The sequence below is a fragment of the Polypterus senegalus genome, chromosome 17 (genome assembly GCF_016835505.1).
Source record: "Polypterus senegalus isolate Bchr_013 chromosome 17, ASM1683550v1, whole genome shotgun sequence".
In the NCBI taxonomy this organism is placed as follows: Eukaryota; Metazoa; Chordata; class Cladistia; order Polypteriformes; family Polypteridae; genus Polypterus; species Polypterus senegalus.
The window spans coordinates 89,438,108-89,552,791 of NC_053170.1; the positions used below are offsets into that span (position 1 = coordinate 89,438,108).

General features: G+C 39.8%; 1 protein-coding gene and 2 long non-coding RNA genes across 3 annotated transcripts; 2 read left to right on the forward strand and 1 right to left on the reverse strand.

Annotated features, from left to right (window-relative positions):
• Nucleotides 1–7,890: 7,890 nt before the first annotated feature.
• On the reverse strand, nt 7,891–63,491 carry LOC120517691. Its single transcript, XR_005631084.1, has 7 exons — nt 63,430–63,491; nt 62,781–62,894; nt 60,693–62,627; nt 56,719–56,855; nt 51,414–51,557; nt 8,774–8,883; nt 7,891–8,180 (listed from the first exon to the last, which is right to left on the reverse strand). It is a non-coding gene; the product is annotated as an uncharacterized LOC120517691 (long non-coding RNA).
• Nucleotides 31,975–35,904, forward strand: LOC120517690 (actin, cytoplasmic type 5). Its single transcript, XM_039740134.1, has 6 exons — nt 31,975–32,090; nt 33,491–33,619; nt 33,824–34,063; nt 34,424–34,862; nt 34,964–35,145; nt 35,265–35,904. Exons 2-6 carry the CDS (start codon nt 33,494–33,496, stop codon nt 35,406–35,408), a joined length of 1,131 nt encoding a protein of 376 aa, XP_039596068.1. The 5' UTR covers nt 31,975–32,090; nt 33,491–33,493; the 3' UTR covers nt 35,409–35,904.
• On the forward strand, nt 42,577–81,336 carry LOC120517692. Its single transcript, XR_005631085.1, has 3 exons — nt 42,577–42,722; nt 80,628–80,793; nt 80,862–81,336. It is a non-coding gene; the product is annotated as an uncharacterized LOC120517692 (long non-coding RNA).
• The last annotated feature ends 33,348 nt before the right edge of the window (nt 81,337–114,684 follow it).

Below are 114,684 nucleotides of genomic sequence, written 5' to 3' on the forward strand. Positions count from 1 at the left end.
GGATCAAAATGTTTAAAGTTATGAAGAGAATTAGGCCCGTGGATCAAGATTGCAACTTTAAAATGAGTTTATCAAGAACACAAGGACACAGTTGGACACTCGTCAAGGGTAAATTTTACACACACATTGGGAAGTTTTGCTTCATATAGAGAACCAGAGACACCTGGAATAAGTTACCAAGTCATGTTGTGGACAGTAGGACATTAGCAACCTTCAAAACTCGACTTGAAGTTATTTTGGTGGAATGAGGTGGATTGGACTGGCGAGCTCTGTTGGGCTGAAAGTATCGTCTAGTGTTCTCACTATAGTTAAACAGGTGATATCTGCTCGAATTCACTGTAAAAAATGCCCCGTTTGTACTACCTAGTAAGAAATCAATCTGACAAAATAATTACATCAAATATTTGGGAAAATAAAATGAGACAAAAGAAAGAAAATTCCAATATAGGTTCCATCAATATAAAATATTAAGCTGGGGTTTAAATTGTGCACCTCCTTGATTCAGTCTCCACACAGGTGGGCAACATAGCCTTCTATGAATGTATGTAGCAAAATAGTGGATCTGATGGAGGAATTGACTTAGCCGAGTGAAACACTGGAGTCAGGATGTGAGACTGGAATCTGAATGACTGTAGATGTCAGGCTAACATGGGCGCAGATTTCATTTATACAGGAGAGACTAATGAACCTGCGTGCTCAAATACGCATCTCTGTAGTGATTCCATTGTAAACTGGCAGGAGCTGGCTGGTGCTCTGCGTCTTGCCACCCCCTGTGCTACAAATTGCCAATGCCCCCCGCCCCCTCCCCATTTGTGTCTGTTGTTGTGTAACACTAATGTAACTAGATGGGATTAACAAGAGATGATTATCCATAAAGTAGAAACCAAACCCACGGAAACATTTACACAAGGTGGTGGAACGCTAAGGTCATTCTCTGCAAACCTGAAGACCACCCCTCCCTCAAAACGTCTACCAGCAGATTTTCAAAAAAGCAATTCAGTAAAGGCCAAGATGTTTAGTTTAGTTGCCTATCAAGTTTGAGTCCATTCACCAGAAATTTGTAAGACACTTTAAATACGGTCTCCGTCTATCAATTCTCAAACCAGCTTTGGGCGCATATCAGCTCCAGAAGATCTGAGCAGGGGTTTTGAACCCAACGTTCTGGAGCTGTGAGGTAAATGTGCTAATGAAAGTGTAAATGCATCCCTCTGATTTGGATGAAAGCTTCAACTAAATAAACTCATGTAAATAAACAAATTGGAAATTATAAATTGGAAAATTATATATTTCTTTTAATGCTTTATTACCATAATGCAGGTATCTTTGATTTAGGCCAGGGTCTCAAATATGGACCCTTCTACTTTCATATTGAATGCTTTCTTTTGTTTCATTTCTTTTATCTCGTTTCTGAACTCATTTTAATTATTTTAAAACTAAGTTCGAGAAATTCATCCCCTGGAAGAGCTGCATTATCAGACCAGCCATGTTTTTTTTATGTAAACACTTTCACTCATTTACTTGTTTGCTTAATTAGACCTTTCATTTGTCTTTTTGGGGGCTGCAGTGATTAGTATGACTGCCCCACAGCTACAGCAGAAGGGGGATGAATCCCACGCCAGTCATCTCTGTGTATAGTCTGCACATTCTCCTCGTGTCAGCAGTGTTTTTTTTTTGTTGTGGGATTCCAATTTTCCTTCCACATCCAAAAGATGCACCTGTTTATTTAACATGGCCTAGACCAGCGGACACCGACTCCAGTCCTGGAGGACCACCATGGCTGCAGGTTTTCATTCTAACCCTTTTTTTAATGGGTGACCTGTTTTTGCTACTAATTAACTTCTTTTGAATTAATTTTAATTGACTCGATATTGAAGACTCAGACCCCTTAATTGTTTCTTTTTCCTTAATTAGCTGCCAACAATAATGAGATACAAAATGAGCCAAAACAACTGGTGTCCATCATACAATATCTGAAAATAATGAAAGATGAAGGAATGCTGATCTGCTCAGGTCCCCAAATCATTTGGCCAGAGCTCTTAGAAAGAGAAATTCAACAATTTCGGAAATGTCTGCTAATGGACCACGAGAACACCAACAAGCCCTGGACTTAAAGATCTGGTTTAATTAACAAGAAGAATCGACTCCTAATTAAGCAACTGGTTGGAATGAAATTGTCTGGAATTTGAGGCCCTGACTTAGTTGGTCTTCTGTTGGCTCCCTCACTTCACATTTCATTTCTGTTTGGGTGCCATTTAAGGAAAGAAATTAAGAAATTCAGAGGAACAAATCTTAAAAAAGCAATTCAATTAAAATGAATTCACAAGAAGTTAATTAGCAACACAAACAGGGCACTCATTTAAAAAGTCAGTTAGAATGAAAACCTGCAGGCACGGTGGTCCTCCAGGACCGGACTTGGCCACCCCTGGCCTTAGACTAAATGCCTGTGTGTGTGCTCTGAGATGGACTGGTGCAACATTCACGGCTGTTCCTGCCTCACACCAAAAAGACCACTAGGGATTAATGGAGTGTTCTACTTGAACTTGTCGGTGTAAACAGAAACACTACACAGTGTTACAGCTCGTCTATTAATTTTCTGAATCTGCTTTTTCATTAAAGGGTAGCAGGAAATCCAAGATTATCTGCGTAACAAAAGGCCAAAAGCAGGGGGAAAAAAATCGGGCCCAGGACCCTGCTTGGCTGTACAGCACACTCGAGCAAGCATACAGTCTCTCATACTTAGTCTGTTTTTGTCAAGTTTACACTTCTTTAAAGATGTGTATTGAAGTGAATGTCCTGGCCCATTGCACTTTGACTCCTGTTTTAGAAATGGCTTTATTAATTATGCTGAAATAGTCCCAGAAAGCCAGCAAAGTCTTAAAGGGCAGAGGGAGGTGTGCATGGTTCCATGTTATCTGCAGAGAAACAGGATATCACATCATGTGCACCAGTGTCTGGATATCAGAAATTGGCCGTGTTGTATGGATCAGCTGCATTTAAGCAGAAGTAACCCAACGGCCATCTTAAACAAAACAAAAAAAAAAAAAACAGTGAATAATTTTATGTGTTAAAACAAAATGTTTAGCCATGAGGTGCAGCCATTTTTAAAAAGCAGAGAAATGAGAAGCTGAATGAAGACAGGAGTTTGATGTAAGGTCATAATCAGGCTCAGACGATTAAAAACTTCAGCCTGATCAAAAACTAGCATTAAAAGTGACCTTCCAGGAGAGGAGTTTGACATTTCTTTCTGAAATGGCCACCAGCCTAGAACCTGTTATTAATGTACCGGACTGGGTTGGAAGCTTTGGATATATTAGTAACGCAAAGGGACAGAGCAGGGGAGTGAGTGCCTTTGGGCTCATTAGTAATATGAAGAGGAGCCCTGAACAAATTTGTCATCCAGATTCAGTTGCTGTGACAAAATATGACAAAAGGCTCAAAGCTGAGTTGCCATTTAATAAAATCGCAATAAGAGGTGGCTGTTTCTAAACACAATTTTTAGGCCTCTGGCTCCACACCTCATAACACACAATCTGTTGTTGTTTTCTTCTTGCAACATATCCCTAATTATTATTATTATTATTACTATGCAGTGAAATCAGCTTTTTGGAAGATTTCATTCCATTCATAGCTGCTTAGGATTTTGTGTGATGCCCACTGCACAGGATGATGGGGGAGGGGGCGATTTGCAGAGGAGGTTCTGATTGCCCACTCACATCCTCTATCTCAGTGATGGCTGGGATCGAGTTTCCAATCCCACGACCAGAAGAGACCCTGCCTCTTAAGTCGGATTACATTTCCTATCATTATTTCATGGACAGCTCTCTGTTTCCCTTTATTTGTGTATGTGTGTGTCTCTCTCTCTCCGGTCTTTTATGTAAACATCCAGGCCACTTTTTTATTTATAGGTTTATATTTAATAAATAACCACATTTTAAAACTTAAAAAATTGTATACATTTTAAATGATTCTCAGTGTTTAAGTATGATTGTCGTACAATATATATAGTATACAGTCATGAAAAAGTTTGGGAACCCCTCTTAATTCTTTGGATTTTTGTTTGTCGTTGGCTGAGCTTTCAAAGTAGCAACTTCCTTTTAATATCTGACATGCCTTCTGGAAACAGTAGTATTTCAGCAGTGACATTAAGTTTATTGGATTAACAGAAAAATATGCAATATGCATCATAACAAAATTAGACAGGTGCATACATTTGGGCACCCCAACCGCTCCTGTATTTTTCTTGGCCTGCCAGACCTGCTGGGTTTAACAGCAACTGTGCCTGTGGCCTTCCATTTCCTGATTCCATTCCTTACAGTTGAAACTGACAGTTTAAACCTCTGAGATGGCTTTTTGTAGCCTTCCCCTAAAACAGGAGACTGAACAATCTTTGTTTTCAGATATTTTGATAGTTGCTGTCTGTCACTCTTCAGAGGAGAGTCAAAGGGAAGGACAACTTGCAATTGACCACCTTCAATACCTTATCTCATGATTGGACACTCCTGTCTATAAAGTTCAAAGCTTAACAAGCTCATCCAACCAATCTGGTGTTGTAAGTCATCAGCATTGAGCAGTGACAGGCATTCAAATCAGCACAATGACAAGGGGACCCACATTTTAGCAGAGCCAGTTTTTCACATTTGATTTAATTTCATACAACTAAATACTGCGTCACTAAAAATCTTTGTTCGGAAAACAACCCAACTCTCCACTGTTATCTTTTTTGTTGAAAGGAGAGTAAATTATTATGCAGGCTGAGAGGGGTTCCCAAAATTTTTCATATGACTGTATATACTGTACATACATACACACGACTTTATAATAATACCTTACTGTGACTGCTCTCTTATCATTAGCCAAGTGAAAAGTAATAAAAAAAAAAATGTGTGTTTAAGCGGGCTGTTGTTTAATAGTTCCAAAATTCTTGATCTTTGGTAAAAGCTAAATTTCCCCTTGCATACAACTATCCAGTATACATACATATATCTAACAGATATGCTCAGGTATGTTTCTGTCTCGCCTAGATATTGTCTGTGTTGACTTTGCATGTTCTTCCCCCTGTCAGTTTAGATCTCCCACTGTATAGTCTGCTTTACTCCCACATCCCTAGAGACGTGCAGGTTAGGTTAATAGGCAATACCAAAATGGCGTGGGTGTGTGCATGAGTGGGCTCTGTCAACAACTGGTGCCCCCGGCAGGTCTGGTACCTGTTTGCACCCAATGCTGATATGCCTCACTGTCACTGTGACAGCCAAGTCAAAAGTTTTCTTTCTTTTCAGTCATTTTGGGGTGTGTTCAGACCATAGTGTGGGTGTATATACTTATTTATCTATGTATTTATTTATTTAAAGAGCTTGTGTAAAAAAAAAGCTATATTTCCCTCCACATTTTCTGGCCTCCTGTGATCCCAATTTGGATTAAGCAAGGTTTGAGACTATGACAGTATATACAGGGTGTCCATAAAGTCTGTGTGCAATTTAAAATAGTTAACTTTGTAAGTAATGTGACAGAAAGAATCCGTAAAAAGAATTAGAAAGCTTGATATATCTAGGTTTTTTTTGTCTTTAGAAGTTTGTCATATTTGGGAAACTGAAAATCCACGTGAATCTGTTGAACATGAAAGAGATTCTCCCAAAGTTAATGTGTGGTTTACTTTGGGAAAGAATCGAGTCATAGGGCCATTCTTTTTTGAAGGGCGTGTTGTTAATGGCGATAGCTATTCAGAAATGCTGCAGAATGACTTTATTCCTTAACTTGAACAATTTGGACTGATAGAGAATACAGTGTTTCAACAAGATGGTGCTCCTTGTCACTTTGCTTTGCATGTTAGACAGTTTCTACACAAGAAATTCCCTAACAGATGGATTGGAGGAGGTGGACCATTTTCTTGGCCTCCACGTCCGCCTAATTTGACTCCATTGGATTTCTTTTTATGGGGACATGTGAAAACGAATGTCTGTCCAACCAAACCTCGATCTTTAGAAGACTTGCCAGCGAGGATAACTGATGTGATTGCTGGCATTATTGAAAATGTTTTCCAACAACTACAGAATCGTATTACCCTTTGTATTAGTAATGATGGTGGACATGTTGAAAATTAACAAGAACAATAAAAAAATGTAAGTGTTTATTCTTTCTAATCCTTTTAACAGATTCTTTCTATCACATATACTTACAAAGTTACAACTGTTTTAAGTTGCACACGGACTTTATGTACACCCTGTACTCTGGGGCCATTATTGTGATGACTGCAGAGAACCATGAAATCCTTACTTGCTTGAGCACATTGCTACTCTTTGGCACAACGATCAGTGAGTATAACTAATCTACTTTGAAACTTCAGTCTTCCATACATCTTCTAAACCCAAATATCCTGGACACGTGAAAGCTGGAGCCTAGCAAGCAAACCTCAGTCACAAGGGAGGAAGAAAACCTGGAAAGGGTACCAGCCCATTACAGGGTAAACACACACACAGGCCAATTTAGCATCACCAATCCACTAAACCTGCATATCTTACTTGGGAAATCTCATATCATGTTTGTCATAGAAATATGTATTATAATAATGAGTATACTGTAACAACTCTTATGTATGTCATATTTATGGTTCCGGGTGGCATTACTAGAGAAAAGTTTTAATAATTCTGACCACTTCACCTGCAATGATTTCTATAAATTACGTGCAAACGTGACAATACTGAGAAGAACAAGCACACATAATCTTAAATCAATCCGTATTCTATCAAAATGTTGAAGGGGGGTTCAGGACGTAGTACAAATACAAATGTAAACTGTGCCTAAGTAAAAGTGAAGATAAAGATGCATTGAGCATCCACCCCTTGTAGCCCTCTCTAAAATCCATGTCTGTCTTTCCAAGGATGTGCCCTATGGCTGAGCTTGGTCTAGAAACCTGCACATGCAGCCTAATCTGACAAAACACAAAGAGGTAAGGCTAGCATGTGTTTCAGGGTTTTCTTGAATAAAGCATTTTTTTCTCCCTCTTGCCTTGCTGTGTTTCAGTGCTCCTTCAGCAGGTATCTGCAGCAACTGACAGTGTCTTCCTCTGCTGTGCAACTGACAAATGTCTTCCTCTGCTCTGTAGGCCCCTCTGCTGTCTGGAAGTTTTCAAAGCAGGAGGCTATGTAGAGAAGGACATTACCACTACAGCAGGCAGTTGGACTGCAGGTGGCAGCAGGTGCAGATTAAAGAAAGCACTTGTGAAAATTAGAGGAGTGGTAAGCAATGCAGGGTCTTGAGTGCAGAAATAAAACCAAGTAGCAGTAATGGCAGTGACAACCTGCAAGCATGCAAACAGTCACAAGATAAAATAATATTTGTTGTGTGGTAGAACGAGAGAAAAGCCTAGACAGATCGTGTAGAGCATGCAGATTGCTTTTTCTGATGAAACTTACACGTCTCATTTCGCCGGCCTGTTATCTGCACTTAAAGATACGTCTCTCGGTTTTTTTTTTGTTTTTTGTTACTACCGGCCACATCAAAGATACCGAGGCATGAGTCACATGCATAGAGGGTTAATGAAAGCCTGCTGTCTTTCCAGTAAGGCGGGCACAGGGCAATGAATGATTTTATTCGGGTTAGGAGGGGCTGTCCACAACATTGCTTTAAAAGGAGTACTCAGGAGCTGCCCCATAATCCGCCAGGGTACTGTACACCACAGATTCAGCATGCATTTTTAATAAATCCGCTAATAACTAATAATTGAGTGTGTTTGCAGCTGGCACGCTCCAGGTCTATTGAGGTTACTTACAATGACAAAAATATCAAAGGCTTTATAGTATAACCAGTAAAGGCACGATAACGTTCAGTGAATACACGTGACTTGAGCATTTCTAGTTTTCATTCTCTTTCTCTGTACGTTTAGCATTCGTTTGCTCAGAGTTTGATGCGTTTCCTGCACAGCTCTTCATTTCTCCACCTTAATGGCCCGCTTCTTCTCTTCTTTCATTGGCATCTTTTTGTGTTAAAACTGATTAAGTCAGTGTTTGTGTTGCAGTTACTTAGTACATTTTCCTTAAGCTGGCACGTAAGTCTTCAATGTGCCTCAAGAATGATTTAAGATATGAAGAGGTAGAGGAAGTGACGGCGAAGGTGGTAGGGATGTGAATGGCGCCCGTATGCATGGGCTACACAGCCTCCCTGGTGGCCGCTGCTGAGAGTTGATTCTAAAATAAAATAAAAATAAAAAAAGAGGAATAACCTTGGATGTCAATCGTCACCCCGAAAGCGGATAGTAGACGTCACGTAGTACATGTGTATCAAATTTCAAGTCAATACGTCAAACAGTTTTGCGAGCTACAAGTGATTTAAAATCCTGGACAGAGAAACGGACAGCCACAGTAGCGTATTACATTAGAAGATATCTGGGCTCTTTGGTTTTGGGCTTGAGAGTGGGGTCATCTCTGCTAAGCTAACTTGTTCTTTGGTTTGGCTTTGGTTTCCTTTCAAGTGCTGTTAGGTAAATCGGCATTCCCTAAATTACTCTGCTCCGTGGGGCAGTGATGAGGGCTTTATAATGAAGTGGCATTCCATTTAGGATGGGCTTCTGCTTTGCATTTTTGTTTCCATAAAAGGCCCTGATGCCTTCACATAGTGTAGTAGTAGTGTTGTCACACGTACAGGGTACAGTAAAAGTCTTATTTGCACATCCAAACAACAGCCAACATGTTGCCACTCTCTGCCACCATGACAAACAAGGGTGAATTAAATTGTATATTTAATTAAAAAAAAAATCATCTTACCTTATAAATCAGCTTACCTGATGTACCTCGTGCCTAAACAGATTTCAGGTTGGTAGAAGACGTCGGACAGTCCTTCTTCTTTCTCTTGGCTTTCTCATACCCTTCTGTTCATCATGATGAAATGTCACTGATTAAACAAGTTCATATAGTTTGCATTATTTAAAATTAGAATGTAGAACCAAACAAAGGTGTCCATTACTACCAATGATGTTTGTGATTGCTATTGAACCCCAAATGAATAATCAATCAGGTGTTAAAAAACTAACAGCTAAATCCAGAATACAAAAAAAACTTGTATTGACTCTCTTAATAGCAATGATTCTACTGGAAAATACATTCAACACTATTTCCACTATTCCTTATGTTATTACTGTACATAACAGAACAAGAAAATATGAACACATAACCCCAGTTCTTAAATCCTTACACTGGCTCCCGGTTAAGTTTAGGGCAGATTTCAAAATCCTCCTTTTAACATATAAAGCATTAAATGGCCGAGGTCCGGCTTACTTGTCTGAACTTATCATGACTTACAAACCTGAGCGCACATTAAGATCTCAAGATGCCGGTCTGCTTAGGAGTCCAAGGATTAATAAAATAACAGTGGGAGGTCGAGCTTTTAGTTACAGGGCCCCTAAACCGTAGAGTGGTCTGCCTGCTACTATAAGAGATGCCCCTTCGGTCTCAGCCTTTAAATCCCGGCTGAAGACTCACTACTTCAGTTTAGCACACCCTGACTAGAGCTGCTGATTAACTGTACAGACTGCATCTGTTGTTAGTCATTAGCACTAAAACATAAGTAACATGATAGTTAGAATTTGATACTAACCCTCACCTATTCTGTTTCTCTTCTCGGTACTCAAATGTGGCAATTGGTGCCACGGCCCACCTGCCAAGTTGTTTGACTGCCTATGGTAAAGTCATCCCTGATGGAGGATCGCAGGAATCAAGAGAATGAGGGGTCCTTTCATCAGATTGGCTGGCCCAGCACTGTTTCAGCCGTGGAATGGCCAAATGGGGGAGGCAGCTTGATGGATGAGGTCTCCAAGACTCTAAAAATATCCAAATCTTATTAAGTGATATCATCTACTGTTAAATTCTGCTCCGTACTTCTAAAATATTTATTTTTATGCTGTATTGAGGATTGTTCTGTTCTGTGTATTGTATTGTATTGACCCCCTTCTTTTGACACCCACTGCACACCCAACCTACCTGGAAAGGGGTCTCTCTTTGAACTGCCTTTCCCAAGGTTTCTTCCATTTTTCCCTACAAGGTTTTTTTGGGAGTTTTTCCTTGTCTTCTCAAAGAGTCAATGCTGAGGGGCTGTCAAGAGGCAGGGCCTGTTAAAGCCCATTGCGGCACTTCCTGTGTGATTTTGGGCTCTACAAAAATAAACTGTATTGTATAACTGTCCTTACAAGACTCTTGTATGTAACACACACCATAGATTAATTAGCATTTAACATTATTTGAATGAATTTCTTTAGTGTTAGCTGTGGAATACAAGGAGTCACTGCGGATGAAAACAGAATATACAGCAATAGTGTCTTTTGTTCAGCTAACTGGCAGAATGTTGCAAATTTTGAAGATTGTGCAGCACAATGTATACCATAAAAAACACAAAACAAAGACTGATACCCACTCATAAACAAGTTTGAATCTGACACTTTGATGTAGGTGATGGAGTCATAGCTCATAGTTAAAACGCTGCTACATAACAGACACAGGTGATTATACCAATGATTTTCTGGTGCAACATTAATATTTTCAGTGAGCGGTATTAAGTTATAATGGTGTCAGATATGGGATAGGAAGCGTTACAGCAATAGGTTGTTTTGTTTGGTTAACCGCAGGTGCTTATAGATATTGAAGATCAACTACACAATGCAGAACACAAATAAATGACTTTCATAACTGAACCTACAGCAGTCCACAATGTTAGTGTCAGAAGTGGGATACAAGTCATAAAGCACATAGAATTTGTTGATTTAGGTATTTTTAAAAGCCTTAAATTTTACACCGTTTGGCTTGCTCTCTCTCTCAAGGGTGGGGATCGATCTGTTCTTAGCATAATTCTTTTTTTTTTGTTAAAACTTGATTGCTATGTATTGATTGTAATAAAATTAATAAATAAATAAATAAAAAAAAAAAAAGAAGTGGGATACAAGCCATCATCATGTCTGACAATAGCCGATAATACTATAGTGTACAGAATAGATATAGCTGGGTGGGATTTTGGATTTGAACCCTCCTGAAATATAATTTATGATAGTTCCAACTGAATAATTTGTAGGTACATTTATGATTCATGTATTGTCTCACCCTACAGTTTCCCACCTGCCCTTCTAATTCCTGGCATACAGAGTTCATGTAGCTAGGAGGTGTGGAACAGAGTCTGAGAAATCAGCAGCATAACAGGCCTCACAGTATACTGTCTACTTCTACAACAACTGTTCTGTTACATTAGAGTGAGATGTGGGATGCAAGGAGACAACTTGGAAGTGCAAAGCAGATATTGGAGACTATTGATATTGAATAAAATGATTAAGACTAACCTAATTCACACCAGGCCCGGCAACAATTTTTAAGTTTGGATCTACTAAATTGTTATCTGGCCAACACTCTGGCATGGTGATGAGCGAGGTTGCCTTACAGATCCGGAAAGGTTTGAACCCCAGCCTGGTCTCTGACTGTGGAGTCTGCATGTTCACACTGTGTATGCGAGGGGGTTTTGTCCCCACACGTTTCTAGTCCCATTTCAGAGATATGCATGTCACATCAAATGGCGATTCTAAATGAGCCACAACTAAGTGAGTGTAGGGTTTGTGCAGGAGTTTGCTCAGTGATGGCCTGACCGGGTTTGTTTTTGTCTTGCATACAAAGAGATTGCAGCTTTCATGAACTGGGTAAAGTGGGTTCAATAGTGCATGGTAAACGAAAAAACAAGTTAGCTGTGGGATACAAGGAGTCTTTGTGCATGCACCCTGCTTATTTAGATAGATATGAAAGGCACTATAAGACAGATAGATAGTGAGAGAATAATATAGTTACCTAAGGGAAACGTAGTCTGTGTGCATGAAGAGTTTTGGATTGCAGTATACATTAAAAATATACAACCTTTGTTTTTTATATAGCATGACTGACATAATGGTTGGGTAAACAGATAAAATGCCCTAGGTAGTTCAAGAAGTAGCTGAATGTCATGTACACAGTAGGACTTGACAGTTTTCACGTACACAGAAAATTTCATAAAAGAAGAGTATGAGCTAAACTTAAGAAATGTTTTTGAGAAGGACAAAAATGTAGTGGAAGGAGACTTTTATTTTGCGTATGTAAGCTGGCTGTGCTTTCTGCTGAAAACACGTCATATCTTCTGTGTTAATGAGCCAATCAGAATAAATGACAGGTGGTGTGTAAGCTAATGAACCAATTAGAATAAATGCTGTTACATTACGCGTTACGTAAGTATTAATTCAGTGCTGTTATGTAAACTCAATTGTCTATAAATATTGGGACTGTATCTTTCTTTGCTCAGTGACCATTCCTTCACAGGCCGCTGTGATGGGGTGTATCCTTCTTTATGAATAGGAAATTAAAGACGTAATGCACAAACTTCCTCCTGTCCAATTTGTTAAGGACAAAATTTCTTTCTTTAATAATTTCCATTTGATTTCTTTCACAATAGAAAGAACTTTCTTTGTCCCATGAGAGAAAAAATTGCCTCTTTACAGAAGCTGCTTAAATAAATAAATACACACATAGGTAGATAAATAAATCTAGATTCACCCACACACACTATGGTCTGAACACACACCAGGATGACTAAGACACAGTGGTCAGTTAAGAAACCATGTAATAGATATTGAGCATATCATACACCCACTACTGGCTGTTCAGGTGACTGCAAAAGACCCCATGTAAAAAGAACAAAATGTCTCGACGACAGACCGTACAGTATGTACAATTAATTTTGACGAAATGCTTCTTAAAGCACCATGTCAAAGCATACATCTTCAGTGTCCGGTTTGTTACTATTATGGTTACTTCTTTTAAGTTGCATTACATGTACAAAGTTGGCTTTTCCTTTTCCGTTTTTGAACCCGTAACCCCTAAGTTATCCCCCTGTTCCTTAGCTTCACTCGTGCTGCTCCACTCTCACAGTATGGCTGGTTTTTGCACTTCTCAGGTATTCTGAACCAGTATGACATTGGGGTTTCTACATCTGTTGCATTTAGAATTCTGCAGCCATTTGTCTGAATTCAGCCCCCCCCCCCTCCTCCACCACATGCCAGTGCTTCTGCTTTCTCTTCTTCATACATCTGCCTTTCTAGGAGAAAGTCTGAGACACTGAGAGAGCTCATGAGAGAAACAGACAGAGAGAGAAAGAAAAAGACAGAGGGGGACAGACTGGGTTTTTTTTTTTTCCTTTATGGCCTGCTTCACAGCAGCTGCACACTGCAAGACTAAACAGGTGACTGTACCCCCTAAAGCACCCAGCATCAGATTTCTCAGCGTATCCTGCTGGCACCGCCTACCCCTCGCCTCGCCCACTAATTCTAAATTTTAGCAGTTGAGGCAAATTGTTCTCAGATATTTTACGTTATTTAGAAGAGCAGGAAGGAGACAGATCCTCTTAGAAGAGCCTTGAGCAAAGAGCTGCGACTGGCTGATTAGTGTTAAAGCACTTCATGAATTTATATCATTAATTTCACTTCTCCCCCTCAGACCTCTGTTTACAGTTTTTCAGTTCGGAGACATCCAATTCCATCGTCATCTCACGCCAAGGACACAAGCCACTCAGTACCTGCCTGCTCACATTCAATGGTAGACAAGCAGCCATGTGACCAGAGACACTTCTGATGAAACACCTAATTAGCCAGTCAACATGTTTTTGTTTTCCAACTAGGAACATGCCCATTCTGTGTCACACTAACAGCTGATTAAATGGTTCAATCCACTCCCAGAACTTTCTTTTTGGATACACGGTGATGCATCAACAGCAGTGTAAACATATTGTTCAGGAGAACTTGTTTGTGCTGCTGAGTGCCAATCACAAGTGGGGAAACCAGAGAGGCTCTGCAGGATCTCGCCTCTAGATACAGTCATATGAAAAAGTTTGGGAACCCCTCTTAATTCTTTGGATTTTTGTTTGTCATTGGCTGAGCTTTCAAAGTAGCAACTTCCTTTTAATATCTGACATGCCTTATGGAAACAGTAGTATTCCAGCAGTGACATTAAGTTTATTGGATTAACAGAACATATGCAATATGCATCATAACAAAATGAGTCAGGTGCATAAATATGGGCACCCCAACAGAGATATGACATCAATACTTAGTTGAGCCTCCTTTTGCTCCTTTGAGCCTCTTGACGCCTCCTATAGCCTTTGATGAGTGTCTGGACTCTGGATGGAGGTATTTTTGACCCCATTCTTCCATACAAAATCTCTCCAGTTCAGTTCAATTTGACGGCTGCCGAGCATGGACAGCCTGCTTCAGATCATCCCATACATTTTTGATGATATTCAAGTCAGGGGACTGTGACGGCCATTCCAGAACATTGTACTTCTCCCTCTGCATGAATGCCTTTGTAGATTTCGAACTGTGTTTTGGCTCATTGTCTTGTTGGAATATCCAACCCCTGCGTAACTTCAACTTTGTGACTGATGTTTGAACATTATCCTGAAGAATTTGTTGATATTGGGTTGAATTCATCTGACCTTCGACATTAACAAGGGCCCCAGTCCCTGAACTAGCCACACAGCCCCACAGCATGATGGAACCTCCACCAAATTTGACAGGAGGTAGCAGATGTTTTTCATGGAATGCGGTGTTCTTCTTCCGCCATGCAAAGCGTTTTTTGTTATGACCAAATAACTTAATTTTTGTCTCATCAGTCCAAAGCACTTTGTTCCAAAATGAATCTGGCTTGTCTAAATGTGTATTTGTACACAACAAGCAAATCTGTTTGTGACGTGAGTGCAGAAAGGGCTTCTTTCTCATCACCCTGCCATACAGATGTTCTTTGTGCAAATTGCGCTGAATTGTAGAACGATGTACAGATACACCATCTGCAGCACGATGTTCTTGCAGGTCTTTGGAGGTGATCTGTGGGTTGTCTGTAACCATTCTCACAATCCTGCTCATATGCCGCTCCTGTATTTTTCTTGGCCTGCCAGACCTGCTGGGTTTAACAGCAACTGTGCCTGTGGCCTTCCATTTCCTGATTCCATTCCTTACAGTTGAAACTGACAGTTTAAACTTCTTAGATAGCTTTTTGTAGCCTTCCCCTAAACCATCATACTGAACTATTTTTGTTTTCAGATCTTTTGAGAGTTGCTTTGAGGATCCCATGCTGTCTGTCACTCTTCAGAGGAGAGTCAAAGGGAAGGAAGCACAACTTGCAATTGACCACCTTAAATACCTTATCTCATGATTGGACACTCCTGTCTATGAAGTTCAAAGCTTAACAAGCTCATCCAACCAATTTGGTGTTGCAAGTCATCAGCATTGAGCAGTGACAGGCATTCAAATCAGCACAATGACAAGGGGACCCACATTTTTGCACAGCCAATTTTTTCACATTTGATTTAATTTCATACAAGTAAATACTTCTTCACTAAAAATCTTTGTTCGGAAAACAACCCAGTACTGAGATCCATCCATCCATTTTCTAACCCGCTGGATCCGAATACAGGGGTCTGCTGGAGCCAATCCCAGCCAACACAGGGCACAAGGCAGGAACCAATCCCGGCCAGGGTGCCAACCCACCGCAGGACACACACAAACACACCAAGCACACACTAGGGCCAATTTAGGATCGCCAATCCACCTAACCTGCATGTCTTTGGACTGTGGGAGGAAACCGGAGCGCCCGGAGGAAACCCACGCAGACACAGGGAGAACATGCAAACTCCACGCAGGGAGGACCTGGGAAGCGAACCCGGGTCTCCTAACTGCGAGGCAGCAGAGCTACCCACTGCGCCACCGTGCCGCCCCAGTACTGAGATGTTCCTAGGAAATGAAAGACATACCACTGTTATCTTTGTTATTGAAAGGAGAGTCAATTATTATGCAGGCGGAGAGGGGTTCCCAAACTTTTTCATATGACTGTAACTTCACTCCAAACTGCTTGTTGATCAAGCACCTGGATTTCACCTTCTGTAGAAAACCACATTCAGTGCCTCCCGGTGCCCCTTACTCAGAGTTCACATCCACTTCCACACGTGGACATTACTATGAGAGGAAGAGGGGGTTGTGCTGTTTGTTCGAGTCACAACGCAGGAGAAATTTTATGAAGAATGCAAGACAAATACAGGCAGTGCCACAGAGCACACATGCATCTTGATGCCTTTCTAAAGATCTCTGTGATACTGAGTGTTGCGAAATGTGCTAAATAAAATAAAGATTGGGTGATTGCTATTCTGACAAGTTTCATTTAATATACAGCTATGTTCACTTCTGTGTAAAATGTAATGGCATCTTAAGCCAGGAGCTGTAAAAACTGATGGATTTAATTTCATTTTGTGTTTATTATAACATTCACGCCACAAAGTATTTCTATACTATTTACTTGTACAAAAAGATGTTCTTTAATAAACTCTAAATGCTCCCCAATCTCCCAAAGGAAACATACTCAACATCAAACCTTACCAAAATCATCCTTCATAAACACATCTACTTCCTTTCTATGACTGCAATATTCATCTTGTTCAGTCAGGGCAGCCCGTCACACTACCAACCAGGTGTACTTCCTAATGCTGCCATGGTGTGTTCAGGAAAAGGATACAATGAAAATTAAGTTACATTGTTGCTGTTCACATTTTAAAACACAAGAAGTAAAGATTTATCAGTGTGCAACTTCTAACGTCAGCAGATTGTCTGGAAGTCATGACGGTAAAAGATACTGCTTATCAAAAAAGGTGATTGCTAATTAAGAGGGTACAGAATGGTGCGAGCGAAAATTAACCGAGATGTATATATTTTAAACTACTGGTATTTGAAAATCAGATCAAAAGTTCATATATCTTTAAAAACATATTAATAGGGAAACAAGTAGCATTTTAGACTACTTTGGAAATGAATGTTTTAGAGGAAAACATTCATTAGGAGAAAAAAAAAAGATGAAAACGGTACAGGACCCGCTCACTGAATCACTGCAGGTATTAGCAGGAAACCGTTTTTTATATTTTTTTGCAGGTATTAGCAGGAAAACGTTTTTTTATGGTTTTTTTTTTATCATTCTTTTACGTTTATATAGTTCTTTTCTCACTACTCAAAGCACTTTTCATAGCGAGTGGGGAACCACTTCAACCACCACTAATGTGTGGCATCCATCTGGATGATGCAGCAGCAGCCATTTTTATACCAATACACTCACCACACACGAGCTATTAGCTGTTGAAGTGGTAAGAGAGAGAGAGAGAGCGGGATAGAGAGAATTAGAGGCAGGGGATGATTAGGGGGCCAGAATGACTGGGCCATGGTGGGTAATTTAGCCTGCTGTTTATGAAGGATGCCCAGGGATCTTTTATGACCACAGAATGTCAGGACCTTGATTTTACTTCTCATCCCAAGGTCTACGCCATTTTTACAGTACAGTGTCCCCCATCACTACTCTGGGACATCGGGATCGACACACAGCCCACAGGGTAAGCGCCCTCTGCTGGCCTCACCAACACCTCTTAGAGCAACAAACCAAGCTTTTCCTAAATGGTCTTTCATCCAAGTACTGGCCGGGCCTGAAGCTGCTTAGCTTTAGGTGGATGACCTCTTCGGAAGTGCAGGTGGTATGGCTGCTAGCTAAACCAACAGGACGATATTTTCTCCTTAGAGACATAATGCAGATAAATTCAGTTTAATTCATGTTGAAAAATAAATCTGCTTTTACTGATGTTTCTTTTAATAGGTGAGGCTCAGACCTTCTTGATCACCCCCATACATAAACTCACAATTACTATAATGCTAATTCTTAAATTAGGTAACACAGAATGTTACCCACCATGAATGGAAAAAACAATCAATGGATGTTACCCACTATGAATGTAAAAACTTTCCCATGATTGATTTATTTTATGGTGTTGGGAGATTTAAAGAAATTATACTATAGAGTGTGTCTGTTACATGTGATCTTTGTATTTTACTCTTCATTTTATATTTAGTAATGTGAGGACTCCTTTTCTTGCTTGGAAACTTGTGCAGCCCCTTTATGTCCTGAGAAGGGTGCTATATAAGACTAAATGCAGTTTTTCATGGTTTTATTAAATAACTTGTTTTTATGTTCACTATGAAATAGGCCACAAAAAAAAGAAATGACTGAATAAACATATTGGCACAAATTTGTTGATATGTTTAAATCTCTTGATACTTACTGGAGAAGTTACTTATTGAGTAAAGCACAGCATAAAGACTAACTGATGAAAATGCACAAACTCACGAAAAGCGACAAACATGTTGATACCGATAATCTGAGTTCACAGAATCTAATGAAATCCCCTTCAATGCAAACTGAAAACTCCCCTATCTAAAGATCCAAAGTACCATCATCTCCCTTGAGCCCATCATAAAAAGGTTTTCTGGTAGCTTCTAAAAACATATCATGTGATGCCAGTGTCCAACTTCTCCCCATGTTTGCTTCACTGCCAAGTGTAAAGCAGCTTCTATGTGAGTGTGCCTTGTGATGGTCTGGTGGGCTGTCCAGGGATGGTTTTTTCTTGCAGACAATGCCCCCCACGCCTTCAGGAAATGTATGGGTGTATATATTTATGAGACTCCAACACTAACAATTTAAATCAATAACTTTAAATGCATGTGTTTTATGAAGGGGCAATGTAAAATGACTTAATTCTTGGAATGGGCCCAGATAGTTGAACTTTCAGTATATGTCAAACCCCATGTAGCCAAGCTCCAGGAAAAACATTCATATGTGGTCTTGTTTGCTAGTACTCTATATAAAATATACTACACAAAATAAAGGATGTTGATTAAACTGTACACATACAGTCATTACTACATTAATGTTGTTAAGCAAAGTGCTACAGTTCACTGCGAAGAGTGTAAATATAAAATAAAATGGAATCTGCTGGAGTGCACCACACTAGTGTAGCAAGCACCACTTATGCAGCACAATGCATGGCTCCTCGTGAAGGTGCCTACTGTGTGGGGTTAGCAGATTCGTCTATTTGTATGAGTTTTCCTTTCTGTTTCCATAGTCCATACAATGAGCAGTCAGGTCAACAGCGGACTCTAAATTATGTTTGTTGTCGACATGCATGAATGGCTATGCTTATGTGTGCTTTGTGATGGGTTCCATTCCTGCTTTTCTAGTTTTTGCCGAGTTAGGTTTTGTAACTGTACAACTCCGAATTGAATGAGCCAGTAGGAAAATGGATTGGATCATTCCCATGAAAAAAAAAAAAAAAAACAGAACATGTCATACCATTACATTTGAAAATTAAAAAAAAAATCATCATTTAACTCAGTTGCAATCACCATTCATTTTACTGACTCAGCCCGCAATCAAGGAGTTATCTTTGACTCTAGCATGTCATTTGAAGCACACATTACAAAGTTGTCCAAATCATGTTTCTTCCATCTTAAAAATGTTGGGAAATTAAGGCGCTTTCTAAATAAACAGAATTCTGTGAAATTAATTCATGCATTTATTTCTAGTAGGATTGCCTACTGCAATGCAGTGTTCACAGGATGTTCAAACTGTTCTTTATACAACCTCCAGTTAATCCAAAATGCTGCTGCAAGAATTATTACAAGAACAAGAAGACATGACCACATCACTCCAGTTCTTAAATCCTTACACTGTCTCCCAGTTAAGTGTAGGACAGATTTCAAAATCAAAACTTGTCTGAACTTATCATGACTGACAAACCTGAGTGCACATTAAGATCTCAAGATGCCGGTCTGCTTATGATTCCATGGATTAATAAAATAACAGTGGGAGGTCGAGCTTTTTGTGGAGTGGTCTGCCTGTTACTGTAAGAGATGCCTCTTCGGTCTCAGCTTTTAACTCCCAGCTGAAGACTCGCCACTTCAGTTTAGCACATCCTGACTAGAGCTGCTGATTAATTGTACAGACGGCATATCTCTGTTGTTAGTTATTAGTACTAAAACAAGTAACATGATAGTTAGAATTTCTTACTAACCCTCACCTATTCTGTTTCTCTTCTCGGTACTCAAATGTGGCACTTGGTGTTGTTTTGCCTGCCTAAGGTAAAGTCATCCCTGATGGAGGATCGCAGGAATCATGGGTTAGAGGGGTCCTTTCATTGGATTGGATGGCCCAGCGCTGTTTCAGCTGTGGATTGGCCAAATGGGGGAGGCAGCTTGATGGCTGAGGTCCCCAGGACTCTAAACAAATCCAAAATTAAATTTCTTTTTGGACATGTACACCCAGAGAAGCGATAAACAAAATATTAATTGACTGACATATACACAATACACATGGAGACAAAGGTATCTATACGATCTTGAGAGATGACGCTTCCCACAAGTATTGTGCCACCCACTGACAAGTCAGTCAGTCAGTACCCAACCCGCTAAATCCTAACACAGGGTCACGGGAGTCTGCTGGAGCCAATCCCAGCCAACACAGGGTGCAAGGCAGGAACAAATCCCGGGCAGGACACCAGCCCACCACAGCGCACTGACAAATGTCTCTACAAAATACTGCATAAAATAAAAGGGTTTTCTTGTGTTTATGCACCATGATCCTTACCTCTAGGGCAACATGAACATTGTTTTAACCTAGAATTCTCTATTTTCCGGGGTGTGATGAAGACAATGAAGCAATTTATTACAATACTTGCATAAACAAACGCAGAGAATGATGCATTAGTCATTTTAAAAATGAGTTAGTTACAAGCGTGGCTCATGTCGGTTGTTATGGAGCTATGTGGAATGGTGTGCTGTGCGCATGCCCAGTGTCAGCTACTAATTCAGCGAGTGAGAACAAAGTCGGTGCTTACAGCCCAGATGTGTCTTGTACCCTGCAGGCTAGCTGAACAGCATTCGACTGTCCAGGCCACCGCTTTTTCTTTCCAGTCTACAAATGGAGAAGGTTGATTATATCCACAAAACAAAAAAGGAGTGGTGGCTCCATGGTGACTCATTGTACAAGGCCTATTCTGGCATTAAGAGTACGCTGCATAGAGCTGCATCAGACACACAGAGCTAGGGATTCTGGCCTCACAGAAGTGACCCGGTAGCTGACAAGACATCCAACAGAGAGGCTAGTTTTAATAAAAATGGGGGATGGTAGGTTGGGGAAAAAGTGTACTGCCAAAGGGGTAGCAAAACCGTCTGCTGAAAAAATCAGTAGGCACCGTACACATCAAAAGAATATGGCACTAAAAAAGTGTACAAGCTCCAATCAGTAGTCTTCATAAATCTTTAATACAACCCACAAAAATTAAACAATGCATTTAAGAGCATTACATTGATTATGGATGCACGCGTTTCATTCATTCTTCATTTATTACAGCATGCTTCATAAGAGCCTGTGCGACACAATACATTATAAAGAAAGCAAAGCTACATTCCTTGAAGAAAGAAAGAGAAACCTATGCCATTAAAAGACACGTAAATACCCAGGGTGTTCAGCAGCAGCAGTCTGGCATTTAATCTTTATTTCATATAGTAATATTCATACATTGAAGAAGGGGCCTGGGTTGCCTCGAAAGCTTGCATATTGTAATCTTTTTAGTTAGCCAATAAAAAGTGTCATTTTGCTTGACTTCTCACTACATTCACAATGGCTAACACGGTACAACACCCTAGTATTGCACTACAAAGAAAGAAACATTAAAATGCTAAAGAAAGAAAACCTTTACAAGCTAAATTACACTTTGCAGATCTAGAGTGCATGGTATGAGCAAGTCTGACTAATCAATCTTTATTTTATATAGTGTCCTTCATAACAAATTTGGTCAGATATCACTTTACAAAGCAAAGCCTTAAATCCCTTGATAAAAGGAAAAGACACAGAAGTGCTAAATCACAGTCAATGAATACATGGTACAGGTTTGTTTTATATAGCGCCTTTCTTAATGAACAATCTCACATCCTTCACTGCTAAAAAAGCAACATTAGCTTTCTTAACAGAAATGTCACAGCCTACATGTTCACTGTGTACTGCAAGTGACAATGCATGTTTAATATATAGTGCCTTTCATTGCATTTATGGTAACAGAAAATACAAAACAAGGGTCATTGCATTCCACAAAAGCACACATTTACAGTCAGACAATCCAAAATGGATAATGTTTTTGTAGTATGTGTAAAGCTGTGAATCACTCAATCGTCATTACTGTATATAATGGCTTGCAGTTCAAATTACAAACAGAGCAAACTAAACCTATAACCATCTATCAGCAGATCTAAGATGTTCATGTCTGTCGTTTGCCTGCACACTCTGTTCGGCCCACAATGCAGCTTTTCTACTTCTGACACTTATAAATAAATGCGTTTTAGAAAGAGGGTGTGCATGAAAACTAAGCACTCTGTGAACAACTAAAACTCTATTTAAGGGAAGTCCGTGGAAACAGCTGATGAATGGAAAGTGCAGACATCACATTGATATACCTGGGAGATGGCAGCGACTTAATATATTAGGTATTGTCCATACAAAAACGTGTCATCAAGCATTACCATAAAAGGCTGAATCATGTTTGACAGGATTAACATATTCAAATCAAATGTATTGTCAAGTGTACATAGTACACCTGCTGTGGGCCATGACATCCCTCACCATGAGAGGCATTCTTTGGTAGGTGCCCTTTGCTGGTTCCGCCTCAGTAACAATGAGTTTACTCCATATTTGCCCTCAAAACAGCCTTAGTTTGTCAGGGCATGGCCTCAATATGGTGTTGAAAGGTTGGTAGAGGGATTTTGCCCCGTAAAGCCCAAAATTGTTGAAAATTAGCTGTTGGCAGAGCTACACTCCAAATACGTGACAACAAGCAGAAAAGTTGTAGCGCTGACTCTGTCACTACAGTTGCACCAACAGTTCTCTTAATTTGCAAATTGTTCCCTGCAACTCTGTATTGGTATATGACTGCCTGTAATGCAAGGGGAAGAAGTTGGGCAAAACATACCCAGAAGAAAATGATTTGATATCTTGTGCAGTTTAATAACTAGCATTGGTAGTAACAGCTATGTTATTAGATTTTTCATGTAAGGAAGAAAAGAGATTTTAAGAAAAGTTGTTATTCTCTCCTATGACCCCATAAACCTATAAACTTCCATCCATCCATTATCCAACCTGCTACATTCTAGCTACAGGGTCACGGGGGTCTGCTGGAGCCAATCCCAGCCAACACAGGGCGCAAGGCAGGGAACAAACCCTGGGCAGGGCGCCAGCCCACCGCAGGGCACGCACACACACACACACACCAGGGACAATTTAGGATCGCCAATGCACCTAACCTGCATGTCTCTGGATTGTGGGAGGAAACCGGAGCACCCGGAGGGAACGCCACGCAGGGAGGACCCGGGAAGCGAACCCGGGTCTCCCGACTGCGAGGTAGCAGCGCTACCCACTGTGCCTCTGTGCCGCCCAAACTTATAAACTTAAATAGCTCAACTCATCTTGCTTGACAGATAAGATACTGATAGCTGGGTACTTCTTAAAGCTAAATTCACCATTACAATCCCAGAACCACTGCACAAGTTCCTTAAAACTCAGAAATGAAACATTATCCTACTGAGAATGGATACGCTGTGGCCATGATGGAATGAACTTGATTTTCTACGATGTTTGGATATTCTGTGGGATTAAATCCTTGCAGAGTCTCTTGATACTTGTACCAAGAAGCTACACCCCACACTATTACACTGCCAGTACCAGTCTGCACTTCTGGCTGTGAGACATGCAATAAAGGGTTTTTGATAAACCACTATGTATTAGTCCAGCTATCAGTGTGAATCAGCAGGATCATGTGGGAGTTCTTTCAACTCCACCTTCCTGTTTTTTGCTGGAATCTGTAATAAAGTAAGATTAACTTGTGCATTCTGTAAGGCCACAAGTCCATTTAGCATTTAACTGAATAAATAAATGTAGTCTTCTGTGGTGGACCATTCTTCATTTTCCAAACCTGTGAGACTACTGTACAGGAAAGCTCAAGGAGGAGGGCTACTGATGACAATACTCTCATAATGGCACATCAGGCTCCCACCACGCTGCCACATTCAAAATTAGCAAACCTTTTATGTTTGCCCATTTCTTCTCTTGTTGATAGTTGCCTCCTTGCTTTAAATAGTACTGTCTGTACACAGGATTCTGTTACTGACTGAGCAATCAATTATGTGGGTGTAAATAATAAAGAGGAGACTTAGTGTAGTGTATAAATGGAACACACTCTCCATCTACCACCGACTGCTACCTACTATAACAAGTTATTCTGTTTTTTCACTTGAAATTTGACATCTTAAGTCTAAGAATGCATTTCAGTTGTGGGGAAATTGTGAATAATGGCCTAGGCTTCAAGTTGCTGTGGAAATAATATTACTAGAAACATCACATAGTTCTGCTGAATTCAATTGAGTTTCGTTCTTATGTATGCCATTCTAAATCCAACATTAAAATGTTCACAAATCTTATCTACAGTACAGAAACAAGGATACGACCAGTAGGAATTGTGAGTTTTTAGGGAATCTTTCCGCTTTATCTGTTAGATATTCAATCTCATGTATGTAAGGAAAAAATTTCAAAAATCCAAAATGAAAATGCTTCATATACACTACACCTGCGTGGAAATGACATTTTAGATCTGCTGATTCCTCACTAGACTTCATATACTGCCAGTGTATTTTCCATTGCACATCTCTTGTGGTCTTCAGATGTCTAAACCAATAATCTATGTATTTTTAAATAGTTGTGTTATTTAATGACCAAATTAGTGAAGCTACCAGGCTAAATTCCTGTACATTAAGTACAAGCCAATAAAAGTGATTGTGATTTCAATGCATAGTTTGTATGCGGTTGGTCTCAGGACTACATATCAGAGGGAGCTCTCTCCTCTTTGCCTAATCTTCACTTTCATTGAACATCTAGATATGTTGGTAGAGGTTTTTCTGCCCAACCTGGCTGTGCCTAAAACAATATACAGGTATATAGTCAAAACTGAAAGTCACACTGATTTTAAAACAAGAATCAGTGAAAAATTATAGAATTATAGTTGCACCAGTAGTTACAGATGGAATACAGAAAAGCATGCTGTCACAACTCACGCACAGTCACAACTCACAGCCCGCCTTTGAACTATAAGAGGAAACTGACGTTAAGAGAGGCATATAGAATCCACACAGAGGTTACCCCAACTAAACCAATGAGTAACCCATGAGAATATGTGGCTTAGGTTCAACCTAACACGAAAAATTGTTAAATCATCCACCCATCATCAGCCCCAATATGGCAACTCTTACCTTATCATCTTATACACATGAAGCACTTTCCATCCTTTGAAAGTGATTTTTCTCCATAAGATGTACATCGATAAAGATCACCTTTGCCTGAAATCTGTAACAGCAGCAGTTTATCACCTGAGAAATCATATTTTTGATGCCTTAAAAGAGGTATATGATCTAAAGCACTGATCCAACTTAATCAAGGTCATTCATCCATCCATTTCACCAGACTGCTTAATTAAGCAGATGCAGGGTCATGAGCAACCATCAAAATGCATGCTCTCTCATACAACACCAACAAATACCAAAAATGTCTTTAGGATGTGGAGGAAAAACCAGTGTAACTCAGTGAAAATACTAAGGAGACACGCTGTTAAGAATGCAAACTGCATACTGACATATTTATATCAAACATCCTGGAACTGTTGAGGTAGCAGCACTAATCACTGGGCCAAAGTGCCTCACTGCACAAGAGGACTAATCCTTTTTTTAGACCTAAGGGTAACATGCAATACTCTCGTTCTCCCTAGACAAGGATGGCCAATAATGAGTGTAAATGTTTGTGAATGCATACAGTTAGACTAACTGGCAATTGTAAATTGGCCCGGAGTGAGCAAATGACAGTTTGTCCTGGAGTGTGTTCTGTGATAGACTAATGTTCCATCCTGGGTTGCTTTGCCTTTATGGCTGGCACTGTTATCCTCACAGGGTTAGAGAATAGATGAATACGTTTGGCTAGGGCATACAGAAATCTTATAACTATTTTATGTACAGCATTTTCAAATATGCTATAACATATAATAGATAGGTCATAGGGACATTATTGTCACGTGTTTGTAGTAGAATGAAATTGTTACTTGAATGTGCTAATCGGCACTCTCCGGTGCCATGACTGGCGAGTAGACTATGCTTGCTTCAAAACATCTGTCATTTTTACAAATCAATTAACAAGAGGAAATGTTTGCATTATTTAAGAAAGTGCAGACTGTGTCTTTTGTATTCCCAAAAAAAAAAGGCCCTTAAAAATTGCATTTTTTACCATGGTTTTGCTACAGTTTTATCACTGAAACTTTTCAAAGCCACAATTAAAGGAATGAGCAGACCAGTTAATGGGTGGGTCGTAGCTCTGTTGAAACCTCACTTCTCTGCTGAAACTTGCAAACACTGCCATGCTCTAAATGCTAATTGCAGCAGTTGCTCAAGAGCACACAAGTTCTAAAAGTGTATTTGTTTTCTTGTGTATTCGGGTATATACACTTTATATAGACATATGAAAGTTGCAAAGTACATCCGTTTTTTTGCTTATCACACAATTGTTATTCAGTGGGCTTAATTTCAAAGGTATACAGGAACTAAGATGTTTGCACACAAACACAAGTTCTCATTTATGCATATATAAATAGACATTCACACCGCAGTATATGCAAATGTTGAAGAACAGACAAGCTCCATTAAAGCACTGAAGAAAAACACCAAAATCAACTATTTCAGAATATTTCAATATTTGTCATAATCTGCATTCAAGTAGTGGCTGTAAATAAGAAAGCTTTAAGTGAGAATATTTTAAAAGAGAAAAGTCTTTGTGATGCAAAAACTTACAAACCAGTCTTGGTCTAAAGCCTTGTCCGGCTCAGTGGAGTGGCAGATCCAGCCTTGTCCTTAATATATCCCAAGAGCCCCCACCTTTCTCTAGGGATACACGCACAGTAAATATGTACAGCATGCATATGGTGTTGGTGTCCCATCCAGGGCTGGGTCCTGACTTGATTGCTGCTAGTGAGGTTGAAATGATTAATTAAACCTGAAGCACATATCAGTAAGAGCGGTTCCTTTCTTCTTCTCTACACTGTTTCAGAAAATAGGTTTATTAAACCAGATATGTCAGATACGGAATATAAAAGCATTGAGAAGGAAAAGACAAAAAATATCAAATGCGGGTTTAATTGAGAATTGCTACAATTATTTCCCAATGTCATTTTAAATAGGGTGGTCATTTTTTTGTTTGAATGTTGTTCAGCTTTCATGTTTTCAAGTCAGTGGCTTTTCAATTATGTAGAAACAATACTAATTATGCATTAAAGAGAGAATCATTAAACATCACTGTTGGTTCATGACTTTCAACTAGTGCTAACAAAATAGGTTCCAGTCCCCTGTGAGTGGGAAACAGTTTGGGAATGTTGTTTTAGGTTATGTTTAAATCTATACAAGCATATTTGAGCATAATTTGGGTCCACAGATTCATTATTCAGTTTGGGGTGCCATTGCAAGACAGAAGTCTCAGGGTATGGCAGTTTTGTTCCCTGATCATGGTGACAGAGTGTAGACATGCTGTATGTTGATTAGCCTATACAAGTAAAAATTCCACTGCATATTGTACATGTGGCAGTAATGACCATATAAACTCTAAATATGTAACTTGGACTCCATGCTACCAGGATGAGAAACAACCTTCCCCACCAATGTTATAAACTAGTGCTTGAATGGATATTGTACTATAATGTTAAAACTAATGCAATTGCTACAGAACATAAAGACTTAATTGTAAAGGAACGACAGCACCTAGAAATACAATAAAATTTGAATTTACTTTGTACAAACTTTTGTGACAATGCAAACCAAGAAGGCCATCTTTATTTATAGCACGCTACGTGGCTGTTCATTTGTCTGTCAAGGATTTTGAATCACCTGTATCTTGCAAACCGTTTGACCTATTGACCTGAAATTTAGTACATATGTACTACGTGACCTCTACTATCCGCCTTTGGGGTGATGATTGACCTCCAAGGTTATTCCTCTTTTTATTTTTATCTTATTGTATTGTAGAATGAACTCTTGGCAGCGACCAGCAGGGCGACTGTGCGGCACATGTGTACGGGCGCTGTTTTCATTCCTACCACCTTCGCCGTCACTTCCCCTACCTCTTCATATCTTAAATCATTCTTGAGTCAGATCGAAGACTTAAGTGCCAGCTCAAGTGAAAAATTAAGGAAAGCGTACTAAGTAATTGCAACACAAACAGTGACTTAATCAGTTTTAACACAAAAAGATGCTGATGAAAGAGAAGAAGCGGGCAACTAGGGTGGAGAAAAGAAGAACTGCTTAGGAAACAGCAAGCACATCGACCTCTGAGCAAACGAATGATAAACGTACAGAGAAAGAGGAAAACTACGAATGCTCAAGTTAAGTGTATTCATTGAACGTTATCATGCAGTGCAACGTTACTGGTATAAAATATATAAAACAGAAACAGATAGACACACAAATGTGTCGATTAATAGTATAATATAATTTTGTGAAATGATTTGTGAAAGGGGGCGGCACGGTGGCACAGTGGTAGCGCTGCCGCCTCGCACTTAGGAGACCTGGGTTCGCTTCCCTGCGTGGAGTTTGCATGTTCTCCCTGTGTCTGCGTGGGTTTCCCCCCACAGTCCAAAGACATGCAGGTTAGGTTCATTGGCAATTCTAAATTGGCCCTAGTGTGTGCCCAGGGTTTGTTTCCTGCCTTGCGCTATGTGTTGGCTGGGATTGGCTCCAGCAGACCCCCGTGACCCTGTAGTTAGGATATAGCAGGTTGGATAATGGATGGCTGGATGGATTTGTGAAAGCGCAGCATCAGAAAGCAACCATGGAAAAAGAAAAACTGGTGTGTACATTAACAAATATAGCAGTAAACTTTTAAATTATTTTTAAAACATATTAGTAATTGCTATGTGATAGTCATGTATAATAACAATTACATAATATTGATAAATAGGTCATAACTGAGAGCTAGGTTTGGCAGAATACAGCAACAGCTGACTATACATTAAGAATAAAAATGGAACCACAGAATAAAGGCAGTAAAAGAGGAGGCCGACCATCATATAGTATCGGGTACAAATCAGCCCCGGAGAAGAGGCCAGTCTATTGCAGGGCACCAATTTTACACAAGGCCTAACTCGCTCACATTAGGTCTGTTTAGAGCATTAACCAACTTAACCTGTATTTGGGAATATGGAATGAAACTTAATAGCAATGGGAATACATAATGGTGAACAGAGGACATAAATATAACTGGAGTGATCATTTTCTGGGCACGTCATTCTTTTCTACATGGCATATAACAGTAATAATTTGCTATGTAAATCAGTCATTTATATATGTTTCCTTTTTTGGTGAGGATGGGCAAACCATGCCATCAATGAGGTGGAAGTCTTTTGAAGATACAATTTATGTAGCAGTGGATGTTGATAACACCAGTGTTGTAATATCTCGAAGGTGTTTTGTGGGGAAATGGAGGGGGAGGAAACCTTTTCCTGGTGCTCTTAGTGGTGGCTTCCTGTTTTGTGACAGTCAGTTTCAGAAAAAAGAAGCCTTACTCCTGAGCTTACTGTATTAAATATAGTGCCTATGAACAAATTTCAATGAAGAGAGGAATGACTTCAGCCACAGTGGGATTTCATTTTTGCAAACATTTCTCCTTCAATCACATTTCAAGTATCCATCCATTAACTGAACAATCTCAATCCAACTTTAGCTTCTTGGGATGCCTTAGACAATTTCTGTAATATTGGGTGTAGGGAAAAAAAAAAAAAAAAATACTAAGGCTGAAAACAAAATTGGAAAGGGGTATAGGCCTGTGCTTGAACATACAAACACACATACATTCACTCATAATTTAGCGATTTAGGCAGACTTGGTTATGGCATGCACGGTCAACCCCCTGGAGGTCATAGCGAATGAAAACAAAACTGTGTCATTATGAACAATGCTGACACGCCAACACTGAGGGACGTTCAGCCAAAGAAGTACTCAGTAGTGTGTCAAGTAATACAACTGGTGCTCTTCCATACCAATGGAAATACATCTGTATAATGCCTCACAGTAACTAAAACTGCCAAGTCAGAAGTTTTCGCTTCTCTTTTAATCATCCTGATGTACATTTGAGATTTTTTTTTTGTCATAATAAAATATTTATTTATTGAGCTTCTCTAAAAAGGCATTTTTTTATCTAAAAAAAAAATAACCTGTCTCTCTTTTGGATGTAGGAGTAAAACAAAAGTATATAATAAATTACATTTATATAGTACTTTACATAGTGTGGAACACCTTTAACCACCACTAACGTTTAGCATCCACCTGGATAATGTGATGGCAGCCATGTATGCAGCAGTTTGTACACCACACATTAACTAGTACATGGTGAAGGAGTGTATATAGTAAGATAGTTTGAGAAAGGGGATGATTGGGGGGCCAGAATGAGCAGGCAGTTATAGGCAACTTACCCAGGATACTGGGAAACACCCTGCTTTTCAAAAGATGCCCAAGGGTTTGTTTTACGACTGCACAGAGTCAGCACCTCAGTTTTACATCTCATCCAAAGGATGGTGCTAATTTGTAGAGCACAGTGTCCCCTTCACTGCATGGGGGCTTTCGGACCTACACACAGACCACAGAGTAAATGCCCCCTTATGGCCTCACCAACACCTCCTCTTCCAGCAACAACCGGAGCTTTTCCAAGATGGTCTCCCATCCAAGTACTAGGCAGGCCCAAACATGCTCACCATAGTTTCAGTTAGGAGTGCCTGCCCTGAAGTGCAGTGCCTGGAAAAAGAAATCCTTGCAGACACAGGGAGAATGAGATCTATTCAAGTTCGAGTTGTAAACAGGCCACTCCACAACAAGGCAGGATCTAGGAAAGTGTTGGATACAACCATGTCCCACTGAGGGCATCTGTGTGGGTTGATCATCACGCTCTTTATTTCCTGATACAGTACGTCTTATCGAAGCTCTAAGGGGATCCCCGCCCAGCTCGCCGACAGTTCTAGCTGCACCACCGGCTCAGCTGTGCCCCAATTTTGCCCTGGCGGACGCTATCCGCCCAACTGGCCAACTCAGGGGCACGGAGGACAAAGATTACCTCAGCATCATGAGCCACAAGACAGGCACCAGAACTGCACATTCACGGGGCACACAGGGTGGATTATTGATCACCAGCTTGCCTAAAACTTGCAATTGCGAGGAGGTTGGACCAGAGTACCCGGGAAAACCCACACAGATACGGAGTGATCGGTAACGATGGCATTAGGTGCGGAGGCGATAATGCAAAAGAAGTGCGTTTTCGGGCTGGAATACGGAGTCAAAGTGAACGCCTATTTACATGAATTTCCTCGAGGAACTTCAAACCTTTGCCAGCAGTATAGCTGTTGGGGTTGGGTCTGGTTCCCATTGACCCTGAACATGGGCCAAGCATATCTGACAGCGTACCCGAAATATTCTAAATACCATTTTTTCAGGTCCTCGCTAATTTATACCACATACACACACACACTGCTCGTACATTTGCTGCACACGCAGTGAGCATCTGCCATTATATTTGCTGACATGCGAGTTGTCTTGAGTCAAGATTAAGAAACGATAATAATTATCAAAGTAATTGAGGCCTTCTACAGCACTATTTTTATTTAAGCCACAGCATACATCAATTCCCCACTTCAACAATCAACCAACCGCTCACCGCTCAGCTTCCGGTTCCTTGGGCGTAATAGGCGGGCTCAGCAACAGCAACACGCCGTAAACGGTGTGCGCGAAAAGCGCGTTGGGGTGGGGCAGGCTGAGTAATAATGGCGACAAGATCCGCGCACGCGCACTACGCCTCTTTCAATTTGCCTTCCCTTGTCTGCCGGTCTAGGGTCTCGCGAAAGCCACGTGCGCCGTACATTGAGACAGCCAATCCCGGAGCGCTTTCCTGAAAGATGTCTATATATGGCTATGTTCAGGACCCGCGGAGGGCGGGTTCACTTTGGCAGCAGTTGGATTGAAAAAGGATACTGAGTCGCCCAACCGCTTCACTCAGCCGGCGGCAGGGGATCTGGTAACATCTAATTTACATTCCACTCTACTAAGCACTTGGAAACCCTTTCAACCCCTTACACAGGTAACGTTGTTTAAATCATTTGTGAAGTGTTAAGGAATTGTTGAATTAATTTTGACGAATCGAGGCTTTTTTTTTTTTTCTTCTTTCAGTGCGTGAAATGGAGCATGCATATTAATAGAGCGATACCGAGCGGTTATTTCTAGGTCTCGGTATTTGTTTGCTTTAGCGCCTTGTATTTTCCTTTTTGACTTATTTTGTGCCCTTGAATGGAGATTTGTAAATGCGTTTCATTGTATCCAGCGGCAGGTGGAAGTTTCTGGGCAGTGATTCAACAAGGAGAAGATGGGTCTTAACGAATGGAGGCATGGGGAGGGGTTCGGGTGGTTTTCCTTGTCGACCGCTAGTTGACCTACTTTAGCGTGTTTAAATGATCAAACGTAATTTCACTATATGGCGATTAAATATCAAAGAAGTGTGATGCGGTTTCATTCAATGTCGTGACATAGATGGAGTCATGCTGTTTAAAAAGTGATTTTATTTTTTTTTTTGTGCTGTACTCTAAATTTGGCTGCGGAGAAATTTGTTTTTTTTTTTTTTGGTATAAATTGGGTGTGATGGACTGAAAAAATCGGGGGTCTGAAGCAACAATAGGGGCTTGCAGTTCATCTGCTAAAGGGGGAGGGGGAGTAATGGCGGTATCAGCGTGCGGGGCTTCTTCACACACAGCCATCACTACGCAGTTACTAAAGCAGATGGGTGGCGGGCTGGACGAAACAAATGGCTGCGCAGTTATCCATTCGGTGCCCATCTAGCGTGAAATTATTGGCTAGTGTGTTATTTGAAACGCGTTCCTTTTATCAAAGGATTTCCCTATGAATTTAAAGTGAACACTTTTTGTTTGCCGGTTTCAGGTTGCAAGGTGTTAAGAGATGAACCTAAAGTTTTTTTTTTTATTTGAAAGCCGTGTTTTAGCCCGGTAGAACTTTGAAAGTAATTCCATCGGAAGGAATTGGGGGGGTGGGGGGATTTGTAATGCAGGACCCTTTGTGACTTATTTGTGCATTCTATTGAATTGGAAGTTCTAGAAGGGGGTGTGGCTTCCATGGCCTTACATGGAGTTGGTGTCGCTAATTGGTTGGCACTCATGACGTTGCACCAGGAACTTGGACGGGCGGGGTGGGTCGGCTGTCTTTCTCGTTGACCCTGAAGGAGGGGAGGGTGGGGTGGATGAGCTAACTTGAGCTGCCTCGCCGTAGTAAAGGCGTGGCAGCTGGGCATGGGACTTTTCCGGATACTAAGGGAACTAAAACCCAAGTAACAGAAATGCTGTCTAACCAGTGGTGGTTTTAAATTCCTAGACTTAAATTTGGGATATCTCTTTAGTCATGCCTTGACAAAAAGGAATGGTGCAGGTGGTGTAATTTCTGCTGCTAACAAGCTTGTCTATGGATTTGTTACAGAAAATGGCAGATGAAGAGATTGCAGCGCTTGTCATTGATAATGGATCTGGTATGTGCAAAGCTGGCTTCGCCGGGGATGATGCTCCCCGTGCAGTGTTCCCCTCAATTGTGGGGCGCCCAAGACATCAGGTAGGTTCCCCTCTAAGCTCAAACTCTTGACTTTTTTTTACAGCTGTGTATAGTAGGCACTTGTACATGGACAGCACAATTTGAGAAATGGAATGTGAATTCAAATGTTGAGGGGGGGGTAATAAGTATAATCCTCTAGGATCCTTTTTGTCTCTGACATTGTAGACTTATTTGGCCAAACTAAACTTTTTTTTCCCCTTTTAGGGTGTGATGGTAGGCATGGGACAGAAAGATAGTTATGTGGGTGATGAGGCTCAGAGCAAGAGGGGTATCTTGACCTTGAAGTACCCCATTGAGCATGGCATTGTCACAAACTGGGATGATATGGAGAAGATTTGGCATCACACTTTCTATAATGAGCTTCGTGTGGCACCTGAGGAGCACCCAGTGTTGCTTACAGAGGCCCCATTGAACCCCAAGGCAAACAGAGAAAAGATGACACAGGTATGGGCATACTCTAATTTAACACTCTTTAATCTTTTTACACTCTATCTCCTTTCACTCTATTTCTGACTCTCTACCACTATTTTCAGGTTCCTTTTCTACATCTGATCTCCTCTTTCAGGTCCTTAAGGTTTATTTTTTATACTTGTGCTGCATGTTGGCTTGTAACTATGCATGTAATTTCCTGAAATGTCTTTGAACTAATTTGCACCAAATTGGTTTTAGTTTCTCTAGTGAACAGGTTTTATGGGTTTATTGCTGTGAGTTCATGACTTGATTTGCTTACAGGTTTGAATTGTGTAAATGCTAGATTTCCCAACATTTTCAAATGTGTGTTTACATTTAACATTTCTCTTGCAGATCATGTTTGAAACCTTCAACACTCCTGCCATGTATGTTGCCATTCAGGCTGTCCTGTCTCTGTATGCCTCTGGCAGAACCACTGGTATTGTCATGGATTCTGGAGATGGTGTAACCCATACAGTCCCAATCTATGAGGGTTATGCCCTGCCTCATGCCATCCTTCGTTTGGATCTGGCTGGCCGTGATCTGACAGACTACCTCATGAAAATCCTGACTGAGCGCGGATACAGCTTCACCACCACAGCTGAGAGGGAAATTGTGCGTGACATCAAAGAGAAGCTCTGTTATGTGGCCTTGGACTTTGAGCAGGAGATGGCCACTGCTGCTTCCTCTTCCTCCCTAGAGAAGAGCTATGAGTTGCCTGATGGGCAGGTCATAACTATTGGAAATGAGAGGTTCCGTTGCCCTGAGGCACTTTTCCAGCCATCATTCTTAGGTGTGTAACTTGTATCTGGGATTCTCTGCATCTTCACCATTTAGAAGGGGTGGGCACATGGAGACTGAGATTAAATTCTTTGCTAATCCCTGTCTTTCCAGGTATGGAGTCCTGTGGCATCCATGAAACTACTTTTAACTCCATCATGAAGTGTGATGTTGACATCCGTAAGGATCTGTATGCTAACACAGTATTGTCTGGTGGTACCACCATGTACCCTGGCATTGCTGACAGGATGCAAAAGGAAATCACAGCCTTGGCCCCCAGTACAATGAAAATCAAGGTAAGTGCACCTTAAAACATTAACTTCAGTGTGCCATAAACAATTTGAGGCCACAAGGGAGAGCTTGGCTTAGATGAATTAAGTTTCAACTCATGGTTGTGATTTTTTTCTCTCAACAGATTATTGCCCCACCTGAGCGCAAATACTCTGTCTGGATTGGAGGCTCCATCTTGGCTTCTCTGTCTACCTTCCAGCAGATGTGGATCAGCAAGCAAGAGTATGATGAAGCTGGTCCTTCCATTGTCCACCGTAAATGCTTCTAAATGGACTGCATGCAGGTGTTAGTATCTGCTGCATTGATAACACAATCCCAATGTTAATGTTTGCCCCTGGGCAAATCCAATACATGCCTCTTGCTAGCCTTGTAAAACTGGAAGAGATTAAACACCTCTAAACCCTCAAGCTAGCATGAGAATTAAAGGTGAATTTCAAAACAGCACTGTCAGATTGTGTTGACTTGTCACTTGTCTTGCCGCCATCTATAGGAAAGGGTTTCAAACATATCGCATCCAAGCCTTACCTTTTTTTAAATATCCTGTTGTAGCCTATTTTCCCAGTAAGAATACCCTCTTTGGGTTTGATCTGAACTTGAGTTGCATTGAAACCTGTACATTATGCATCAGAGTTTAATTTATGTAAAGAATTTTGTACGTTGCCTTAAATGTTCACAACAGTAGAGAAACCAAAACCTGTTAATCATCCTGGTTGTTAACCCAAGTTTTTTCATTGTGTAAGGAATAAAAAAAGCGCTGCAGTATACATGTGGTTTCCTTTTATTGCAATAGTTTGGCTCTTGTATTTGTGTAGCAAGTTGAGGTAATTCTCAAAATGCAGACTAGGAAGCTGACAACCCCTATTACTTGGTGTGGACTAAAGGATTGGCACGAGACTCCAGAGTATATGGAGTGGTGGCCAGAGCAGCAGTGCCCCAGGTTTAAAGTATAGGAGTTAACCACGTAGTGGATTTCAATACCCAACAGCTTTCAGTGCTGAGTTTAGGGTGGGGTTTAGGATTCAGGAATGAAACTGGCAAGAGTGCTGAATGTTTGGCTAGCAGAAAGAGCATATTGTCAGTTTGCAGGCAATCCTCTACAGGATACTTTGGTTATCTAACACCAGTGGCATGGGGGGGGGGGTGCACCTTCACTGCTTAAACTTCCAGTGGCACATGTGTGACTAGTGAAATTGAGATGGTTCACAACTGACTCTTTGCTGCCAGATAGACAAAGGACAATGGCTTAACATGGCTGTGGAATTACGCCTTGGGAGTGCAGCAACCTTTGATCAAAGTGAAGATCAGCAAGGACCACTACTACCAGCTAATGCAAAACATTTAGGGATGCAAGTGAAGATGCTTTGGACAAGCAGGAAAGCACAAGCACTACCAAGTTTCAGTATTCAGACTGAAGTCTCAATTTACTCGGTTAAATCTTTGCAAACTGCAAGTTACACTAGCCATTTTCAAGTATCTTGGTTCCACTCGCCCATAAATCTCCCTATAAAAACTAGGGATGGCTATAATTCCATTTTCATTCAGACTTGGGGTAGTTAAACGTGGTGGTTCATTGCACACTTTTTAAATATTGGAGAGTTGGTTTCTTTAAATTCAAACTAATCAAATTTCAAGGTACAGTAGAGCTTTACTTTCCTGTGTTAAAGGGAACTGTATATGTACAATTTGGGTTTAAACCCGTGGCCTGCATTACTGGCGTCTGCGCTGTGTTACTGGTCAAGTAAGACTGAGCATTCAAACTAACCAGAATGATGTCTGCACGATCGAGGCAACAACACCCCCTAGTGGTGCACAGTTGTACTGGAGCTTTTTGGGCATCCATGAGCACTGCGAGTGCCTACTTGGAATACTTCTTACTTGAATAGGCAGAAGGTAATGTTGGTGACTCAAAATGGGCTGTGGCTTTGGGAGTGTGCCTGCAATGAAACTGCCACTCTGTGTGAGATGAGCACCTGTATTGAGCTTTTTGTTGCTCTAATAAATGAGGTTCTGGAAATAGGCAAAGTATACAGTATTTCAGTAAAAGCCATTTATCTAACTGTCCCCTAAATTTGCAATTTATCAAATTGCAAATAAAATTAGCCAGACTTGGGCTAAATCAATAGCAGCTGTAAAATAGTGTGGCTACAATTATTCTGCAGTTAGGTCAGTTTCCATGTTGGTCACTGTATGTGGTGGTTGCATGTTTTCTTCAGGGCCCCTTGAGTTTTCTCACTGGATTCTGTGCTGTGGTTGTTTACTCTGACCATAAGGATGTCAATCGCCTTCTAGCTTCCAGAGGAACACCAATCTATCGGATCTGCAGTGATGAAGTTCAAGTTTACTATCATGTATACAAAGAGTTTCACAAGATTGACTACAAATGGAAGATTTAGTCCACACTGTCATTCTCGCTGACAGGGTTATTACATGAAGTGTGTAAGGCAGGGTGACACTGACTAAAATCGGCACTTGCAGAGGATTCAGTCTTTAGCCCCCTTCACTTTTTTCATATTGTGTTGTACCCTTGCAGTAAAATTATTTAAATTCAATTTTCCCTTATCAAGCAACACTCAGTAGCTCTGAATGACAAGGAATTTTGAAACTTTTGCAAATGTATTAAAAATAAAAAAAACTAAAGAATTCCATTAAGGCAGGTGTTCAGACCATTTGGCAGAGATTCCTGTCTGGAGCCTTCTTGGATTTGATGCCTACAGCTGCCATTCCCCTCAAACTCAAGTCAAGGTGGATTGGGTTCATCTCCAAGCATCAGCTGGGCAACTCAAGACCGTTCCCAGAGTTGTCCCTAAGACACTCCTGTGTTGTCTTTTGCGAGATGAACCTTCAGTCCACTCAGAGGTCCAAAGTGCTGTAAAGCAGGTGTTCATTTTAGGATATCTCTCTACTTTGCTCTGTTCAGCCTTCTCTCAACCCTGACTAGTCAGTCTCCCAGTTGACCCCACAGTGTGATGCTTCCATTGTTGGAATGGTACTGTGTACATGATGAAGGGTGCCTGGTTTCAGCCACATGTAACTCCAATCCTAGTGTTATCAGAGAAGTGAATCTGGTTCCTCGCAGTCTTAAAGAGTCTTTTAGGTGCCTTGTTGCAAACTCCAACTGGGATTCCATGCGTCTTTTACTGAGGGGAGACTTTTGTTTGGCCACTCTGCTATAAAGCCCACACTCTTTAAAAATAACAGTTGCTTAGTGGTATTTTACTGGGTGGTGGGGTTCCTCGTAGAACCACTGCTCGACAACGAACTATGAAAACCTGGGAAGGATTCTTTGCATATAAAGTTGACCCTTTGGGTTTTAAAAAGGTTCCAAATATGTGGACAAAACAAATATTTGATGTCTCGTAGAAAGCCAACAAGGACACTAACAGATGAAAGAAACCTGAACTCAGACTGTGTTGCCATGTGCAGTGAGAGTCTTTTTAAAATCAGGAGCCCATTAGGATTTCCCACGTCTGTTATCTATTCATGGCTATTTATGTTATCATTTCGGTCAGGTTGGGGAGCATGCACTGGTACAGCACGTTGTCGCACCCACCACATGACAAAACAGCTCAGGATCCCGGTTTGCAAAGGCAGACAGTCCCACCTTCCAGAAATGACCCTCTATCTGCCGCAACCAGGTGTTACATGGATGTCCCCTTGGCCTGGTCCAACAATGAGGACCCAGTGAGCTGGATCACCCTCAGGTAATTGTGTCACATGGCCATAGTGCCGTAACTGACGCTCCCTCACAAAGCAGGTGATGTGCCTCATTCGGGACTCCTTGAGCAACACAAAGTCTAATCAGCGGTACCCAAGGATTCTCTGAAGAGACACAGAACTGAAGGAGTCCAGCCTTCGTCTCAGGTCACTGGGTAGCGTCCATGTCAAGCAACCACATAGCAAGACAGGAAGCACCAGAAATCTAAAGACTTGGACCTTCGTTCTTTTGCAAAGACATGGGGGCGCCACACACCCCTTTCCAGCGACCTCATGAAACCCCCTCCCCGCTCTACCAATTTCGTCTACTAACTTCATAGGAAGATGCACCAGAGACATGAATGTCACTGCCGAGGTACGTAAACCTCTCGATGAGGTCAACACTCTCTCCATAGACAGACACTCTGCTGATGGCCATGCCCAAAAGGTCATTAAAGGCCTGAAATGTCATCAATAAAAAAAGTCCGTTATGGGAACCAAAAATGGTTCCACCTCTGGCATCTCTCCGAACATCTACTTTGGCACCTTTATTTTTCAGAGTGCACATCAGTGGACTGTTGCAGTGATGGTTGTCCTTCTGGACGTTTCTCTCATCTCCACACAGGTTCCGTGGAGATCCACCAGAGTGACCATCAGGTTGCTGGTCACCTTCCTTACGAAGGCCCTTCTCCCAGGATCGCTCAGTTTGTTCCAAACTTTTTTATTCGTTTGAGAGTTATGGAAGCCGCTGCACTTTTGGGAACCTCCAGTGCTTCAGGGATGTTTTTGTTGCCCTCCCCAGTTCTGCACCTCGACACAACCCTTTCCTTAAGCTCTGCAGGCAATTCCTTCGACCTCATGGCTTGGGTGTTTCTCAACTGTGGGACCTTCTCTAGACAGATGTGTGCATTTGCTAATCGTGACCAATCCATTAAATTACCGGCAGGTGGTCTCCACGCAAGGTGTAGAAGCATCACAGTGACGATAAATCGATTGGGATGCACCCGAGTCAAAGAGCAGAGGGCAGAAATTCTTATATCAGTGTGAGATTTCGACCAGAGCCCGGACTTCCACCCAATCAAACCTCTCTTGAGAGATCTGAAAACAGCTGTCCACCGATGGTCTCCATCCAAGCCAACAGAACTTAAGAGGAGTGGAAAAGTCTCAAATCCAGGTGTGCAAAGCTTGTTGTGTCCTACCCATGATGGAAGTGCTGCCAACGGGGCTTCCACTGAGTGCTGAATAACTTGTGTTAATGTGAGATTTCAGTTGTTTTTTTTAATTTTGAATAAATTAGAAATAGTTTCTGGGATATTGAGTGTTGCTTGATGTAAATCCGGGGTTGCCAACTCCGGTCCTGGAGGACCACCATGGCGGCAGGTTTTCATTCTGACCCTTTTCTTAATGAGTGACCTATTTTTGCTGCTAATTAACTTCTTTTGAACTAATTTTAATTGACTTACTCTTGAAGACTCAGACCCCTTAATTATTTCTTTTTCCTTAATTAGCTGCCAAACAATAATAATATACAAAATGAGCCAAAACAACTGGTGTCCATCATACAATATCTGAAAATAAAGAAAGATGAAGGTCTCAGGAATGTCGATCTGTTCAGGTCCCCAAATCATTTGAACAGAGCTCTTAGAAATGAGAAAATCAACAATTTCTGAAATGTTTGCTAATGCACCACGAGAGCAGCAAGAAGCCACGAAATTAAAGAACGGGTTTAATTAACGCCAAGAATCGGCACCTCATTAAGCAACTGGTTGGAGTGAAATTGTCTGGAGTTTGAGGCCCTGACTTAGTTGGTCTTCTGTTGGCTCCCTCACTTCACATTTCATTTCTGTTTGGGTGCCATTTAAGGAAAGAAATGAAGCAATTCAGGGGAACAAATCTTTAAAAAACAATTCAATTAAAATGAATTTACAAGAAGTTAATTAGCAGCACAAACAGGGCACTCGTTTAAAAAAAAAAAGGGTTAGAATGAAAACCTGCAGCCACGGTAGTCGTCCAGGACCGGACTTGGTGACCCCTGATGTAAATTATCTTAGCACGAGGCTGAAGCACTGTGCAAAAAGTGAAGGAGTCTTAATACTTTATGAATCCACTGGACAGACGAGCCAGTTTAGTGCTGCAGGTCCGAATGTAGGAGGAAACCCACACAGACACTGGGAGAACAAGCCAACTGCATAAAGAAGGCAGAACTGAAGCAAAGGATCGGTCGGCTGTGATAACAAGGCAGCGTTTTTAATGTGATTATTTATGAATGGGTGCGCTCAAACATAAATAACGCGCATTTACAGCAGACGGACGTTTAATGCGATGCAATTCACCAAAATGGCTACTAGAGGGCAGTGTGGTACCGCTAAGGTGACAATTCGTAAAACAGCCTCGTGGAAAAAAAAAACCAAAAAACATTTGAGCCTTATCACCAGACAGAAATGAACAGGAAGCTGGGGAAAGAGAAAACTCAGAATTGATTTGCGAAACCGAAGTATCATTAGCCAAATGACCCCTAATTAGAGGCATGTTATTTGCACCTTCATCTGGATAAATTTAGCTTCCAAGAGCCCAAATGTTTAATTTTATTACGGCAACACAACGGGGATTTCCTTTTTATTTTTAATTTGTAATTCTTTCTTTTTTTAACTGAGGAGAAAAAAGCGTAATAGCTTTCGGTAATTCTATTTAGTCGCGTTAGATATGGATACACTGCCATTTCCTCCTTGGCAGATTATGGGCTCTCTCATTATAATGTACTTTGCGGGCAATGAACACTTTGGGGAAATCTTCGTGAGGGAGTCTTCGATTGGACGGGGCTGCTAGTGGTGGCCTCAGAATGACGGGTGCGCGCGTGTCTGTGACGTCATGTTATCGCAGTAACCCTGAAAGGGGCGTGGCTTATGCAGCAACATATTTGTGAAACGCACTGAGAACGGGTAAGGCGCTATATTAATAAACTGCATTGTTGTTATAATAATAATTATATTATTCCCCAAATTCATCTTTCCAGTATGTCCATCCAGGCTGACAATCATTCTCTAAAGGACTGGATCAACCTCTAGAAGGACATCCCGTTGAAAAACTTCTCCCACCCGTACATTTAAAGTGTCACTTTATAGTCTTTGACACTTCATTGTTGTTTGCGACCTTTGATAATCCATAGTAGTCTTCGATAGCGTGTCCTGCTTTCTAAAGCACGCCACCGTAGGCACTACAAAATGTTTTAAATCATAATTTAAACTGTGCGTATATTTTAGTACAAGTATATTATTAATTCGTCCGTTTGACTGAACTAGAACTAAATATGTCAACCCAATAAAAAGGCGATTGGCAATGCCACTTTGCAGCGATTGCCAGGCCTCTTCTTCGCAGGATCTCTGCGTGCTTTTGCGTGGGTTTCTCCCCATAGTCCTCAAAACGTGCAACCACGTAACGTAAATGATGAGCACTTGCATTACAGGAGCTTTGAAAAATGAGCCTCATCTTCCCCGGTAATAGGATCTCTTCTGTGACAGCATTAAGACATGCGTTGAAGTGTCAGAAGAGGAGGAGCAGGTGGTGCGCGAGTGCCCAGCCACATTTACACTTACGCTATGCATGTGTTATTCATCCATTTGAAGTGTCGATTTAGGCCAGCCGTGTATAGTGGGCGTGTCCTGTGAGCGACTGGCGCCTTGCCCCTCGTCTACGTCACGTCGCTTCTGTGCTTCCCCCGCCCCCAAGTTTAGCAACGATCCATCCATCCATTTTCTAACCCGCTTGTGCTGGAGCTTGAGACGTCTGCACTGATTTGTAGGTCGCTTCAAATAAAACCCATCCGCCAATCAATTTCAGGGTCCAGGAGGTCAGCATCGGGAGCAAAGCAGAAACCTGCCCTGGCTGGGGTGTAAGTACATTTTGAATACCCACATTGCCTTATGTAGGGACACTAATTAACCTAACATGCACATCTTTGGAGTGCTGGAAGTATAGACGAGTCTATTTGTTTCTATTGCGTCCCTCAAGGAAGAAATCGAGCCATGAGAAGGCATTTTACAATAAAAGTAAAAACTTTTTAAAGATGCTGGGGAGCACAGTGGTTGCATCCTAACTACTTGTCAAATTCCCGTCCTGGCAGTGTCTTAGTATAGTTTACCTCAGCCAAACCCCGAGTGTCATCCATTTATGTGTGGCCACCCGATTCTCCTCCCACATGCGGAAAATGGGCATTTTTGTTTAATAGGCGATTTTAAAATCACCCCCCTAACACCCACCCGGCCAGCAGCCATACCTTAGGGAAGGGGTCTCCAACTCCAGTCCTGGAGAGCTACTGTAGCTCCAAGTTTTCATTCTAACTCTTCTTAATTAGTGACCAGTTTTTGCAGCTAATTAACTATTCCCCTTTATTGTAATTGACTTTTCTTGACACTCTGACCACTGAATTGGTTCTTTTCTCCTTAATCGGCACCTAAACATAAATTTGATGTGAAGTGAGCCAACAGATGACCAACTAAGATGGGGCCTCAAACTCCAACCAACTTCACTTCATTCAGTTTCTTAACCTGAAGCCGATTCTCATTGCTAATTAAACCCATTATTTAATTCTATGGCACTCATTATGCCATGGCAGACATTTCCAAAACTGTTGATTTTCTTTTTTAAGAGCGCGGTCGGTCCAAATGTTTTGTAGACCTGAGCAGATTGACATTACAGAGCACTTCACCTTTCTTTATGTTCAGTTTATTGTGTGATGGACGCAGGTTGTTGTTTATGTGTTGGTACATTTTGTGTCTTAATATTGTTTGATTGCTAATTAAGTAAAACAGAAATAATTAAGGGGCCTGAGTCTTAAGGCAGGGGTCGCCAAGTCTGGCCCTGGAGGACCACCATGGCTGCAGGTTTTCATTCTAACCCTTTTTTTAATGAGTGCCCTGTTTGTGTTGCTAATTAACGTCTTTTGAATTCATTTTCATTGAATTGCTTTTTTAAGATTTGTTCCCCTGAATTGCTTCATTTATTTATGGCACCCAAACAGAAATGAAATGTGAAGTGAGGGAGCCAACGGAAGACCAACTAAGTCAGGGCCTCAAACTCCAACCGATTTCACTCCAACCTGCTGCTTAATGAGGTGCCGAGTCTTGTTGTTAATTAAACCCCCTGTTCTTTAATTTCATGGCTTGTTGCTGCTCTCGTGGTGTATTAGCAGACATTTCCGAAATTGTTGAAGAGCTCTGTTCAATTGTTTTGTGGACCTGAGAAGATCAACATTCCTGAGACCTTCATCTTTCTTTATTTTCAGATATTGTATGATGGCCACCAGTTGTTTTGGCTCATTTTGTATTCTCATTATTGTTTGGCTGCCAATTAAGGAAAAAGAAAAAATTAAGGGGTCTGAGTCTTCAAGAACAAGTCAATTAAAATGAATTCAAAAGAAGTTAATCAGCAGCAAAAACAGGTCACTCATTAAGAAACGGGTTAGAATGAAAACCTGCAGCCACAGTAGCTCTGCCCCTGCGATAGGGGAACCATTTTTTCTTCCCCAAAGAAAGGTGCCAGAAAGAACCTTTGCTTATTTACATTTACTTGGCTGGCCCCTTTATCCAAGGGATTTACAATATTCGAAATAGGTGAAGTAGCATGAATGGGTTTAAACTATCCAAAGCCTTACCCACCACACCACACTGCCTAGATCCATAAATAAGATTGGATAGGATAGGACATTTCTGTTTTGTCCACTTATCAATCCAGTGACATTGGGGTTTCTGCAGGAAGCGATATTGGTGAGGCCAGCAGGGGGCGCTTATCCTGTGGCCTGTGCTTCGGGTGAAACGTAAAAACCGAGGCGCTGACTTTGTGGCCATAAAAAATATCCCTGGGCATCTTTCGAAGAGAGAAGGCGGTGCACCGAAAAAATAAAAGTTAATTTTGCCCGCCAATCGCCCCATGTTTCTTCTACCCTTTCACCAGCTAACAGCTAATGTAGAGTGGATGTACTGGCGCACAAATGGCTGCTGTGGCATCATGTTGGTGGATGCTGCACACTGGAGGTGGTTTACGTGGTTCCACATTGAGTTGGGGTTAAAAGCGCGATATAAACGCAATTAATTATTATTATGATTATTATGTGGGCGTCCCGTCCAGCGATGCTTCGTCTGCTGAGCACAGATCTGTGGGTACGGGCTACGGCTCCAGAGGTTTTGTGTTGGATTAAACAGATTCAATATAAAATTAGATTAGAGAAATGCGAGCACGAGGTATGAGCCTGAAACCACATTATTTGCGGAAATGTTATTTTTTATATTACATAATCATGTAGCATATTAGCAATGCTGTTTGTGGTAAACACGTCTGAATGAATATGTATGTGGAGCACAATGAACATCCAGACAAATCTGAGGCATGGATGGGTTACCAGTCGGCAGGTTTAGATTACATCAATAATAAAGAAACGAACCCTGTATCGTACACACAAATCATTTTAAACATTAAAAAAATCAAAACCGCAAGCGTTTCTCTTCTAGGTTGTATGATTTCGTTTTTCTGTATTCACATTTGTTTTCGCAAAGCGGAATTCTCTGTCGACGTGCAGGCACTAGTTATTAATGTATTTTTCTTTTAAACCGAAATGCATGTCCCATTAAAATTAGATGAAAAAGGGGACACGCTTAAAAATTTATTAAAGTCACTTTGTATAACCGTTCGCAGGCTGAAAGGGTTAATACGCGAGCGCGAGGCAGAATAAAAAAAGAAATAAAATATCGCACGATCCAATGAGAGTGGCGAAGAACATTTTGCGCTTGGCTGATTGGTCGATGCGTGCTCAAATGGGTCGTGGCTACAAGCTGACAGGCGCGGACCCCACGTGGGGCAGCACATTAGTAGAAGGCGACGATTGGCCACGTTACCCGACTTGGCCACGCCTCCACTTTTTCGCTCTTTCTTATTGGCCCCCCTCTCGCCTGGTGGAGGTACGCGCGCTGTGGCTGCGGATCGCGGACGATTGTGTGGCTGTGGCTCCTTGGCGAGGGATGAGAGGCAAGACGAACCCCGGACGGGAAAGTTCTCGAACTCGGATAACGCAAGCCAGTGAATTGCAACAGCACTCCAGTGTGGGCGCCCTAAGGTCGAAGTCTTTTTTTAGAACAGGTAGACGGAGTAGCAGGTGCTGCGTTTGATGATGAAGACTAGCGGGCTGCGCAGCAGCGCTCTGTCGGTGTTGGCACAAGAGCGAAATGATAAGCGCGTTGGTAGTGCGCTCGGTAAAACAGTAGATGGAAAGGCAAAACGGATACATCCACCTTGTTATTCTACTCTGCGATGCATTGCAGCAATTCGGATTTCATCTTACTTGACAGCCCTGTTTCCTTACAGTTTAAGTCGCAGATCAGTCAAGGGCACTATGGAATTTTCTTTCCCCCCTCATACTCGAGTAGCCTTTTCTTCAGTTATTTAAGTTTCATAATATTTACAGATCAATCTGAGGTAATGCAGATGTTTGTGAGTGGCTGTCTTTTGATGGACTGAAAAAACTGGACGCACGTGCATTACATTGGTTTGGCTTCCAGGCTGCTGTGCCCTCATTGTGTATTTTACATGTTCTCGCTATGTTTACGTGGGTTTTCTCACGCACCAGCTAATAAAGGACTCAACTTCAGTATTATCTTCAATGTAGTCCAAACGTCTTCTCTAAGCTTGATGGGCCAGAGTAAGGGGATAACAGTTTATCCAGGTGTTTACTCCTCTGCTCCACCTCCTACTGCTGGGATAGCCTCTGCCTAGCATATGCCAGAGAACAGGCTTTCAGCCCAACAAAGCTTGCCAATCCTGTTCGCATAATTCCTCCAAAATAACATCAGATTGAGTTTTGAAGGCTCCTAAAGTCACAGTCTACTGTATAACATTACTTGATGACTTATTCCACGTGACTATTGTTCTCCGTATGAAGAAAAACATTTAATAAAATTTGTGGGAAATTCACCCCTGACAAGTTTCAACTGTGGCTGCATGTTCTTGCTGAACTCATTTTACAAATAACAGCATAGGTGCACTGTACTAATTCCTTTCACAATTTTAAACATTTCACTCATGTCACCTCTTAATCGTCTTTTGCTTAAACATAAAAGGCTCAAATCTTTTAATTTCAGCTTATAACTCATCCCCTGTTGTCCTGAAATCAGTCTAGTCGCTCTTGTCCAGACATTTTCTTGTGCTGCTTTGTCTTTTTTTTTTTTTTTGTAGCATGGAGACCAAAACTGCACACAGTACTCCAGATGGGGCCTCACCAGAGTGTTATAAAGCTCCTACATAACTTCCTTGGACTTGTACTCTGCACAGCAGGGCGCTATATAACTTCACATTATGTCAGCCTTCTTAATTTTCCTGAACGCTGTCTGGAAGTTGGCAGCCCAACATGTCCACTACAAATCCTAAATCCTTCTCATAAGCAATGCTTTACATTTTCATAATTCCTATTGTGTATTCATATCCAAAATTTTTCCTTCCTATGTATAATACTTTACTTACATTAAATTTCATGTGCCACACATCCATCCAAACCTACATGCAGTCCAAGTCCCTCTGTAATAATTCCATGGATTTGTGATTATCTGCCCATATATCTAGCTTGGTATCATCTGCAAATGTAACCAGCTTGTTGTTTACATTCCTATTCAACAAATGTGTGTATATATTATAAATAACAATTGCCTCATCACTGACCCCTGAGGGATACTATAAAATTAGTGAGTATTTTGGGATGAGGTTACAGTAAAGTGGCAAACATAATTCTAGAGTAAATTTTAGACTAGATACTGTAACAAAAGGTGCTATACCAGCGCCTGACCCGACACAGACAGACACAGGAGGCACACTGATAAAACAAATAAATGTTTCATTTTCTTTTTCTTCGCCTGTGGGCAACGCCTTCCCCGTTCCCACAAACACAACACTTTTCTTCTTCTTTTTCTCTTTCTTTCTCCACCATTCCTCTCTGACACTGGCTCTCGGAGTGATGGCTGCTGGCTCCTTTTATAGCCCACCCGGAAGTGCTCCAGGTGTTTGATGACCCATATTCGGCTGCACTTCCAGGTGTGGTGGAAGAACAGTCCACACGCACTTGGGAGCCACTGCAGTGCCCCCTGGCAGCACCCCCGGATCCCAACAGGGTTGTAGAGAACTCCATCTCCCATGGAGCCCTGCTGGAATCCAAGGAACCATTGCTACACATAGGGGTGCCCTTTAGTGTCCTGGGGGAGGTACTGTTCTGTCCATACTTGTTCCCCAGGGGCCTCACAAAAAAGACATCCACCACAATACATAAAATTGGAGGAATGCCAAACACTGTGGAGGCAGCAAAAACCATTCAAACGAACTTAGACAAGCTTCAGAACTGGGCAAATACCTGGAAAATGAGCTGAATGTAGAAAAGTGCCAAGAAATACATGTGGGGAAAAGGACTGTCAATTATAAATACAAGATGGGAGACAATGACGTACAGAAAGCAACCTCTGATAAGGATTTAGGGGTTTATGTTGACGCAACAGTCTCATCATTGAAGGAAATGTCCAGAAGTGTTTGAAAAGGCAAATAAAATGTTAGGTTATATAATAAAAGCTGTGTAAATATAAATTGATGGGATATTATACTTAGACTATATAATGCACTAAACTAGTAAGACCACATCTAGAGTGTTCTATGCAGTTCTGGTTACCACACTACAAGAAAGACACAGCAGCATTGAAGGTGCGATGAGGGGAGCAACCAAGTGCATCCCAGGACTTAAGAATTAGACTGAAAGAATCAAACCTGTTTAGTCTCGAGTAGAAGAGACTGCGTGGGGGCCTAATTCAGGTCTCTAAAATCCTCAAAGGCATTGATAAAGCATATCCAGTAGAATTCGTTCAACTTAATGGTGAATCATATACTCAAGGACACCAGCGGAGATTAAGTGGACATGCAATTAAGAGTGATGCCAGGAAGGACGACTTTACGCAAAGAGTAGTGGGAGTCTGGAACAAACTACCAGGACATGGGGCTGAAGTGAAAACCTTGAAAACTTTTAAAATATATCTTGATAGATATTGGAATAGCTTAGCTATTAGCTTAAAACATAAACAGAAAGTGTCAGAGAAGGGAAAAGGATGTATAATTACGGTACTAATATCATTGCAAGCGGATCAGACAGCCAGTAAGATCTTCTTTGCCATGCCATGACAGGGTGCGACTCACAATCGTATTTCAGAAGAGTGTCGGGCTCAGTTATCTTAGTTCTTTTTCTGCTTCCGCCATAGTGGTAAAGATCTAATGCTTGCCTTGAATGTCCACTTTCAGTTTGGCAGGATACAAGAGGCTGTATCTGATCTCGTCTTTCCATAAGCGCTGTTTAATGTTGTAAAAAACGGCATGTTTAGCAGCTGTTGAAGGTGAGAAATCAGTGAAGATACAAATGTGGTTATTTTCAAATATAATCTTTTGTTTCTGTCTGAGAAGTGACATTACATTAAATTTAGATTGTAATTTTTTGAAAAGCACAACAAGAGTCCTAGGTTTAGAGGTATTTGATCCCTGAATGCGGTAAGCTGCTGCTATCTCGGGGTCTGATTTAAAGTCCTCTCCAGTTATTTTTGAAAATAGTTCAGCTACGGATTTCATTGGGTTTGGACTTTCACGATTCTCAGGTAGACCTTCGCTTCTAATATTATTCCTTCTGCATCCATCTTCCAGGGTAGCAATTCTGTCTCCCAAGTTTTTTGCATTCAGAATTCACAGCTGTTGCTTTTCCGCCAGCGGTGGATGCCAAATGTTCGGCTGTTTCAATTCGAGTCGTGAATGTCTGCTTAAAGTCTTCCAGCTGATCGACAAGTGCTCTCAGTTTATTCTCAAACTTAGACGCATTTTCCTGAATGTGTTCCTTAATTTTTTCCAGCATACCTTTTACAGGCTGCCTCAAAGCGATTATATACACGTTTCTCCAAGTCTTTATTATAGCCGCAGTTTCAGCTATTAGCTAAACAAACATGCCTGATGGATTGAATTGTTTCCCCTCATTTGTCATATTTCTTATGTTCTAGACCAGGGGTCTCCAACTTCGGTTCTGAAGTGCTACTATGGCAGCAAGTTTTCATTCTAAACCTTTTTCTTAATTAATTGCCAGTTTTTGCTGCCAATTAACTCTTTTGCTTAGATTTAGTTCCTGTCTTGTGTCCATTGCTATTGAGGTAGGTGCCAAAACCCCACAGCACATTAAGTGTAAGGGAATATTGAATATAAAGTGACAATTTTATTTTTTTTCTCCAGTTTGCTTGCCAACAGCCATACCACCTGCACTCCAGAATAGGTCATCCACCTGAAGCTAACTGTGTTCAGGCACCGGCCAGTACTTGCATGGGTGACCAACCAGGAAAAAGCTTGGGTTGTTGCTGGAAGAGGTGTTGGTGAGGCCAGTAGGGAGCACTTACCCTGTGGTCTGAATGTGACCGCAATGCCCAAGTGTAGTGATGGGGACACTGTACTGTGAAAATGGTGTTGTCCTTTGGATCCCTGGGCATCCTTTTAGGTTGATGTATGTCACATTTCTGTATTGTATTTCATGGCAGGTAACATTCTGTGTTACCTAATTTAAGAAATAGCATTATAGTAATTGTGAATTTATGTATGGGGGTGATCAAGAAGGTCCGAACCTCACCTATTAAAAGAAACATCAGTAAAAGCATATTTATTTTTCAACATGGATTAAACTGAATTATCTGCATTATGTCTCTAAAGAGGAAACCTTTTCCTTTTGGTTTAGCCAGCAGCCATTTCACCTGCACTTCAGAAGAGGTCATCCACCTAAAGCTAAGCAGCTTCAGGCCCGGCCAGTACTTGGATGAAAGACCATCTAGGAAAAGCTTCGTTTGCTGCTGTAAGATGTGTTGGTGAAGCCAGCAGGGGGCACTTACCCTGTGGTCTGAATGTGAGCACAATGCCCCAGAGTAGTGATGGGGACACTGTGCTGCAAAAATGGTGTTGTCCTTTGGATGAGATGTAAAACAAAGGTCCTGACTCTCTGTGGTCATTAAAGATCCCAGGCCATCCTTTGTAAAGAGTAGGGTGTCTCCTAATGTCCTGGCTAAATTATCCACCACGGTTTGGACATTCTGGCCCCCTATTCGTAATCTGTTTCTGATTGTGTGTGTGTGTGTGTCTCTCTCTCTCACCACTTCACCACCCAATGACTAACGTGTGGTGAGCACACTGGCGCAAAATGGCTGCCATCGCATCATCCGGGTGGATGCTGCACATTAATGGTGGTTGAAGTGGCTCCCCAACTCACTGTGTAAAGCGCTTTGAGTACCCTGAAAAGCACTATATATATATGTAAAGAATTATTGTTCATTTTAGGTTGACATATGTCACATTTCTGTATTGTACTAACATTTTTAGTCATATTCTTTACAAAAAAAATCTTCAAATTCGAAGACTTAATAGATGTTATTGTTTTGGTAATTTGTTTCTCCTCATCTTTTTGAGTGGGGAAGTTTAAGATTGTTACCAATTTGCTGTAATTATATATAAAAATGACAGGCCATAAAAACAGGTTAGACATTCTTACACTTACTTTCATGCTTCTTTTTTCATCATTCTTTAAAGAGTCTCCCGATTTTGATCTTCCTTGCATACGTCTTTCTTGCAGGGTATTATGTAAACGTAAGAATCACTTCCTGTTACATACATAGTTCAAAATATCCTCCTGTGGTACGTTCTGGAATAAATTATATGAAATGTATCAAGGCAGATATCAAATTTTCAGATAGCACTTTACTTGTCCCAAGGGAAAATTTGGCTTTAATAGAAGCTTGAGATTTTATAGAAATATTATAACCAACAACAAACTCCCTCAGACACACACAAGGACTGAAAAAAGAAAAACATATATAAATCAGTTAGATTTCAGCTCATTTTAAATGGGAGTTGTTAGGAGTTGCAGCAGGGGACTTCATGTTAGTTTTGGGCTGGGGGAATCAGAAGTAGCAAGTACAGCTCTAAACTGTAAGTTACAGGAATAGATTTTTCATAAAATAACAACATTAAAATAACCCTCACTTAATTCACTATGAAAAAAAGCACTAAATTCCAACCATTAAGTGAATCCATCCCCTTCTGTTCCAAGGATTTCCATAATCTAGGAAATCTGACAGATATCTACTAATAATGTAAGCCACAAAACCTCTGAATAGAAAATAAGTCTATACACTTTTCTACTTATTATTATTATTTATTAATTTTTTATTTTTGTTCTATTTTTATTTATTTATTTTTCAACTTATATTTAAAAGAACACTCCATCAAAAATGCTATTTTTTAAAAATATGTTACTTACCCCATGTAGTTTGTCTTATTGATGAGAAACATTTTTAATTTCATATTTTCATGGAGAAAACTAACTTTCTCATACAGTAGGTGTCTATGCAAAAACAATGCTGAACTATGGCAAACAATACCAAAATGTCAGGGGAAAAAAAAAGTCTGATGCTACTTGAGTTGCACAATCCATCATCCAGTCGAATCCTAACAACACTCAAAGTGCAAGCGTTTTTGGCTAAAATATTGTCATTCTTGATATTCTTCATATTAAGTCACTTTTCCAACCTGGTTAACCCTCTGGTCAAAACATGAGTGAAGCCATGAAATGAGTGCTGAACTTTTAACAACTTCTGGCTGCCAAAAGGCACAAGGGCCCACAAAGGAAATACCTGGGACTGTTCTGCTTGTAACAGAGCAGGTAGAATGGGAGTTTTCTTTAGGGCAGTGGTCTCAAACTCTGGTCCTGGAGGGCCGCAGTGGTTGCAATTTTTCATTCTCACCCTTTTAATTGGTGACTAATTTTTGCTGCTAATTAATTCCTTTTCCTTTAACTTTAATTGAGATGTTTTTAAGATTTGTTCCCCTGAATTTCTTCAAAATTCCTCTGAATTGCTTCATTTCTTCCCTTAAATGGTACCCAAACAGAAATTAAATGAGGAGTGAGTGAGCCAACAGAAGTCTAACTAAGTCAGGGCCTCAAACTCCAACCAGATGCTTACTTAGGAGCAGAGTCTTGTTGTTAATTAAACCCGTCCTTTAAGTCGATGGCTTGTTGCTGCTCTCATTGTGCAATAGCAGACATTTCCGTTTTCTAAGAGCACCCTTAAAATGTTTTGAGGACCTGAGAAGATCAGCATTCCTGAGACCTTCCCCTTTCTTTATTTTCAGATATTGTATGATAGATAGCAGTTGTTTTGGCTCATTTTGTGTCTCATTATTGTTGGGCTGCTAATTAAGGAAAAAGAAACAATTGAGGGGTCTGAGTCTTCAAGAGCAATTCAATTAAAATGAACTCAAAATATGTTAATTAGCAGCAAAAACAGGTCACTCATTAAGAAAAGGGTGAGAATGAAAACCTGCAGGACTGGAGTTTGAGACCACTGCTTTAGGGTCACACAGGAATCGGGGACATCAGGAGACACCAGGAGAGGGCTAAACCTAACCTGGCATCTCCTGAAATGACTTCAAGGCTTGGTTGGAAGTGATTGAGTAAAAAGCCACCTTATGGTCAGGACGCTGGTGGTAAAGGCTCAGCTGGTAGGAGGAAGAGAAACGGGAGATGAGAATGAGGCTACATCCACACTACTGCGTTTTCATTTAAAAACGTAATTTTTAAACATAAACAATCTCCATCCACACTAACATTTTTTTACATTGTTCACAAGAGTATCTCAGTCCACACTAAAATGACTATAAACACATAGGGCATAGCTGTTCGCCTACACTGGGCATGCACACATCGATGGAAATATCTTTGAAGAGGAGTAAACGCCACTGGCCAAGGAATCACAAAACTGTAGCGATCAGTAAATTCTTTTCGTTTTGCACATGTACTGTATGTAGCATTCAAACTGTACAAAAGACAATTTAGATACATACAGGTAAGCAACATAAGAAGCTCCATGAATAGCAGCTCTTCTGGGACCACTATGTTGAAATATGGTTTTCTTACGTGAAGGGTATCCAATCAGGGAATGAGATTTTGTAATGAGGAGAATCCAATCAAGTAAGGGCTACATAATAAGCATTGTGAAAGCTGGCCCGGACACACACAGATGGACATCATAAGTTCACCCAACACACTGTTTATTTACAATTATTTACAAGTTTTGCTCACGTGCAACCCCAGTGCCTCTTGCACCGATTCCCCCAAAGTCCAGGGCTCACAGTTCTTGTGCCTTTCCTCTGGCCGCCTCCTGTCCTCTCTCCAGCTCTGCCAACTACCTCCCGACATCCACCAATCACTGGAGGGAGGCGGCCCCTCTTATAGGAACCCGGATGGGCTCCAGCTGCTTCCCGGCAATTAGACTTGGCCACACCCCTGTGTGGCAGAAGTGCCGGCTGCGCACCCGGAAGCCGTCCGGGGGTCCCCTGTCGTCTTCCCCGGCACTTCCTGCTGTGGCGGAAGTGCCGGGCTCCCGGGATGATAAGGCACTGGGGCGCCGCCTGGCGATGGCCACAGGTCCCTACAGGGCTGGGCTTCCAAGCCCCCTACCCGAGGCCTCCTGCATAACCAGGACGGACGCCCCCTCTCAGTCTGGAGGAGGCACACGCCCTCCTCTTGTCCTCCTGGGTGTCCCAGCTGGGCTCCAGCCCCGGCCGGGGACCACAGCATGAACAAATCAAAGAGTAATTAGAGCCTGCTTTTTCAGAATTAAGTGTTTTCACCCGTCCATACTGCAATGTGGAGCAAGCATTTTCAGAAATAGATGGTTCTGGAGAGTGTTTTGCAAATGTTTTCATTTTCTGGGATTGAATATGCCATGGCTATCTGGATGGAAGGCACTTATATTTGTTGTCATGGGAGGCAGCTATAGGGCTTGAAAGAAGGTAATTCCTGGTTGGACCAAAGGGTGGCAGAGTGCACCAACCCTTTCACTTTTTCCCCAGCAGACCACATGTGGGAAATTCCACCCGTGCCCGTGAATGTCACTTCCAACAACAACATTATTTATTTATATAGCACATTTTCATACAAATGATGTAGCTCAAAGTGCTTTACATAATGAAGAAATAGAAAAAAGACAAAATAAATAAGAAAGTAGAATTAGGGAACACTAATTAACATAGAATAAAAGTAAGGTCTGATGGCCAGGGAGGACAGAAAAATAATAACGTCAGACGGCTGGAGAAAAAAAAAAATCTGCAGGGGTCTCGAGGCCACAACACAGCCCAGATCCCTCTAGGCATTCTACCTAACATCAATGACCTCACAATCAGTCCTCGTGGTATTCAGGGTTCACATGGAAGAAGTCATGTGGACTTCTGGCCTTTAATCCATCAATGTAGGGACATCACGGTGCTTTGATCAGGTGGTGGTGGGGCAGATCGTTCTGGCACAACTTCCGGTTCCACCCCTGAAGACATCACTTGCTCCCTCCATCAATAAAACCCACCATGTCTGTACCAAACCTCAGTTCCATTTTAGACTCTTGTCTGTAAAGGCCATTTTCTTGCATACTTTTCGATTTAGCAGCCATTTTTCAAGTATACAGAAGGCTGCCCCAAACCGCTTTGTGTGTCAAGGCTCAATTATTTATCATACTGTGTTTTTAAATAAAAACATAGTAGTGTGGATGTAGCCTGAAAAGTGCCCAATGCAGTATTGGGCAGTAGGCAAGTGGACAATAAAGTTTCTAAGATGTGTGCCAACATACAGTAAAGGTGACTCTTTTGGAATCAATAATGTGTAATTTGTTTGCCTGGACATGAATCGACAGACTTATGTAACTTTCCATCTTTAAGAATGTTGTATTGGGCCGTTGAGAAATTAATATGGGTCTCTTTTTATGCACCTTGACTTTTTAAATTTAAATTGGGACACTCCTACTGCCATGTCTTGCATGTGGATTTCATGTCCTCTCTGAAGCAGAGTGAGTGGACATGAAGGAAGGATGCCTGTCATCACATGATTACGGTATGTTGGCCAGGCTGATTCTCCTTGCTGTGGTTGAGCCCAGTCAGTAAATGATCGTGTTCTACCCATGCACATCTCTCAATAATTTCTTAACCCAGTTTGTCCACTAAAGGGTGGCAGGAAGCCCGGAGTCTGTCCTGGCTAGGAACAGACCTTGGATCCTGAGTCGCATGATTATGTATAGGTGAGTCTTGTCCAGAAGACCTCACGCCTTAAAGGCGACTTGATTCATCTAAATGGAATTTTTTTTTCCAGAGCTTGTAGAAACCTTCTCCAGATGCTCTCGTTCACAAAAGCAATAACAAATCTTAATGGCAGATCATTTCTGATGCAAAACTGTCCCAGGGTGAGTTGATGTGAGTGCATCCTGCAACAAACTGGGAAGGTTCCGGTTTTTCTCCCATTGCTTTCCCACAATCCCCAGTGGAATTAAACTGCTTTAAAAATGGATGAATGAAGGAAATAGCGTGGTCACTCAAGAACATCTGGAGGTCAGGTTTATTAAAAGGTGAAATGGTCACTCCTTGGCAAGTGTCTGTGTCTGTGCTTATTTCACCTCTTTAAACCTGGAAAATTCATCTTATTTCAAATGAAAAATGGATTATTCTCTCATTTTATAAGCAACAGAAGGCACTTCAGTGTCTGTCTCTTCCTGTACTTTGCTTTTCCATCTGCAAACCATCAACTCTCAGCTAGCTCTGCAGCTTTATTTTTTTAAAGTGAACACCATAGTGAGCAGAATGCAGTTTACATTTTGTTGTATTACAGTTAGTCAGGTAGTCTTCCCATTAGTGTGAATTTAGCCCGTGCTTCTCCTTTGTATTGTCAACTACAGTTCTGCCTTAAAATAATGACTTCATGTCCACAAGCAATTCAGCTCTTCAATTTATTTCAAAGCATGAGAGGGAAATCTTCTACTTACCCAGGAACCACATGGTAATTAGATGTGTTACTCTTTTTGTTCCCGAGATTCTGGTCTTAACTAAACAGCCTCAGTGACTTCAATGTAACAGTCGAAGTGGGGAGATCCAGCGCTGTGCAGAGCCCTCCCTGTGTAGTCTGTGGGCGAAAATCCAACGTGTTTTCAGACATGAAATTTGTAATAATAAAATTCTCCTCATATACCTATTGGCATATTCCATAAATGTTATCTTGTGACTGTTAACATTTAAATGACCTTTTAATTAATTAAAAGAAAACCCTGTTATCTAGTGCAGAAGGTTTAATTAAGAGGAAAACGAGTTTTAATCAAAGTTGCCATTGTTCTGTCAATCAGAAAATGTGAAATATGAAGTTATAATTTTCTGCCATTTTTTAACATGTAATATATATCTATCTATCTAGCTATGTAATCCTGCCAACAATGCTAAATCATCTGTCTATTAATCTATGTAATCCTGCCAACTATGCTAAATCATCTATCTATCTATCATCTATTATATAGTGCCTTTATATAGTGTCTATCATCTATTATATAGTGCCTTTTATATAGTGTATCTATTTATCTATTATTATTATATAGTGCCTTTTAATATAGCATCTATCTATTATATAGTGCTTTTATATAGTAGATATGTAATCCTGCCAACTATGCTAAATCATCTATCTATTATATAGTGCCTTTATATAGTGCTTTTATATAGTGTCTATCACAAATGATCAACAGACAGATATTCAAATCCTACAAACGTATCTAACTGGCTTTTAAATGCACAGTTAAGACTCATATACAGTATAATACATGACTCACTTGCACTTCGATATTCAAGAAAGTACGTCACTATAGCTCTTATGGGGCTCTTGGGTGAGCAAAAGTTTAATTTCTGTCAGTATCACAATCAGTCCGGACATGGAATGATTATTCATTTCATTTGCCTTTTCTGCTGTCATTCTATAACCAGAAATACATAAACGTGCAATTTTTAGTGTTTATTTGGATCATACTGTGCCTATAAAAAGTATTCACCCCATTGGAAGTTCTCACATTTTATTATCATACAACACTGAATCATGGTGGATTTACATCGACTTTTTTAACACTGAGCAACAGAAAAAGACTTTAATATCAAAGTGATAACAGATCTCTTCAAATGGTGTAAATTGATTATAAATATAAAACACAAGCTAATTGTTTGCATAAGTAATTCGGCCCCTTCGTGTCAGTATTTAGTGGGTGGCAGCTGTGACGGACTTGAGTTGGTGTGCTGAGGGGTTTCTCTTTATCAGCTTTGCACATCTGGACTCTGCCTTTTTTCCCCATTCTTCTTTACAAAACTACTCAAGCTCTGTCAGGTGTCACGGGGATTGTGAGTGAACAGTGTTTTTGAATTTCAGCCACACATTCTCTGGACACTGACAGATCTGGACTCTGACTTGGGCACTCTGGGATATTCATATTGTTGTTTTAAAGCCATTCCTGTGAAGCTTTGGCTTTTTTGTCCGGGCTTGTGTCTTGCTGGAAAACAGATCTTCTCCCATGGCATTAGGCTTTCCTCCAGGAAATCCTCGTATTTTGCTGCATTCATTTTACTCTCCATCCTCACAAGCCTTAGAGGGCCCACTGCAAAGAATCTTCCCTACAGCCTGATGCTTCTTTCACCATGCTTCAGAGTGGGGATGTTGTGTTTTCAATTACATGCAGTGTTCAAGCATGGAGCTCAATTTTGGTTCTATTAGACCTCAGAACCTTCTTCCAGGTGACTTCAGAGTCTCACCTGTGCCTTCTGGCAAATTCTAGCCAAGATGTCCTGTCCATTTTTTTCTCTTTTCCATAAAGATGTGACTAATGAAGCACCATCACTAATCTTCTTGCGTGAATCAGATTTATTGGACCAATTTCCAGTTGTGCTATACTCTTTCTTCATTACTGATTGAACTGGATATCCAGGGACTTGGATTTTTTCTTGTCTCCATCCCCTGACTTATGCTTTTCATGGAGTTCCTTGGTCATACTGACTCATCCCAAGTTGGTCCTTTTACATTCCGGGCCAATAAATACTACAGTAAATTAAAACCTCAGATGGGTGATCTCCATTAATCTAATTCTGTGACTTCAAAAACTAATGAGCTGCACCAGTCATGAATTAGGGGTATCGTATTAAAAGGGGTGAATACGGAAAAATTATTTCGTGTTTTATATTTACAATTAATTGTGACCACTTTGCAGAGATCTGTTTTCATTTTGACATTGAGGTATTTTTCTGTTGCTCAGTGTCAAAAAGCCAATTGTAAATACACTGGGATTCAGTGTTGTATAACAATAAAATATAACAAGTATTTGCTCCCCTTATAAGTTTTCATAAGTACCATATCAATAAATTTAAGTTCAATTCACCTTCTTTAACAGAGTTTGCCATTTTAATTGTTTCCAAACACTAACACTAAAAGGCAAGCATGGGATTAGATGGCAATAACAATTAAAGACAAAAAACTGCTTTAGGATGACAATATTCTCAATTAGTAAGCAACTAAAATCTAAAAATTCATTTTGCATGGGGTACAGGTTTTCATAAACACTGCTTAATAATGGAATCTAAATAAATTTAGGTGTAATTAAATTACACTTCCATACATTTTGTACATCAAGTCTAATGTGTACACTGGTTGACGTCTTACATAATAGGGTAAAAACATACACATACACACACACACACTAGGGCCAATTTTGCATTGTCAACTCAACAAACCAGCATTTCTTTGGACTTTGGGAGGAAACCGGAGAACCTGCAGGAAACCCACACAGACACGGCAAGAACATGCAATTCTGGTCTCCTTACTATGAAGCAGCAGCGCTACCACTGTGCCCCTCCTCTCGGGCAACAAATGCATCTTTTAAATATTCAAAGTAGCTCAAACAGTGGGGCATGTCTGGAGCATCAGCTAATGCATATTAGTGCAGCACTTCCCATTAAAATACGTTTTTACTTATGTTGGGTATAGAAATAGAAATGAACAGTTCCCTGCTGTTTGCACTCCACCATTGCAGATAAAAGTCGCCAGGGGAGAAGTTCCTTAACCATATTCTGCCCTACATTTTATTAGTAGTCATGGTGAAAGAGCTGATGACAGGGAACTGGTGGTGTTTGAACTGAAATGAGTAATCCAACCAATTAAGGGGAAGAATTACCCTTCTCAAATTTCCAGCTAAAAGTGTCGCCTCTCCAACATGCTGGTGGAGGCAAGTTTTAACTTGAAGTTTCCTTATGTTTCCTGATATCATTTTGGCCATTTAAAACTGAGGAATTGTATTATTGGAGTTCCATTTTTAATGGTAATATTAGGCAAAAGAAGTCTGTGAATGGTAAGTTTAAAGTGCTAATCGGTAAAATTTGCCAAAGCATTTTTCACAGTGGATTTGTAGGATATGCAGGTGACCTTGTGCGCCAAACTTTTATCTAAAAATGTGCTGTACAGCTGACTTAGATTAACCATGATGTTTTGCAAGGCCAGCATGATATCACAGATCTGTAGCAGCCATGTTGGATGTGGATGTCACTACCTGATCTATGCTACCTACTTGCTTTGCGTTGCACATGTACAGAACCTTCAGGCATGCGTACTGTAAGTGTATTCCACCTCCCATTTTATGGCACTGCTCAATCTGCTTCACACATGTGGGAATAATTTACAGCATGCATGACGTCACTACTCAAATGATTTGCACCCATATGTATTTAATAAAAAAAAATAAAGAGAATATCATGAAAATACTTTGTTGTTCTGCATAGATTCACTTTTGGAATAAGTGTATTATGATCCTCACTATGTAACACATATTTGGTAGTGACAGGGACAGCCCCTGAAGTATATATTGCCTATCCTTTACATCACAGGCGGTGTGGGTGTTAGTCATAGTTATAGGAGCTGGAGAGTCACAGAGAGAGATAAAGGACTCACAGTTTTGCGGACCTGAAGTGTAATTTCATCTCTGGGATGCATGGTGGTGCAGTGGTTAGCAACGCTGCCTCGCATTCTGGTCCAGCATAGTTGGCAGATGCTTTCCGGGCCTTCACTTCACTTAAAAAAGACAATTGAACCATTATAATCCACTTAAAACCTGTTCAGTTTTTCCCACCCCATTGACTTCAATGCATTTCACCAAGTTTGACGAAATTCCTGAATGTTTCTGCCCTTATGATGAACTTGAGCCAAAGCAAATTCAGCAGGGTTCGCTCATCGCTACTCATGACACAAGTAACTCATGTCACAACTTCATGACAGTTCTTAGATTTCAAGTCATAAAAATGGCTTTGGAGAACACTGTTAATTACTGCTTCCTGCTAATCTGTCACATTCAGTTTTAGCTTCAATAATACAAATATCAGGTTACATATTTAAAATAAATCTTTCCACTAACTCAGAATTTTAATATCCTATATTCTAGCTTGGACTTATTCCACAGATGCCCTTTAAATTTCACACAGATGCATCTAAACCTGTTTGCAAGACAGAGTAATAGATAAATAGACAAAAAGACACTATTTGATTTACAGTATACAAACAACCAAACTCTTAACAAGCATATTTATGCACGTTAATTCACCCTTCATTGTAAAATACAAAAAGTGTTAAATTCCTTTAAAAAACAAATTACATTTTGGTGGTCGTGTTTCTTCATTGACAAAATATAACCTCTGAAATAACAGACTGCTAACTTAGTGCAGAGGTCCAATTAAAAGATGTGTAGAACTGCCCAGAAACAAAATGGCAGCTGATAGGGAAGGTCTTAACACGGGACTCACAAAGAGAGACACACAGAGGTGACCAGGGTGCGATTACAGAGGGGTTTTGACTTCCAGGAGATGGTAAACTATAACAGTGCAGAGGGTGCCGTGAAGTGTACAGATCAGGAACACCCAATGGAAAAACTGAGAAACGGATTTTGATGCCATAGAAGAAAGTTCACAAGTCTACTGAAAAAAAAAAAGTTCTTAAAAGTACTGCAGATGAGCCTGACCAGGGATGGATGAAATACTGGTTTCTGACAGGTACCATACGGTCAGTTAAAAGCCTCCATGTTCATAGGGGACTTTAGATAGATAGATACTTTAAAGTTTTTCTACTTCATACAAGTAAGACCCAGTTTCCAAAACATAGAACAGACAATGTGGAAACAGAAGTGAAGGTCTGGTCCATGAAAAAAATGCTCAGACTTCAGTGGCCACCAGAAAACTCTTTGGGCCTGGTATTCCTTTACCTTCTGAAGGCTGATTCCAAGATGTTACTCTAAAATAACTCCCACACTGGATTCAAAGTCTACTTCTTGCCACATAGTGATTGAATTGAGAATCAGGAGTTGAAACAGGTCCAAAACAGGTCAAAAGCACACTAATAGATAGTGTTAGGGATTAAACAATAGAAACATGATAAAGGGTTGGGAGCCGACTGGGTACCAAATTTAATGAAAGGAAAATCAGAAAAGACCAAATATATTATGGTCTCGTGTCGTTTGAGAAAATCACTTCCCTCTGTGGAGTTGTGTCTTCTTCTGTTCCAGGTTTGTTAATTAACGCTGACTTCCGGTGCCTTTGATTCTTAAATAGTCCGCAGGATGTAAAGCTTGGAACTTCCAAGATTATATTGGAAGTGGCATCTGGTCTACAGGTAAGAGAAAGACAGAAGAAGGCATTAGGCAGCCATGCTGGCAGGATTAACTTATCAAGGCCCAGTCGATGCTCTTTGTGTGCTTGTGTGCGACAACAGGAACAAATGTTTTAGAAAAGCCAGATAGAGAAGATGAAGGATGATAGTTTTGTGTGTCACGGGACATGAGAAATTGGATGTGTCTAGCAGGGAGCCACAAATGAACCAGGTTCAGTGCTGGGAAATGCTCTGTGGAAACAACAAAAAAAAAAAAAAAATCATGACATAACTAATGATTTATTACTTAGCTTGTAAAGAATCATTCAGTGTACAGTCCAAATCAGGCTCTATCATTTGAATACCGGCTGTTAGGTGAGATTTTCTCAGTGCTACTGCCATTACCTTCACGCAGTGTACAGAGGTTTGGAGGGTGGAAGGTTATAGAGTCAAAATTCAAAAGTCCCAAAATCGTGTAGATTAGCAGTTGTGGTGCCCCAGCATGCCTGAGGTCAAAAGCTTATAAAAAAAAGGAAAAGCACGTAATGGTCATAATAATTGAAAGTAGCAATAACTTCTCTCATTTATTTGTAATACAATTGACCAGTATTGTTGTGCCAAATGAAATACATAGACCACACTGATGCACTAACTATGGTCCTTATTATCACGTGTACAGTGCACAGTGCATTTTGTAATCAACATGTTGCCACTCTCTGATGCCATGATTATAGACCATAACAACCTTAACTCAAAACTTCTGTCTTCATCATTTGAAAAATCTCTTAGAACAAACCTGTCATTAACAGACCAACACAATAAGGAGATGGTTTATTTTTATTGACCAATAAATTAGTTACGAGGAAATAATGGTACAATGGTGTTACTGCATTAACATATTGTCCTCAGATTAATGCCCACCTGGAAAGCTCAGTGCAGGAGCTATGAGAAGTCATCTGGTTATCCCGTCTCTACATGGGTCCTCAAATGATATGGTGTTGTATATGGAAATGGGGCACAACTTTTAGAAACACAGTAAACAATTACTTCCTACCTTTCTTTTAATGCTGCATGATAGCCTTGGCTCGCCATTACCATACAGATTGATTAAGTTGGTTCAGGGACTGGAAAGACAGACAGAGAGTTGTTTGGTATTGTGTACAGATTCTGTTATTGTTCCCAAATACCACTATCTGAATCAATCAAAACCACAGGCCTGATTGTAAGACTGATGGTATTATTTACTTGCTAACATTTCAATGCCTTTTTACGGATATTGGTAAAATGTTCTGCAATGTAAAATGTACACATAACAGGTTAATAAAAGTACCACCCACCCAATCATTTTCTAACTCATTTCATCCTGAACAGAGTCACATGTAGGGTGGAGCCTATTTCAAGAAGTATAGGGAACATGACCGGAGCAATCCCTGAACACTGAGTTAGTCTATTGCAGAGCATGCAAACGCACACACACACAAATATAAGTACACAACATTCAAAACATTCCATTTATTGAACTTTACTGTTGTCTTACAGTGGGGACATCCTTTCACCTAACAGAGATACACAAATCTGGTTAACAAGGTTCAGTTTGGCAGTAGTGACTTTTATTTTCTGTTTATTTATTTTCCCCCTTTATACATCCAACTCTTTGCTTGCTTCTTTGAATAAGCCATTTACTGTTGATATATTTTTTGACTGTCTTGGTTTTCTTTCAAGCTGCAGAACTGCACAGATGAATTGTTGTGAATGGAACTAACTTTCGATTCAAAGACTGGCTGAAATGACGGTTTGCATTCAAAGAGTCACCCTTGGCAAAGTTCAGTACCCCAAAGATTACTGATTAGCTAGACCAGAGATGACAGCAGCACGTGAATTACTTTACATTTATTAATCAATAACTATATTTATTAATCAATACCTGAGACCGGCCCATTGAGAAGTTCAAACATCACATTTAAAGGTATTAATGTTGTACCTGATTCATATCACATTATCTATCGATCCAACTTTAGAGTCATGAGGTACATCACTTAGCTTATTTATATGCACAACCACACTCATGAGCACTGGCTATTTTTTCTCCTCATTAACCAACGCTCAACATCCTAGAAGGATAAAGCTTTTAAGAAGAATTTTAAGACAAACATTTTAAGAATTTTTGCAAAATTCTTAAAAATAAAAAACTGAAATTTCACACTGATATTTTATTTTTGCTAAATTTCCAAAAAAATCCTAAAATCTTGTTTCCAAGTTGCCGTTCTGGGGAATTGAGTGTTGTTTGATGAGGGAAAAATAGGATTAGGGGAAAGGTGGAGGTTTTTAAAGGGGAAGACAGGTAGTGAGGTCAAAGGGGTCGGGTTCACAAGGGTTCAGCCATAGGCTCAAGCCCGAACGTGATATAATAATAAAATAATAATTTATTACATTTATATAGCGCTTTTCAAGGCACTCAAAGCGCTTTACATACAAGGGGGGGATCTCCTCAACCACCACCAGTGTGCAGCATCCACCTGGATGATGCGACGGCAGCCATAGTGCGCCAGAACGCCCACCACACACCAGCTTACTGGTGGAGAGGAGACAGAGTGATGAAGCCAATCAGTGTATGGGGATGATTAGGAGGCCATGACGGTCAGAGGCCAATGGGCAAATCTGGCCAGGATGCCGGGGTAACACCCTACTCTTTCGAAAGATATCCTGGGATTTTAATGACCACAGAGAGTCAGGACCTCGGTTTAACGTCTCATCCGAAAGACGGTGCTTTTTTTACAGTATAGCGTCCCCATCACTATACTGGGGCATTAGGACCCACACAGACCACAGGGTGAGCACCCCCTGCTGGCCTCACTAACACCTCTTCCAGCAGCAACCTAGTTTTTCCCAGAAGGTCTCCCATTCAGGTACTGACCAGGCTCAACCCTGCTTAGCTTCCGTGGGCAACCAGTCTAGGGCTACAGGGTGATATGGCTGCTGGCGATATCAAAGGAGCCAGAGTCAGCAAGGTCTTCCTCCATAGGCTCGGACCCAGAAGTGACGTCAAGAGGGCCAGGTGAGATCTCCCGTAAATTGTCTGCAGAAAAGGGAGAAAAAGAGTCAGTGCACTCCGCCACATCCTGGTCTGGTTCGAAATTGCCCATACACAAGCCCTTTAGCTGACAATTAACAAATCACAGGGGCAAACATTTGAAAAAGTCGGTTTATTTATTAGAGAGAAAGAAATGATATTCACTTACAGGCGACTATACGTTGCGTTGTCTAATTACTCACTGTAATGTAAAAGTTAAGTTTATTATGCATATGTAACAATTCCCATGAAAATAATCTTTTTAAATTGTACATCTGCTGCCCCATATGGGAGCAGCAGAGCTGTGAAGTGGCTAGCGCATAGCACCTGCACGGGGGTTGGCGAGTGAAGCACGCAGGGGGCAGAGCCCCTTAATTTTATATATATATTTTATATGTTGTATATACACACAGTATATAAATGCTGCTGCTGGAGTATGTGAATTTCCCCTTGGGATTAATAAAGTATCTATCTATCTAAACACACATATCAACTTAAATGCCTTCCGCTGAAAAACAGCACCTCACCTTACCATCTCATACACAAAAGAAGCAATGGCCGTGCCTTGCCCCATCTCAATAGCATTTAATTCAATGTTAATTATCCAGCTATCCTTGGTATAACATATTTGGATACTTTAATGCAGGTATTTGAAATGATTGTCGCATGATGACAGTAGGACTTTTTGAACCTTCAAATTTTCACTTGGCATCTTTTTGGAGAATTTCTGCGAGCAGGATGGATGAGTTTGTTTGGCTGGCCTGTTCTTGTCACAAATGTTCTAATATAATAATATTTCAGCACATTTTCTAAATTCCTCCGAAAATTCTTTTGATAGTTCACCAGTTGAGTCATGACATCTCTGGAAGTAAGTATACAAATTATAGATTATAGAAAAAAAAACTAATTAGAGGACAATATATCACACCTTAACTATCAGCCTTATTAATTATGAAATATCCTAATAGATTTGAATGAAGAAGTCTCTCTAATATGAGCTAAATACATAATTCTGCAACAAAACCACACCAAATGGCACAATGCATTCAGTTGTTTTTGCTGACTTGACATTTCTTCACTTGTAATATGTCCTCACACAACTATTACTGGCCATTGAGGTCTGTCTTTTCAATGGCCCTCTTTTTCAAATGGGGCCCAGTAAGAGCTGCAGCTTCACAGTGATAAGACGACAATGTTGTCTTTGCAGCAGAATTTCCTGTCTGTCGTCTACTTCCTGTACTTTTGCATCTTGGTGGAAGAAACTTAAGACAGACTACTGGATATGTCTGGGAAGCTTGTGGTACATCAGCAACAGGCGTTGAAAAGAGATGAAATTGAATAACAAAACATTCAGTTCTTTTTTGGGTTTTCTGTGTCTGCCTTGAAAAGCATGCCTGTGACTCATGGGAGTTGTGGTGTTGTGATGGCTTCTATCCCAGGGACAATGTTGGGGTGTAAACGTCATTATCCTATTTCTAAGTTATTCATGGTTTTAGAACACTGAAAAGAAAAACAGGCAGGATGTTCTTTTTTTAATGGCTATTTCTTGCTGCTTTATTTTTGGGAAAATTTTCCGAAAATGTGTAAAGTAGACTAGCAGACCTCCAAAGTGTGGCTGTCACTTTATGATGCCCAGAGAAAATTACACCATGTGTCCTACACCTATTAACAAGTCTAAAAGGTGTGACAGATAGGGGGCGCTATCGCTCCCTTGAACCCTTGTCCACGACTCCAAACACCAGGTAAAAGTCCAAACGTTGACTTTATTAATCTTCCACAGTGCACAAAGCACCCTCTCTTCCACAATACTCAGAAAATAACAATAACCAATCACAATACAATAAACAATCCTCCAACTCCCAGACGCGTTGCCACCCTTCCACCCAGCTCAGCTCGCCGCCTGGGAGCTCCGACAGTCCTTTTATATATCCTGACCCAGGAATGTTCCCAATCCCCAGTCCATGTGATCCTGTATCACTTCCGGGTCAGGTAAAATGTTCTTTTCTTCACCCGGGAAGCACGTCATTCCCCTTGTCCATGTGTGCTTCTGGGGCATAGGGAAAATATCCATTGTTCCTCCCTGCAGCGTTTCCTAGTGGCCCCCACGGTATCCAGCAGGGCTGCGTATAAAAACTACAATGTCCATGATGCCCTGCTGGTCTTCGGGGGACCTCCATACTGCAAGGAGGGCTCCATCTGGCGGCTTGGGGGTATTGGCCGGGATAAACGGCCGGCCATACACCACAAAGGATACCAGCACCAAACTTAGTTTGACGTCTGAAAGAAAACAGACAGAGAGACTTGTTGGTCACAGCTTAATTATGCAGAGTTTAATTCACACAGAGCGACAGAGCGGCCCAATTGTGAAGAAAACAAAATTACATATTGGTGAAAGGGTTCATTTACTGTATTGTGCACCTGGCAACATAAGGAACTCGCCACAGAGGAGTGATGATGTATATGACTGGCCCAAGATGGATGGGAAAACATATGTTTTACACAGCATTTCCTTGGCTCAATTCAGCAAAAACATTTGTTATTTTTGGGATTACAGCTTTTGAACATTTTTGTTTTTCTTGGATTCTATAATGGAGGGTTTCAATGGACAGGAATCAGCAAAAGAGTTTCTGAGGTATCATCATTGATATAAATTGTCTTTATGAGAGTTTAAAGATGGCAAAATGTCACTCAGCTCCCTGACTTTAATTGAAATGGCATTTGGCAATGAAAATTTTCTCTTAGTGAAAATGGGAAATGAAAGGAACTTCCTTGGCAAAGAAGGAAAAGATTTGAGATAAAGTAGTTAAAGCAAAGAAGAGGGTGAAGGGAAATGGTGTCTCGACTTATTACTGTGTTTAGTAATTGTACTTAATATATGAGTTGTGCTCCAAGAAAAAGCACATAAGCTAAGAAAACTATAAGCTTGATGATGCTTGTTTAACATTGTCTGGATCAAATAAAATCTACTATTATAACAAAGAAAACCTCTGCCATTTACTAGTACCAGAGGAAAGCCCCTTTCAAACAGACATGTGATAGAGGAAAGCTTGTATCACAGAATTATACCTGGAGGCAGCTCTATAAAGTGATCTTTTGTCAGACAGAAGCCTGCAATCACATATTCCTATGAGAGGTTTATTTAAAGGAGGGCATTCCTCTACTACAAACTTGTAGCAGAGGGGAAATCTCTACTAAAGATCTGTACCAGCAAGTTGAGTGCGAGTTGCTAGGTATGCCACATTAAGTGACCGGCCTTCATCAAAGCAATGTTGGCTTCCTCCGACTCGCTAAGATTATGTAAAATGAAAGCTACAACTGAAAATTGTTTGAAAAGTCGCATTATGTGAAATGGATTTTAGCCTAAATTGCTTAGCCCCATCCAGAGTAACCGTAGGCTAGACTTTCAAAGTACTCTGCACATGTGACAATAATAACCCCATAAACTTTAACAACATCACAACATTTCAGTTTAGAATTTGTTATTTAGTGAAACTAGGGGGCTTTGCTCCCTGCTCACTTCGCTTGCCAACCCCCGTGCCTGCGCTACGTCTCTTTGCGGTTCTGCCGCGTATAGGGATGTGGATGTAGAATTTACTAACTATTTTACGTTACAGCAAGTAATTAACCATATTAAAAAATAGTAAAACGTAATAATTTGAAAGTAAATTATGTTTCATGTTGCATTAGAGTTATTTGTTGCGTAATATGATTTCATTCTGTTTGGCTTTGAAATTTACACACAAAAACGTTTTAAATATACACTTTTACTGTAAAACTTAAGTAAAAACTATCTTTTGAATTAAAATTTCGTCCATATTGTATTGAATTGTGATTCTGCGTTTGGACTTTCATCGTGACAGCACGACGTATAACTGCCCGTGATTGAATTTCGTTTCTTTCTCTCTATTAAATAAAATTACTTTTTTGAACGTTTGGCACTGAGATTTGTAAATTGTCTCTGCAAAAGCTATTCTAACAGGAAACTGTAAACATTTTAATACGAATGACATATCAAGATCTTCTTTATTGACTAATGTTATCCTCGGAAGGTTTACTACATTACCTTTCTTGGAAACTTCTTTCTTTCTAAAGTAATTTGTGCAGAGGAAGACTGGACGGTGTTAACGGTTGTAGATATTCTTCGGAATATTGTAAGTTGATGTTTTCATCTTCCGCACCATCACCACCAACTGTTTTTTAGCATTTTGAATACCACTAATCTTGTTTTCTTGCTTAGCCCATCACTTATACATGAATTACGCAATAACATTACAATACATACTTCTTTCAACAGTAATTCAGACGGTGGAAGACCAGACGGTGTTAACAGTTGTAGATATTCTACTGGATATTGCAAGTTGATGTTTTCATCTTCCGCTCAATCACCACCAACTGTTTCAGCAGAGTCTATTGTTACACATTTAACCAATTTGCTGTGTAACCGATCGACAGTTTTGGAGTTAATTCATTTGACTTCATCGCTTCTCGGTGCTAGGATTACTGAGAGCTGAGAGAGCAAGAACTGTGTCTGTCAAAATCATTCACACGAATGAGAGGTGAGAGTACCGCATGTGTGGTTTTCTATGGTTGAGAGAACAGCGTGACTTGAAAACATCTTCTAAAAAGTCTTGTCTAGTCGCCAGATTTTTTTTTTTATAATAGATAATAAAAGTGTTCAAGTGACTAAATAGTTTTGCAAAGCACTGTATATATGTAAAAATGCAAACTAAATCTGTATATACAAAAAAGAACAACTTGTCTAATACAGTATGCCTACATAATCATTTAATGCATAAGTCACAGCAGGGTTTTAATTATTCATTATAATCACTGCTCATTGCAGTTAGCAGGCTTCATTCTGCTAAAATCCATGTTAGAGACCTTGCTCTGATATATAGTAAATCTGTGATTCAGGCTTTTCTCTGATGTAAGTTAATTTCAGAAGAAGTAACGATCAGGCCTGGACTCCACCGCCAGCTAATTCTTTCATGTGCAGTTTCCTTGAGTGCTGCACATTCTCATCTGTTTAGCAAGTGTTGTTGGGCTCTAACAAATGCTGTAAGGGGCAGGGGAAGTAAGAGCGGGAGCACTTTGCTATATTAATTTCAAAACTAAAAACCTTCTAGGGGAATCTGCACCAAGTTCAGTGTTTATGTATTTTATCTTTCTGCCTATCATTATTGGATACCTATGCAACTGTCCATCTGTCTTTTTGTGTATTGGCCTCCTGTTTGGATCACGGATTTTAACAGTATACATCATTTATGTAACATATTTGTTGTGGCTCCTCTCCTGCCCGATCCTCCAGTTCTGCGACTTTTCTTTGGCTTGTCTAGGCACTCATTGCCTGAGAGTGCAGTATTCTTCTCTTTAGTCCAATAGCGCATCTTTCCCACCTCAACAGCTGAGAGCAATTGCACTTCTGAAAGTAGAACTGATGTTGTACACCTCGTCTCTGAGGCTGCTTGCTTTGCTCCTCAACAATTGAAATATTTTGTAAATTTTATTCTGCCTTATTTTATTCTTAAATATTATAAACATTACTTTTGGTAACCACATCACAATGCCAATTTGCGTGCCACAGGTGTCACCATTTTGTGTTGTTTTGTAATGGGTGATGACATTTTTATTTTTTACCTTGAATATGTCCATTCATGTGTCAAGGAAGTAATGGGATTTGTGAAATCTTCATGCTTCTCCTTCTTATTAATTATCACCAATACACCAACTCACGATTGCTTCGGGGGCTGCAGTGTTTGGGATGACATCCAAGAAATTTGGCATGGCTGTTTGAGCGGCCTGACAGTCCAACAATATTTTACACGGAGCACGAAGTGTAACCCATATATAAATGGGAGATTCACGAATTGAGCTTGAGTAGTCACAGAAGAAATAGCAATAACAATAATATATATGTATATAAATACTTTTTAAAAACCACGCTTATATTAAGTTAAAAAGTGTACTAAAAAGTTTAAAAAATAAGTCTCTCATACATCACTCGTAAAATAAAAGGTGAACGCTTTTACGATTTTAAGAAGCGTTTTTTGAATGTTGATTGATGAAAAGCACTCGTGCTTTTATTTTACGAGTGATGTATGAGACTTATTTTTTACTTTTTAAAAATCTTGTTTGTATTAAGTTAAAAAGTATTTTATATTATATATATATATATATATATATATATATATATATATATATATATATATATATATATATATATATATATATATATATATATATTATTTTCAACTTTTTAGTCTTTGTTTTAGTTCTATTCGTTACCAAAAGCCATCTATTGGTGAAATCTTGAACTATTCTTCATATGAAAATTTTATTTCTTAACATGAATTAATTGATCAATTAGTGAAACTGATTATTGATTCATGTATTGTCATTGGAAGTGAGTAAGTGTGCGAAATCTCAAGTCATTTGGACAATAGGAAGTGGGTTAAATATCGATTACAAGATTTGTACAGACAACAAACAGCGTGGTCAAAAATAAAAAAAAAAATGTTAACTTGCTAGGAATTCGATATAATACACACAAATACTTTTACCTGTTTGTGATCCAAAAGAACAGAATTCAAAACACAGAAGGTCAAACATTGGCAGAAGGAAAAAGTAACCAAAATTAAGAAAAGCAAATGCAAAATACTGATAAAAATGTAACCAAGCCAAAACATTTAAAGGATTTTACAGGGGTGGGAGACACTGCTAGAGTACTGACAGGCGATTTGCTCTTCTGCCATTTCCTACTCCTCCTGTTCCATGATTACTGCATCATATGGGCTACTATAGAAAATAATTTATGACCGCATTTAGTACTAGGGTGTTGTACCGTGTTAGCCATTATGAATGTAGAGAAAAGCCAAGCAAAATGACACCTTTTATTGGCTAACTTTAGCCAATAAAAAGGTGTCCTTTTGCTTGGCTCACCGCATTTAAAAAGTAGGCAGTGCATGGGGAGAGGGTCCAGAACAATGCCACACAGAAACCTTTTATTATTGACTGTTATGGGAACCTTAACAGTCCTTTAAAGTGGCATTGAAACACAGGGAAGATCCTTGCGTATGGTTTGTTCAAGTGATCAATCTCTCTGACAGAGATCTTGTGTCAATAGTTTCTTTCACAAAGCGGGACATTACTCGAATTTATAGGGATTAACTCCTGCCAGGTACAGGGAGGGGAATCTTTGAAGTTTCACAAAATGTTGGTGTCCGTCAATGTCAGTTGTCTTTCTCTAAAAAGAAAACGGGCTGGTGCGGAGAAATGTTTAAGCACTGTGTTTATGATTCAATTACACGGTACAAAAAATGGGTTGTCTGGAAAATCGATTTAATAGTACACAGGAATTTTTTTTTTTGTACATGCAAAAAAATGTGTATCAGAACACAGCAAGCATGCACTGATACAGCGTGTTGCTGCACTACATCACACAACAAACCCAAATTAGGACATCAGCACCACACTAGTTCGAATGGAGTGGAAAACAGCCAGGCTCAAAATAAATAAAAGAACATCTTTTTTTGTTTCTGAAAGTTGGTTAAGGCCAGGTTTCGACAAAACCGTATGGTGCACATTTTATTTTTACTGCCATTTCCATATCAGTCAAGTGGAAAGCAGGTTTAATAATTTCCTCCTTGTCCGACACTTCTTCCAACTTATAACCATTTGCTTTTCTATAAATGTACTGAAATGAACAACATTCTGTTTCCTTTTGTAAAAATTCTTGAGCTAGATGCAAGTTTATCAGTGAAGTGTGTTATTATGAGGAGTCATACTCGACCTAGAAAATGCAGAGTTATTTAAAATTTATTACGGTATTGATTTTAGCTTAGGTTCAAACATCACCTTGAGCTGGTAATTTATTAGTAGATTCCACATATGTTAAAAGGGGCTACTGAAATCACCTGAACTTGAGGAAAGCTTTCAGCTATAGATGTACCATCTGACCTGGGCACTCAAACAGGCAACCTTTTTCCAAAGACTTGTACAATACCATCCCTTCAAAGGGTTGAGAGAGGTTAGGAGCACACGCTGATACAGCGCACTCCCGCACGACAAACCAACTCAGGATCCCAGATGAGGACCCGAGTGCAGCCATGCAACGGGTGAAAACTTAGCACCACACTAGTTTTAGTGGAACAGTGTGAGGTTTTTTATGGTGACTGGAGTGCCAATTCTGCCAAAACCCCCAAGTTTTTCCCTGCAGGTTGGAGGGCCTACATGCAGGGATGGATGCAGATTAACGTCATACCCAGGACGGAGCAATTGCAGGTGAAGGGCCTTGCTCAAGCTTGGCATTTATGGGATTCGAACTGGCAACCTTCTAATTGCCATTGCAGATCTCTAGCCTCAGAGCCACCACTCCGCCCGCAGACACTATGACAGCCAGATGTCCAAAAAGCACTCTTTTATTCTTCTTTACAACACTGTACAACCACAGTGCCCAAAGACTCACATGATTACTCAGTCCTTTACTTTCCTTCTGCTGCCTTCACTCCTCTCTCACAAGCTCCGTCCTCTTCCACGCGACTCCAGCTGCCTGAATGGAGTGAGGCGGCCCCTTTTATAATGCACCCAGATGTGCACCCAGATGATCTCCCTGCAGAACTTCCTGCTGTGGCGGAACTGCTGTGGTCCAAGGCTCCTGAGTCCTTCGGGTGGCCACGGATCTGTACAGGGTTAAGCCTTCCAGTTCCGTGGCTCCCACACAATCCAGGATGTTCTGCCCTTTTGTGTCCTTGGGAAGGAATTTCCCCTCTCCCGGTCCCCTGCTTCTCCAAGCCTCCCAGTGGGGCAAGGTCCCTGGCCATCCATCACACCTTCTACGAACTTTTGATAAACCTCCACCAGTAAATTTTATTTTCATGTGGATGGAGGCACTAAAAGCAGAACACCTGCCATGCATCAGTTCAGCACTGTCACAACAAGCTTAAGAAGCTCCCCTCTCACTGCCATGGACCGTGTACAAATGGGGACGACGACTACTTCTGTAATAGATGGTGACAAAAGTGCCACTTTTTCAATAGGCATTCTTAAACAGGAGGCTGGTACCCTGGGAAAGGATGCTATCCTGAAAACAAAGAAAAAGCTTAAATTAAACGTCAACGCGATGCATTGAAAGAAGATGCCAGGTTCGGAAGAAGGATGCAGTGGAGAGCGGTGGAGGGGTTTCAGTGTCTTTGTAACAAAAGAAAAAACATAGTTTGAAATGGCTTGGACTAAATGAGAAAATAACAGTTTCCATCCACCCACTTATTCAAGATGCAACAGATTCTCATTTTCTCTCCTTCCCTTCTTGCTTTCTATTCTAAAGTATATGCCCTCCACCACCCCCCGCACACCAGCTGGCTTGAACTTAGAAACAGTATGTCACTCGTTTTCTCTCTCTCACTCCATCTTGTCTGGTGTGGAAATGAGTGCTGCAGGCAGCAGCACAAGAGCAACTGTGTTCCTCCTCCTGTGGGCCCTGTGCCTCCCAATTGCTCTGCCATTAATCAAGACTCGCCTTCCAGCCACTTCACGCCGGCATGGGGGCCCTCGGGCCAGCCAGCATCCAGGAAGATTTATAAGCTAGCCTGTTGAATAATCAATCGCACCTTGTACAAAGAAAAGGCAGGGAGGTTTTGGGGGTGGAGGTTGTGATGACAGAGGTGTGGTGTGAGGGGTGTGGTGTGGCCAGGGGTCTTCTTCACACGTTGCTGCAAGTTATGGGAAAGATGAATCCATGTTCCTTAGAGAGTGAGAGAGAGTCTCTCAGTGTCATCAGATTGCATGAAGTGTAGACACAACATCACAGCTGCACCCTCTCAGGGGGAACAACATATTTATTATTGAAACAATTTCTTCAGTTGTTCCTTGAGATGATCTTACCTCTAGGCACAGTGATCTACTGCTAAAAACACAGCACAGCTGCACACACTTATATGAGATGTGCCAATTAACCAAATGGTTTGTCTTTGAACAGATGGAGGGAACCAATCAGTCCAGTCCATAAGGACTGTGGCATGAAACCTAAGGCAGCATCTCATCCGTATGGGTTGGAGCTCCTTTACTTTTTAGTGCTGTTACTCTTGAGGCACTTCAAATGTCTCCAGTGATATCATACTCATGGAATATGATTTGCCATCAGTCTGAAAGCTGGACCGCTTTAGAATTGTGCAGCCATAATTACTATATGTATATTTATTAAGTTCACACTTAAGTGACTTATCAGTACATGATGAGAATCATGAAGAAAATTCCCGAAATGATTAAACCATACCCAAACATGTAACTTTTTTGGTCCACTTACCTAATTGAAATCCATATTTTCTTAAAGACAACCTGAATAGGGAAGAATTTGGACTAGCAGGGTACTGAAAAATGGACAGCGGGATCCTGACCCATGCTAACTCCAAGTTTCTTATACCTGTTGGAAATTTACTATTGAAGGGTCTTGTTAGGGATTTTCTCTTTAATAAATAATTAGTTGAAGCTCAGGATTATTCAAAGGTTCCTCTACTTATACTAAAGTGCCAAGGGAGTCCCATACAGTAAACTTAAGCAGGTTTCATGCTGAACTGATCTGTACTTAAATGCATAAGTATTTATAATTCTTGGATATCCTAAGGCACTTTTGTTATATCAGCCTGTGTTTGGCAAATAATTCTATAACTTTCTGAATTCCACATGACCTTTTGCACTCAAAGAGTCTACACTTTAGCTTAAAGTAAAAAGTTTGTTAATATAAAACAATTCTTCTTCAGTCTATACTCGAGAACAGCTTGTTCCATATCTTCCCATAGGCAACTGAATTTAGATGTAGGACTGGAGAATTAACTGTTACAATGGTGAGACCCCTTTGGTTGCTGGTTTTTGTTCCAATCAACCTCACAGTGCATCATTCTTACTTTTAAGTGATCTCATTGTATAGTAAGCTGTCCTTTTTATTCTCTTATTTTAAGATATTTGGAAATATGTGGTATAGTGAACTGTTCTTTATTTTCCTATTTTAAGAAATCCTGAAATATATGGTGTGTAGCGAGTTGTCCTTTGTTATTCTCTTACAGTATTTTAAGAAATTCTGACATTTATACTACCAGTCAAATGTTTGCAAACGAGCCCAGAAATATGTATTTTTGATAAAAATGGATACCTTTTTCTATCAGGATACCCTTAAACAGATATAAAATACAGTGCTGATAATGGCTACTCCATTAGCCTATCCTTAATTAGTCATGTTGAAGTACTTATTGGTTATTAGACAACAATAGACAAAAATGCCTTACAAGTCTAGTGTTTCTTTTTAATTCACCCTTTCCTACAGAGTTTGTTCATTCACTGTATCCAAATGCTGAGAATTATGAATGCAAAATTGAAGTAATTACTTCTGTGCCATATTCAGTGGTCTGCTCATTTGTAAGAAATGTTTTAATGTGCAGAGAAGTAAAAATGGCTGTAAAGAAATTAGCATTCAATGTTATTTGGACCTGCGTCTGCATTGCCCAGTATTAATCACAGTTAATTATCAGCATTTATACATACTTAAGGAAACAAACTCTACAGAAAAGGGTAAATTAAAAAGAAACATAAGATTTTAAAGCTATTGCAAAGAATATAATTATTTATACATTTCTTAGAAAGCTCTCTATTATAAAAGAAAATCTATGTGACGAGACTATTGCCAAGAGATTTTTTTCAAGTCCCACCCTCCTCTCAACCATTTCTGGGTCACGGCCCACGCCAAGTGGTCCTCTCACGTCTCATTCGTATGAATCCTTTTGTCAGACACAGTTCTTGCAGTCTTAGCTCTTATAAATTTTTACGTTTTCCTCACTTTAAATTCCCAATAAAAGAAGACTTATGTCCAAATCTTATTGAAGAATTTTATCCCGAATGGTTATCAATAGAAGAAATGAGTACACAGGCAATCCTAGCACTGAGAAACGATGAAGTCAAACGAATTAACGTGAAAATTGTCGATCGGTTACACGGCAAATTGGTTAAATGCGTATCAATAGACTATACTGAAACAGTTGGTGGTGATTGTGCGGAAGATGAAAAAAATCTACTTACAAAATCTCGTAGAATATCTACAACCATTAACACCATCCGGTCTTCCACTGGCTGAATTACTGTTGAAAGAAGGATGTATCGTAATGTTATTGCGTAATTTATGTACGAGTGATGGGCTATGCAATAGGACAAGATTAGTTGTATCTAAAATTGGTCAAACAATTCTAACATATAAAATTTTAACAGGCGACAAGAACGGTAATGTAGTACATATTCCGCGAATAACATTAGACACCAATTCGTATTTAAAATGTTTACAGTTTCCCGTTAGAATAGCTTTTGCTATGACAATTAACAAATTACAGAGCCAAACATTCGAAAAACTTGGTTTATTTATTACAGAGAAAGAAACAATATTCACTCGTGGGCATTTATACGTTGCATTGACACGCTGTAAGTCCAAACATGGAATCAATCAAAATTCAATGTGATATTGGCAAAAATTGTATTCCAAATAGAGTTTTTAGTGAAGTTTTACAGTAAAAGTGTAAGTTTAAAAAAAATTTGCGTGTTAATTTCAAAGCCAAACAGAATGAATACATATAACGCAATGAATACCACTAACGCAACAGGAAACATAATTTTCTTTCAATTTATTACGTTTTACTATTTTTACTATGGTTAATTGCTAGCTGTAATGTAAAATAGTTAGCTCTACCATGCATATGTAACAATTCCCATGAAAATAATCTGTTTAAATGGTACATCCGCGTCACCATACGTGAGCAGTACAACCGTGAAGTGGCTAGTGCATACTGCCCACCCAGGGGTTGGCAAGAGAAGTGAGCGGGGGCAGAGGCCCCTAATATAAGTAAACAATGAGATCAATTAAAAGCAAGAATTATCCACCGAGAGGGAAATTGGTTGGAATAAGAAGCAATGCAGGTCCCCAAGACTGAACATTAAATGCTACTTGACTATTCAGATTTCTAGAATTACAACAGTAATTTACTAGCCTAGTGACACTGACCATCATCCAGGTGAAAAATCCCATTCAGTAATGTTTGCACTGCTGCTTTGTTGGAATGCAGAGTTCAAATATTGTGGCACCACACATTCTTCCCACATTTCTATCAACCAACTAGATTTCCGACAACTGACTGGAAAGTTCCACAATCTCATTGGGATTTTGCTATATTCTGGGTGTCCAACTAGGGCATATCTCTCTAATCTGGCTGGGGTTCATCAGTCATGGCAAAGATCTTTCCAGTCTTCCGGAATTTTAGTTCCTTAGCCTGCTGCAGCCTCACATTTTTCTTTTTCCCTGATCAGTAACATACCCCATGTGTGAAAAGTTACAAAAAGATGTGAATTTTAATATATCTTGTCATTACCACTGTTTGCACTCAGGTGTTAATTCAGAGACTATCAATAGTCTGCTCCTCTGCACAAGATCTGTAAACCTCTTCTGGTCAATTTCACCAACAGTATGTTTTTTAAAGCAGAAATGTGGTTGGTTGCATGTTTTTTGGTTCATGGCAGAGTCTTAATATCCATGATGCCAAACCTCCAAAGAGGTGTTACCCTTTTATTCTCACGACAGCAAATCTGGTGCCGGCTGCATTCCAAGCCCTTTGCATCTTTAGCCATGCTCATTAACCCTTTCACTTGTAGACAACATGATCTCTTGGTCCTTAGCTACTTGATTTGAACAGTATCGCCTGCACGCGTGATTCTGCCACTGACTAAGCACTTAATGAATTTGGAAAGGCATGCGCAGTAAATAAACAGGATGTCCAGATCTTAATGATCGACTAATGTTTTAAGCTCACCATTAATCTTATCTAGTGGCAGCATTTTCTCACCTCTTTTCACCATTTCTCCTTTTATCTGCCCTGGTTCTGTTCTCTACCCCCCTCCCTGCCCTTCTATAAATGTCACCTGTTTTTTCCTTCATATTTGCACATCTGATGCAGGCTATATAGCAAAAATGTCATGTTTTTTACATTCTTTTTCAACATGGAAATAACCTTTAACCCATTTTTTTAACAATCAAAATATAATGTTTATAGGATCATTGTCATCGTGCTGACTACTTTATAAATGGAGATATTTTATCTAGTCAAAACTGAATTGAATATATCTCAAATTTGAAATCAGATTATTCATAATTATATTCTGGGATATCTGGAATGCTTTACTGATCAAAAGACATTAAATATTAAAAAGGATTGTCATACCACCATTACTTATGGCATCACCTCCTCTGATGTGTCTTGCATTCACCTTTTGGCTGTTTGATTTGACAGAAGCTTCTCGTTGGGAAGAAAAAAAAAAAAATCAGATAATCACAGACATTCACATTAAGGATGTGAGGTTGTCAGATATGAAATTTGAGATTGGTCTCCAATACACGTGAAAGCTGAAAATTAATTCATTGGTTTAAATTAAGACTGGGGAGAAGGGCCCATCACTGCAAAGTTGAAAGGCAGCAAACAGCAAATTTGCAGTTTCTTTATATGCCGGGCTGTGGTTTGGGTCATTACATGTCTAAAGAAGTATGGCTGTAGAAGTCCACCCATCCATTATCCAACCCGTTATATCCTAACTACTGGGTCACGAGGGTCTACTGGAGCCAATCCCAGCCAACACAGGGCACAAGGCAGGAAACAAACCCCAGGCAGGGCGCCAGCCCACCACAGGGCACACACACACACCAAGCACACACTAGGGACACTTTAGAATCGCCAATGCACCTAACCTGCATATCTTTGGACTGTGGGAGGAAACCCACACAGACAGAGGGAGAACATGCAAACTCCACGCAGGGAAGACCCGGGAAGCAAACCCATGTCTCCTAACTGCGAGGCAGCAGCACTACCCATTGAGCCACTGTGCTGCCCGACTATAGAAGTCTAGTTGGTAAATATAGTGTAACTACAGACAACAGGTAGCAGCTCTTTAGGCAGCAAAGTAATCCAACATCAGTGCTTTGAATCTTATATGGGCCACAAGTGGATATTAGGAGTGTAAATAGTGAACATGCTAATTTCACCTGGTACAATTCAGCACAGTACACTCTTCATCATTAGATTGTGCGCCAGTATAAAACCAAGCATTTTTTTCTTCATTAAGAACAGTTAGCTGCCTTTCAGATTTTTTTTTTCTCTTTGTTTTAGTGCATTTTACCTAGGCTGGCCTTGAACTGGCAGCTTGACCATCTCAGGTTACAAAGAAGAGGTGGTATAGCTGCAGCTGGAATGGCAACATTCGAGATTTGCTTAGGACAACATGATTAAATACTGTCTCACACGTGCGATTAGGAGGCAGCCAACAAGCCCAGAGGTGAGTGAAAGTTCACGAGACAAGGGGGTTGTATCGGGTATTAACACCTCTCTCCTTTATTTCATCAGAATTTATGAAGAAAAATAATAAACCAACTCACTCACTGAGTCTTCTGGATTCCCAAAATGGCTCCTCTTCCGATTCATCATTTCCGCCTCCAACTCCCACAGACAATGTCACCTCCGGATGCTCATTGATGACATCACTTCCGGCCTCATTTGAAGACATCACTTCTACATCCAGCACATCTGGCCACACCCTGATGACATCACTTCTGGTCTCACAGTTATGACATAATTTACACCAATACTTTCTTCCGGTTGCCATTTTGTATAGATATAACCTTCCAATGTCGTGTATTATCAAATGTTATGCTTTTGATCATCCTTTTGCAACTTTTTTTTTCCATTGAAGATCGCTGACATTATACAGGGACAACTCCCCAACTCTTATTTTTGTCTCAAGTGAGATTTATTATCTTACAATACATATACATACATTCTCAAACTGACTTAATCCAATTCAGGGTTGAGGGAGATCAACGTCTACCCCAGCAATACTTGGCATAAAGCAGAATAAACCCCTGGATATACAGGGTATACACACTTATTTATTCACACTGGAGCCAACCTTAAATTGTCAATTGCATATCTTTAGGGATGTGGGAGTACCCAGAGGAAACCTACATCAGGGGTCTCCAACACGTCGCTCGTGAGCTACCAGTGGCTCGCAACCCCTTTTCAAGTAGTTTGCTAAAGGGTAAATGAATCTTACATAAATTTGAAAACTTGATTAGTCAAATGCCATCTTTCCAAAAAATCATATCACGATCCTTTTAACACAAAATCCTGATCCACAATCTGAATTGCAATCTATTTTTTCAATGTGGCATACACTTCACAGAATATCTGGACTCAAACTCATGAAGACCTAAGTAACACTTTATTTTAAATATCAAACAAAGTTGAATCCAACTGTTCTCTCTTTTGCTCTCGGCTTCGCACAAATAAATCGGTATCGCAAGTGAACAATGAATCTTGGCGCAATGAGGGAAGTCGCAAAATCAACCGGAATGTTCAAGCAAATTATAGGAAAAAAAAAACCCTGATCTAAATCCTATAAGTAGTTCTCTCATTCGCTAGCTAAGCGGGGGTAAGGTACACGCCCCAAGGTGCCCGCTGCGTCTCACTTGGATTTGCGCAAATAAAATCGGTACCGCAATTGAATTATGATACATAACGAAATGAGAGAAGTCGCAAAATCAACCTGAATGTTCAAGCAAATTATAGAACAAAATTCAATCTAAATCTGTCAAGTTCTCTCGTGAAAAGCGGACAGACATACAGACAGACAGTATATATACTGCATTATATATTAGTAAACCTTCAAAATAATGTGCAGTTAATGTCTCAACAGCATTTCTGGAGCGTAGTAGAGCCAAAAAACTATAAGAATCTTTACCAAGCAGCTCTGAAAATGTCTGCTTGTTTGGGTCTCCATACCTCTGAGTCTGACATGAACGTCATGAAATCAAAAGTTCAGAACAAGACTGACAGATGAACATTTAAATGACTCCATAAGAGTGAACCTAAGTGGCTACACTCCACCATACACCTGTCTCTCTTATTGACTCCATGCAGTGCCAGTCATCTGACTAACTAAAAAACACATCACACATGCAACTGGACATGTGAATAAAGTGAAACAGGGACATGGAACAAAATGACAAATAAAGAAGTCATATCTATGGATTTGGAATTGCACTGTTTTGTTCTGACAGCATTCATGTTTTAATGCAATAGTGTGAGATACACCAGAAAATGCACACAGACAAAAAAAATGCACTTGCAGGTGAACAAAATATTTTTTGTGATGTTCTAATGCAAAATTTGAGTTGTGGACACCAAATGTTCAGGCAAAACATGCTTATTCAGTTTGTTTGGGTTGAAATAAGCTATGAGAATAAACGTTAGAAAACATGAGTAGCTCTCGGCCATTTTCATTTTGTAAAAGTAGCTCTCAGGGGAAAAAAGGTCGGTACCACTGACCTACATAGTCCCTGGGAGAATATGCAAACTCCACAAAGACAACTGTCAGGAGCAGTACAGGTATTTGAACCCTGGGCACGGTATCTGTGAGGCAACAGCATTAACCACTGTGCTACTGTAGTGCTAAATAACATCAAAAAAATGGTTACACATGTGGTGTATGAGGTAGAGAAAATGAAAATACTGTTGTAATACGAAAACAGATGTTGTTTTTATTTCACTCAATAACTCAGGTGAACAAGAAAGTTAAAAAAATGAACAACACTACAAACTATTTTCAATAATCAGCAATGAAACTGAAACAGACAAACAAAAAAGCAATCCTGCAGAAAGCAAGAGTTGCTCAGATCCTGCAAGGAGGCTGAACTGTACATATTTTGTAGAACTCTGTTTTAACAAAATTTAAAAAAGATTTTCTGAGGACTTCATAAGTTAGTGAAAAGGAAAATTGTCAAAGCATATAACAACTCTGGTCTTGGTGGTGAGCACCCAGATTAATTGCTGTTGTTAAATCAAAGATGAAGTCAATGCCCATTTACTGATGCTACACTTGAAAGAAATCCATGGCCATTTATATGCTGCAATTCACCTAACCAGCATGTCTTTGGACTGGGGAGAACATGCAAACTCCATGCAGGGATGACCTGGGATGCGAGCCCTGGTCTGCTTACTATGAGGCAGCACTATACTGCATCACAATGACACTCAAAAAATAAAGTCAGTCAGTCATTTCCAACCCGCTATATCCTAACACAGGGTCACGGGGTTCTGCTGGAGCCAATCCCAGCCAACACAGGGTGCAAGGCAGGAAAAATCCCGGGCAGGGCGCCAGCCCAGCGCAGGACACACACCAAGCACACACTAGGGACAATTTAGGATCTCCAATGCATCTAACCTGCATGTCTTTGGACTGTGCGAGGAAACAGGAGCACCTGGAGGAAACCCACGCAGACACGGGGAGAACATGCAAACTCCACGCAGGGGGGAACCCGGGAAGCAAACCCACTACCACTGTGCCACCGTGCCGCCCAAGAAATAAAGTGATAACTCAAAAAATGAAGAAAGAAATGGAATATGGGGTGGAGCTTCAAGAGAAAAAACTATAAACTCAACCATCAGGAAGTAGCCCAAATCTGTACTAAGTAGTTATTTCACCATACAAATAACAAACAACTTTGGTAAATAATCAGAATAGCCATGTCAGAAGTAGCATATATGGAGCCCCACGTATACAGAAGTCTAAGCCAAAACAAAAACTGGCAACAGTCTGCAAGGCTCAACAAGGCAGAAAGAGTTGGTGCTGCTGCCAGTGAATGATGTTTTGGCTCCAGTTCACCGTCACTATCAGTGGTAAAAATATGTCATAGCAATAAATAAACTGTACAGGGAGTTGGAAATGTACAAAAGTTGTTATTTGGTTTGACAGAATTAGAGGAATGAAGATCTAACTAAAGAGCATGTTGTAAATCATAATCTGAGAGGGAATTTCAATCAACCTCACCACATTCCGCACATAACATAAATGGATCCCAAGGATAAAATCGTAATTGTATGCTACAACTGTCCAGGCTTAGAACTGCTTGGAGGCTTCATTTTAATACCTCTGTCATGTACATTATGCAGTTCTGTGTCAGTCTCTGCAGCGGTTTAGGCAGCTTGTGATGTATCCCATTAAAATCTTTGTGTATACAGATAGTTAAATCAGTCTTTTGATGAATAATTAAAAGGATTAGGCTGTAGTATAGACAACTAAGTGCATCTGTACATGTACATTATTTTACCTTACAGATTGTCCTTTAATTGATAAAACACACATTGTTTCATATTTATTTGTACATTTTCACAAATCAGCGGTTTTTCTTGATTGAGATACTGCACAAGATGTTAACTACCTAACTCTCTGAAAGCAATCAAACACTTAACCACTGCTTAGAAAAGAGGCACAAAGAAGACACTTATTCCATGTTTATGCTAATAAAACAAGAACACAAGACATACCTTGGGGGATGCAGGGCTGTCAAAATCTAAAACTACAAGCACTGTTGTGCAATACCTCCTCAAGCTCATGCCACTTCCCTCCTCAATCATCAATACAACATGGCAGTAGGTTTTGAAACCAATGACTATGAAGACTTATGTTGAAGAGCTGTGATTATACAATCAGGATATAAGAAAGTACTATACTATGGTTTTCGTGAAGTGCAAAACAGAATCTCTCTCTCTATATCTATATATATATATATATATATATATATATATATATATATATATATATATATATATATATATATATATATATATAGAAACACTCTATATACACACACATATATATATATCTATCTATCTATCTATCTATCTATCTATATATATCTATCTATCTATCTATCTATATATATATATCTATATCTATATCTATATATATCTATATATATATATAATTCACTAAGGCAAGACACCCATGGAAAGCACGCCAGAAGGGGCGTGGATTCACTAAGCCACCGACAAGTAAGACACCTATGGCGCACGCAGGGAGGAGCCACGCCAACCAACTCCAAGACCATTGGATACGATGACAACTCGCAGAGCCACCCCCACCAACTTGGGTGCGACGACACAGAAAGAACGGCGTCATTTATATTCGTCTGTCGTAGAGGCCTCATGTACCTCCGAGCCACCTTGACTGTTCATAGAGGCATGTTTCTCGCGGAGGTGAGTCGCCATATGCAGTGTGTAAAACAGTTTGCGAGGGGTATCCCATGGGATCCTTAAAACAACCCTTTACAACTGAGGTTAAAACACAATGAAGTAAGCAGTCTTTAAAAACCGAGTTTTGGTTCGACGCACGACGCGTGCACCATAGCAAACTGTTTTACATGCTTCATACAGCAATTCGCATCCGCGACAAACATGCGTCTTCTTAGATGCTCCTGCAGGAACACGGAAAGTCTACGTGAGTCACAGGTGCATCTGGACGGTGCAAAGACGACAACGACTCAAGTGACGAGTTGGAGGTGGGCACAGGAACGATGGCGGTCCACCAGTTTTCATTCACGGACAATTGTGTGCTGGTACGTTCCGTGCATTGTTGCTTTTCTTGCCGATTTATTACATTACTGATTTTTCAAATGTTAATTTTCTCCCTGTGCTTAAAAATCATTAAAAAAACTGGCCTGATTATGCGGCGTATGGTACGCTGCGGGTTGGCTAGTTAAAAAGAAACAGCCACTCTAAAAAAAAAAAAAAAAGTAGAGGAGTGTATTCTCTATCTTGGCACAGCCTGGCCACCAAAGACTTAAATTACTGGCAAACTGTATCACATGAACAGAAACAAAAAGTGCTGTAAATGAAGGCAGCATTTTCAGATTAGAAGGGGACATTATGTGATGAGTGTGTGCAGAAATAAAGTATGCTTTGCTAATTTGAGACGTGCTCAAAAAAAAAGGGTGCCATTACCTTTAGAAATGCTGAAATTAAATAATGCTGCACTGTTCAGAGGGCAGCACTGTAAAATATTCTTAGGACAAATATTCACAGACAATACTGACTTCTCCGGGGTGTAAACTTTACACAACAGATTTACAAGTAGCATTGCAGACATGACACAAAGCAATTTGTGTTACTGTATATATATATAAAAAAAAAAAACACAATATTTCAGCAAAGAGAATACTGGTTTAAAGCAACTGTTAAAGAGCCTGAAAATCCTCTCCAACCATCTATTTTTAAACATATTTAAGTTAAGTCATTGGAGTGGGAACTTATTATAGCAGCATTATTCATAAGGCAGGAATCAACCTTGGATGCAGATCTAGATCATAACAGTACACACTAATTGACACCTCCCCGCTGGCTAGAATTGAGCCAATCATTTAATAGTTTCTTACCAGCCTAACCTGCAAGTGTTTTAAATAATAACAGATTGTCATCAAAACTTCTCATATAGCTCTAGACTAACATTGACACAAAATATTACACTGCTTTACATGAACCCTTTCTAACTACTTTTTTGAACGCATCTTCCGAAGGCTGGACACTAAACAGTACAATGAGTTTGGGAACATTGTTTATGTATTCGGCTCACTCTTGTAGTGCAGTGCAGTGGCCATTCAAAATTACATTCAAATGGCATTCTGAGTTTAAACAAGTCAAGTCAAGTTAGGGAGCATGCACTGGTACAGTGCATTGCTGCACCCATCACACAACAAAACAACTCGGGATCCCAGTTGGCAACCCCCCAGTCAGACACATGGTCCAGTCCTACCATCCGGAAATGACCCTCTGTCTGCTGCAGCCAGGTGATAAGTGGGTGACCCCTTGGCCTGGTCTAGCCACTTGGTTCCCCAGCAATGAGGATCCTACGAGCTGAATCACCCTTGGGGATAAGTGTCACATGGCCGTAGTGCCATAACTGACGCTCCCATAAAATGCAGGTAATGGGCCTCATTCGGGACTCTTGAATTAACGAGTTTAAACAGAATGCCTGAAAACAGTGGCCATATTTAACATGATTGGACTACTTTTAATTTTGAAAACTGTCTTATTTGAAACAATTTCGGGAATTCCCCAAGAATCTGTGGTGGACGATCTTCACTTTTCTTGATATACCTCCTCACTAGACGCGAGGCTCTATCATTGAATTCCACAGTTTTTCTTATCAGTTTTATGCTGATGACACACAGCTCTAAGTGTAGTTCCCTCCAGAGGAATACATGATATCACCTATGATCTTTGTATATCTTACCAATATTGCAACATGAAAGAAGTAACATCATCTCCAGCTCAACCTGGCAGACAGACCTTTTTCTCCCCAGCTCATCCGTCTATTCACCACCCAACCTCTGTTTAGCTTGGCTCATCCTCATTAATTCCTGCCAGGTCTATACGCAAACTTGGGATGGTGATTGATGAACAGTTGTCCTTCAGGGACCATGTTACTATGGTCTCTTGGTCTTGCAGAAGATCAAACCGCATCTCACAGAGGATGCAGAACACAACTTCTGGTCCAAGCTTTGGTCTTGTCACGTCTGACCTACTACAACTCTCTGGCAGCAGGAGTAGCAACATGTATTACCAAGCTGCTGCAGATGATGCAAATTGCACAGGCTCATCTGGCATGATACCTCTCCACAGAATCAAATCTCAGTCCAAATTCTTTTCAAGTGTGGCTCCTGGCTTGAGAACAAGCTGCCAATGTGAATTCAAAATGCTGACTTACTCAACGTGTTTAAGAAGCATTTGAAGACTCTCTTGTATGGTAAATTTATGCCTAATTGATACTAGCTGTTTGGAATTGTAACTCGCTTGCATTTTATTTTAAGCATTTCTTCACTTGTGGTGATCACTTTTGTGACATGTCCCATAACACTTGTTCTTCAACAGTCCTCCAGACTGATGGATTACTCAGTTATATTGACCACTTATGCAAGTCACTTTGAATAAAAGTATCTGCTAAGCAAACAGATGTAAAAAAAATAATAATACACGTAATTAATTAATTAAATGTAAGAATGTTTTTTTATCCCCCCACCAGCTGAACTACGGGTTTCCTTTTAAGCTGAGTTTTGCACTTTACACCAGCCACCAAACTTTAAACAACAGTTTCCCAGTCTCTGTATTGGTCAAAAATATATCCATACATCTTTTGTACCCACTTATTGTATCACAACGTCATGGGGAGCCTCATGGCAATAACAGATGTAACGCAGAAATAAACCCAATTAAAGATTGCTTAGTAAACTAACATGCATGCAAACAACTAATACTTCGTGGAGAAAGGGAAATACATAAAATTATCAGAAGAGCATCAAAAATACACACAGACTGGACGCAAGCCAGAAATCAAAGCCCTGTTTCTGTAGCTGTGGTGAAGCAGTGCTAACCACTACTCACTGTGGTCTTCAATCCAATCACTTTCTTCCTCAAAGGATATTTTCTGCCTTAAAACACTTGTTGTTTAAATGTAATCCGCCAATTCAGAAAACTCTTTACCTACCGTGTCTACTACACTCTTCCAAGATTTTTTATGTGCATCACTTTTAACACTCTGCTATATTTCTATACATGTCTGCTTTCATTATTTCATTTTTTTAAAAAGCCCTATGTTATATTATTTGTATGAATTGTTCACAATAGGGTAGACACGTACATTCGGGATGTATACTCTCTTCATTGGTCACCGTTACACGAAGCAGTAACATCTGCTTTGCATTTCGATTGAGTCTGGATATAGTTTAACCGGCTTACATTTACACGCATCATTAAAATTTGTCTCCGGTGCAGGCATCATGTCCTTTGGCGGCTGTCTGATGCGGGTAGAACACCTCCGAATATAGTTTGTATAATTCGAACACGATCAAGTACACCTTTTTAATGTGGCCACACTACAAGTCGATTGTAATCAAATCCGAAAAAAACGCGTTAATGCCAACAGCAAGTGGGTTAGAATGCTACAAAAAATCTTTAAGCCTGTTTAAAGACGTGGAAAGCCCATCCCGGCGGTAACAGGTATAGCTCATGTAACTCACTCACACGGGACAATTTAGAGTCGATAATTATACAAACATGTCTTTGGGCTATGGGGAGAAGAAGAGGTGCACTCAGGCCAAGACCCGTATACAAACTGAAAATGGGCATACGCAACACACACTATGGGTATTCCACCTCAGGACGACATAGGTGATGCAGATAAATATACATACCAGATAACCTGCAGCGGGAATGGAATACAGTGTGCTAAATTAATCCATCCATATTATGTCGGTTTAACACCGAGCGTTGTCTTGAGATTCTGAAATCAGAATTGTCAGAAAACGTGACGTAATGAGAGACCTGCACATGCGTACTTGCAGAGAAAAAAAAATGACCGCGAAAAAAGTGGCGTTTGCTGGTGCTGGCGTGTCGTGTCAAGTGGTAACCTCGCATCGTCCCTTTGGATTTTAAATACGTGTTGCGCAAAATGACCGTTGATGAAGCTTAGATAACTTTTTATTTGTTAATATAATATAGAAAAATGTAAGCATTGGCGGTCTTGGTCGATAAAATTAACTCCGTTGAACAAGCTGGAAAGCGAGGAATTGAGATTTTACTCAAACTTTCCTCGATGAACTCTGTTTATTCAGAAGGGGATATATATGTGGTTAAAAGGTAAGTGAAAGAACGTTGTTTAATAACTTAATTTTTATACTACCCAAAACGCTGTAATTAACTAGGTACTCTAGCCATAATTGATAGTATTTATGGAAAAGATTACTCAATCCGTGAACTCCAGCATAATGAGTGTTGTTGCGACGGAGGGCTTTGGCATCCCATGATGCTTTGCGGCGTTGCACGTAAAAATAGACTTCTAATTATTTCTTTGAGGTTCTGCTTTAAACCGTTGGTGTTTTTATTTTTTGTATGTTTTGGTGTTGAGAGTTTTTTTTTTTTGAAGTGAGGAGTTGAGTTGTCTTCCACCACTTATGTCTTGGGGCCGGTACTTAACGCTCAGAACGTGTATGCGCCCGCATCATGGCTGCCATGCGTTCATTTCACTCTGAGCAGATCCTCAGAAATTGGCGCGACGCGTGCGCGAGTTGCAGTACCAGCAAAAAGTCGGAACGTGACGTCAGTGTCTATGTTTACTATGTACATGTGACAGAAAGCCTCAATGCAGATCCTACGGGATGAATGCTTCGATGTGGTGAAGCAAAATGCTGACATACAGATGCATTCGTGGTGCTTTTATATTCAAGCGTCGCATATTCCCGATCGTAATGACACGATACATTTTAAAAGTCTCACATGACCATCTTTTGTGCCGTCTTTTTTTTTTTTGGCAACTTAACCGCAACATAATGTATAGCGCTGTATTTGAGCCGCTGAGAAAAAAATAAACGACACGGTGAAAACGTGTATTTTGTGATTAAAGTGGAAATGTCGGCTTTAATCTCGAAATGTCCACTTTAACCTCGTAGTTTATCATTAATGCAGACCATCGTAAACGTCATCCCAGTTTTTAATCGCTATGAGCTTCTTGGACCTGACAGCAGCGGAAAGCAGCAATAGATCGCTGCACAGAACAAATTTAATGTATGATATAATAATTATTTGCATTTATATAGCGCTTTTCTTACTACTCAAAGCGCTCAGCGATTGCAGGTTAAGGGCCTTGCTTAAGGGCCCAACAGAGCCGAGTCCCTTATTCCAACTCTCTGCACATTTTAGAATCTTTAGATTTGTACTTGATACCACTTTCATGATGAGATGCATTAAAGTGTGTATGTTACATTTTACATTTAATTTCGTTTAAATAATGAATACTGTTAACAATTACACACATGGGAGTGACACGGTGGCAGAGCGATAGCACTGCTGTCTCGCAGGGAGTTATGTTGCTGGCATATCCTGCTAGTATTGCACACTGTGCTCCGGTTTCCTTCCAAAGATATGCAGATTTGGGGATTTGGTGCCGCTAAAATGACGCTAGTGTATGCGAGTGCTTGTATTCACCTTGCGATGAGCTGAGGCCTGGTCCAGGGATTGTTTCTCACTCGTGCCCAATGCTTGCTGGATTGATGGATTTAATCAATAGACCTAATTTTCGGAGATATTGCGGTAAGGTGTCATCAGAATTCAATGAGTGTTCCAGGCAATTCACAACACAGAGAAGACGAACCTGTTCTCCACGCAAGCAATGATATCTCGCACTGCCACCTGGTGGATTCCTCCAGATTTACGTAAAGGACGCGCGCAAGTATAAACACTACAACTCTTGCGGAGCAGGAGTGTCCGCTGCAGCATGCCTTGCGTGAAGTATAACCGGCCTTACGGTTTATGCGACCCGGTATCGGGCTAAAAGAGAGACGGTTAATTTCAGTACAGTACTGCTGTTTGTAGTGGTTGTCTGCATTAGCTGTATGTAACGCCACCTGCCCGTATAGAGAAAAGAAGTAAAGGCGTTTTTCCTGACAACAGAATGTTGAATGGCTCCGTAATCCTGTTTTTGTAAGTCTACATAATGTCTTTAAATATAGCTCAATATTTGAATGCATTCATATTTGTAGAGTGGTTACATAATCATTTTGCAAATCTGCTTAATTTCTTTACAGGGTATATCAATTCAATATACACTTTTTTTCTTTTCAGTTACCATATAATTAAAAGCTTAGTTCTTTATTTTGTGTAGGGTAAGCAGCATGGTGCGCTGGGATTCTTCACTTTTTGTAGCCATGTAGTCATTTGGTAAATAGAAGAAAAAAGCATATTTGTAAGTGTTGCACAAATCAGTTTTTCCCAGTTGATTCTGCGGTTCATCAGGGATGTAAAACGAGACACCCGAAGGTAATGGCACTGAGGGGTGACTGACGTGAACAAACTATGGGCAGAAAAAGTTGAATGTTTCCTCCAATAATCGCATACGTGGTAGCGTGGCAGTTATTAGCAATGGAAAAAATACTGTCTGTGTGGACTGTGCTTGTGCTCCCCAATGTTTGCGTCGGGTTTCAACCAATTATCTCTAAAGGCAGGGGGAATGTAGATTAGGTTAATCGGAAGTTCCAAACTGGCCCCATGTATATGAAGGTGTGCATGTGACTCTTCTTTACAATGGACTTGGCACGCTGACCCTATCCAGTGCTGTTTTTTTCCTGGCTACGATAGGTCCTGGCCCTAGCTTCCTGAACTAGATCAATCATATCTGAGAATGTTATATATTTGTAATAGTGTGGTATACTTGTAAGAAGGGAAGAAAGTGGCCAACACTGGATCTGTTTTTGGTGATGCTAATCCGTTAATTCTGAGTTCAGGGTCACAAGGGCCATTTCAAGTTACATCATTGTCAAATGGAAATGCAAGGTATTTTTATAAAAAAACGAGAAAGGTTTAGTGGTAGGAAGTTGCTGCTTAGTGACACAATTATCAATAAATAATGTGAATGGCTTTACCTCTAGCTCTTTTAAGAGTACACTACTATAAAAACAATTAGCCCCTCCAATTAGCTGTGAACCACCCAACCGCACTGAGATTGCACAGGTGGTGAACCAGCTGAGGGTAGGGCAGGCAGCAGGGATCTGTGGTATCCAGGGTGAACTTCTCCAGGCTGGTGGTAATGCTGTCATCCTGGCATTGTAAGCAATCTTTGCTTCCATTTGGGAGACTGGCATCATCCCAACTGTCTGGAAAATTTGACTTTTTGTCCCTATCTATAAAGGGAAGGGGGATCTCTTGGATTGCAGCAACTACAGGGGAATAACACTGCTCTCGGTGCCATGTAAAGTCCTTGTTATGGTCGTCCTCAATAGGATCCATGATCACTTATTCATCTACCAGCGACCGAAGCAGTCTTATTTTACACCTGAGTAATCTGCCATCAACCGCAACTTGGCACTGAGGGTTCTCATGCTGCGCAAACGTGAATATTGGCAGAGTTTCTTTGTAGCCTTCGCAGATTTTCGTAAAATGTTTGACTCCGTTGATTGAGCTGCTTTATGGGACATTCAGAATATCCTGGCCGGCCTTTACACTGGTACTGTGAGTGTTGTGCAGAGTGGAGGTAGAACCTCTGTGTTTTCCCAGTTGATTCTCTGGTTCATCAGGGATGTGTTCTTGCTCCTGCTCTGTTCAGTGATTGCATGGACTGGGTGTTGGGCAAGGTTGTGGGGTCCAGTGGTTGTGAGGTGTCTGTTGGTGAAGAAAGACTCACTGATGTTAACTTTGCTGACGATGCTGTGATTTTCGCAGAGTTAATGGAGGCTTTGATTGGGGCTCTCGAGAGACTGAGCGAGGAGTCTGAGTGTCTGGGCTTGCGAGTGTCCTGGTTAAAAACCAAGATCCATACCTTTAATGACCTCTTAGGCAGAGCCATCAGCAGTGTGTCTGTCTGCGGAGAGACTGTCAACCTTGTCGAGAGGTTTACTTACCTCGGCAGTGACATTGATGTCTCTGGTGACTCTTTGAAGTCAGTAGACAGATTGGGAGAGCATGGTGGGGGGTGGGTCATGAGGTCGCTGGAAAAGCGTGTGTGGAGCTCCCAATATCTATGCAAAAGGACAAATGTTCAATCTATAGAGTCCTGGTGCTTCCTGTGTTGCTTTATGGTTGTGAGACATGGACATTATCCAGTGACCTGAGATGAAGACTGGATTCTTTTGGCACTGTGTCTTTTCGGAGAATCCTTGGGTACCTGGTTTGACTTTGTGCTGAATGAGCGGTTGCTCATGGAGTCCCGAATGAGGCACATTACCTGCATTGTGAGGGAGTGTCAGTTACGTCACTATGGCCATGTGGCGTAATTTCCCCAAGGGTGATCCAGCTCACAGGATCCTCATTGTTGACGACCTGAGTGGCTGGACCAGGACAAGGGAACGCCCACGTAACACCTGGCTGCAGCAGATGGAGGGTCCTTTCTGGAGGGTGGGACTGGATCGCGTGTCTACCAGGGGGGATTGCCGACCAGGATCCTGAGCTGTTTTGTTATGTGGTGAGTGCGGCAAGTATGCAGTATCAGTGCATGATCCCTAACCTGAACCTGACTTGATTTTAAAACAATGAGTCATGCTTGGACCAAATAGGCACAGTTTAGATAGATATGTACATACTTTATTGATCCTGAGGGAACTTTTAAGTTTTATTTTGGCCAAGGTTTGTGGTGGAGGCATTTTTGCCTGGGAACTGTTTTAAGGTGGCCTGCATTTTGGAATGTGTTTCTATTCTATGGAATATGACAGTTAATAGATTTTATAAAACAAAGAGAACAAAAACAAATTTCTCTCAACTTTGTACTTAACTGGAAGGTTTAGAAAAATGGGTGTCTAGTGATAGACTAGAATGAAAATTCTTGGCCAAAGCTGAATTTCAGGAAGCAATGGCCCAAATGCCTTTGTTTAAAAATATTTTTGCACAGTTGGTTTTTATGCCATTACACAAGTTCTTATCAGTTTCACTTTAATGTATGCTGAATTATCTAGAAGTTGATATTTACTTGCAAAAGGTTTTAACTTTTGTCAAGTCTTGACATTTTGGGGATCCATAACATGTGACCAGCTATTTTGATTTTTATATAGCACTGTTCATGAAATACTTGACACAGTACAACATAATATAACTGGTAAACAGAGACTGGTGTGATTTTGAGCCCTTCACCTGTCTCATTTGCAGCAACTTAAATCTCTCATTTGCACGACTTGCTTCTCTTCGTAGTCCTGGGCGCGAGACACAGCTTCAAATTGAATTCTTTTCCTGAAAAATATCCTGAAAGCATAAGATATATTGAAGCATGACTATTTTAATTTTAGCACAGCCATATTTTAGTCTCTGCAGTTGGACTTGTCTGGTGTTACTATTTCTTCATTTTTAACTGGTAACTTACAAATTTGTGCAAATCTTAGCCAATACTTATTCATCTTGATACATGAGTTTGAAGTTTGTTTGATTTCTTGTTCCAGTGAAGGCTCAAGTGTGACCTAATCTCAAGTGCATTCTGAAACTGACTTTTTTCTTTGTATCTTTGTTTTTCCTAGCTATGTATTTTTTAATTTTTGTAATATGAATTATTATAAGTAAGAATCTGGCCGTGGTTTGATTTCCTCAAGAAAAAAAGTCCTTTAGTGTTGCTTGTGAGATCACAGCTTTATATTTTGCAACTCTTTAAACATCTATGATTGGGTTCATTTTGCACATTACAATTTATATTCTGGTTTTTATACTTTATGCTGCCACTGTTACTTATTATCTATCTGCTACTTATTATTTATGTTTATCTTTATACGTCGGTTTTGTCATTTGGTGTGGACAGCAAAGAAAGAATTTCATTGTACAGGGAAACGTGTTTCCTTACTGTGCACATGACAATAAACTTTGAACTTGAAAAGTCACCAGTGTCATGAAAAACATACTATGGTGAGTATCACTTGCCTGCCTAACTGTTTATGAGCTGTACATGATTTAAAAAAAATGCAGAACTCTTCTTTGCAAAAACACAAATGATTTAGAGTTCATTATTGTGTGGTTAAAAAAAATTAACTGAGCAGTGTATCTGAGATAAACAAAGTTCTTTTGTATTCTAGAATATTCAGACTGAAGACATTTATACTATGAATACTCTGAAAGTTCTTTTCAGAAAGGTTTGTGAACAGAGAACAAAAGTCAACAAAGATGTTTAGGGTCCTGCAAGATGTGCCGTTTTATACTGGTGTCTGAAAGACAAAAGATAACACAAATGTGTGTAACAAGTTGCCTGGCTTGTAGCCATGGTTACTAAGACTTCAATTGATGGAGCTCTGTCTTAGACTGAAGCTGGTCCAAGAGTGAATACTGACTTCCCATTGCTGGTTTGTTTATGTAGTTGCTGGACTGGATGGGTCGGGATATGAGGTGATATCAGAGGTTTACCTGGGATTTCTCCATTCTGATGGGACAAACAGATGGTAGTAATGTTGTCATTTTATTCTTTCCCATATTTTTACCTTTTACCAAAGATAATAAAATGCTTCCCACACTTATGTTTGTACCAGTACATTGCAGAATGTGCTGTTTCTTACACCCTTGGAAATGACGATCTGGCATTGATACTTTTTTTTTTTGTATAGAATCAAAATATGATAACTTTTTTATTCTAATCTCATCAAACATCTCCCTTGCTGACTTTTTTTTAGTTCATTTGGAGACTTGGCCAATAAATTATTTGATTAAATTGTTCATATGCTCTGAAACCCAAGCACTTGATCTGGCCAAATCAGATTTTGAATTGTATAAATGTAAGCATAAATGAGCCCTGCGTCACAGTAGGAGAAGAGGCACTGACAGCAGTTCACACCAAGCTGTGAGCCAAGTTGATAGGTTTGCTTCATCACCACCTACTTAAGCAATTACAGTTTACTTATCGTGGTCATCCTTGATTCTCACAGAGTACAGAATATGATATGAAAGATGACAGCATTTAGTGTGACATGGATCTGAAGAATTTGATCAAGCGGAAATTAAGAGACCAAGTACCAGAGTGATTGTACAAGTATAAAATCACCAGGGGCCTCATGTATAATGCTGTGCGTAGAACTCGCACTATAACATGGCATAAGCACAAAAGTCGAAATGTGCTTACGCACAGGAAAATCCAGATGCAGGAATCTGTGCGTACTCCAACTTCCACGTTCTTCCGCTACATAAATCCCAGTCAGTGTGAAAAGTAACGCTCGTGCACGCGCTTTATGTAACTCCCCAACTCCTCCCAGAATTACGCTTCTTTGAATATGCAAATCAATATAAATCGCCCTTAAGCTCAGCCTTCTATGAAAAGACAATGGGAAAAGCACGGGGGAAAATGTAAGAATTTCAGCGAATACCAAGTGGAGGCAAAAGAAAAACATACTATTTGTTTAATTAAACCGTGGTATAATAAACAAAAGGAAGTTGATCGAGTGACATAGCATGTTGGAGAAACCTGAAAGCTCACGTGCACAAAGTCGCACAGTGCCGAAAATAAAAAAAAGTCACATATCAAAGTCGCCATGAAAAGGCGAGTTGTAGCCCACTGTCTGAGTGTCATATGAAAGCTTATTAGGGTACAGAGAAAAAAAAGGCACACAGTGGGGGAAAAAGCATGAAATGTCAACTTCAATCTCGAAATTTCCACTTTAATCATGTAGTTCATTTTGTCATTAAAGTAGAACATCATAAACTTCATCTTAAAATCGTAGTTAAAGTAGCATGTTAAATGCTTTGTTTTGTATGTGATCTTCTATGTGCTCTATGTGTGTGAATCACTACTTGCTTCTTAAACTGGCTCTCTTCCTCCAACAGGACACAGAATCCATTACATTTGTGATATTACAGCTCTCTGAATAACTAAATTACCGTATACATGATATCATTTTCATGATGATAGGAGTTAAAGCACGTTATTAAACATGGGTTTCACGGCGCAGCAATTGTGCGCGACCTTTGATGAAATTATTTATTGCAGCAGTACTCGGGGGCGGCTCTAGGCAGAGAAAGAATCGGTGGCCCCTTCACCCGCCAATGTCAATATGGTATCTTATGCACGGTGGATGGCCACGTCCGTTGCGGACACTGCATAGCCGCCTCGTGCTCATGACACAAGCGTTTCACTTTTGTTGAAATTTGCCGCTGCGTTTTTAGCTGTGTCGTTATTTTCTCTTTCTGTTTTATATTCAATATATATTGGCGTGGCCGCCCCAGAAGTCCTTGCTTTTCTTTCTCCAAGTAACCGATCGCCACACAATCGGCACCATAATAGACGTTAAGCCATCTGTAAGCTTAGTGCGCCGATTCTTCAAAACGTTTAAGGAACATTGAAATATCTTCATAGTACATGTTTAATTATTCTATCCTTCCTGCCAGTCCCAGTGAAGAATATAGATTATTTGAATGAAGTTAAAGTTTTATCTGTATAATAAACATATTTTGCTGCATTTCATCTTAAAAATTATATCGTCATCATATGTAAATACGCGCAGGTTGGGTAATATTATAACTGTAGTGCCAGTTTACAGTGAGGTGATTATACTTATAAGTACAAACAGTTCTACAAGAAGCAATTGATTGAGTACGTTTAAAGTTCTTGGGATGAAACTGTTTCTGAACCGTGAGGTCCGTACAGGAAAGGCTTTGAAACGTTTTGCCGTGGCTGAGGTATCGTGTGCTTGAAGCTGTATACCAATAATTCTCTTTCTGATCAGCTGCTGCCGTGATTCACACTCGGATACAGTAATATAAATAATACTCCGAGTGGTGCAGTGAGAGTAATATGGAAAAAGATGATCCGCTGTGGTAACTCCTAACGGGAGCAGCTGAAAGAAGAAGAAGAATGTGCAGTGAGAGTAACAACGCTAAAGCAGTTATGGTATTTGGAATACTATGGCTATTCTCTGGACCATTATACTGTTACAAGTTAATTACAATCAGATGCATTACACTAATAAACAATATGCGGTTAGTTTCAGTGTATTTATAAAGCCGTGTCAGGAAAAGAAGGAGTTACCACACAGGAACAGTAGCATTGCTTTGACGCTGGGTGCCGCCAGTCTGCAAAACCGAGCGGAGAACTTGCATACGACAAGGTATGAGGTACCGTGGAAAAGAGCATGGCTTTACGCCAAGTATAGGTTTTATACATCGCAATTTGAACGTGGAAAAGTTCTTACGCAACATTTCTGTGCGTACACACTGTTTATACATGAGGCCCCAGGACATAAAAAAAGAAGTTAATCATAATGAAAATCTTCAAACAGTTTTATCTTTTGGACAAATGACAACAGAGTAGCCATACTACAAATCACAAAATTGGTAATGCAGAATTCATTTACATACTATTTTGTAAATGCAGAACACAGGAAAACCTGAAAGTTAATGGGATCTCAGAGGGAATGGAAGATGAAAATTTTGCTAAATTTATGTTGATGTTCTTCACCAAACTGCTAGAAAACTCCTAAATTCCAAAATATTTTTGGAGCACAAGGCTTATAGCTAAGATCATTCCTGATTAAATTCCTGAGATTTCATTAAAAAAAGAATATGTGCTTTTCTGTATCATGTAGAAAGACCTGTACCTGTATAAAGGCATCCAGGGCAGTGTTTACATGGTTTGAGTGCAGAAATAATGGGGAAAAGGAGCACAATACAGTATGGCCACATCTACCCACCAAAATTGAAAATAGTGATTACAGATTAAATATTTGTTTTATTTACCTGAGGTAGCTAAGAAGACCTTTAAATGTAGTTTAAGTACGGATGGCCTCAAAAGTATACTGTGTGCTTTCTTTTTATGACAAAAATGAAAAGTGTATTTGTAAAGAAGGGTTCTCTTTCATTTATCACCAGACTCTGTTAGTACTTTAATATTAAAATCTGGCCTGTATCATTGCTATTGTCATAGACTGAGAAAAAGTTAGCATGACCGGCTCTATTAACATTATATAATGCTGATATTATGAATACATTTTATAAAGCTGCCTTTTTTCCCTGAGTTGACACTGTATAAGTTAGCACCATAGACATTACCACCATGTGATATAATACAGTACATCAAGATATCTGTTCTTTCTTTTCAGCTGTTGTAATGAAAGTCTTGCTATGAATCACACATTTTCTTTAAATCAATAAATATTAATGAGTATTTTACATGTAAGTAAGTTATAAAGTTCTATATTACTCAAAACGGGTCACAAACTAGTAGCCATCCAGAGAGCATAGAGAGAAAAATAAAGGTTTAATTTTAAAGTTATAATTGAAGACCTCAAGGTGTTTATATTGTGACCACTATAGATTTATATATTAACAGTATAATTTAATACTTTTGAACTGTTTTGTCATAAATATTGTACTTCCAGTAACGGAATTAATGCTAGTCCTATACTGTTTTAAGCATTTTTTTTATTTGGGACATTTTCAGTACTGTTACACCATGCAATGCTAATTGCCAGACCCATGCTTTATTATGGAAAGTTATAGGAATATTCCCACTTTGCTTCACAAAAATCCCTAATCTTCTTAGGTTTTTTTGGAGTAACACCCTTACTGCCTAGTAACTAATATATTATGCAGGTTGTACAGCACAACATCCTATCTTAATCATTTTGTAATGATTCAAAGCCACCAATAATAAGATATCTTATTTTAAAGTAATACATTTACTTTAAGAGCATTTCAGAAGTTGATTTTATTTGAACAAGATGTAAAACTGATTTTTTTTATTGCAAATAAATCTTTAATTGGTAAACTGTAAACAAATTAATACACAAACTGAACATAAGACTGACATTAGTTTCAAGGGTATAAATGACACAAGTCTTAACAGTTGTTTAATTAATGGATGCCATTGATTAATACTAGTTCAGTTTAAAGGATACTTTATCGATTCTTTAAAGTTGGACATTGTAGGGAACAGGGTCAAAAATAAATGCTGCAGCAGTTTTTTTGTTGTATTTGTTACTAGAATTACTGGTGTATAAACTTCAAACAGGCATGTAGATCAATATGCATATAACTAATATCTAATTCTAAACATTGATAGGAATTATCAGATTTTAAACCTGTACCATGTTAGTTATTGCTTAGTTTGTACAACTAGCAATAAATATCAGTTTATTAACATGATTACCATGAGGACAAGTAACAGCCTAACACTACTAGTAATTTAGCTCAATGATTGTCTAACTTCAGACTTTTTTTCTAGTTTTATTGAGTGTATAGTTCTTGTTACACTAAATAAAATGCAGTTCAGTCAAAATGCAATCAGTGCATTTTTATAATTTAAAATTCTATAAAGTTTACCTCAAACAAATTTGGCTAAAATGTTATAGCATGATAAATTTGGCGGTGCAAGATGTTTGTCTGTAGATTCAGCAATGAGTTTAAGGGATTGCTATTTCTTCAAAATCCAATAAATTATCTCTTTTTCACTTACACCATTCACCCTTTTTCTTTGTTTGAGGCTTTGTGTTATTAGACAATATATTCATGCAAGTAGTAGTTTGTCTGCATTGTTCAGACCAATATGTTGGAAAGTAACACTAGGCATAGGAGAGGGCTGAATGTGGAGCCAATGTATTGGATCTTTGAGTCTCCTGAGGCACCCTGCAGTTAGAAAGCCCACAAGACTTGAGCATGGGAAAGGCGCTATATTAATAAAATGTATTATTAGTAGCTATTCCCTGCTTGGTGTTGTTTGTTTTGAATACCAGGTAAAATTTTTATTTTACAGCATTTGATGTAGGATCAGACGTAATTTTCTTTCAATTTTTGCACATTTTCAGAATATATTTGATCAAATTGTTTCATATGTGGTAGTTGTATGTAGAGTAGGGCCTAAAAGAATGGGCCTGAAAGAAAAACATTACACTGGAATTTGGTAATTAGATTCATTTCATTCCTAGAAATCTCAACCCAGTTACAAGGATAATTAGACTCGGCTGTTTGTAACCATTAGGCCAGGCATGTCATTATCACTACCATTGGTGGGCCGCTTCGACTGCCATACGTGCGTCAGCGGGCCGCACTGTAACAAATACTATTATACAAAGTTACTGTAGCTTTCTTTCCAATACTGAAAACTTAAAAAAATGTAACACTTAAATAGCTTTTCTTTAAACTTTATTTCCATACAGTCTCTCTACAACAGCGTACAATTAGAGTCTTAGCCTCTTAGCTAGGTCCTTATATAGGAGTCTTACAGTCTGAGATATGTTTCTTTTGTCCTGACACTTGGCATCTCTTGTTAGTAACCAGTTTGTCAATATCAGGCTTGAAATCTTGTGCAGCTGCAACTTTTATGAGGGATGAAAGGTGCTCAACAGTAAGTCTTGAGCGATGTGGGGTTTTGGTAGCTTTCATTAACGAAAACAATTGCTCACAAAGGTAAGTTTTTTTTTTTTTTTTGGATTTTTTGCAATCTTGTCCTGGAGCACCTGTATGCCAAACCGTCCCCCAGACTGTTTTACTTGATTATATTTACTACTTTTGTGTAAGTTGCTTTGGATATAAGCATTTAAACATATAACTGTAATGTAAATATTATTAGGAATGCTATTTTTTGGGGGCAGGAGAATGACTAGAAACTTTGCTAGAGGATTTTGGTGCTCAGCATTGACATAACAAAGGGGACTGAAGGTAAGCTGAGGTAGGTCACTCCTATTATTGTAGATGATGTTGAGGTGTTTGTATGTGCATAATGGTGTGCATCCGGACAACATTCCGGTGCAGATTACCAGCACCAAGGGCCTTTACAAAAAGGGGCAGAATTTACGTGGATACAGTGTTAAAGAGAAGTAAACTTAATGAAGTTCTGACTATCGTAGACATTGACATTAATCCTCTGTATGCCTTTCTTCAGCAAGAGTGATCTAAGTGTGCAACTGCAAAGGGTGTTATTTTAGGTAATTTCTGTCCGCAACCATTACATAGTATCATGAGTCCCCTTTCAATTGGGTGCAGTGTTTGAAGAGTACTGAATTGTTTCTTGCATTTTGCTGATCTGCATTTGTTTTCTCAATCTGTTTTCTTTCGGGTTGATAATATCTATCACTAAGGATTGAGGTATTAAATGTGTTACTGAGTTCCCCGTTGCAGAGTTGAGGACTAGGAGTGGCTGTGAAAAGGATGCTGCTGAATCCCAGAAGCTGAGGATGAGGTTCAGTGTTAGATGCTAGAATTTAAGATCACTATGGCACATTGAAATATATAATACTGATACAGGAAGCAAACAGAGTCGAGTATGACATTGGCATCTATAAAGTAAGATGGGGTGGATGTGGAGAGGTGGAAAACCTATAAACTGTTTTGGTCTGAAAACAGCAAACATGAGAACATTTACACAAGAAATATCACGGTATAATAGTAGTTTATGCACCAAGGACATTTCACAGTAATGAGATAATAGAAAAAAATATTATTTTTTTTTGTTTACTGTATTGTCAGAGGTTAAGAAAAAGGATATCAAGATCCTGGTTGGAAATTACTGTAGAATGCAAAAATAGAAAGCAATAAAATGGGATCTGAGGATGTGATGGAACAGTGTCGACTGGAATTTACTAAAAACAGCAGTGTATGTTGAAATGCAAGGAAGAAAGACCCATGTCCACTTCTGAATGTGATTGATATGATTCTCATCAAACAGGAATGGAACAACTTAACTTAACCTTAACACAAGCAAGACCAAGGAGCTGGTGGTGGATTTTAGGAGGCCCAGGCCCCTCATAGACCCTGTGATTATCAGAGGTGACTGTGTGTAGAGGGTGCAGACCTATAAATATCTGGGAGTGCAGCTAGATGACAAATTGGACTGGACTGCCAATACTGATGCTCTGTGTAAGAAAGGTCAGAGCCGACTATACCTTCTTAGAAGGTTGGCGTCCTTCAACATCTGCAATAAGATGCTGCAGATGTTCTACCAGACGGTTGTTGCAAGTGCCCTCTTCTACGTGGTGGTGTGCTGGGGAGGCAGCATAAAGATGAGACACCTCACGCCTGGACTAACTTATTAAGAAGGCAGGCTCTATTGTAAGAGTAAAGTTGGACAGTTTAACATCTGTGGCAGAGCGACGGGCATTAAGCAAACACCTGTCAATCATGAATAATCCACTGCATCCACTGAACAGGATCATCTCCAGGCAGAGGAGTAGCTTCAGTGACAGACTTTTGTCACTGTCTTGCTCCACTGACAGACTGAGGAGATCGTTCCTCCCCCACACTATGCGACTCTTCAGTTCCATCCGGGGGAGTAAATGCTAACATTATTTAAAGTTATTGTCTGCTTTACATGCATTTTTATTACTATTTAATTTAATATTGTTTTTTGTATCAGTATACTGCTGCTGGATTATGTGAATTTCCCCTTGGGATTAATAAAGTATCTATCTATCGATCGATCGACAAATTGCCAAGCTTGTTCAAGTGTAGATATTTGCTTGCTATTTTATTTTTGTTAACCTGATTTTGGCTGAGGATCTGGGAAACTATGCAGAAATACAGAAAATCAGTCTGAGGAAAATTCTTTATATTGGCTTTGTGTTCTTTGGTTCTGCATATTTAAGAAGCCTATCCTCGGGACAATGGCTTTAAGGATGGAATATACCTTAGAAAGAATCCAAGTTAATTTCAGGGCAAAGTTTATATTTCTCATTTGCTGAAATCACCATTCCACCTCTTCTCTTAAAGGAAACTGGTTCACCCTCCGGGAGAATATTTTGTCAAACCTAATTCAGAATAGAAAGGGTTATAGTTTTTACCTAGTATTAGCAATATTTGCATTTTGACGATTATGAATGATTTTTAAGCCCTGTCTTAAGCCAAAAGTTCATGCCCTCATTTCTGGCATTTAGTAATAAATTGTGCTGGCTGACAGGTGGAGTTAAAAGAATCCAAATATATAATAAAACACATAATAGACCATTGTGATATTCTTTAAATAGGTGGAGCTGCTTGCCTACTTGTCTGTCCCAGCTTCACGTATTCACTTTGATCATTCCATTTTTAAGGCAAATAACTCTTGCTTGTATTTCCAACTGAAAATGTTTTATCATGCCACAGACTAGCATTTCAACCACACTGTTCTGAATGTAACGGTGCAAATAGTGTGATGGGTTGCCTATATAGGGGTTCTAGCCAGGAAAGGTTGTCACTTGACAAGGCTAGGGCCCAGGAAGGCCCCAAGAGTGGCGAAAGAGCATGAACTGGCACCACATGCTTTCATTTCAATGTTAAAAGAACTCTGGTAGTAACTGGTGTGATATATTTATATTAAAAGTGCCCCAAACTCAATTACCCTTTGAGCACTTGGAAAGTGCTTGCTGACAGGAAAGGCAGTGGCCAGGACATAGGGGGAGAGAGAGAGAGATTGTATGAGTGACAGGCAGGATGGCAATGAGGTGCTTTATGAAGCGTTTTGCTTTGGATAACTTGTTTGAGCCTCTCCACTTGATAGACACAGTTTAAAATCTGTTTAATCTGGCTTTGTTTGTTTGTTTGTTTGAATTCTATTGGTAAACATGTGCAAGCTCTCTAAATTTGTCACTGATGAAAAGTTATATAGAAAAAAAAATGTTGCTTTATCTTGTTTAATTTTTCTCTTTTCCTTAATAGATTCATTTTTTATAATATTTCTGCCTCCTTGGCATTATGCTAGGCTCTCCTATTAAATTGGTTGCACCAAAATTATCACTAATATATACTGTGTGAGTCAGTGTATATATACACACATGTATGGTGTATATACACACTTTGTGTTTTACATTTACATTTTGTCCCTTCAGACCAGAGTCTTCCTTCTCATGGTGTCAGAGTCCTTTAAATGCTCTGGTCAATTAATCTGAGTGGGAGTTATCACTCTCCCATGCACACTGGATTGATGGAGTGTGGTTGAGATGCTAGCTCTTTGCACAAGTTCTGCCATCTCAGTAGAGGACTTCTGAAGCGCTGCCAGAGTGACCATTAGGTTCTTGTGCACCTCCCTGACCAAGGCCCTTCTTGCCTGGTTACTCAGTTTGGCCAAGTTGCCAATTCCAGGGAGGGTCCTAGAGGTTCCAGACTTCTTCCATTTCGCAACTATTTCACAAGACCTCATGATTTGTTTTTTGTGCTGACATGCAGTGTGAACTGTGGGACCTTACAACATAGGTACATGTGTGCTTCTCTGAACGATATAATTTATTTTGCCACAGCTGGTGGGGGTCTGAATACACTGTATAAGTGTGTATAATATCATATTATACTTAAACAACTTATACAGTATATATTATACAGTATATATAAAACTGTGTGTAGAAGTACAACATGCTAAATCAAATGGCAAACTATTCCTGTTTTAGTTTGCAGTCAGATTTCATAATTGTTGTACAATGCATTTGTCACAGTACATTTAGCAGAGGTTTTGCCACATGCAAAGTACCAAGTTGTTTATATAACTACAGTGTCACAAATTTTTGGGTCAAATATGAATCACCCAAAATATTTTGAGGTGCTTACTTGTATCTCTGAGTTATGTATTTTGTCCTAAAATTGTAGTACTCCGTGTAAAGCAACCCCGTGTCAGACACTAGTGTTTCAAGCTTATACGTTTTTTAATTGCGACTGACTTCCTCAGTTTTGTATTGGTGTGAACTAACTGGATGTTTTAAGTGGCAGTAAATGAATCTTAATTTTGTTTGCTGACTTGAAGGATTGCCAGGCAATGTATGTAATGCCTTCAGAAACAACACAGTATAAACACTGTTTACACTGTTCTGTGAGGACTGAGTTCTAAATTTGACCTCTCATCATAGGAGAATTTAATTTTAAAATTGATATATTGCCGAAAGGAGAGCAATCATGTATTCCTTAAAGTGTGAACTGAACTACTGTATCCCAAGTGGTTGTCAAGAGTTGGAGAAGAAAAGTGTAAATGGGGCATTGACTCTGGCAGCATAATGTTGAACTAATTATTGCATTTTATCAATTATTTCAGATAAAGTAAAATTTTCTGTAACCAAATCAGTGGCATTGTACATCTATACACTGTTTGTTGCTTTTTTAAAAATGTATTTATTTTTTTTGTGGATTGGCTATACTGTATTTTAAATTGAAATTGTACTGGTGTATGAGGGGCTCTTGTAATGAGTGGTTTCCAATCCAGAACTGATTCCTGCCTTGCACCCAGTGCTCTAGGAAATAGGCTATTCCACCCGTAACGCTGCATTCTATTAGACAAGTTAGAGGATGTTATGTTACAATAACTGTATGACTGCTGTTAAGCGTTGCTTTAGTAGTAAATACAGTAGTAAGTCACCCTAAAGAAACCAAGAAACCACATCTGGTTATTATAACCAGCTTTTCATTGAAGGCAGAAAAAAGTGTGAAGCCTTTTCTCTTAGACCAGTGTGTCATGCTGACATGCTGCTTCTTATGTTCTGCTGTCTTCCTGCTGCAGGCTGTCAGTATGCTTATCAGATAAAATATGTATCTCCCCCTCTTCGTCATTATACAAGCTTTTTCCTGACAATATGGAAATGCAGGAACCAGTCTGGTTACACTGGCAGAAAAGAGCCTAGCGGCAGAACAGCAAGCATGTGCGTGGGATGACTAGTCAGCTCTTCCAGCTTGTGGTGCTGTTTCTTTTATTCTGGGATAATTTGCCTACAAGCTGTGCTGTACTGTTGACTAAGCTGACCACAGGCATGACTGGAAATGCACACTGGGAATGTATATGTGTAAGCCATTGATCATTATGTTCCCTGGAGGCATTGTAGGTTTGTGGACTCATTTAAAGTTCATTGGGGATTGTGAAATGCAGACCCTATGGCATTGCTTCTGACTGCACAGTGTTGCTAACAATCACCCATGTGGGTGGTTAAGTTTTCTTGCAGGGCCATAATTATTCTTTGAAGTCTACATGTTGGATTGTGAACAACAAAATTAAAAACCAGCAAATAGTGAGAAGTATTCTTTTTAGATGTTAACAAGATTTTGAATTGCAGTTATCTTTTTTCATCTGTCTGTAATGTGGATCTTGCCACAAAGTCTATTGAAATAGTAATATCTGACATTCCTAGGCTTTGTCTGACTTACTTCATTGCTTCTGTTTTGTCTCTCGCCTCCCCAACCCCTCACACACACAGGGATTGGCAAAGCAAAAGTTTTTGTTTCCATGGCGACGCAAATAGAGCATGTGGTTGCCTGCAGGTAATTCTGCCATTTCTCATTTGATGGGTGACTTGGTCAGTTTTACTACACATACCTCTCTCCGCCACACTTTTCCATTAGCATGGCCATAGGCCCTCAAGTTTAAGAAGGCATAAGCATAGTTAAATACAAATATATATTGTAAATACAGTGGCCTTGGCTTGAGCTTTGCTGCTTTTGAGACATTCCAACAGATTATCAGTGGTTCAGATGCTATTGGGATACAATATGGTGTAAGTTTTATACAAGAGCTTATTGCATACCCTTTACCCTACTTGCAAGTGGTCATTGCAACAAATTAGTGGTCCATGCATTTAAGTACACAGGTGTTTTCTCTCTCTCTCTCGCTCTGCTTATGTTTGTGAAGTCAATTTACATTCACTTTATAACCCCTCCACAGATTTTATACTTAAACAATATGCCAAATGTATAGTTTTTTTTTTTAATACCCTTATTTCGTGCAGGGCAAAAGTAAATTTTTCCATTTCACATTTTATTGATTATATCAGAATTCCAATGGGCCACAAGTTTACATAACACTTTAACTGTGACTTCAAACAACTTGGGAAATTTCAGAAAATGTCAAGCCTTTAGGTAACTGCACAATTAGCTTCTGATAGCTAATTAGTCTAATTGGAGTCAACATGTGGATGTATGTTAAGGCCTACCATCAAACTCACTGCCTCTTTGCTTGACATAATGACAAATTCGAAAGAAATTAGTCAAGATCTCAGGAGTCTGTAAAAGTATATGTAAATTTCTGACTTCAACTGTGTGTGTGTATGTGTGTGTGTGTGTGTGTGTGCGTGCGTGCTTTTTTTTTTTTTTAATATAATTTTTTTTTCCCTGTGACCTCCATAATGTTTGGGACAAAGATGCATTCTTTCCTTGATTAAAATTACAAATTAAATAATTCAGACATGATTAAAGTGCACATTGCAGAATTTAATTTAAGGGTATTTTGCATACATTTCAGTCACACCATGTAAGAGTGATTTCTTTTTTTATTTTTTTTAAATGCATTGTTCCGCTCATTTCTGGACATTATAATTTTGGGGCAAATGGAGTCACAGGTGCTACTCGAGTTTTTTTAATTTCTTCATTAGTGCAGGAGTTAGATACCTAGGCTTGCTTCTAACTACTGACTACCTTTGGAGATCTGTTCAAACTGAAGTGAGTGTGTGCATATATTTACCTGCCTACTTACATACTTATTTACATATTTATTTATTTATTTAAAGAGCTTCTGTAAAAAGCCACTTTTCCCCTGTGGACAAATCTATCGATTGGAAACCTGGTATTTTATGAGCACATATGCAGTATTATGGCAAATATTTTCTATTAGATTTTTCAGGCAAGGATGACAGGGCTTTTGAGGTAACGTAGTTCTATTCACTAATCATGGTGACTGTAAGACACTGTATTCCTGTTTGTAATGCTTTATTGCATATCATGGAAAATCTGCTGCATTGTTACATGACACAGAGGACAAATGTTAGAATATGAAGTGTGGTGTGTCTCTTGTGAAGGACAGTAACAACAACAACATTTATTTATATACCACGTTTTCATACAAATGATGTAGCTCAAAGTGCTTTACAAGATGAAGAAAGAGAAATATATACAGTGGGATGCAAAAGTTTGGGCAACCTTGTTAATAGTCATTATTTTCCTGTATAAATCGTTGGTTGTTACGATAAAAAATGTCAGTTAAATATATCATATAGGAGACACACACAGTGATATTTGAGAAGTGAAATGAAGTTTATTGGATTTATAGAAAGTGTGCAATAATTGTTCAAACAAAATCAGTAACTATTTAACAGTAAATAAGTAACCAAGAATAAAGTGGCCAGAAGGACAGAGAAAAAAAAACAAACTACAGAGGACTGGAGAAAAAAAGCATTCCGAGACCGCTCCGCCCCTACTGGGCATACTACCTAATATAAATGATCTAAATCAGTCCTCATGGTTTACAATCCATCAATGTAAGAACTGCATGGTGCAGAAAAAATTAACAGCAGAGAAAGTAGGGGTTAGTATGGATTGAGGAGCCATGATAAAAACAATAATTAAATGCATATACAGAATATCAGGATTGCACTAAAATGAAGCTATAAGAAAACCATATTAAAATAATGTTTTTTTAGCAGTGTATATATATCTAACACTGCTAAAAATATATATTTTATAGTGCCCCACCATATTAGCCTGCTGAATTTCTACCGCTAAGCTATTCCAGATTTTTGGAACATAACGGCAGAAAGCTGCCTCAACACTTCTTATAAGTTTAGCTCTTGGAATTATAAGCAGACACTCATTTGAAGACCCTAAGTGCACGATTTAGAGTGTAAGGTGAGAGGCATTCCAAAATAGGATGAAGCGAGGGTATTTAAGGCTTTGTAAACTAGAAGCAGTATTTTAAAGTCCATTCTAAATGGCACAGGTAACCAGTGTAGTGACATGAAAACTGGAGAGATGTGCTTGGATTTTCTTTTCCTAGTTAAGATTCTGGCAGCTGCATTCTGTACTCGTAATCGATGGATTTTCCTGAGAGGAGTGCATTACAGGAATATAGACGACTAAAACGACAACGTGAACTAATTTTTCAGCATCTTGCAAAGTTATAAGGGATCTAATTTTTGCAATATTTCTTAAGTGAAAAAAATGCTGTCCTAGTGATCTGATTAATATGTGATTTGAAAATTTAGGTCAGAGTCAATTACCCTTAAATTCTTTACCTCTGTCTTGACATTTAAGCCTAATGGATCAAGTTTATTTCTAATATCCTCATTATATCCATTTTGTGTCTTCGAAGTATAATTACCACAACTAATAAAGAATTTTCTACCTGTTAAGTGAGACTCTGACCAATTTAAGACATTACCAGAGAGGCTCTCCCACTGACTAAGGCGATTTATAAGAATATTGTGATCAATGGTATCAAATGTGGCACTCTGATCTAGGAAGGATGTGAACAGTAGATGTGCCCGGTTGCTTTTTGATCATTTTCATAACTTAAGGATAACAAAATTGTAGAAACTGAAGAAGCAAATTAGCATTTTAACTTTTGACATTCACATCTTCAAGGTGTCTTCTTCAACCCTGTGATTCTGGGTTGTCCTCTCTCTTTTGAGTCCTTTTGAGGTGTTCATTTCAGTCAATAGCAGGATGCTGGAAATGCAAATTCTGCATGCTATTATAAAGAAACGTTAAATCACAAATAAGAAAAGAGATGAATGTAGGTATTTCTCTGTATCTTACTCTGTCAGAAACATTGACATACGGTGTATCCAGTGTCCTGTTGTATTACAAAAGCAGTGAATTGTAAGCATTTGAATTAATGTAAATGTATAAGACATGGGTAAAATGCTAATAATTTAAAAGTGGACAGTTTGAGTCAACTAGCATTGGTATTCCTTTTATTGTTCTTTTTTTTCTAATTACCTTTGTGGTTGTTTAATGTGACTGCAAAATATTGGGTTCGGAATGAAGCTAAATATACAGTATGCTACATTTTCTGTTGTATTACTTTTTTTTTTTTTTAAACCACATAAATCTTGGTCAGACTTCCTTATTTATGTGATGTGCTTCTCAGTTGTGTCTGAGTAGATCTGATTAGCTGGATGTTTAAATATCTTAAATGTTAGAAATATTAATATAGGTGAATTTTGTTTCTGGAGCATTTTTTTAACCTGATATACTGTATGCTAATCATAGGTTTTAATTATCATCAGTAATGCTAGGGATATTTTCCTTTTGGTTTGCTAATTTCTTCTTCTTGTTCAAAATGAATAACATTTATTTTTATTGGATCTGTCAGAAGATCTCTTACCTCTTTTATCTTAATGAAAAAGTGTTTGGGTAGGATGATAATTAGATTAGATAAACCTTATTAACTCCGAGGGGAATAAACATGCATACAGCAGCAGAAACATGACAAGGATACAGACTTGCATGATAAATACAGCCAATCAGTCAATCAATCAATCAATATCTAAATATAAATAAACATATTGTTCAAATATTTCAAAATGAACTTAGAGTGCACTGGGAAGAAGCACTGAAATGTCTGATAGCACAGAGCAGAACAAATCTCCACAAGCACCACTTCGCACACGGTGGTGGAAATGAGCCTGTGGCTAAAAATGCTCCAAGAGAATGTCTCTGTGAAGCATATAGATGAGAGCATCTTACACACCTATATTTGTCTGTTAGGCAGACTGCAGAGGATCCAGATGTTCTGAACTGGGGGCTGTAGTTCTTTTAGGACCAACCTTTCAAAGGCCTTTATAAAGTAAGGGCAATTGGTCTGAAATTCTGGGGATCACTGGAATGATCTTTATTTGGCACTGGGACCACACAGCATGCTTTCCATAGATGGGGAACTTTCTGACAATTCAGGGAAAGGGAGAACAGGTGTTTGTAGAACCCTACACAGCTGGCTAGAACATGTTTTCACCACTCTGGGACTAATTCCATCCGGCCCTGAAGCCTTGTTTATGCAGAGTTTTCCCAGCTTTCTCCTCACTTCATCAGCAGAGACACAAAGTCCCAAGAGTGGAGAGGAGCTGGAGACCACAGGCGTGATGTCCTTTTGGGGGAAGGTTGTACAGGGTGCAGATGGCATTTGGGATTCTAGAACTTCCTCAGCTCACTAACGGAGTCTAGCATTGTTGGCGGATGGCTGTACTGACAAGAATTAGTCAAACCTGTTGAAGTACTGGTTTAGTTCATTAGGTCTGCTCATGTTTGTTTCCTCTCCATATTTTACAGGCTGCTTCTAGGCAGTACTAGTCCTTAACCCCTTTCACACTTAGTTCATGTTGTTGTGTTGTAACGTGTGCTCAAGCTTGTCTGTGTAGCAGGCTTTCCTATTTCTGGGCTTTCGCCCCTTTCCCCTTCAGTTCTGATTGCACCTGCTATATTTCCTCAGACCTGAAAGCGCTCTTCCTATTTAATATGGCTTTCAAGTCTTTTGTGATCTATGGTGTGTTGTTGGGAAAACAGTGCACTGTCTTTTTGGGGACTATGTTAATTACTCAGAGCTCGATGTAGTCTGTGATACAGTGGATGAGTTCCTCGGTGTCCTGGCCATGTGACTCACAAAGCATGTCCCAGTCAGTGTTTTCAAAGGCATCCTTCAGAGCTTCCTTAGCCGCTGCTGTCCATTCCTGCAGGGCCCTGGTGGTGGACTGGCAGCCACAGGGCAATGGGTTTATATGCAAGTATAAACTGTACCAAACTGAGTTATATGCCTCTTTAACATTAGCAAAGAATAAATACAGGGTCATCTTTTCTGTTTTCAGTTCACGATCTGGTGAAAACTGATGAGAGTTGAGGAAAGTGAAACATGGTTAAAGTCTCCAGAATAAACATGGCACAAGTTGGGAGACTACATTCTTTATAGCTTGAGCTGCTTTTATTAAAAGGCAAGTCACGTCGCCTTTTCTTTATACCAGTTATTTCTAAGTATGGTTTCTGTTTGTCCCAAAAATGTAAGCTTGTGAACATCTATCTGCTGATGAGAGATTGCCTCAAACCAGTTTTTCATCTTTCCTTCAGAACAGCAGGCACACCTGCTTGATAACAATAATTGATTGGCCTTGGCTGGAATTTAGGGGTTTCTTTTAACTTAAGCAAACTGTGTACTCTGTACTTTACAGGTTTCAGTAAATATTTCTTTTGGGAAGTGAACAATACCCGGACAGTGAACTTTCTTTGCATGTTTGAACTCTTAAAGGTACACAAGCTATTGAGCTCATGCGATAAACTTCCCCCCTGACTGGCTAGCCTAGTCTGTGCTCATTGCTTGTCCTGGTGATTCCTGGGTGCAACGTTGCAGGGAATAAACAGATAAATTTCTTTGCAATTGGAATTGTAACCAGACAACTATTGTATTGAATAAATATTATTTGCTGAATTGGTCTTTTTGTACCCGACTGTAAATCCCCAATAACAAAGTTATTTTTTTGTCTGCTTAGACAATGTGGTAGTGGTGGGTAGGGCTATTCAACTAATAACTCTTTACCAACCTGGCCTTCTAAAGGTATCATTCTGCTTAATCTGACCTTGCTCTACTAGAATTAATACCATGAGAGTGGGTCTAACATTAAACCTACGTCATCCTTCTGTTCAACTTATTCTGTGATATTCTTATTTTGTTTGTTTGCCAAACCGTGTGGTTCTGTACAGTCATTTTTACAGCATATCACTGTTAAATATAAGAAGTTCACAAGTAATACTTATCATGTGGTTTCCTTAAAATAACAGAATTTCAATTCTTACACTGAATTTAAAATCCATTTTTTATTTATTTATTTATTTTTTAAAGTCTTGCATATACTCCTATGTATACATGTTGAGAATGCTCCTTCTTCTCTTGGTAAAGTAACTACCTTTACAGATTTGTTAGGAACACATTTTGAATGAATCCTGCCAAGTGCTTTGCTTATTATATTATTATATACAATTATATATTATATATTTGCTTATTATTATTGTATGCCATTTTAATGATATATACAATGAAGAAAGTAAGTGATTAATATATTAGAGTACATTTTTCCTTCAGGGCTGTCTAGATTAGGAAAAATGAGAGCACTTGATTTGTCATTTTGTCTTTTAACACTAGAAGCAGTTTTTGTTCCAGTGATGCTCATTCTTTGAGACTGCTATCATCCAGGATAAATAACAGATT

What these genes read in the sequence shown, in the direction of transcription:
- LOC120517690 (XM_039740134.1), top strand. Translation starts at nt 33,494, where the DNA reads ATGGCAGATGAAGAGATTGCAGCGCTTGTCATTGATAATGGATCTGGT. An exon ending in TGGGGCGCCCAAGACATCAG is followed by an intron (nt 33,620 to 33,823) that starts GTAGGTTCCCCT and finishes TTCCCCTTTTAG; the next exon opens with GGTGTGATGGTAGGCATGGG. An exon ending in TTTCCAGCCATCATTCTTAG is followed by an intron (nt 34,863 to 34,963) that starts GTGTGTAACTTG and finishes CTGTCTTTCCAG; the next exon opens with GTATGGAGTCCTGTGGCATC.